The sequence below is a fragment of the Musa acuminata genome, chromosome BXJ3-8, assembly GCF_036884655.1.
Source record: "Musa acuminata AAA Group cultivar baxijiao chromosome BXJ3-8, Cavendish_Baxijiao_AAA, whole genome shotgun sequence".
NCBI classification, from domain to species: Eukaryota; Viridiplantae; Streptophyta; class Magnoliopsida; order Zingiberales; family Musaceae; genus Musa; species Musa acuminata.
This window is the reverse complement of record NC_088356.1, coordinates 6,101,251-6,243,525: the sequence shown is the minus strand read 5'-3', so window position 1 is coordinate 6,243,525 and position 142,275 is coordinate 6,101,251. Positions and strand designations below refer to the sequence as shown.

Genomic DNA, 142,275 nt, shown 5'->3' with positions numbered 1-142,275 from the left:
CACCATATTCCAGTTTCCAGTTTTCAGTTTTCAGAAAGTAACTTCAATAATGCACTTGATACTAAAAAATAGTTCAGCAAATGGATGTGATTCCCAATTGTTCATTTGCATTATAACCCTATCTCTACCCGGTTGAAAAAGAAACATCCAAAACCCAAGATGAAGAGGATAAAACTTCAGGGTACAGAGAAAAGACTCACTGGTTGTACCAATATGTCAGCTAATATTGGTACCCATGTAAGACATTCCAAATTCACTATATCTTTACCGATAAATAAGAAATGAAATGAATGCCAAAGAATACTGAACCAACCAAGAAATAACATTTCTATCATTTTTTTATATGTTTAAAGAAATACTCACTCCCTCTGTAGTTGAACCTCTGACCAAGTCATACAATTTTCATCCTCAATCTTTTTTATATTTTTGTTACTTCAAACAACAAGAAGAAATTTTTGGCATCGTTTTCTATCAGAATTAAATAAATATGACTACAGGATGCCACCTAAGTTCATTTATTCTTCCTTTTGTGCTACTAATACATAGTCGAACCCCTTTGCAAGTCTCTACTAATAATTATCTAACCGGTGTTGTTATGGAATCGCTCAGTAAAGGAACAATCTTCCGACAAATGATGTTATGGAATACAAAACCCCATCTTGTGATGAAAGAGGCCCACCTGCTGAGGCGGCGGAGAATAAGCTGAGAAGGGAAGCGGTTTGCTACGGATTTGGTGGAAGACAATGCTGATGAGGCGCCGGCCGCCGCACGTGCTGAGCCGCGGGAAGAGGGGGATGAGGAAAGTACTGATGGTGGGGCAATGGTGGCGTGGGGTGCGCCACATACGGCACCATGGGTTGCAGATAGAGCCGGGGGAAGAGGGGGGTGGTGGCGCTGTAGGTGGCTTTCGGCATGAACCCACTGTTTCTGCTGCCACCGCCTCCGCCGCCGGTGCGTCTGCGTCTGATGCTGAGAGGGAATAGTAGGTAGGGGTCGGTGAGGGGATTGGGAATGATGATACTAGCGATTACGGAGAACATTCTGATTCAGCGATTGGAGATCTCCTCCCTCTCCCGGAAAGCGGTGACGACGGGACGTTGGAAGGGATTAGGGATCGCCAAGAAATAGGCTGAGAAGGCCCAAATAGCCCAAATAAGAATAAAATAACTGGGCCCTCAATAGGCCCAATTAAAGTTGATGGGAGATGAGCAAATTCCACACGTGGAAGACAATAATGTGTGGATTTACTTCTCGATTAAAAAATATTCCCGTTAATATAATTTCTTTGACCATCAAACAACAACAACTACGACTATAGGCTCAAAGTTGCTAGTTTTGTATGTATTATACGTTGGAATATTATAATTTGTAGAAAATAGAAATTATAGAACACTTAAACATATTAATTATTCTTTGGTTAATAAAAATATACAATATCTATTATAATTAGAATATCCCTTCACGTGGTTTGTGCTCAGGGAGAGAAGTAGTACTCGACAGCATTGGATTCATCATGCAAGTTGCAGTGGTGGCAGAAGAGAGACTGCAACGAAGGATGGAGGTACTCGGCGGACGACGCACACGTGTGCACGCACGTACATGCGTGCAGAGCTGCACATGCGCGCAGGCGACGCAGGAGGATCAACATGGGAAATGTGCTGTGAGGAGGGCGTCGGAGATCGCACTAAACAATGCGTCTTCCTTCCTTCCTTCCTTCCTTCCTTTCTTCTCTCAGATGTTGATGGCATGGCAAGTCTCCTAAGTCAAAAGGCATGAATCCCAGTCCATGCTGAGATCTACTCTTTTATCGTCGGCCATGTACTGAACTCCGCTCCTTTCTCAGAGGGCTGCATTAAACTATGCGTGGGATGAGCATTCCTAGGGTTTCACAAGATTCGATTTGGAAAATAGGAGGGGTCTGTGTCCGACAACCCAAGACAGGCATGCACTAATTTAATCCTCTCTCTCTCGATCCCACAAACCCTAATCAGAAAACAGGCCAAAACAAGTACGTAGATACGTGATTGATGTTTCCAAGCTGGTGCACAACAAAAGCGAGTAAATAAATGTCCATGTGGATCGTGAATGATGATGATGATGATAATAAAGTGCAAGGTAAACCGGGCATAGATTTGGACATGGCTACGAATGTAGAGAGGTCCTGCAGCTCAAGAAGAGGAAACTGTTCTATGGCTGAGCCTATGAGTTCATGGAAGTCGTGCTCAGGTTGGTCATGGTGGGATTGGGTCCTTCTTTGCCTACTAAACTGACCCTTTTCTCCCATTAATTTCTTGTTCTCTCTTTCTCTCTCACTTGATATATATTGATCTTTGTGCATGGAAAATATTGGAGTATCATTTTTCCCAAGAAGGGCACGGGCGTCCGCTGATTTCTCCCAGGCCAAGCCCTTCGAATAATGAAGACCTCCTCCTCCCACTTACCCCTTGAATGCTGTGCTCTCTCTCTCTCTCTCTCTCTCTCTCTCTCTCTCTCTCTCTCTCTCTCTCTCCCCCTACCTCTTTGTTTTAACTTTCCGCAATCGGATGGGCCACTTACTCTAAACTGTACGAGTTGGAGGAGAAAGAGTTACGTATCAGTATAAACTGCAGAAATGGACATAGTAAACTCTGTTTCTTTGGTATCTTAAGACCATCTTTTATGTGGTAGATTGAAGAGTGAGGAAATTATTGTCGTAATTTTGAACATTTGCTTGCGTTTTACTCTCTCTCTTTCTCTCTTTCTCTCTGTCTCTGTGTCATTTCCTTCCATGCACGCAAACAACTCAACCAACTTTAAGACGTGAGACTAATGATCACAGTGCAGTGAATGGAACCCTAGAGGGAAGGCTTCGTGATGGAGAGGTATAGCCCACTTCATACCCTTATTTCATTCGTTGGCTGTCTTCCACTGCATTCGTCCTTGTTTCTCACGTTCAGAAAACATTCACTAGGGCGTGGAACAGATACACGCATGTCTTCATGCATGCATGCATGCATGCATGTGAACGCCTGTGGACTCACTGTACCTACGTGAAATGTTTTAGATCCTTCACTCCAATTGAACCTCTTGGCTCGGATGTACATAGATGTTTACTTGAACAACAAAAGTTAGAGGTTTTTTGTGAGCACACCACCGTTCTGCCTGCCCGTACAAAAGCTAAGTTTTTGGTGAAACCCTAAAGGGTGCCTCCTCCATCTGCTTTTGCCATTTTGGAAGTTCATCAGTCCTATTCTATCTTCCCCTTTCAATGCACATACCCCATATCTGCTTCTGAGATTATGATTGGATTATAAAGAGGCAGTTATTCATATAAAATACATTTAAGAGAGAGGATGGAGGCTATGTGTTTTACCACCTTTCTTTCTCTTCTTTGACGGTCAAAGTTTCGGCACGGGGTCCTTCAACCGAGATAGAAGCCACTCATATCTTACCCCCCTCTCTCTCTCTCTCTCTCTCTCACCACTATATAATATTGTATTGCATGAGGATTGAAAACAGTAGATTTGTACTGTGATAAGATGAGGGGGCAATAAGTTAAAGTAATCGAGGAGGATCCTATGTGGGTTGAGGAGTATCATCCTATTTGTCTAAGACTTTGGGAAGGGTTTGCAGAATGAAGTAGCCCCAAGGACCCGGAAGACAAGGGTTCGTGTCCTCTTATAGGGCACAGGTAGCACACCCATCTCCTCCACCCTCTCTGTTCTTTAATTATTCTCTCTCTCTCTCTCTCTCTCTCATTCTTTACCTTTCTTGGTATTAGGAGGTGTTGGGTCTTCGTAGAGAGAGAAGGCATGAGAGGCGTCCGGATGGCGCGGAGAGTATGCTTGCTTTTTGGATGATAAGGTCTGATGCATGGATATGAGATCGAGAACAAGATAAGAAGAATGATAGACGAATAGAATTTTGCACAGCCTCTTTTAATCTTTGGTCACACCTTGTCAGAGATTGACCTCTTACTGTTGTGCTTAAGCTCTCGAAATTTACCGAACAATAAATGAACTGGGAATCTAAAAGGATGTCTATTAAACCTCTTTGCCTTTTGAGTGTTTTCTGGATAATCATGATTTGTCAACGCCAGGAAGAAACACACGATTCATTTTGCCCACTTCTTCATGCGTGATGATCTCTTTTAACTCTACCGAAGCTTCTGTTGATGTGCCAAAGTAGAAATGAGACTCTCGGTCAGTCTTAGATCTCGGTGCTCTCCGATTCCAAGTAATTGCCCGAGTATTAGGGTTCCAAGATGGCTGAATCCACATTAATTTTGGTAAGGGGTCAAAAGGTATTATTATTATCTTCATTCTTTCGTTTTGATTCTTGTGAGACTATATTAAGAACATAAAATCATAGCCCTTGTCACCTACAGTGGAATTGATGTCCTATATTTAGATCTCATTTAGGCAACACAATTGCAATATATGTTTCACATATTGAGTTCAAATCAATCTGCCATTTACGATTGAGGAGAGATGTTAAGAACATAGAATCATATATCATGTCTCATCCAACAGCTTAAGTTTATTATATTTCCAGTAATCAAATTCAAATGTCTATAGGCTGAATCAAAGCAAGTCATAAACTCCTTTCTATTTTGCCTAATGTTCAATTAAGAGCTCTTATTAATTAATGATCATTTCAACTTTCACTTGTTCTACAATGGGTCAAAATTATGTTTTTTTTGTTGCATTATAAGTTCAAGTGTGTATGGATTATATAATACATATAGATCATAAAACTATATTCCTGTTCTTTAGGCTTAAGCTATATTCTCCATATAGATCATAAAACTATAGTTTTGCCTGCTCTCATGATTGCCCTCTATGCTAAACAACATTGGTTTCTTTAATCTCACTCTACTTTTTTGACCATTTAGTCAGTCTCCAAGATCGCCCCTCCTACTAAGGATGTTTCTAGCATACCTTACCCCTGTGTGTAAAGTATATTTTAGAGAACCTTTAATATGTCTACCTATATTATAATGTATGCTTGTGTTAGAGTAAATATATTAGTAGTTGCAGTCAATCCAATTTGTCATGTACTATATGAGAGAGAGAGAGAGAGAGAGAGAGAGAGAGAGATTTTACATGTTTGCAGATGTATTTATACTCACTGTTTGATAGTGCCTTTTGGCCTTTCCTCTTCTCCTCCAAACTTGTCTTGCTGCTTGCTGTGTTGTTCTACTCTGATGACCTTCTTTACATCCATATATTTCTAGCCTTTCCTTGTAGTGTGAGATCCGATTCGGAGTCTTCTTCCCAAATTTCCCAGTACACGTTTGAGGTTTCTGCGATCTGAATCTTCGGATAGCCTCCATGAACAACTGGCTAGCCTTTTCTCTCTCTCCACAGGAGCTCCCTCCCTCACAGTCTCACCAGAGCAACTCACCATCTGCTGCTGTTTCCCATCTCATCTCAGGTGACGATGTCTCTGCTAGCTGCTACGGTCTCTCCGCCGACTCCACATCGGAGCCTCCGATGGGAATACCCACCCTAAGACCGGACGTCCCCTTTGGTGTCTTGGAGGCCTTCAACAGACCTTACCATCAAACCCAAGGTCAATGTTTCCCCGGTGCTCAAGAACTAATCTCTTCGCTGTTCTCGTTTCCTTGGTCTCATTTGTTTGTTCTTGTGATCCCTTCACTTGCAGATTGGAACATGAAGTGTTTGGATTTCAAGGGAGGCTCTTCGGAGCTATCCATGCTGGTTGGATCAAGCAGTACTAACCAGAGCAACATGGTGGAAGACCAGCCCAAGCTGGAAGACTTCCTTGGTGGCAATTCGTTCTCCGATCATGACCACAAAGTACTCCCTGCTGGACTTTCCGGTGCGTATAGTAGCTCCGGCGACGAGTACATGTTCTCCAACTCTTCATTCCAGGTGCAAGACACCTCCATGGTGACATCCAGCGCTCACGATGGAGCCCTAATGAACGATGCTAACGGTGGTTCTTCGAGCAACTCTATCGGACTGTCGATGATCAAGACATGGTTGAGGAACCAACCCAATATCCCTCAACAGCAGGCCAGTATTAACAGCAGCAACGACATGGCCGGGGTTACCGGGACCAACTGCGGCGGCGCGATGATGGCCGATGTTATTGGCTCGTTGACGAACTCCCAGGGCCTGTCACTCTCGATGAGCACAGGGTCACAGTCGAGCTCCGCCTTGCCCCTACTGGCGGCTGGCCCGAGCGGCGGAGGCGAGAGTTCGTCCTCCGACAATAAGCAGAAAGGGATTGGAGGAAGCCTCGATGCACAGACTGGTGCAATGGAAGCAGTTTCTCGGAAATCCGTGGACACATTTGGGCAGAGAACTTCCATTTACAGGGGCGTGACAAGGTGTGGCATGTCTTTCTCAGATGTAATATAGCATCATTTGTCTGTGATTACGCTGATTTTTCTGTACATTTTGTTCCACAATCTTTAGATAAGAGCAAAGCAAAACCCTAAATCATCATTCAGAGGGAGATCTAATGTTTCTCTTATTGAAGATAGATCTCATACATGGTTTAACCTTAACCCTCATCTTATACAAACTATCGTCTACTCTACTCATTCACCTCTGTACTGATCTGATCCATGCTTGGGTGGTGAAAATATAGATGTTCATCTATATATAAATAGCACATTCTAACATGTAAATCGAATGATTTTTGGTATACAATTATCTATGAAATGCCTTACATTTTATCGACTTATTATTACAGGCATAGATGGACAGGTAGATACGAGGCTCATCTGTGGGATAATAGCTGTAGAAGAGAAGGGCAGACACGCAAGGGTAGACAAGGTACATAACCTTGCAGAATCTACAAGCAGATCTTTCACATATACAATGAGTGTTGATTTGCTGCTCTCTCTTGTTTCTGTCACTCTTGGTTACAATGTGCTGCAAATGAACTCATTTTCCAAACCCTGCAGTTTATTTGGGTAAGCATATGCTGTTCTTCATTTCAACTGGAATTAAGGGTGATAGATATACAATTTTCATTTACTTGTGTTGGTGATCTGTAGGTGGCTATGACAAAGAAGAAAAGGCAGCTAGGGCTTATGATTTGGCTGCTCTCAAGTACTGGGGTCCTACTACTACAACAAATTTCCCAGTATGACTTTGTTTCCCCTTCCATATCAGCCTAAGAACAAAGACATGTTAGCATTTTGCATACTCTCGAGATGTTCATCTTCTGTATGTTCAGATAAGCAACTACGAAAAAGAGTTGGAGGAGATGAAGCACATGACGAGGCAGGAATTTGTTGCGTCTCTTAGAAGGTAGTCTTTGATTTCTGATTCTTACAAAGAGAATGTGGATCGAGTGGGAAGCTTTCATTTGGATTCAATGATCAGATGTCGAAATCTTCATGCAGGAAGAGCAGTGGATTCTCCAGGGGTGCATCAATATATCGTGGAGTGACTAGGTAAGTCTTTTCATTCTATGATGGCATTTTACAGTTCAACACAACACAATAAGCTTCTTTGTTTCTTGGAAGAAAGATTCACCATGATGCATACATTTTGCAGGCATCATCAGCATGGAAGATGGCAAGCAAGGATAGGAAGAGTAGCAGGGAACAAAGACCTCTACTTGGGAACCTTCAGTATGTTTCTTTAAGCAGCTGCTGAGAACTCTCTCTGCACACATATCTTAGAAGTCTAATCAGATAATAATCCAAGAGGATCTATATTGGGCTATCAGTATTAAACTTGCATGTAGACCAGATTAATAATATATTCATGTACTTTGTAGTCCAGTCGTCAAGTTTGTCCCTCTGAACCAAGGCATAAAGTCAACAGTCGCATAGAAAACCCTAATGCTTGATTTCACAGGCAGATGGTGCATGCAAGACGTGCATCTCTAACTTGGACTGCACTCTGCAGGCACCCAAGAAGAGGCAGCTGAGGCGTACGATATCGCGGCGATCAAGTTTCGGGGACTGAACGCGGTGACCAACTTCGACATGAGCCGGTACGACGTGAAGAGCATCCTCGAGAGCAACACGTTGCCGATCGGGGGCGCCGCCAAGCGGCTCAAGGACGTGGCGGAGCACGCTGAGGCCAGCGTGAACGGGAGGGGGGCTGCGGACCACCAGCATCTTGCTTCGCAGTTCGATGGGATGAGTGGCTATGGCTCCCTGCGCCACCACGGCTGGCCGGCCATCGCTTTCCACCAACCGCAGCCGCTGGGCGTTCAGTACCCCTATGGGCTGCCGCGGGGCTGGTGCAAGCAGGAGCAAGATACCGCCGTCGCCGCCGCTCACAGCTTGCAAGACCTTCACCAACTCCACCTGGGCACCAACACCCATGACTTCTTCCAACCTTCGTCGGCGCTTCATAACCTGGTAAGCATCAGCACCGAGTCGAGCTCGGTCGTGTACAATGGTAACATGGCCAGCAGTAGCGGAAGCTACCAAGGTGGGTATGTTATGCCGATGAGCACGGTGGTGACCGATCAAAGCCACACTGCAAACAGAGGCAGTTGTGGCGCGACCTTTGTGGACGACGAAGGGAAGCAGATAGGGTACGATAGCTCCTTAAACGCTTACTATCTCTCTCAGCAGTTGTCTTCTGGTGACGCTGCTAAGGGCGATGAGTATGAGCAAAGCAGTACTTGGACGCCAGCGTCAGCTCAAGCCATGGCATCAAGGTCTAACACCATAGCTGCTGCTGGCCATGCGGCTCCTCTTTTCACAGTATGGAATGATGCGTAGGTTTGGCGAAGAAGACGAGTGAGATGATCGCTTTCATGTGTTTTGTTCAAGCTTTGTGCTTTGTTAGGATGAGAATTCTTCTGATGGTTGGTAATGGCTTGTGAGAGTTGATGAAGCTCGTCACAATTCTCACCAGCTGTTAATTTTGGGTTGGATCGGAAGGATCAAACTGTTAGAGAAAGAAGACCATTTATAATTGCCGGATTTATATCTAGAAATACACTCGAGTAATTCTAGATGAAGTATTCATATCTAGAAATATGAGTTATCGACGTCTAACATCTCATGAATATGTAATATGTTTTCTTTGAAGATTTATTAACGTTTATATTACATTTGTTGATAAAGAAAAATATTCAAAAATAATTAACTATAATTTTTTTAAGTTTTATTTTATTAATTAGAACACTATAACTCAAATAAAAGTAAAAGAAATCCGAGGGAGAAAAGACAGACAGTTCTTCAGTAGCAAAAGCAAATACACAGAGAGAGAACACATACAAAATGGAAACAGTCAGCCCTTAAAGCTTGTCTTTCTCTTCTTCGCTTCTACATTTATGCAGAGGTTCTTCCTCAAACATCTCTTTCTTAACTCCCCGCCCAGCAAACGTAAGATCGACGACGTCATGGAACATGAAGAAAGCCCTAGGAAGACTCTAACTTGTAGGGGGTTGGTGGTGGTGGGGATGAGTAAAGATAGGGGATTGGTGGGGAAGGAGGAGATGAAGATGGATGTGACTTGTGGAGGTAGGGAGGTGGAGGGGATGGTGATGGAGGTGGTGGAGACTTATAGTAGTAAGAAGATGCTGGAGATGGAGTAGGTGGTGGTGGGGACTTGTAGTAGTATGGAGGAGGTGGTGACGGGGATGGTGGTGGTGGGGACTTGTAGTAGTAAGAAGGTGGGAAAATTGGAAGCTGTGGTGGTGGAGAGTCATCACTCTGTGGAGAAGGTGGAGACTGGTAATAAGGAGGCGGTAGAGATGCCCAAGGTGGAGGTGGGGACTCGTAATAATATGGAGGAAGTGGAGATGATGGTGGAGGTTGTGGTGATGACATGTAGTAGTTTGGAGGTGGCGGAGAGCTATAGCTGTATGCAGGGGATTGTGAAGATCGTGGTGGTGGCGGAGAGTTGTCATAGTAGAGAGGAGGAGAGGACTTCAAAGGGGGCGGTGGTGACTTGTAGTAGTATGGCGGTGGTGGAGATGGTGAAGGAGGCGGTGGAGTAGTGTGATAGTAGATAGGAGGAGAAGGGGACTGATGGTAGTATGGAGATGGTGGAGACGGTGAAAGAGTTGGTGGAGAATTGTAGTGGTGTGGTGGTTCAGGCGACGATGAAGGTGGTGGTGGAGATTTCTCCGGAGGTGGTGGCGACTTATAGTAGTTTGGTGGCAATGCAGATCGGGTCAATGGTTTGTGATGGTGGTGCATCTCACATTCCTTGTAAGGCTTTTGCGGTGCAAAACCCAGGGGCTTGGCCTTCAGCACCACCAACCCACGGCCAATAGAGTAGGCCTCGAGCTCCGCTCCGACATGAAGGCCGGTGGGCACGCTGCAGACGGATCCATCAGGCGCCCCCTGCGGCTCCACCTTGCAGGCGTCAGCGCCGTACTCCCCGTAGGGGAAGCTGTCGACGACAACGCTGTACTTTCCACGGCTGTCTGTGTGGCCGCGTGCCACCACCTCCTCACGACCCGCCTTGCATGTCACCTTCACAGTGGCGCCTGTGCATGTTCTTTAGTTAAGAATATATATATATAACAATAGCTCATGGAAGAGTTTACAAAATGTATACAAAAATATGCAACATTATAATTTTTTTCTAATATTAGTTTTTCTACTATATTATAATATTTTTTTATTTTTTATTTTACTATCAATAAATTGATGTACACACACACACACACACACATATATATATATATATATATATATATATATATATATATATATATAATATAATATATATATATATATATATATATATATATATAATCTTAAATCTCACCTTTGAGGAGTTTCTTGTGGGGAGATTCCAATGGATGGGTCCCGTTGTAGCATCTGTAGCAGTAGACCGTGCCGACCACCTTAATGACGGGGTCATGGTGGTAAGGTGGCGGCGGAGAGTTATACTGGTTGCGTGGACGGTTCACCTGTGGCGGCGGCATCGAACTGTAGAAGTAAGGTGGAGGAGAGGACTCACGGGTCGGTGGGGACATATAATAATATGGTGGTGGTGGTGGAGAGTTGTAGAAGTATGATGATGCTGAAGGTGACAAGAAGGGCGGAGGTGGGGACTTGTAGCCAGAAGGTGGTGGATGCAGGGGTGACGGCAGCGGGGAAGGAGATGATGCTGGAGGTGATGGAGAGGGAGGTGGAAACCAGTGGAAGAACGGCTGTTCACCGGTCACAACAGCCGCATTGTTGGCCGATATGAGAGCTGCAATCGCCATCACCAACGTTTGCCACCTCAGAGCGCCATCGCGGTGTTTCATGTTACGCCCTCACGGTTTTCTTTGGAGTCTCCTGCAGCGGAAAGAAACTATGGGTAGAGGAGGAGGAGGAGGAGGAGGTGGTGAAGAGAGCGGAGGGTGGAGGTGGTAATGCTTCAGGCCTTTCAAAGGCAGGGTATTTATAGAGGTTGAATCACCAATGAGGGGCTGTGATTAGCATTTTGGACCGTGGATTAGGAGCATTTTGGTCATGTAGCTCTGTCATCTGCTCCACGGAGCAGAGGTGTCAACATCCTATGCTGAAAGGAAATCAAGAAGCAGAGTGGTTCAAAAAGATATGGTTCAGTTGATCTCGAGAAATGTGCTGACTCTTCTTTGGCCCACCATAGTTCCTCCAATCCTTGGGTTTCAATGTTGAACAGCTGCTAGCTCTCACTTCTTGCCAAAGTCAACCAACAACTCAATCTCAGAAGCTATTGAGACGTTTTGACAAGAACGATATAGTCATTTCCTTCAGTGAAAACAGATGTAGTGCAATAGTCACATCTGTTTTTATCTGTGTTGAATCTTTTTATGTAACATGAATTCCTACAGCCAATTAGTCAGCCTTTAGTTTCATCTTACTATCATTTTAAGCTTGAAAACACATGTAACATGAATTGCAGGTCCATAATGATATCCCCAAGAACATGATGATGATGATAGGGTGAACGAAAACACATTACCTTTCACCTGAGACAAGGTCAATGAAGTACCATGTCCCCACTCTCAAACTCAAAACATCAATAACATGAATCTTCAGAATTAGAGAAGGTCATGGTTCAAGGTTATTGATCATTCATGAACACTTGTGAGGGATCCTCGTAATGTGCAATATGCAAATTAACTCATTAATTTTGAGTTGCAGATAACAATTCTTATGGTTAAGGTCAACAGATCAGAAAACCAACTCCTATACATTGCAGATTGTTAATGAAGCTGGATTCCTTCTTTTGATCAGACAAGCATGCAAGAAGTGCTTCGCCAAGCATCATCACCTGGATAGAACAAGCAGTAACACCATGACTAGATACACATCAAGGCTACAATTGACTGCAGCAGATACTCCGGCAGAGTATTATCCATTGGCACCAAGAGTTCCATGGGGTTTACTCGTATTTGGATGATTCGCGACTGCTGCTGCTACCACTGCTTCGATCTGTTCTCATCGGTGAAAGAATGGCAAGGCATCGGTGTCCCTAACATAATTCTGACAGTATCCATTTCCTTCTTGCCTTTGCCTCGGTTTTTAAGTTGGCTTTCCGCCATGATGGAGACTTAGTTGGGTGAAATTGTGATGAAAGGTTGTTGCTTGGCATTCTCAGAACTTTGGCCCTCAACTGCTACAGTGAAACCTTGAGTGATATAGTCCGCTCCAGCTTCTTCATCCTTTATTTTGTCCCGTTCATCACTAGCCTCTGCAACTTGCACATTTTCTGCATCCTTCTTCTTGCCTCTGTATGAAAAGATTCAAAAAGAGAAATGCTTAATTCTCTAGAAAAAGAGTTTGATGGAGCAAGAACACTATCACGTGCAATGAGTACCCTGAATAAGTCACAATCCCAACTGCAACAGCCGCAAAAGCTACAAAGTACATCCAGTCAACCTGCAGGGACATCAAATTGCTTTATGTTCTATATATCTTAACTTTACAAGTGACTGATCATAGCAAATATAAGATCATTAACCTTCTGGTGATAAGCAAAAATACGGATAAAAACAGCCCACATGTCTGAGGTTAGCAGTGAAAGATTTAGCAGGGTTGCTCCACATATCTGCATGATAATCGATAAATAAAAGAGCCAGTAAGTGGAAAACATGGAGTGAGGTAGGGATCTCCCATCATCAGTTGTACTCGATTCTTTGACTAGTGACCCTAACATGATTTTGCAAGAAGGGCAACAGAACACGACTGATTGTGTTTAAGATGATAATTTAACTGTAACATTTTGAGTGGCAGGAGTAGGTATATGATTAGATAAAACTTAAAAAGTACTTTCTATTTTGGCATTCTAGACAATAAAGAATGCCGATATATATTACCATAAATGAAACTTTAACATCCCCTCAAGTGCATGACAGATAACATGAAAAAGAATTTGATCGGATTATCATAAATAATTATCATAAATCCCAAAAGCTTGAAAGGATTATATATATATATATATATATATATATATATATATATATATATATATATATATATATATATATATATATATATATATATATATATATATATATATATATAATAACTCTAGTAATAGTTAAGCCCGCTCCTAAAAGTTTGGCCTGGGACAATAAAATGGAAGTAGTTATCAATTTTGCCTAACAAAAGGATGCCATGCCACTGTTAATAATGACAGTATAATTCTTCCTGTTTGTTTTCCATGTTAGTGATTCTTCACATGTTCATCCATTCAACTTTTATTTAGCATCATTTAGGAATTATCAAAGATTAGCTAAAGAGATCGAAAAAACACAAAAAGAAGTCCTGTCCTCCTATGATGGCATAAGCTTGACCAATGCCATTATTCTCCATATTGCAAAACTTTCTTAACAATAGTTTTTCATACTATGGATGATCCATGATGAGGTTAATACAACATGTTACCTTAAGAATGATGGGAACAGTAGAGTAAAACAGAAACAGTGCCAATGCAAATCCAAGAAATGGTAGCACCTGAAATCATATGGTCAAAAAAAGAAGTTATTAAATATATTAACTGGAAAATAACATTAATATTATAGTATGAAGAAACAACTACCAAGAAACATCTCAGGCTCAAACTAGTTGCAAATTCAACAATAAAACCAGACCATCATATTGTTACCAACATACTACCAAACTTAAAAGTTCAAAGTCGTCTATTACATTGTATCACAAATGAAAATAAACCAGGCCATACAAGATATCCACATCTTGCAACCTCATCAAAGCATAAAATAGAGAACAGAAGCAAAATAACCTAAAGAGAAGCCTCAATCTTTCTGCAGGGTAAGCAAATGCAAAATGCATGATTTTAAGCATCACAGAATCAAATAATTGACAAGGATCTCACAGACAATGCATCTATAACTCATTTTAAGCATATTTGTATGCATGATGTATGTGTGTTATGAGAGAGAGAGAGAGAGAGAGAGAGAGAGAGAGAGAGAGACTTACTGCACCAGCTGTCCAATTAATATCTTTAAGCTCATTGCGCTCAAGTATGGTTCTGGGAGTAATTAAGGAAAAGAGAAAATTAAATATGAACTGTCGAAAACCAAAGCTGAAATCTTTCTATGTGCTTGCATCATTCAACTTTATTTCATGACAAAACTAGGATGGAAAAATTGGCTTCTATTAATCAGAATACTGCACAGTGTCAGCTTGCTGGATTTTGTAAATGATCAGAACATCCAATCTAAATGCTAACAGAAACAAAAGATTAAGCCTGAACACCACCACATAGACAGATAGAACAAGGATATTACCTAGGAATGATATTCTTGGGGAAAAAGTAAAGAATCAGAAATGCCTAGGATCATGTTTGATGTTAAGAAACTTAAACATAGGTTCTTAATCATATATCTAAACAATGTTAAATAATATTGCAGTTGAGATAGTGTTCTGATTAGATTTCCTGATAAATGAGAAAGGGGACGTGCTAATAAAATTTGCATTCTGCAATGTCACACATGCACAGAAAGGCCAAGAATACATTTGAATAGCACTAACAACTGCTCCAAATACTCCAAGCATAGCCATCAACTCAATTCTATCGCCCTCCTTGACAATAAATTCCTGAACAATGTCAAAATGAAGTCTCCTTAGATAAAATAATCCTTTCTGTTTAAAGTTAAATAGATGTAAGTAAAGAGATACAGGAGTAATACTAATGCTATATCCTAAAATGATCAACATCCAACATAGAATATTTATCAAGTTAAAAACCCCATTGTCTTGCTAACTTATTAAATGTTATAGACAAATGCATGGTTTGCAATATCGTACCATACCGCTCCGATAGAGAACCAGTATGGGTGGTACGTACTGGTTTGATAGAGGACTAGTACGGGCGATACATTGGTACACCTTAGTGTATCATGTGTTAGTACGTTCGGTACAGCTCGGTATGTATCATACCGACAGTTGATCAGTACACCGATACGATACGGTATTCAGAACCTTGAACAAATGCAAGAAGCTTTAATTCAAAATCTAGTAAACCATGCATGGAGTCGATCACCTAACTACTTTTTATATTATTGCAGTTCCTTAAATGTATTAGAAGGATCCTGGATACAAACTATTCCCAACAATATGGGTTCATCTACACAGTGTTATTATAAACCAAGAAATTTCTGCCAAAGAGAACTTCTTTAATTGACAATCAGCCTAATGTGAACCAGTTCAAATCAAGGTCTGTCATACAAAAGCGTACCGCCCATACCGGTCCGACAGGTTACCGGTACGCGAACCGCCCGGTACCGCTACAGTGCCACAGTATTTTACTGTAGCACTGCTACAGTATAAAAATATAAAATTGTTCGGTATACCAGGGTGTACCGCTCGGTACGCCCCTGATGTACCGCCTAGTACACCGGTACCGTACCATACCGAGCCCGGGTCGAAACGCCGATACGGTACGATACGACGAACCTTGGTTCAAATTGGTGCCAAATCCTAGCGATCATAAGCTTCGACAGCAGAGACTTTCTTGAAATCCATATAAACTATTATGGCCGATAAAAATAGAAATACCTTGTTTCAATTTAATTTATGCAAGCAAGAAACAACCTTACTAGTCCCACTAGACAAAGAAGAATCTAGAAGAAAGAGAAAATGATTAGCTTTACTCTTTAAGACATGTTCATCTAGGAGAGACAAATATGCAAACAGTTCAATGGAAAATAATCCCCATGATTGCAGACTCATTAGGTGCATAAATAAGATCAATAATTCTCTTCCTACTAAAGAAGGGAATATACTATCATACAGTCCCTCAAATTACTGAAAATGTGTTGAGAAAGTAGTGTAGTGGCTGGAAATTGGAAATCATGCTGTCAGTCCAGAGTTTGCTCATGTATCAGGATTATATTTGTAGAACAATGTAAAGGTAACTTCCAGTGTTCTTGTAAATTGCAAGAACATAACAGGAGAGTGTTCAACTTAAAACAATGGAAAATAAGCATTCTTCTTACCATCTCTGTCTACCATATATAGCATGATGACACCAACAAGAGTCCAACCCATTCTTGATGGACACTAAAACAAACCACAAACTTGCCTCCTCCATTTTCCTTTCTCACTCCACAACATTTTCTATTTTAGTTATACAACAAATCATAAAAAATATGAACCCTAGATGGAAGAATCATGAATCAATGGTTAAAAGTATATGTGATTTCAACAAGTGATTAGCAGCACTTTCAGAAGACAGATGTTCAGCTTCACCAAACATATTCATGGTTAGCCAAGGGACAAAAAAGTAACAACATCAACATGTCATATTCCCTGGAGATTGTATAGTTACATGTTTTTTCAGAAGTATTAGAAGTAAGAGAGTTTAAACTAAGAAGTTTCAACAAACCATGGAAAAAGGAGACTCTTAAAAAACAAGGAAAAAAGTGAAATTCATACCTCACCAACATTACTAACTGCATACAGTGTAGCCCCAGCAATGACCAAAATATCACCTTTGACAGGGTTGGGTCCTCCTGTAACTCATATAACATATATCAGAAATTAGTGGAGAGGCTCGCACGTTTCCATAACAGGATGAAAGTTTCCAGTTACTAGAAAGATATACATAAGCAATTGATTCTATTGACAGAAACTAATTTTGATGATTAAGAGGCACTTCAGTATAGAAAAGCCTTAATAAGTACATTCATAGGAGATTCACAGTGCATCAGTGACTTAATGTGATGGGATGACAGTCTACAGCAGGCAAACAAGAGGACCAAGGCTTTAAATGTTATTAGATTAAATATTTATATAATAGAAAATATAGGAGTTGACAAATAATATAAAGTTGCAACAAACAAGAAAGTTCAGAAATGGTACAACACTGCTCAAGATGGAAATACACCTGTTAGTTCAAAGCTAAAGCATAAGCAGCAAAGATTATTGAAACAATGTGAATATACAGAAAGAACAATAGGAGAGGTAAAAGATAGTAAGATACCATTGACCAAACAAAATTCATCGGTTGAGCAATCATTACCAGAACAATTGCAATTGCCTTTAAAAGCAATAATCTTAATAGACATATAATTCATCCCAGACTTCCTAGGCATAAGTCTCAACTAAAGTAGAATTCTAAATAAAGAAAACTTATGGGATAAGACTTCTTTCCAGTGAACCAAAATCCCATAAAACTTAACATAAAAAGGCCTCTAAATCTCCTAAAATCCAAATTCAAATGGTTTAATAATTTTTCAAAACCATGTCATATCTAGACCATTTCTCCTTGACATACAACTTAAAATAGGTTATTAGAAACATCTTAATGCAACAACTAAAAATAGTGGCATAATTACTCCAACAAATTATTAAACAATGTAACAACTCAAACACAGACTTGACTTGGGAAAATTACACACATAAAATACCCTAAACTAAATCCAACCTAAACTCATCCTAAATCATGGAAATAATTGGAGCAAGAGATTCTAAATCAAATGGATTTTCTAGAAGGGATTGTGCATGCTCCTCGGACATTACCACTATATATTTTGTTAGATATGAACTCGCTTCTAAGCATAGTAACAAAGTTGACTAAAATTGACTGTTTCTGAGTCATTCGAATGTGATTATGAGATATACCACTTATTTTGCTTTGTGGTACTTAGGAGGGTCAATTGGCTTGCCAGAAGAAATGTAGTACATTTTAAACTACTTGGATCCTTATGTACACTTCTCATATGTCATATCTCGGTATTTTAGATATGCCTTAAATTGAGTAAAAATTCCTAGTAGAAGATCTAAAATATGTGAATTCACTTAATATGCCCAATATATGTCCTAAACTCCTAATTATCATTAATTAATTTGTACATATAAAAATAAATCAGATTCACAATATTTGATCTCAATCTCAATGTACCACATCATTCTAGAATGCAAAATGATCAAGAATCAGGAATCAGAATGCAATTCATAATTCTAGAAGGTGGAGATAGAAAAGTCAAGTTGGCTGGAGATAAGGCCCTGTTCATTAAGCAAGCAAAGGAAGGGATCAGACTGCATTGAAATTCACAGCATATGATGTATGATGTGAGTCAAAATAAATTAAAAATTATACTAATTCAAGATTTTCTTCATGAAATTCTATATTGTAATTTCTTGTGCATCACATATACTATAAAACATGAAAAGATTTTATGAGATAAATTAGGCCAAATGCATCTTTTTTTTCTTACCAGTTATTGATCACACCCATTATTGCCAGATCTATGAAGACAGTTTTAAAGATCTATGGTCTCGGTAGCTTTGTCTACCAAGGTTATCATTGGTGTTATTGCAAGCCTGCGACAAATTGTTTGCTTAGATGCTCATGATTGTAGATTGTACTTTCTCTTAAATCAACAATGCTATTTTCACTGGTGCCAGATCTATCAAACTCTCCTGTAACAGTTCTAAAGATCAGTGGTGTCATTTGGTAGCTCTATCTTCCAAGGGCCATCACTGGTGTTGTTGCAAGCCAGCAACAAATTGTTTGTTTAGATGCTAATATTTGTAGATTGCACTTTCTCATGAATCAACATTGCTATTTGACATCTTCTTACCGTTTTCTTTGGTAGATTATACTAACTAATGTACCCACAATAACCAAATTGACCTATACAACCTCAAACATCGCTTTAACCACTTTGTCCTCAATATATCCTACAGTTCTTCGAATACTCTCACTATTTTTCGTTAGCAATATTATTCTTTCTGTTGCAATGCTTCTCTTTGCTCAGGCCTTCTTCATGCCTACTTTCGCCTATAAAAGTTTTGCCTAAATAATGAAGGTTTGTGCATTCCTGATGCGGCGGAAACAGACTAATAGCAACATTATAAAAAAATTATAAGAGGACTAGGAGTCGCAATAAGCGGCAAATTACCTTCTGCACGGTCACTGGCATGAACATCGGAGAATACAACCATTACAATGCCAGCAACACAAATAGCAACACCAGTGAATTTCCTATATCCATATTTTGTCTTCAAGAACAACCATGTGAGAAGAATCACGCATGGAATTGCCCAACAATCCAGAAGCATGACACTTGTCAGAGATGTGTACTGGTAAGACTTGACAACTATTCAAAATAAAAATATTAAGTAGCTTTGAAATCAATTTAACAGGTAAAGAATGAGTTTGAGAAAGAAGGCAGTTGTCACAAATTATATATAGTTAGATAAAATGTCTGATAAGACCATACAGAAACAAAATTATTATGCAAGTGAACAACATAAAATATAATAAAGTAGTTCAACATATTTACTAAGGCAGTTCAGGTTGCACAATTTTCGAATTTGCATAATTGTATAAAGCTCAACCATAACCATGGAATGAGGTTTGATAAAATTCAAGCCTGCCTGAGTAAAATTCATAATATTGCATTATGGTAAAATATGCATAAGAGATAGAAACAGAAGTAGATACAGTATGGCAACAGGAGGATGGAGCCAGTGTAATGATGGCAGCATAGTGCTGATTGTTAAAGGATGAGAAGAGACTAACTACTAAAAATTACGATGGTAAGAGATCAAAATGCGTTGGAATATTGACATGATTTATGGTAGAAAAACGAAGGAACCTACAAACATTCGTCTGATTTTCTTTGATACTTTTAGTTCACATTTTCGTAACAATTCAATCAAAATCCACCGATTTTTTTAGTTAGTACAAGCATGTTGACCCATCAGGTTCAGGTTTTCAGGTGGTATACCTGAAACCAACCCCTTAGTATTCGGATTGAATTTTGATGATACTTATTCGACTAGTGTATAAATCAAAAGCCCAGATCTCTTATCCATTTCGGACAGTTTGGGCTGCTTGGTGAATTCTAGACAAGGATTCCCATTGTAATCCCAATCATGAGTTGTTACAAGAACTTACGGTCACAATCGGTGCTAGCTCAATTAATCTTCCACCACCTGGTTTACAGAGTACCAAAGGCCTTACCAAATACAGATGCAAGTTATTGACACCATAAAAGAAATAATGAAACTCAAGAATGTTCTTGAGGCCCGGCATTTATCAATTAGAAAGGCACATCATCCCCACAAAAGATAATTGTTATTAATCACCAAAGGTACTCACCAATAAAATTGGCTTCCACGTCAACAATACCGAGTATCAAATAGTAGTACCAATTTATCTGCACAAAAGATCAAATGGCGTATGAATAATTACCTTTTCGTCGAACTAGAAGCTAATCCCAAATTTGTCAACATAACTAAATTGATGATAGCGAAAGAAATCTAATATGCTAGCAAAGTTATCAAAAGGAACAATTCTTTCCACAGGGAAGAATTCTTTATATAAATCTACCGGATGAAGCCATTATTCATTGCTGTTAGAAACCGAATGCACATTAGAAGAGAAAAATAGAGGAAACAGCATCCTCGTACAATCTAAAACGAGGCTAAAGTGCAAGTTTTTTTTGGACCTATTAAAGCAATTAAAGGAAAAGCAAAAGCAGCGAGCGAGTACGGCACCTGAAGTGGCCGCCTTCGGTAGATGACATAAGCGCCGTAAAATATTGCAAGGAGAAGGTAATTCAAGAACGACTGCGAGGTCGGAGCATTCACGCCTGCGTTCCACAACAACGACCTACTTCAGAAAACGACGCAAACCAAATCGTATCTGTATTCTTTACGGAAAAATCGCCCAAATACAAAGCAAAAAAGCGTCGAAAGAAGAGGGAGAAGAAAGAGAGGATGTCCGACCACAACGAAAAATTTCAGGAAATCGCATAAAGTCAGATTACCTCCAAAAAAGAAAGAAAAAAGCCACCTTTGTTATCTTTTGACGAACAAATCGTCCAAAAGAAGGAAAAATAGGCATCGAAAGAAGAGAGACGACGTCGCAAGTCAACGACCCGCTTCACCAGATTACTACCAAAAAGGACTCAAAAGAACCCCACCCTTACCGCATTTCTACAAACGAATCGCCTAAAAAGAAGACAACCGAATCGAAAGAAGAAGGAGAAGCAAGCGAGGGAGGGACCTCTCCTGGCGAGCTCGGAGGAGGAGAAGGCGGTGGAGGTGATGAGAAGGGAAACGAACTGGCCCAACACCAAGCCCATCAGAGCCCTCTTGGTCCATACCTTCTTCCACTTCTCGCGAATCGAGCGGCGCAGGGACTCGGAATCAACGATCGGCATCCCTCCGGACAGCAGCAAACCTCCCTTGTCACGGTTTATCGCTCTCGCTCTCCCACCCTGCCTCTACAAAAACGGGATCTTTACCACACTCTTGGTTATATATAGACGACTACATACTACGGCAAGAAGAGGAAGAAGATGGAGTGCGGAAGGTGATGATTGCTTTGTGGAAGATCGAACGGTCGTGATGGGAGATTGTTAGCTGTGGGAAAACCGACGGATGATGTGAATCGTTGTGAGTTGACATCTTAATCAATAGATAGATATGACGACGGTGATGACGGCGACGATGATCATGATCATGATCATGATGTGGCACCTCCCAATATGACAGTGAGCCTAAAGTCTACTACTTTTATTCCAGATATTGATATTATTATTATTATTATTATTATTATTATTATTATTATTATTTGGATTGACGTTAACAAACGGAATGTATATGAATGATATTAGTGTATTGTTATAATAATAACAATTGTGATGTATTATTTCTAAGGTAAATTACAAGTGATCTTCATATTTATCGCTATCAATTTAAGTTTATCGTATACATTCCTAATATATGTATATTTTGATTAAAATTTTAATTAATATTTTTTTAGTTATTATAAGCTATAATAATAATAAAATCATAAAATTTTAATTATTTGAGATCAACTGTATGAATCTTTTATCGTTAATGAGCTTTATAAAATATTATATGTTTAATTAAGTTTAGAATATTTAAATTTTTATTTATAATTCTATTAAGATCTTTTTAGATCTTCTTCTATCTTTTCTCGTATCACTGATATTAATCATTTTATATTTTTTTATCTATCTCAGGTCTCCTAAAAAACATGCTCCTAGATTTTCTCACTTCTCAACCTCTATCAAAATGATACTTATTTATTGTTGTAATTAAAAATCACATGCTTTCTTTTACTTATTTTAAATATCCTATCATCACAAAACCATAAAAGATGTTGTAGATAAAAAGAAAACATGGCACCTTTATAGAAGACTTCTCAATGATTGTCTTTTGGTTGAATTATGGTCCCAAGTTGTGACTGATCTGTTTCACATTGGATCTGCAATAAGAAAATAAAAGATTGTTGATCAAGTTATCTAAAGTAATATACATGTACATGGTCAAAGGAGAGAGAAAATGCTGGAAATGATGGATGTCATGCACTGATGTGACTGACCTCCCTAATGCAAAGACACCCATTAATAATTCATTACATGCATCTTAATTCAACAATTTATCTACTAATTGATCCCAACCTTCACATTTTTTACATCCTCATTTCCTTTTAAAATTGTACCCCAGTCTTCATTGGTGGCCTTAATGAACTATTTTGTCAGAATCTAGCACAAGTCACTATCTAATTTGGCTTAGCCTGTGAAATACAATTAATATTACTCAACTTAAAATTATATACAAATATTAATTTTTATTTTTATTTAAATAATCATAAATTCTTTGTTTGTTGAAGAGATTCCTTTTTTAGTTTTTAAATAAAGAAGAAAATTAACAAGTTGTAAGTAGTGATAAGATGAGAAATGACAGGTAATTAGTTCAAAATGTGTATACCAATGTGCAAATAACCCTAGTTTAAAGTGACATGTGACATTAGGAGCTAAATGCTAATTATTATAGTAGTGATTCCTTTTATCTTAGTTCTTTGTTTCCTCTTCATCTCTGACTTCAGCTTCAAATATACAATCAAGTATGACATGAAGGTTCATGCTCTGAAATGACTCACTTTTGTTGTTTTTGGACTTGCATCTCTTAAAAGTCTTAGCTGATGTTAAGGAATAGACATTTAATCATTTTCAACTTGTATTTTTGAAATTTCAAACATTTAGTCCCTCTCAATTTGGATAAGCTTTAATGCCCCAAGCAAGAGTTAAAGATTGCATGGGACTTACAGATGAAAAGAAGTTTTACATAAGCTATGTTGGTTGTATAAAGAAGTATCAAAATTTTATTTGATGAGAAACTTTTAGATGACAAAGCAATTATGCCTTTGATATGGAATGTAGGAGGATTCATTAGTATTGTAGAAATGTATGTGGAAGATTTTTGGATTTATTAGAAAAGATAAAACAAGAAATTATGTATTTGTGAAGAATTATGTGTAGTTCAGATCAAAATAAAGCAAGGAAAGAATCAACATGTCCAGCAGAGAATGACAGATACACTGATTAAACGAGATATATCATAAATAAATAAATAAATTATTTAGATATATCATTATTTATTTCATCAACATAGATGAAATAAATCCATGTAGTCGATTTCAAAACACAATGCATAATAAATTATTTGTCACTGTTGTTTGTTCGATATAAAAAGTAACAAATTTAGAAATTATCTAAAATTTCTAAAACTATATGATGTTTCTTTCAATTATCTCATCAAAGAGAGAGAGAAAGTTTTACTCCCTTTTTATTTGCATTTCAATTGCCAAAAGAAAGAGGAAAGTGACTATCCTGCATAAACAGTTATCACTGATACTGCACAGGAAGCTTTCACTCCCATTCTATCTTTTATCTCTGAGTTGCTACTGATACTACTGTACTGTAGCACAGAAAGCTAAATGTTGGACGTACTTGAAATAAGCTGAACATGAAGAATTCTTCATAAATATGCAGCACAGACCTTGCCAATTCATTTGTCATAATATGCATGGAGGTTGTGCCTGTTCTTCATGCTGCTGCCTCATGATGGATCTCCTCATGGGTAGCTGAGCTATTTCATTAAAGAATTCAGGTTTTTGCATCTCATTTGAAAGAAATGTTGAGGTTATACATCCAAATTATAAGAGACACAAGCATGAACATGGTGCTATTGCATCTTGAAATAACAAAATGATTATCCAGGTAATGATAACTATAGACTAAAAAAAAAATAGTTCTCTGTAGATCAAGTTCTTGTATGACCATCTCTTACAACTGGTTTATAGTTATTGTTTTCCCTACTCACCTTCAAGGCTTTTCATGCTCTTCATCAATCTGAAAACACGAGTCTTCTACAGCCGCTAGCTATATACCTTGTGTTCGGTCGGAGTCTGCAGCAAACTGCTCTATTTATTGTAGTTAGGACTGGCTTATCTTTTTCTTGTGACCAGTCAAAGAATATTCTTCTGACGTCTGTGGCAGAGAACAGTTTCAAACATTTTTTACAAAGTTACGAGCAAGATGAAAAAGATTATAGGTATTATTTAGCAGTTAAATAGCATATAAATAGTCAAAAATAATAAAAATTTGCTGGATAGGGTACTTGAAAACTAAAGTATACTGACTAGCCCTTCATTCTTTTTCTCAATGACCAACCTAGTTACCATATTTGGTTAATTGTCACAGTGGCTAATGTAAGAATTAAGTTTGCTCTATAGACATGGAGTCATATGTGATCTAAATCCCGTTTGAGAAAGTAGGGTTGTTGACGAAATCCGTTTGAGAACCGCGTCTAATTATTACTCAAAATGTTTGGACATGGTTCATCTTTTAAGATCCGATAAACTTATTGGATCAAAATGCAAATGCTCGATCCATATCAAATAATGTGTATAAATCTTCTACCAAATTCCAACCAGAATTTTGAGCAAGGGTTCCATTATGGACCTAATAAGTTGACAAATTACAACCAAATTTCCAGTACTAGTTGTCACCTGTTAGCTTCTTCTGTGCTAAGGTGATTAGACCACATTGAAGAACACATGTATGCACATCGCATGCATGACGCATGCACACACCAACCGACGAAATCCACAAGTTGCATGTCAGACTAATTCTAGTTTTGCACTTCGTACTACTGCACCCAACTGGACATTCTAAATATGAAGTACCCATGCCTTTTTAGTAACATACCTCAACTGCAAAAAGATTGCTACTTTTACCATGGCTCACAAGTGGCTTGAACAGCTTAAATCAAAGAGGTCAATCTAACGCATGAATTTACAATCAATATTATAGTGGTATTTAGGTGTCAGGCATTTTCCTGAAAGAAAATAGAGAATTGAAAGAAGCTAACCTTGCAAGAAAATTTATGTGGGGAGAAGTGGTTGTTTCTCATCAGGTCCAGAGTGGTGGCTAGCCTGAAAAAGGAATGTTGATGTATGATACATCTTTAAGAAACATATGCTTTTATTACATTTCCTCACTGAATCTGTAATGCTGGAAAGTTAACTTACATCCTCTGTTGCACCAGCAGCCATATCTATGAAAGATGTTTCCTTGGATCTGTAAAATCAAGGCATCAAAACACATTAACCTCAGAACAAAATAAACATTGATAATCATTCTGCAGTCATGTCTGAGTGTAAATCTTGTTTGTCACTCCAACTCAGCTATTACATGACATCCAAAAAAATACAGTGCAAGTGGCAGTTTTTGACCCTAGCATGTGAACTGTTTCTCTCAAACATAATCAAGGACAAAGAGAAGGGTATGTGTCTTTTTTTTTCAGTGTGTGTGCGCTGGCAAGGGGGTGCGGGGGTCACGCAGGCGCATGATAATCTTCTTCATAGAGATGAAGAGGCAGATTAACAGTGACAAGAAAAGCAAACATAAAATCACAAGACAAGAAAACACACCTGTAATCTTGGGCATCCCTCATCTCTAGATCTCCATTTGGAGTTTCATCTTTGACTTTTGCAAGTGGAGAAAAGAACTGTGGAAGAGGATATCAGTAATTTCTAACAAATTTATACTGGTAGATAAACAACTTGAAATTGCATCATTACCTGGTGCATCGATATGAACACTATTGAAATGCCCAATACAAAGTTCATAGTGAGAGTGTGACCAAATAATGCAGCAGATGCTATGCCAGTAAAGATAGTGGCAACTGTCGATGAATATTTTTTCAGAATTGTGTCTGCATACATATAGAAATGAGCAGCTTAATGCAAAATTTCAAAAAAAAAAGAAAAAAAGAAAGGCCAGAGAACAATAAGAAACTCCAACTCATGTTTTTAGTAACTATAGCCCCACCTGCATATTTAAAAAAGAAGGACGAGAGTATTCCCTGTGCAGCATTGTTGCAAATGAGAAACATTGTGGCCTTTGAGTGTCCTTCAAGTATGTGAAAACTACTTGTCCCTATAACAATCAAGGGTGCACATTAAACATTCATATTCATAGAACGGTTTAGAAATGGTATGGAGGTACTTGCAAATCTTCTATGGTACAGGCATCTTAAAGAAAGCTAGAACATATGATGTAACTAATGTTTATGATTATGTTATATAATATCCAAACTCCAAAGAATATAGATCAACTTAAAGGTCATATAACACACTTAAGACCTGATTGTAATTGTCAAGTACATCGCAAAATGAGAAAAGAGCCCCAACTAAAATTGCCATTTGTCTTGGCTCAAGAACTATACAGGAAAGAAGCACTTCTCTTAAATTTCTCCCCATCTTCCTTACTGAGTGGTTCTTTCTATTTCACTTCAACATATTTTGTCAGAGGTGCACACTATTATTGCTAGATAATGCAAAACTTCTCTAGCGTTTACCATCAATAGACTCCAGCAAAATATTCTACCAATCAATTCTGACTCATCAGTAAGGTTTTCTATGGCTTATCCAAACAATTACTAGGGTCTAGGAAGTGCCATTAAACTGATAATATGACCTTAGGAAGCAGGGACAGAGATAAGACATGCACAAATATTATCTTGTCACATGGTCAAACATCATTTGGAAATGAGAGAGGGTCGACAATTGATAGAATGGTATTGTGGCTACTGATTCCCATACATTTTCATTTAGAAAAATGAACAGCTCAGCGAAACATAAGCACTTCACATTACTTGCCATATTCATGTCGGACATGCATCAAGCAAAAATAATTACAAAAAAACATTAAAGATACTTTTGTTTTACTTCAGACATTTGTACTAGATAAATTTCCTGTGCAATTTTATTTTTCTTGAATGATCTTTCAATGACCGGCAAATGGAGATCAGCTTTTAGATATGTTGTTTGATGTCAGCACTATGGTAATGAAACTAAAATGATGGTTTCATCATATTTCGCTCATTAAGAATTTTTTTCTTGTCCACAATTTTTGAGGATCATGTTATCAGAATGGGGCAGTTGCTGGTTTATCCTTCATAATGTTTAATATATCCCATTCACATGTCCAAGTTAGAATACCTAATATCATGGTTCGTCTTATCGGTCTGTACTGACCAGCCACTAGTGTGGAATGTACCGACATATATCGAAATATGATACGGTAGGGTATACCGAGTACTGACAAACTGGTATGTCCTATCCATATCGGCCCCCTGTCGGACCAGTATATCCTGTCTATACCAGGTGGTACGCCATGGTACGATAAATTTTGCCTAATATACCCTTACAAAGTACTTAATACCAAGGTAGGCAATACCAAATGATACCGCCCGGTACAGGCGGTACATACCGGTCCGACGGCATACCGGTATGCGGACCGCTCGCAACCGGACGGAACGGTTAAAAGCGCCTTGTATCGGACGATACGGGGTAATATCGGGCTGTAACGATCGAAATTTCGACTGTTACCGCCCGGCACAACTCGGTAACGGTCGAAATCGACCGTTACCGCACTGTAACAGTGCTACAATGCTCCATCGTATTATGGAGAATCATACGAGCAACAACAGTATGGTGATAGTTGGTCATCCTTCTCTGAGCAACAGTATAATACAGAGCAGCAGATCAGTAGCGAAAATAGAAGTTCTGACATTCACTAATATATGCCTCAAGAGCTGCCTCGGACAAATATGATTCATGACGATCAACCTACGATCAATACCACATTGATGCATCAATGACATACATTGTATCAATACACTATGTCATCGGATCAATTTCATGATTGGGTCCAACAAACATATCATATTGATATGCAGATATATAGGATCGAGGACCCCAATACACCACCTGTGGAGGCCCGTCGTTCATTTTGGTGGTAGAATCAACAATCAAGTATATCTACATACGTGATTATTTAATTCATTTGAATTTTAGAGTTTATATTGTAACAAAATAGTCTAACAATATAAATGATTTTTCTGTAGATATTTCAATATTTACAGAAGGACAATCCATAACGGACTGAAATACGAACCTTGAACCATGGTTTGCCGTACCGAACAGTACCGCCCGGTACGGGCGGTACGTACCGGTCCGACAGACTTTCGGTACGCGGACCGCCTCTTACCGTTCCGGTACTGTAGCAGTACTGTAGCACTGTAGCAGTGCTACAGTGCTCGGCACACCCGGGTGTACCGCTCGGTACACCTCGGTATACCGGTCGGTACACCCGTACCGTACCGTACCGAGCACGGGTCGAAACGCCGGTACGGTACGGTACGGCGAACCTTGCCTTGAACAAAACTTTCTTAAAGCCCGAAAAAGATATGTGATATCATTCTTACCTAATTTACATTAATTTTGCTAAACTTATACTATTACTATATTTATTTCTAACTTAAAAATCTTATCTTAGCTTTTTTTTTATTTTCAGATATTTTTGGAGGGTTTTGTACCCTAAATTAGGTGTACCGCTCGATACGCTTGGCGTACCGCTCGGTACACCGTACCGTACCGAGCAAGCCTCGAAACACCAGTATGGTACGATATTGCAGACCTTGCTGAATACCACATATTATACTGTCATTAGCAATTGTTAGGTAACTCTTGGCCTTGGCTCAGGTTATAGGCAAAAGACAACTTGATGGAAAACTTAACATGCTTAATAACCACTACCAGCATAGTTAAGGACGGTCCATGAACCATGAAATAAGCAAAAGTTTATAGAAATTAAAAATAGTGGTTAATGAAAGACTAAATCTAATCATTGATATAAAGAATTCCCAAAGTATATAAATAACACAAAATCCACAGAGAATAATTCTTGAATATTACTTGCAGATCATACCTTTGAGGACAGCAATACCGATGATTGCTATAAAGTTAAATATAGCACCATAGCCATATAAAAATAAGTTCTGCATGTGAAAATGGGAAGATTCAAACTGAGATTTACAAGAACCAAAATACAGAGGGGCTGCTAAATTGGAGGAATAACTAGTGAATCCATAGATCAAAACTGATAAGAATTAGGATAACACTTTTAACCACAAGAATATACACAGCAGGGAATCTTTTATTCCGACCTTAGTAAGAAACCAATAACAATCATATATGAGACTAACCTGAAGATATATGCTCGTCTCAAATTGGCTTTTTAAAGCATACTCATTATAGACTGAGGCTAGTGAAGGTACAGTTACCTGAAAATTTATCCTCTCAATGTAAGAATCTAGGATGGGGAAATAAAAATGTATATCTTCAACTTCAATTGAACAGGACTACTGGCCCAGTTATGAGTTAGTTAATAAGTAATTTAGATAAATTCTCTCAAATTCAGTCCCACTTGACAAATGGATAATGCAATCTGCTAGTATTTGAGTAAGATACAAAACATCAGAACCCTTCATGTTTCATATAATAAAATTTCAATGCTCTGAATGTAATTAAGTTTAAAATGTCAGGTTTCATTTCATGACAAAATAGAATGCCAAACACTAAACTAATAGACTTATGACAGTTATTTTACAAGAAGAGACTCTGGAAAAATCATGGATTATTCTGTTCCACATATGGGATCCTCAAGGGGTTCTTAAAGCCATATATACTATTATCAAACCTTACAACTTCAAATTATATGATAGTCAACAAAAAATTCAGTAGATTGACTAGTCCTGGAAGCAAAAGGAAACATCAAGCAAGAGTTTAGGGAATAGAAATAACTCCAGCTTCTCTCCTAGTAAACAACTAAATAAAAGTAGCCATAAGTCAGAACAGTGCAACTTTTTGTTTCTTAAAATTTTACAAGCCTTTCAACATTAATGTGTTAACCACTTCATTTTTACTGCAAGAGAAGAAACTTACTAAAAGGTTGTCAGTAAAGCTTGAAGATTCATCTAAGCTGATAAAAAGCAAGATCAGCTCTTGGATGTTTATACTGTAGTTTATAGCACTTACAAAAATCAGTGTATACATGTATGCACCAGTTGCAACAGGAAGACCAAGCGCTGTGGTACCCTCAGGCAAGGATCTAAGCTGATTAACACTGATTCCAATGAGCAGCAGTGCAAGAGCCTCCCACTGCTCCACAACAGGACATGAAAATAATAAAATATCAATCTATTTTACCACGCATGCGGACCATTTTAACTAATACAAGTAAATAAGAATTGATTATATGCTCATTCCAAGAATCCATCTTTGATCAAGACTACTAATTTTCTGCATTACTTAGAAAAGCTGAGACATTTGCCATCTAAATTGATGGAAGTTTCACCTAAAAGTCTTTTGACTTTCCATATTTTGCAACTCAAAAACTAAAACAGACTATAAAGTATATCCGTTAAGCTCAAACTTGCCTGGATAATGGAAAAGCGTCTTCTCATTATGGTCTTTAAAAGAACAGCAATTACCAAAACCTACAGAAGATTAAAAGCAGCAACAGACATGTTCAGACTGCAGGTCAGGGAAAACAAACACAATGTGGAACTTTGAGAAAACATGTTATAGCTGACATAGGAGAAATGAAGCAACACGATATAACCAACAAAATCAATGAAAACATGAAGTGACACCAGAACTTTTTTCATAACCACGTGGCAAACAACTATTTATCACAACTACAAATAACCCAAATAGAGGGAAACAACAAAGTCTAAATTTATACGAAAATGGGACTTGTTGCCTGCAGAATGACTTGACAGTCATATATATAAATCATTTCTAAGTTGAACATAAGATATATGTATGCACAATTTCAGAAAACATGTTGAATGAAATAAGTCTTTCAAACACATTTGTACATTAGTATCCTAACTATTCTTTCTTTAGTCCACAAACAAATATGTTAATTAATGGAAGGCTAGTCTCCTCAATCTTGTAACCAAATATTTAAGACAAATCACAAATTGAATTGGTAAATATGAAATAACTTTCTTAGTAAACAGAAATGTCCTTTTTTGTAAAAAATAGTAAAAAAATGCATCTCTTAATTAACTCTGAAATTATATCTTTGGATATTTCTTGAGAATCTTGCAAATATGTCATGAATTTGCTTAAAAGAAAGCTGACCCGTTAATTTGATGAACCTAGAAACACATGGCCAAAAAATACTGTCTAAATAGATGATGTAACTCTCAATGGTACTAGTGCAACTCTCCTACTACATCCAATATGGGACTAGTCAAGGTGTCATGAATATCATTGAGAAGATTTCCTTTTTTGTGAATTTTAATCATTAAGGGTTCAAAATGCCAAAAAAAACTTCAAACCTAGGATTGTCATTTGAACTTTCAGGTGTAGCATGTCCCAACCCATGCTGATCAAGAAGACAATCCTTGCTTAGAGCACCCTTGCCTCATGACAGATAATAAACTAAACATGGTTCGCATTATCGGTCCGTACCAATATACCAACCAACTATCAATATGATACATACCAAACAGTACCAAGCTATACCAACACATGGTACAGTGGGTTGTACCAATGTACCACCCATACTGGTCCTCTATCAGACTGGTACATATCGCCCGTACCAAACAGTATGCTTCGGTACGTCAAACTTTGAAACTAAGTACCGTAAACCAATGTAAGAACTGATATTATAAGTGTATCTTATTATGGGAAGAACAGATATAAGAGTCAAGGAATCAATTCTGAATACAACAGGAAAAGAAATTGTTGTGCTCAGAAGATTACCATCAATGGTACTTTACGTAGGTTAAGACAGAAACAAACATAAAAAAAAATTTATGACTTAAAAGTTAATTAACTTCCACAATTTATAACTATTTTTCATTGATCACCTTTAACACACATATATGATATGCACATTTTTCTAGACAGTATAGTCAATATGACATTTTGTGCAAATTTTGAACAATATTTTCAAAAAGTACACTAAACTGTAGTACCTTAAGGTTGCTCAACATTTTAACAGTAGCAGGGTTGAAGTATAACTGCACAAAGAACAGAAAGAAGTCAAACACAATATAAAAACTTCAGCATAGTTCTATATCTTTGGTGAAAAATGGTAAGGAGTATCATGTGAACATATGAACTGATCACCCTGTATGACACCAAGGATGGTGTGATGGTGTTTAGTGCAAATATTGTACCAGCAAGAACAAACTAGCAATATGGATGCATGCAAACATCGGCATGCAAATGTCACTGTTCTAATGCATCTCAAATCAGCACTCACATTTTGTGAATAACATGTCCAGCCACTGTAGTTCATGTTACTACTGCAACAATCCATGACTCCAGGTGCTAAGTGCATGGCAATCTGTCTATGCCAGTGTCTACATGGGTGAATGCACATACATCATGTGTGATACTAGCATAGTATAAGGTCATAATCCTTTGTCACTACCTCTAAACATAGACTGAAAGGGCTAAGTACCTGCATTATAAATTTCAGGTAATTGTTGATGGCATAAAGAAAGGCAGGAACAGCCAGTAGAATATTGTTTCGAGCTGCCTGTAAACAAAGTAACGCAATTGATAATCAGATGCTAACACTTACATCATAGAACAACAAGTATTCCTGGTTCAGAATTGCCCAGAAATCCAGGATCATTGGACAAATAAAAAAAGCAATTAAATACTAGTGCATTAAGAATGGCAAATGAAATTGAAATAAGATTCCATATAAATTAGAAGCCGCAAAACCTTCAATAAAGTATCTAAGCCATGGTCAAGCAGATGAAACTGTCGCCACAATCCAACAATTTTTTTTTAAAATTAATATGCAGTCATATACTCATTCAGATTCAAGAATAAATACTTGTATTCGCTAAGCATACTGATAGAAAAGCTCGAGCATCATATCCACAATGAGAAGATTCATAAAATAAATTTAAGCTTTAAACTTTACTGAACTTCAAGTGTCAAAAGTTTATTAAAATTAATAAAGAAATTATGATGAGGAACAAGCCAAAAAAAAACCATAAACTAGAAAAAGTCCTATGACAAGCTGGTCAGTCTATACTCACAATGAATCATGAAAATGGTTCATAAGCCAAAGCCTGTTGCAGATTCAAGAATGATGAAATCCCATAATCACATACTCTTACTCTGATTTAGAATTTCCTTGATATGTATTTCACAGTACTAATGAATGTAGTAGTTCATGTCATTTTCAACATGTAAGATAAGTTCAATGCCTTTAGTGAAATTTGAAACATTAATAAATAAAATTATGGATACTAAAAAATCATTTATCTGCGATCACAGGTAGGCTGAGCATACAATAGCAAACAAATCAATTATAAATTCTGTGATGAATAAGAGGAAAACAAGTATATATGTTAGACTAGACCAAAGATTTGCATGAAAGTGTACAAACAGGTCATATCCAATGCAATAGAACAACTTGAAAACTACTATATAAGAAAAAAGGAATTTTGTATCAGGAAAGTTAAATTGTCATGTGCAGAAACTCCACCTGCACAAAATTAGATACAGAGAGAAGAGGCCTTTCTCCCACTTTTTGTCGCCTAGACTGCCAATTAAGAGATGAATCACCAAGAGAAATCATCACAATTCACTTGATAGGAAAGACAACATTCACAAGTAGCATAAAAGAATATGCTAAGATATAATAATAAAAAAATCTTTGAACCATTAAACAATGTGATATACCATAAACACTTAATTAAAAGATAACTGTTTATCTATATGTGGTCTGATTAAACTGCTGCTACCTATATGTGGCCTGCAAATGTGAAATACCATAAGTAATTGCTGCTACCTAGGTATCCAGTGCCTAACAAGGAATGACAAAGTATATTTAACTTTATGTACTGCTAGAGAATGAAAGCACACAACCAAAATGAAAAATAAATAAAAGGAAAGTAACAAATCAGATGGAAGCAGTAGTATCACTTTCAATGGATCCCAACCTCATAGAAAGTTTCAATCAGCATGCCAATAAGCACATAAGCTAGAAACTGAGAATAACATTCAATAACTAAAAATTCAGAAGAAAAAATAAAGATTAGTTCTTGTATTCAATGTCACCCACAAAGTTAGAAATATTTCGATATTAGCAAGCACTTCTAATTTCTAACTAGGAAAATGATCTCTCTAGCAAGATCATATGTGCTGAGATGCTGGATAACACATCACAGGAAAAATCTAAAGGTTTTTGCAGGAAAGATCCCACCAAAAAGCATATGAAAGTTCAGTTGAAACTCTGTCAACTGCTTCATTAAATTCATAAAGATGTGAATCTCCCAAAGTTCAATCATGCACTAGCTAGCAGCAATTATTTTGGTGGGAAGAATGAAACGAAATGGGGTTAGATTAGAAGAAGAATAGTGAAGAAAGGTCACAAAGAACAAATAGCAGAGACTTATCTCCACAGCTAGGATAATTGGTCTAATCTAAACTGAAAATATAAATTCTATTAAAACCAAGTCCTTGTGTAGATATGACCACAGCACAAACCAAATGAGGTTCAAAAATAAAAGAAGCAACTTAATAGAAAAAAAGATTAATGAATCAAGGTTTAGAAAACCGATCGTACTGGTCAGTATGGGCCAGTATTTACCAGCCCAAGCATGAACCAGCACACGGACCACAGGTTTCCACCCAGTTTAAGTTCACACCACCGAGTATGGTTAGCTTACTGGCTGAACCACCTGGTTTTAATAATTAAAACCAGAGGCACTGGGCAGGAAACCCCTACCATTCTTTTTTTTCTTACAGCTTTTGACTGCTGTCACATTTATTTCCTTTTTTCTCTTTTTATTTCTCTCCTTTTGGAGTCTCTCTGGCTCCCCCTGTCCCTCTATCATGCAGCAAGCTCTTGCCTCCTCCTTGACAGAAAACCTTGTATGATCACACAGAAAACGTAAATACAACCTTTAACATTGGTAAGTCTGATGATAAAAGAAATTCATCCTCTTTATTTCTCACATTTAAGTTTTTTTATGGTTCAGCCCTAGTGAGGTTATGAGAATTAACTTTTCTTCTTTCTTCCAATGTGTGTCTCTGAAATCAGAAGCTTACTATAATATTCAAAATGTTGGCAAGTACATCATCTGCATCTCAGCTGGAATAATCTTAGGTAACTACTTATAACTTACTGCATTCAAAAGTGAACAATGTCAATGCACACACAATTAATCAATTCAAAGCCAATAAAAGCTTGAGCAAACATTCAGGAGTATGAGTCAAAGCACTCTAAAATTTAAATTATTTTTGCACCTGGAACAACAGCATCATAATGGCAAAGAGAACTTTTGTACCCTCAGTCAGAAAATTAACACTGATGGGACTAAATTTGAAGCTCCCATCCACCTTAGACATATAGACCAGGATGGGCTGCAAGAAAACAGTAAAATATGTCATACATAAGTTGACTAACCCACTAAATCACTAGCTCTTGAATTTATGAAATAAGTATTCTAATAATCATTGCCTGTCATCACTACAAGTTTTTGAAGACATTGGTAATGTAAGATATTGATCAAGTTGTTGCAGTGATAGTATATCTACAAGAACATACCTGCAAGAAGAGTTTTCCTAGAGAGAAATTTTACCAATTCAGTTGAACCAAATAGAGGAATAATTTTATCATTTTCTTGACTAAAAGAGAATTTCTCATATAGTTGTTAATGCAAATTAAATGTTAAAATATGGTATGTTACATTTTTTCAGTCAAGTATTTGTTTCTAAAGTCATTTAGTTCGCCTAGAACCATTTGCTTTGCCTCTCTGTACATGTAGTACACAATGTACATTTTAAGGAGAGCTTGTTGAGGAACTAAGGGTGCTAAACGCTACATAAAGTCAATCTACTTACTTGTTCTATATATTTTCGTAGAGGGTAAAACAAAGTGCTTAAGTTCCCTGGCACAATTTGGTCCATTAGAGCATACTAACTTAAATTAAATGATATATCCTCCACATATATATAATTGAAAATGGACAAGTGATTACATACCTTTTCCCTGATAATTAGATCATTTTGCAAAGACTATTCAACAAAGTTGTAGCATTCCAGGTCATGAGAAAATTTTGAACTCAAGCTACAACTTATGTTAATAGCAGTTTGCGAAATTTTGAATGGGATTGTGCAGGTTTCATTGTAGTACCCATTCTTACAGGCGGTGCTCTTGGAAGAATAGACAGCAAATTTTCGTAAACAGAACATTCAACAAGCATTACCTGGAGTCCCACCAAGATGCAATCACCAACAACCAGCATAACATGAAGAGCTCGTTGTTTTGAGGATATCTTGCTCTTATGGTTGTCATACGCCCTGGACACAGTTTTACTTGCTGGAAGCGGAAATTTGGAGTGACAGAAATTGCATTCTATCATCCTTTCCCCTAGCAACAAAAAGCTTCCCACCCAGCAACCGTTTATGAAACGCAGCTATCTGCAATCCTAGAAACATGCAAGTAATATGATAATCATGTTTTAAGATCAACCAGTCAGCGTGGCAGGTCAAGACCAAACAACAAGCATCACCTATACAAAACAACATACCTTTATATCATATTTCCACCTTACCTCATTATATACGGAAAGTGAAAAGGTTACCATACCCCAAACAATGCATGCCATAGTACTCTACAAGACAATTTCGCAATCGTGTAGCAAAAAGGAACACAATTCCAACTACTTTTTCATATCAAAGACCACAAATTACAGAAAAAATGCCGAAAAATCCGATATTCAGATCAAACACCACAATTTCAGAGTAAAACTCACGCGCTCAAAACACCAAATACCTGATCAGACGAAGAAAGCCCGTCACCCGATCAAGGCATTCTCCAACCGCCCGGTTCTCCCCCAAACCTCCGAAATCGGGAACGAACCGAGCCCTCCTCCCAAACGCGCTGGTCTCCAGGCAGAACCGACGGTTCTTGGTTCGGCGATCGACAAAGTGGAGCGAAGACGAGATCGATTCTATCGACAGAGGAGGGGAGAGGAACAGAAAATTCGAGGCGAGTGGGTCGAATGGAACCGAGGGGCAGTATCCAAAGGTCGAGAGAGAGAAAGAGAGAGAGAAGGATCGACTCACGTCTCTTTCGCTTCAATTCTACTGCACACTTCTCTATACGGTTTGTTACTTCATTTCCGCACCGCAACGAAGAGGATAGCAACGCAGTGCCCAAAATACCCCTATTTGTGTTCCTCATTTTAGAGTGGGGTTTTGGCTATTGCTAATTACTTCATTGCCTTTGTTCGTGGGTATGTAAATTTTCTACTCACAGAGGGTTCTCTGGTCATTTCAGTAACATGGGTGATTCTTTGTATTAGGATATTATTCTTTGTAACCTATTTCTTGTTATTTACGATCTTTAAATATTCATAAATTATATATCCTTAATTTATATTTTAATTTTAATTTTTTTTTATCTATTATTATTCTTCTTCTCTTTCTCCTGCGAAGATGACATAAGATGATGAAAAAATGATAGATAATAAAATGGAAAGTATTGAAGATCGAAGATAAAGTGAGAAATAATTTTTTATATTTATTATAATGACTTAACATTTTTAGCGTTGGATGGTGAATAATAAGATTTGGGCTTTAAATAGTAAACTCCTTTATATCAACTTGATAATATATTTTTATCGATAAATTTTTAAAAAAAATTATTCTCATGTAGCGCTCTTTATTTTAAAAAAAATAAGACTTTCTTCCCGCTAATTATCACCTTAAGTACACTTTTATCCTTGTTTACTATTACTATGTGCCCTCATTCGTCGCTACCAAGGTATCAATCTTTCTAAAGAGGGTCATGGCAAAGACAACCTACTTATAACTCGATTCCTACAATAGCAACGGGGACTTGCGTGAGAATAACCTCCTCATGAAACCTATTATCACTTCTCCACTGATGACGAAATTGACCGTGTCAAAGAGGAAGGAATCCTTTATAAATGTGAGGGCGACGAACAAGAATGACGATGGAGACGACGGACAAGGGTGTGGTGGTAGTAATGGATGAAGGACGAAGGCAACTATGATAGATCGGATGCTAGGGGTAATCTCATCTTTTAAAACACCGTAAAAAAATAAAAAAAAAGGTTTTATAAAAAATTCTTTTTTAATTTAGATTATATATATATATAATTTTTATGTTCTTATAAGTGTTTTTTACTAAGATTATCATATTTTTCGTTTCGACATCAAATCGATCAAATGATGGGACTATAAATTTTGATTAAAAAATAAAACAAAACCGTACTCAAATTGAATATAAAAAATATAATTATAATAAAATATGAATATTTGTATCATTTTGGATAACATCGATCAAATATCTATGGACGTGACAACAACTTAATGGACTGAATGAGTAATATTACTATACAAATTATAGTAATATTTTCTTGTCACTCTAATCCATATAATGATTCGAAAAACAACATGAGGATTCCATGAATAAGATTGCTTTTACTTCCATGATGATTTCGGGGACAACACAAGTTCGACAGGGGATGTGTATATTTATAATTATTATCTAGACATCACAAGAATGACATGTCAGTGCTATTTTTTACCTTTTCTTTCTCTCTTTTTTATTTTTGCTAAGATTATTGTATTGCCAATCTACACTTATCTTTATCATCACCCAGAAGCAATAATATTATGATTTTAAATATTTGGATAGGCTACTTGGCTCCTAATTTATTATTAAGACTTATATAAGTTAATATATCTAATAAAAAAGATGTTAGTTAGCCACTGTTGGAAAGAATAGAAGATAAAAAGTTTGATTGAAGAAGCTTTATTGAAGAAGTTTGAATATATTAACATGTCCCTCTCTTTATGAGGGGGATTTTCCTTAACAGAATAGAGAATTTCTCTCAAGAGATTTCCTTGAAAAAATCTTATCTGCTATCAAAGAATATATATATATATATATACACTAAATTTTTTTATTTTTTATGTATAGTATTTTTTTAATTTTATTTTCATATAGTGTTTCTTTTTTTTTTAATGATATTATTTCTAGTCTCCGCCCCTCACTATCTCTACAACCAAAGCTCATTTACCTTTGCGTCACCACCTCCACCCATCGTGCCCTTGCCCTTGACCTCTTCTGCCTTCCTGTCGACTTCGTATCCTTATTATTTGACTTGACCCCTTAGACAAGTGGTGTTCTCTTCCTCACCCCCATCTTTTATGTCGCCTTTCTTTACCTCTACTCACAATAACGTAGAAAGAAGATGTAGAGCTTTCCGAGGATGAAAAGGTGTTGACAGAGGAACTCATCCGAAGGAAAGGAAAGGACAAAACTCCTACCTCCAAAGGAACGAGGTTGAGTTATGGTAATAACGTGGAGGATGACACAATGATAGTGGAGAGGAGTATGGGATAGTGGTATGATAGGACGGAGGCGATGATTAACGGGTAGAGAATATGAGTAATATCATCTTTTAGAAAATAAAGAGTGTTTTACATTAATAAAATATAAATAAATATTTTATGAGAAAATAATAAAACTTTATGATTTTTTTGAAAAAATTATCATATATATATATATATATATATATATATATATATATATATATATATATATATATATATATATATATATATATATATATATATATAATTGCAAGGGTTGAAACAGACAATTGACTTGTATTATATCATCAAGGAAACACGACTAATTGAGACCGATCTAATTATGGCACATCTAACAAGTTGCTCTCGAATCGTTAATTCAAGTATATTAAAATCAATTCGATGTAACATATCTTTAACCATTTTGCGTCACCCTCTTTCATAGTTGACTTTGTTTATAGTTTGGACACAAGTCAAAGTCAAAAGGCACATAAAAGAAATAGGGCTTGCGTGTGCGTGCCATCAACATACCTTAAAGTGACCAATTTTGCGTTGACTACGATAATGGAGTCAGAGCAAACCCAACTCAGCTCAAGTCTATTCACCCGTATCTACTATCGAAAGACACGTCACAAATCCAGATTGTGCTATCAAACCTAAGAAATCCCACCCAAACATTGTTAGTCAACTCGAAACCATTCAACGACACCGGTGTTGGTAAGAGGTGCCAATTAGCAAGTGGAAATCGACCTACTCCTGACTGTTTGTTCATGGCAAGTTGGGTGACCCCACCAAAGATATACTCCTCGTTTTATATTTCTTTTTATTTATGTACATACTATTACCATAATTTCTTACTAACGTAGATTTCTGTCGTCAATATAGATGAAGATTCAAAACCAATATAAATCCATTTTTAATGACCCATTGATTTAACTTGTTGTTTATGTCATGTGATCGATCTTGATGAGTCTATCAATTGAAGTTAATGTATCAATCGAGTGTTGATCATATGAGAATGACATGTCGGTAGTCGTGCATATGTTATATACTCCGTATCACTTATTAATAATAAAAATATATTTAAGAAATTCAATTGCGACTAAAAGTATTCCAATCATGTGTTCGAAAGACCACTGGAATGAGCATTAAATGTTGATGTAATGGAGAATTGGACCGACCAACCTATTTCGTGTAGTTCCGAATCATTTCCATATTTATTATTGTCGATGACATTAAATCTACTCACTACTCTTATAGATTCGGACACCGACCATAAGCACACAAATAGGTATAGGTATACAAATCCTACCCACACGCGTCAATTTCGAATACCATCCGATCGGATTCAGTGTGCTCAAGTGGGGCTCACCACATAGGTATTGAGGTTTTGAGTTGGTAAGGGTGAAGTGTCATTCCTATCAAAACCCCCTTACAAGTCCACCGAGGGCACTACCCAGGCCAATTGGGCCGAGCCCAATTAAAGCCCAGTAAGGTCCTATTTGGATCGAGCTCGGTCCGAGATGTGGGCCTTAGGCCTCTTCTTCTTCCTTCTCCTTCTTCGCGTTTGGAGAGAAGGTTTGGGATTTCTTGATGATCTTTGTCTTGGGCGCGAGAAAGGGGGGAAGCGGGGATGAGTAACGCGAACATCAACGCCGTGTTCTACGCGGACACGTACCACCCGATTCAAGCCGGGAGCATCGACGGCACTGATACCCTCCCCCACGACAACGGCGTCTACCGCGCCGTCCTCTGCTCCGCCGCCGGACTCTGTGAGTGGCTTCAGCTCCTGTACATCCTTCCTCTGTCCCTTCGTTTCGTGTTTTCCTCGCCCCGCCGATGTGAATTCGTGGCTTATTTGGTATCTTTCAGATGACCCGTTCGGCGATCCCAAGGTTATCGGTGATCCCTACTGCACGGTCTTCGTCGGGCGGCTCTCGCGCTTCACCGATGAAGAAACTCTACGAAAGGTGTGATTTTGACTCACAGGTTCTTCTTTGGTCATAGTGATCTTCATTTCTGATTTTACTTGCAGGCGATGAGCAAGTATGGAACGGTGAAAAATTTGCGACTTGTGAGACATATAGGTAAATCCTTGTGCTATGGTGATTGTCCTTCTCTACTATGTTATCTCTCAGAATGCGCTGCCTACATATGCTGTTTGTGAAAATGAGCCTTGGAATACTAGTTGCATTTGGCTTGACGGACAAGTATTTTTGTAGCTTATTGACCACGTTAGAAAGATTATTAGGCTCCAAGCTCCAAGGACCTAGGAAAGTAAGGCCCTTAAACATGGCTGAAAACATAAGCTACTTTCTTCTCTAGACATTTTGATACAACAATGCAATTGCTCGCTTTGCATACAATTAAATATGTACGACAACAACAACAAAGTCATAAGTCTCGATTATTTGAGATCGGCTACATGGATCTTTTGTTGCTGTTGAGATCTGTAAGAAGTTATATGTTTAGTTAAGTTCAGAATACTTAAATATTTATTTATAGTTTCCATTAAAGCCTTGTTAGGTATTCCTATACCTCTTCTCATACTACTAACATTAATTATTTCATATCTTCTGACTACTACATCCGAAGGTTTCCTAAGCACATGTTCATACCATGTTAAATGATTTTCTCTCATCTTATTCTCGATCGAAACGATACCTAGTTGTTCATGAAGAATAATTTCTTTTCCTATTTTTCATCGTAACTCCACACATACATATTAATATTCTTATCTCGGCAGCATAAACTTTTTGTATATGTTATTTTTTAACTGTCCAACACTCAGATCTATAAAGCATTATTGGTCTCACAACTGTCTTATACAATTATATTTATAGACAAGTAATATTTATTAGGTGGCAAACAGCAACTGTGACATCGCATTCACGGGCCCTAATTCATGTTATACTATTTTAAGTTTTTTTTATTTTCTATTGGGTTGGATCGAATCACTTGAAAGGACAGTGGTCTGTATACTGATCCACACTCGGACTGGTACATATCACCCATTTCGTACTGGTCTAAACAAAATGAAGAATGTTGTTATGAGTTCTGACAAGACTAGATATTGGCAGGCGCATCATGCATGATGTTTTGTAAAACTGTACTGTCCTCAATTGGGAAGTCAATAGCTGGAAGTGCAATGAGAATTTATGCGCACTCGAGGTTGTCCTTAACAATGTCATGGCACCAATTCACTATTTACTTTGGGTTCTCATAGAGATGTCTTAATAGGCATTCATTTGCAACTCAAACATTTATCATATGATAGTTGCTACATACAGGCCAATCCTTCTACATGCACCGTTGACTTGTTTTGTTGGATATGCATTAGGTTGTTAATATGATTGTTTACAGATTAGCCATGGTGTTGGTTTTTTTGTCTTTTGAACTAACAATGTTATCCAAAATTCAGTTAAACTAATTACACTTAGCACTGTAGGTTGGTGTCAATGTATATGTTAGTTGTTTGATCCCCATTTGGTGCTGCTATATGCAGATGATATCCATGCTATATGTATGCGTATTATAACTTTCTTTTGTATGCCCACACTAGAAAAATTTTAAACACAAGGTTAAAGTATTGTTAAATGCTGCTCTATCCTTCAGAAATTTACCAAGTGTATTTCATGTGGATCCGATGTCTTGCATTTCCAGGTTATTGCATCAATTTGAGTATATGTGTCTATGCACATATATACCTTGGTGATGAGTCTATATATCGAATAAGTCCTGCAAGTATTATCTTTGAGTTACAAAACTTTTTCTCTGGTGTTTGCAGTTACTGGTGCCTCACGTGGCTATGCTTTTGTTGAATATGAAACTGAGAGGGAGATGCGTCGTGCATATGAGGTCTTATTTTCACACCTTAATTCACAATCTCTCTGAGTTTTGACAATCGTTGTACTGGTTACATCTAGTTAGTTATGCATATGGTGTCTTCATTAGTTCAATCCAAGGATACAAGATCTTTTGCATATTGACTATTCAGCATCATTCTTTATGTATCTACTATAATATTAGATCCTACTATATTAAGTTTGGTATGTACTATCCATCTGCTGAGACATTTATGTTTTAACTGTTTTTATGAAATAATGCAGCATGAATATGGTATAGAACTTCCATATTTCTGGTGCCAGTCATTAAATTAATGATTTGGCAACTGAGACTCATTTAGTTTGTAGGCTTCACAACTTTTTATTTATAGTGAACTTAATAAATGATGTTACATAGTGAAAGATTGCTGTTATTGAAGCATTTCTAGGAATTAATCATGGACCATCTTTCTCCACAAGATCTGCAAAATTCTTGATTCATTCTAAATCCTGCTTTAGTGGGCTGTATAAAGTATTGAAGCTGCATCTCCATTATCCAGAAATAATTTTAGTCTATTTTCATGCATGATATTTTTGTATATTATCAATAAGGTCTAATCTGCATATTTTCCCTTCATCATTTTGAGTGACTCATTGGCCAAATCTCAGGTTCCTTGTCAGGGTAGCAAATTGGTATACATTTTTTATTATGCAAACCAAATCTGCTGTATGTTGAGCTGCTAAAAATAATGCATATAAATCCATGGCAAGAAGGAATTCATTTGTGACTTATGAAGTTCAGTATTTTTGTAATTCTCAATTTATTTCATTTGGATCCATGTCACAGTGTTACCAAGTTAATGGACTAGGCTCTTTGCTTTTTCACAGATAATGCTTGTCCAGATGCTAGAAAAGTGACCATACTTGAACATTATCAAATTGATGGGCTGGTGGGAGAAGAATAGTGCTTATCATACCCAGAGGGATTTTCAGGAGAATCAATCCACTGAGGTCCATGCTATGCACGGGAAATTGTTGAAATCAGAATAATACAGCTAATAAACAGGATAAGTGAGAAATTAGAAAAAGGAGTCAATGTTCAATCTAGAGCAGTGTGTTCCATAATTTATACTACATAATGGTGCTTCAGAGGAAACTGAGATTCTGTCAGAGGAAGCCCTGTCTTCTTCTTTCCTCTTCTATTGAAAAAGCAACTCTCTTAATAGATAGATTATTCCAGCAACAATTCAGCTTCCAAGCCAACCCTAAATTTTAATGTTATGCAAAATTTTATCAAGAACTTAAAGCATGTAAAATAGAACACCTGAAAATATTTGACCCCTTTAATTGTGGTTGCATGAGAGTGAAATACATATGTTGTTGTATCTGGGCTTCAAGCTGTAACACAATTAGGGATAGCTTTTGCTTTTTCAACTATTAATGCTATCAGACACTGACCGTGTTTGTTATACTGGCAGGATGCACATCATTCTTTGATTGATGATTATGAAGTTATTGTTGACTACTACCGGCAACATCTGATGCCTGGATGGATCCCAAGAAGATTAGGTATGTTAAAGCACTCATAACATTATTCGATCTTTCAGCACTCATTGAACTCTCTGTACTCTTTATAAAAGGAGGGGGACTCGGAGGCAAGAAGGAATCTGGTCAACTTCGGTTTGGAGGTCGAGAGAGGCCATTTCGAGCACCTTTGTGCGTACTAGGCCTTAAGTTTGAGCTGCTTTGTTTAATAATTTCGACTCACTATTTCTTGAGCAATTATTTTCGCGTCTCTGCTGTTCCACGTAAATTCTTTTTCACAAAGCAATTACCGATGACCAAAATGCTCCATGTTTTTTTGCCTAAGCAGACGCCCAATTCCATATGCCGATTTACAACGGCTTGGTATTCCACCTCCACCTGAAGGGCGATATATGTCACGTTTTCAGGTATTATATTTTTGGATCTAGTTCCTACTTCATCAGACAAACTGTTCAACTATCACCATCTTTTGATGAGTTTCTTTATTATTGCAAAGTTTTAGAACACTATCTTCCAGCTGAATTATCTGCACTAATTCAATAGCAGAAATTTGTTAAAAACTGATAAACTTGTAAAGTTTATTATCCCTGCCGAGTATAATTGTTCTGTAGAATTAGCCTATAATATAAGAGATCAATTCCTAGTACTTTCTTGATCGTATCTGTCAACCGGGACAACATCTACGAACTAACTCTTCGTTGCCTACTATTATGAAGGTTCCATCGCCGCCTAGGTGCAGAAGCAGCCATGCAGACATGGATGATTCACCTGCTCGGCAGAGAAGATCTCGTGACAAGGAAGAACCCTCTCATAGGCGACATAGGAGATCAGCTGATAGAGATGATTCCTCTCACAAGCATCATAAACATCGAGAACATTCGCATCAGCATAAGAAGAGATCGACAAGCAGAGATTACAATTTCTTAGATCATTGACTAGATGCCTAACATGTTATCCTTAATGGTCCTTAGATCTCCGACCTTTGTTCTCAGCATATGCTCAGGATAATCAGAAGTATTACATTCTGCTCATACATGTCCAGTGACAGGCAAATCTTTGATTGATTTTGAAGTACTTTCTTGTTGTACTCCTCAAGACTGGGTTGATCTTTTGGATGTTCTGAATCACACCAAATCAGCTCAAGTGTTTGATGTCAAATTGCTGATGTTTTCACAACCAGCATCAAACAATGAAACTCTTATTGAAGTCAAAAAAGGTTTTTAGAGATCCAAAGCTCTGAGAGGCAATCTTTACCTCAAAGACTTGTTTGTTTGAACTACAAAACTTGAAAGAAACATCAAGACCAACTCTAGATTGAAGAAGAAGATTTCACGAACATAAAACCATTCCAATTCTGCTGATTCTTTGCACCTTAATACTTAAAATGAAATAAAATTCTATACATAAGAGAAAAAAACGATCAACTAAAATTGACCCGTCAAAAAAGAGCTCTCATGTTTGCCTGATGAACAAGACCGTCCCCGGTCCGATATCATCACTGTCGACGATGTGCGGATTGTCGTCCAGAATGAAAAGATCGTCGCACTTCACACTGATGGTCTGCAGGGTCTCACCCTCCTCGGCGACGTACAGCTCGGCACAGCCGCCCCCGTCCCTCAGACGCCGGGCGTCGCTGCCGACGGCAAAGATGGCCTGAACGATGAACAGCACGGTTAGCAATCTCATGGTGGCTTACCACAGTACCGCTTTGACCGATGAAGAGATGAGTTTGCAGATTGATCTCTCTCTCTCCTTTCTCTGTATATATGTATGCAATGAGACCGGCCACAGGAGGACTTGGTCAAGACTTCACGGTGAAGGCTTGCGAAGACTGCAGACGGTGGCGGAGCTGATCGTTGGCGGCTTCAACGCCAAGAGTACGACCAAAGAGAGAACTAAATGGAAGTAGCGTAAACATTACATCATGTTCATCTAAAAGCCATCTTTTGAATGTGTCAAATTGCGTTGGTTGTGATGTGTTTTTTGAAGGCCTCGAAACATTTTTACACTGTATTTATTATTAAGTAGGAAGAATTTGCATAGAAAAACAAATTTCATGGTAAAATCTGTTGGATCGACTCTTGAGAAAAAAATGGATGTGATTTAGAAATTTAGGACACAAAAATTCTGACTTTTTTGATACTTTCATTAGCTCATCTCTTTCTAAACCTCCATCATCATATGCTAATTTTTTCGTCTCCCCGCGCTTTATTTATTCTTTTACTGCAGCTTTCAGATGCATTATCCGTACCACTAATTAAGAAAATTTTATAGAGTTTAGCAAAAAAAAGTTAATTTAATTTTTATTAATTATATATTCTTTGATCATAAAATGTTTGAATGATATTAGGGTTTTGGTTTGTTGTAGAGTTTGGATATAGGAAGTCATAGCTGTGTATATATTTCTAGAATTTACATAAATATAATGCATGAAGGCAGATAAGGATTGTTATAGTAATATATCAGCACACCATTATTGAATTCCAGGTAGGAGACATGGATGAAGCAGGTAGGAATTGAATACTGCATGTCTCAATCCTGCCATTGATAACTCACATAGGTGAGCTAAAATGCTACAAGATTCAAGATCTGTTCACCTAATCTTTGGTAAGCCATTGTGTCTTGGTAATCTGAATTATGCATCACATGTTGATGGCAAAGCAAGTTTGGGGTTGATATCATGTTTAAGAAGCATGGAAGGTTCACCACTTTGTTTTTGTTTATAGAGAGGCTGATACGACTCAATTTAGTAGGCTGGCATAAAAAAAAAAGTTAGTAATCAGATAGAAAGTTGCCTTCAAATCTGCATAGTAGGCTAATTACATATTACCTCTTATTATTAGATCTCTTTACCATCTTAATCCATAGATTTCAAGTGAAATTCTTATAGTTATAAAAGTGAAACATTTAACCTCATTTATCCTAACGTCATTGGCTTTGCCGACGAAAGATACAACATGTGATAGCACGTGCCTGAATGGTTCCACATTGCTTTGCCTCACTTGCCTCCTCTCTCTTCGTCGTGGGTAACGCAAATGCCTCATTTGCCTCTTCTTTCTCCTCGGACGCCGAGACATATGTAAAGTGACACCGAAGGAGGAAGAGGAGCCAAAGTGGTGTGGCACTAATGCATATGCCTCACCGCTCTGCCTCCTTTTCCTCCTTGTCGTTTATACTCGGATCGACATCGACAAAGTCGATCACCGCAGTGTTATCATTGACCACCATCATGATAGTCACCCATGATGTTATCATCCGTCGTCACTATTGAAATTATCTTTTTGTCCATCATTTTCGTATTATTTGCTGTCATGTGTTATATCTTCCGTCGGTAAAGCCAACGACATTAGGGTAAATGGGTTTTAAATGTTTCACTTTCATAACTCTAGGAATTTCAATATAAATTTTTTAAGCCTAGAAATTGAGACACTAAAGTGTAATTAGCCACTCTTAAGTATTATGGAAATAAATTACCCCCAAATGCTGACAGCATTTACAAGGAAAACACTATACATTTCAACCATATGGAGAAGGAAGTCCATTGCTGTACCTCCTTTCACTTGTATTACAAGCACCATTGCTCCCACAGAAATCACTCTCCTAAGCAACCAGTTTCAAAGACCTACTTGTTCACCTAATGTTTCATCAATGATGTGATTCAAAATGTGTGAAATCTTATGCTCACAAGATGTTCACCATTTGATGGAAGGCAAATATGAAGTGCTATCATGTATAAGAAACATGGCTTGTTTTAGTTTCATGAACATTCACTTTATAGCAGCAATCCTATCTGTTTGGCAGATTGGATGAGTAAAACAGGGGGAAAGAAAAACAAGCTGCAACATAAGTTACATCATTAACTAGCTTCCTTGTTGAAACATTAGGAGTGTCATTAAGTAGTGCACAGTAACTGCTAAAAGTTTTTACTGTTACGATATCAAATACATTTTTGAAGTCTGTGTTTCAAGAGAATATAAAAACAGTCCTCATTATTGACTAATTTTATTTTCTACTACATCTGGATTACGAGAAATCATTAAGCTCATCAGATAACAATGAACAAATGCTACGATGAGGAATCATTATTCCACTTGTAGAGGGCGAACCTAGTGTACGAGACATCCGCTAATGCAGGATACATAACCTTAAATCTATAGTTAGAGAGGAGGTTATTTTTGAGACTTGATCTGTGGTCTCTCAAGTCGCAAGAGAACAACCTTTTCATTATATCAAGGTCCGCCCTCTAATACTACAAGACTGAGTCCCTCCCCTAATTCAAGATGACAATTTTTTCTCATTTAATTATTAGAATATACTCAATCTAATTCTAACATTGTCAATGATGGGTGAGGAGAACTTGGTTTCCATTTTCTAATTTTATCAGGATATTTTTACATGTTGTATTTCTATATCCATAACTAGAGATGAGCATATGAACATTCTCACAGCATGACTTGGTCAGAAGTTGAAAGGACAGTGGTAGATATGTATATCTTGTAAGGAAAAAGGAAAGCATGTAGTATATGAACATTCTCATTGCATGAATTGGTCAGAAGTTGAAAGGACTGTGGTAGATAAGTCAATCTTGTAAGGAAAAAGGAAGACATGTAGTACATGAACATGTTATGGCATGATTTGGTCAGAAGTTGAAAGGACTATGTTAGACAAGTAAATCTTGTGAGCAAAAGCAAAACATGTAAAAGCTGGGATCACTAATCAAAAAAGAAAAACTGAAGTTGTAAGATCATATTCAGATCCATAAAAGTATTTATGATCTGAAGAGATGAGAACCTTAATAACACACATATATTGGTCAATCCAATTCTAGTGATCACTGGGTCTCACTGCTCTTCTTTTTTCTATCTAGTCCTCAGCATATCTTCATTCAGATTTCCTCCTATTCTTTGTACATGGTTGATTTGCTCTTGGCTAACAAAATGACACAGCTATCACTTAAGGAGTTCCCATCAATATCTAGCCAACTTGACAAATTAAACAATGAATAGTCACTACATGAACTCGACCTGGTGCTTTTTGTCAGTATCACCAAGAGTGTGTGTTCTCCATTATCTACTTCTATTGTCTTTTTTATCTTAAGAAGTAACTATGAATTTAACCTATCACAGATGTCCTTTTCTTCTTAAAGTCCCCGGCATGCTAACTTAATTATGTATTGGTAACAACCAGTAGTTTAGGAATGCAAAAGGCAATCTGAAGATGCTTGATACCTTCATGAAACTAATGAAAATGAACTTATATTGCTAGTGCAGCTAATCCGTGCACTAACTCATTTTCTCTCAAACCATACAAGTAAATTTGAACTTTGTGCAACACAAGCTCCTCCTATCCTTGTGAATCATAAAGAGGTTAATAAGCTAAATTGCTAGCATTATCTACTTTGCAGAATCAATAGTGTCTGAAGCTACCATTTCAAGAGTATTTATTTAGTGCCGTTATGCAGCAGCATGGCCGATACAAGAAGTTAAACGCATAGAAATCCCAAACCTTCAGTGTGGTTTTGTTGGATCTGGGGCTAAATCAGCAGTTACTATTTTGCAGCTAAATCTCCAGACAAACCTATGCTTTTGTCATTGTGGAATATCAGACTGTCTCTGGATGCCTAGCCATGTACATAAACAGATAAAAGTAGTTAGTCCAGATGATCTAAATAAACAAATTTCTGAGAACCTGTAACACAAACAAATCAAGTTCAAATCTGTCACATTACTAATAGTACCATAAACCCATGCTAGAATTTTCATGATCACACCTTGTTGAGATCTGAGGTGCAGTCAAGACATGTCATCATCTGTTTTACCATTTAATTACTCTTTGTTGCAACTAAACCGATTACATCGAAAAATTACTGATATGTTAATAATTTCGAAACCAAGAAGAATCATATTATTCATCCTGTATCATACATGAAAAGAGGAAGTTCTCTTCTTTACATGTCGGCAGGTCAGTCATGATAAATTGGTCCTTCTCTTTACTTCCTCTCTGTTCTTTTTGTCATATGCCTTCATTTTCCATCTGTTCCTCTGAAAATAGAATGTCTTAATATCAGGGGCTTCAAGCAGAGGATTCACTCGACATAGAACATCCTTGGCATTAGATTTACAAGGTTATCACTTCTTACCTCAGCAGACTAACTCCTAAAGGAAATGCGAACTCTTTCAGCTGCATAATCGGAGAGTACATGCTACTGCCTGGGCCCAATACTTGAGCCTTGCTTTAACTTCATCTGGATCATCTCCTAGTAGATACACCAAAGACATTTGAATTAGGAAACTGGATCATATTACAATAATAAATCTACAGAAAAGTTTCTATAAGCCCAATAAGATGAGAAATTCATATCTGGCACACTATTAGTTAGATCAAATGTATGAGGGGAAAAAAAAGTGCTTTTTTAGATAGTGAATCTAGATATATCAAATTATATCAAGTCAGAGCATCAAAATAACCTTTCACTAATTTGGTTCTTACCAGTTGCAGAAGAATCAATTTATCAAACATTTCAAAGAAATTTGTAGCCCTAAGATGATGGACATTTCGATGATAGCAATCATACCTATCCACAAACATATATCCACTGTTTTAGAAAAGAAGATGGAATCTTTAGCTCCATTTCCTACCGAAAGGAAAACGAAGAACTTGATTCGATTTCAGACAGAGAAGCGAGAAGTTATCATACTACCAGGACTGGAGATCTTCCAATTGGCGATGGGAGGTGAATCTTCAGGAGGCATTGGTTGGCGCTGATCGTTCAGGTGGAACATCTGGCTCATGGAGTAGCAGAGCTCCAGCGCCGGGAGCGTGTTGCGGAGCTCTGGGATCCCCTCGTAGTTGAACCCGAACCCTAGGTCGAGGCAACCCTTGAGCTCTTCCAGGTCCTCCTCCGTCAGGCTCCTCGTCCCCGCTATCCCGCCCGGCCACCTCTCCCCGCCGCTCACCGTGTCCACGACATATCCCTGCAGAGTCACCCCACCGCCATCGCCGCCCTTCCGCGGACACGCCTTCCCCCCGCACCGCCACCTCCGTCCAGACCACCCCTTCGCCCCCTCGTCCGCCGCCATGCCCTGGTCCTCCTCCCCTCCTCCGCGGAGGCAACGGTTCCAATTCCTCTCTCCCGGCACGCGATGGACCGCAGCATTTAAATGGCTCAAAGTAACGTACCATAACTCGATGATCATCATCAACATCGCAACGATGATGAACGAACGGATGGACGTGTTATATACCACATAAAGTTGGCTGTACCCGTCACGTACCCGCATCTCTCGCTGTGAGAGGGTCCGACTGGATGCCGGCATGTGGGCCCCGAGAGTGGTATGTGACGCCGATGATGACGTAATGACTTGATCGGTCTCACTTATTACCGTTATGTTATTTTTATTTAAGGGTAAACTTTCTTTAAAAAATCTAAGTTTTTAATTTTTTTAGAGCGTAATTATTCTCGCATAGTACTTTTTATTTTTTTTTAAATATTAAGAATATCCTTAGCCTTTGATTATTATCTTTGCCTTATTGCTTGTGCTCATCGTCCTCAAATGTGTCCTCGTCCTTTTATCTATTAGTTATTATTTTGCTTTTCGTCGTCAATCCTCACCCTCCCATAGAGTTTGTCGCTTATCCATAGCCTCCATCACTCAGAGTCGAAATGTTTGACCCTCCTCTCGATATGGCACATCAATCTCTTCTTCGTTGCTTTCTCATTTTCCTTATGTAGTGGTAGCTCAAGAAGGTTTGTTCCTTTACCTTACTTTACCTCTTTGGCCTATCTGAAATCTTTATTATCGACGGTCTCATCACCTCATTCATCTATCTCCTTAGTTTCATTTGCATTACCTTCATTTATATTGTTGTCTCTTCCAACGATCGGGAGGACAACTTTCTCCTCTCTAACGTCACCCTTGCCCTTGTTGCTCCCATTCCCTTACCCTCTCTCACCACACTTTGTCCCCTCCTTTGCATAGACATTGTTGTCATTTGCTCTCTCCCTCGTTTGTGTCTCTCGACAATGGAGATGGTGGGGTGAAGGCGAGGCTTTAGCAACGAACAAGGGTGAGGGTATAGCTAATGAACAAGGGTAAGATATCTCGATAATGATAAATGAGAGCGAGACGCACAGACGAGAGCGAGGGCATTGTATCTCAACAATGATAGACAAGGGCGAGGGTGACGAGTAGAGGTAGTCACATGAATACGATAAGACTTGGTAGTGAGGTAGAGGTGACAAGCGGTGACCAACGCATGTTGAATGTGATAATTGGTGAGGTGGAGGTCAAAAGTAATCCCATCTTTCAGAAAATAAGAAGTGTTATTTGAGAATAAAAAAAAACACATCACATAGAAAAAAAAGAACTTAGACCTGTTTGAAAAATTTATCCCTTATTTAATTTAAATTTTAATGTCTATCATAAAATAATATTCATTCTTCATATTCGGTACGCAGGATTCATGCAGCAGCAAGTTGGGTTTCATTTTAAGAGCCGATGTATTAAGAAGGAAACTTGATATATTCGGAATCGTATTCTCTCTTCAAAATTTGACGATTTACGATTTTTTTTTTTTTGCATTTGAAGACTAATCACGCAAGTCTAGAAATATACACTCTGGGAATTTTGACAAACACCTGCAAGACGCGGCCACTCTGTCTTGCCTCAGCATAGGTATTCATTCAGTGACTAGATCGTTAAAAGGCCACAGAAAAGACGGATATCTCAATTCAAGCAGATCAACGAAACCTGCAGCGATACTACTACCACCACTTGGAAAGAGGACGAAGACGAAGACGAAGACGGAGAGACGGGAACTTTTAGTCCCACATCGCTCGATTTAGTCTGTGGATCGCGCCGAGTTGCTATATAAGATGTGGGACGGCCTTCGTTCCAAACCACGCAGCTGCGTGGTGAGCACAAAGCGAACTATTCTTTCGCCTTTTACTAAAGAATACCGTGTGCACGCCACATAAAGCAGCATACGCCAATTTTTTGAGGGGTTTTCTCTTTCTAGAGAGGGCCCCAACAAAGCTAACCCAAACTCTTGGAATATGGGATTCTTCAGTAAGCTTCCTTATTAACATCGTTACTATTGCTTCTTCTATTGGTTGGGTTAATATTTATGAGTTATTGTGAGCAAAATCATACAATGGTAGTAAGGTTTTTTTCTTATTTGGTCAGTCTGAATCCAAGTGAACTTCTCATATCTTTCCTTTATTGAAGTATTTCATCACCATACATGAGATAAGATTTGACTAGGCAACAACTATGTTTGGATGTGTTCATCACCACATTCATATTGATTCCTCCATATGAAGCTGTGGTCCAAACCATAGTTGATGCAGAACTCCAAATATCTGAGGACCACTAGAGAGAATCATTTTCAAGGCCTCCAGGGATTGGACCACAGTTGCAAATAAAGCAGATGAGCAAGGAATGCTTTTTTGCAGACCTTTTTCTTGTGTCTGTCATGGAGCATATTTGCTCATCTGCCAAGAGCACTTTTGATATGTGGGGAACAATTTCTACTGGGCCAGGAATTTGGTACCCTTTTCCTTGTCTCAGATCTGGGCAACTTGAAGCAGTCCATATGTAAGAAAAGCTACTTGGCAGGCAAAGACACAAACCAGCTAACATCACATCTTGAAGTGATTGAACACATGTTCAAAGAATCTTGCCTTTTGACTTCCCAAAAGAACATAATTTTGTCCCTTGCTCCATGCATCACATTTGAAAATGACTAAGATTGTTCTTTTGCGACAACGAAATCATGATTTTAAGATAAAACTACTGTTAAGATTTACTAGAATTTCACATAGAATAATAACCATCACTTCAAACTCTAAATGGAATGCAGTTAATTGACTTATGGTGCATAATATTTTGTAAAATCTAATGTAATATGAATTGTATGGGTCCATGACATGAGGGCCATCTATGTTTAATAAAACCTGGTTCAGTCTACATCTATTCTTTGTTACTTCCTACTTGCTACCAGAAGCAACTCTGAGGGGTACCATTCTTGTTTGCCATGCTACATATATTTACTTTCAGAATGTTTTTGTACCATTTTCATTTCTAACCCATGGAAAAACAGCATAACATTTCTCAGATGATCATGATGGTTATAATGCAGATTAACTGGAACTCAAAAACTAGTAACTAGGTTTAATCTTTTTGTTCCTCTTCTTTTCCACATTGTTGAAATTGTTTTTACTGTCTTCAGTATATGCAGTTAGCTTTAGAGAGATCTGTAAGGTTCAATCATCATTATCCTACCAATGTGTTGAACTTGTAATATGTAAAAAAATTATGCTGCTCCAAACCTTACATTCCATCCTTGCTAGTGAAACCTCTCTAATTGGAGTTCTCTCATACAGCCATGCTTGTGTTTGTCATTGATGTTGTGATTCTGTAAGCATTGTCTACAGAAGAAGAAAACTGTCCTCCAATGATTTGTAGACATTTAAAGCTTTAATATAAACCATGTCACTGTCCACTTCTAATCAGAGCATATGAGTTCAGACAAAGATAAAGAATCAGTATGGATGTCAATTGGATATATGGAACAAATGATTATGACACCATCTCAATCACATCGATCATGTTTCTTATACAGGAAAATTCTAAAGCAAACATGAAAAGAAGGAAGAATGAAAAGGGCAAACTAAGAAATCATTCAAATATCACATTAGGTTGACATAGGTTCATTCAATATTTTAGAATATATTCACAGTCATTTTATTTATTTAGAATGATGCAGCAACTTGAAACATGAGACAGACACTATCAACACCAAGGATGCAGATATGTTGTATGTAGCTTTTAAGAATGATTATTTATCTGGACAAAGAACACGAATACACCTTGCACCTTTTCTTTACAGTTGCAAACACATGTAAAAAAAAGTAGAAGTTGACAGAGAAAAAAAGAAAAGTAGATTCAACAACCTTTGATGCGATGACACATCAGATTGATCACGAACCATTTCAATATCTACTCAACAGCCAGCAGCTTTCAAGAATTTGTCAAATGGGCTTGAAGACGGCAGCCTGAAGGACTGCTCAGATTCACCCAACACTGAATTGCTACGTTGTATGAGCTCCTTTTCAACTGATTCTAGCCCTTCTTCCGGATAATGTAGTATCTGCTACAAGGCCACAATGGATGCAGACAATTATTACTGTTAAATAATCCCAAGAAAATGAGCAAACTGATATGAAGGCATATTTAGGTAAACGTGCCTTCTGCATATCCACCAAATCAACAATGTTCTCTTCTGGCAAAACTATCCAGTCTTCTTGCTGATGTTTCAAATTTTGAAGCACAGACATCTTCTGCTGTTTCCCAATCACAAGGGCTTCACATTGGCTTTTCATCTGGTCATATGGTACTGGGATTGTTGAAGTTGGTAAACTAGCAACTTGCCGTGCTGTCTCAATAACCTGCAACAAGAATAGCTTTTGTGACTCCTCAGAACCTAGAGAATATCCATATTCCATACACCCCCATAGACAACTCTATTTGCCAAGCTATAGAGTCACTATGAAGAGTTCCTCAGTCACTTGGTAACAAAGATCAAGAAGAGCTAAAATCTGATAATCATCTGCAGCATAAACCTTTTAGGTTTGTAATCTTTAATACTTGAATGACATTATCCCTTGAGCTTCTTAAGTTGTCCAAAATGACATTGTAGAGAGACCCATGATGAAAGTAACATGATCACTATGTCATATGTTAATAATGTAGGTTCTAATCGACATCTGAGCATGTGAGATATAGAAGACAACAAAAGAGAAAATAAGAGTAAGAAAAAATTAAACTAGATGAACATCATTATTGCAGTCTTCAATGTTTTGTGTGTTATCATCATGCAATAGAACCTAGTCATTAAATAGCATCACAATTGATACAGCTAAATTGCATGTAGTTCTGCTAAAAGTTCACTTAAAAGTGTATAGACTATCAAAATCTTAGCTGACCTGACCGAATTTGGGCATCAATATAACATATTGCTGTCACTTGGTTTGGAAGAGCGTACATACCGATTCGATCAATTGATTAACACTTAAGACATCAAAATTATTCACAGACTCGGACATTTTCTGATCCGAATGACTTCTGAATGCTTCTGGAAAGGTTTCTCCATCCTCCAAAAAAGTAGGGGTCATGACCTGTATAGAAAATAATTTGAAATTCATCAAGAGATGAAATATATGAAAATTATATTACTTTTTATTCATAACTAATTCAGAGAGAGGTACCTCATCACATCCCTTTTGTGCGAGAAGTGAACATGGGTAAGGTGTCTCCATGAATGATGGTGGACCAAGTGGAAGGGCATCATCTGGTGAAAATTTATGCAAGAGCTGCTCTCTTACAGATATTAGTTTTTCCTGCAATTTATTAGTAACTTTATCTTCTTACAGACTTGGTTGACTTAAAATAGAAAAAAAGATTATTTAAAAAAAAAAGAGCAAATCAGAGTTTGGCAACAAGCTGAAAGCATGTGCATATATACATGGATTTACCTCAGGCAGCTTCTCATATTTCTTCATTAGGTGGGAAATGACAGATTCTTTTAGTTGCTTATCATCCCTTTCTACTTTCTCAAGGAACTCCATTGCTGCAATGTCATCTTCCTTAGAACCATAAAGATAACTGCAAGATCCTTTATAGGTTGCGTGCAGCGTGCTATCTTCAGAAAAATTAAGGTGAGGATCAACCTGTAATACAATTGAATATGTGAATCCCAAACAGAGAAAGGAAACAGTGCAAAACTGTCAGATGCTGTCCTGTGGTTGATATACATATGAAGTGCATATAAGTAATTAAATTACTAACCATCCCATCCATGAATTTCACAGAAGAAATTATTTCTGGAAGATCGCTAGCTTTTGCTGAAAATATCAGCATGTATGATGCCAAAGTATACAAAGATCTTCTACGAGAAGGCTGCAAATAGTCTTCAACAATGATGGTATATTAGAAATAAAAATTATTGGGCTTCCAGCACTAATGACATGGATATCAAAAGAATTAACCATATGTGTAAATGAAAAAAACAGTTTTCTGCGGAAGAATGAATGGAGACAAATATGAAGGGGAAAAGAAAGTTGAACGATAGAAGACCCGGTATCACAGATAATCATGGGCTTTTACTATACAAATTAGATTCCTGAGGTCGATTATGAATGTGGCTTGCATAAAATGTCAGATCAGCACCTCAACAAACTGCATTCACTAGTTCTGTCTTTTGGATACAAGTAACCTAGAGTAAACATGTAAATGTAAATATCTAACAAGAACACTACATTCAGCCTTTCCTTTTAAGACTGATGTACTATTTTCCAATTGTTTAGATTGCTTTCCAGTCAAGATCACTAGATCCTCCATGCCTACAGCCACAAAAACCACAAGTTTAATATATAAATACTAATGGATAATAGAAAGCACGTGTTTCTTCTACTCAACACCAGACAAGTTCTTCAGGTAAAGAAAAAGGTTTCACTGAGAAGTTGCATGACCAAAAATATGAAGAAAACAAGCAATCAAGACTCAGAATGTAAAAGTTAGATAAACAACTAAATTACCAGGGATAGAACAACAGCTCAATATGGTAACAAGCACCAAAAATAGGTTCATATTCAACCTTACGAATATGCTTGTTGAAAATAATTGCCCCAAAGTGCCATGTAAATCAAGAAACCAGTATATATATAAATATACTGTTTATCTTTCTCTTTCATGCTATGCCAAACCAGCTCAAGAAAGAAAAAAAAGGTAGTTTTTTCTTGAGCTGGCTTGGCATTCCATGATAGAGTAAGACTGATGGGAATATTTTGGTTAAAACTTTGTAGACTCGAATTTTAACTAACTAGAAAACTTATGGGGAATGTTTTTTCCTTATTAGAAATTTTTGGTTCAATCATACTATCATATAAATATCTAGACCATCCAAACCTTAGTTTCCATGATTTAATGACTATTGCGACCAACTAAGATCCAAGGTATGAACTCAAGATGCTTTCATATCTGTTTACCTCGATCAACACAAGTCCAACCTGATTCTCAAGCTATCGCTCTGAGAACCTACTTCAACAGTAAATGTTATACTTGGCCATTCTGCATCTCAAAAATATGAAAAAGTGCATTCAAACCAAACATACAACATGTACTTCACATATCTATGATCATCTCCAGATTCATTTGCATTTTCATCAGAATTCAGAACATCACAAACTAAAAATTCCTTGTAGATCTTCAATAATAATATAAAAAGTGCTAATATCATCTATGCAGCCTTAAAAAACAATCACCTTAAACTTTTTTCTCATACATCATGTAAAAGCTATTTGTTTGCAGTCAAATGGGTTATCTGGAATTCTATCTGCAGCAAGCAACTGAATTACAAGCGGTTGGTTGCCTGCAAGTAGACATTGCAACAGGTCCACATGCAACTAAAGATCCAAATCCTACAATTTTACTAGTGACCAAGATGCCTGTGAGTTAATTACAAGTAGGATACAAGTAAACTAAAGAATTAATCAAATCCCAAGTTATATATAAAAAACAATATAAAATATATAATAGCCAACAAGTTGGTGTTGTTTACAAGCCTACAGTGAATATATACCAAAATATAGTACACAAAGAAATTGCTATGACAGTGGAAGTTACCTTAACACCTAAACTGGGGGAATTACCATACTACAGTCTACAGTACCAGTAAGCAATCAAATATTTGGATTGAACCTTCCAGTGCAGTTGTAGTGGTAGCCAAGTTTCCAAATACTGATCGGACTGGTGTGTATCGACTGGTATTTACTGACTGACAATGGTTGCATACGTTTGTATTAGTTGGTATTGAACTATTTTTCGGTGATATAGGATGGTACATATCAATATGCCACATGGTATACCAGTATCATACCGGATCGACTAACAGCTGAAAAAGGTATTAACCGGTATTTAAAAGTTAAAACCTTGATTGTAGCCAACAAAAACAGGTATAATTGGGCCTTCACATGCAGGAATCTATTGTCACCTGCAATTGTATTTGCAGGCATGTGTAGTCATGTACAACAAAATGCTTTGTAGTAAAAATGATTCTCTTTCACTTTTGATGTTTCACTATCAGGAAATGATGGTTTCATCTTACAGCATAAGTTCACCTAGCCTTTTGCACAAAGAACAAGCCTGCATCTTCAAGTCTTAAGTTGCAATAATTAGTGGAGGCTAAAGTGCAGATCACCAACTTTATGTTTCTGCAATCCATTTGTCAAAATTTCAGATGATTGACAACGTAATAAACACAACAGTTTGCTACCCATGTCATTCCAGAACAACAAAGATGCAATCTATGGTGTCCAAATATGACCAATGTCTTGAATACCGTACCATACCGCCCGTTACGGGTAGTATGTACTGGTCCGCCTGCAGACCGGCATGCGGACCACCCGTTACCAGGCGGTATCAAGTATTTGGCCTCGTATCGGGTGATATGGGTTGTACCAGACGGTAATGGTTGAAATTTTGACTATGACCAACTTGTACTAGGTGGTAATGATCGAAACCGATCGTTACTAAACGGTAACAACGTTCCAACGGTCAATTTAACCGTTGGAGGCCTCCTCAAGAGTTTTTAAGCCCTTTCCTCCCTCCTATTTCAATCAATTTCACTCTCACACTCTTAAACTCTCTCAAACTCATTTTTACTCACATGATTTTGAGCAGATGCTTTTGAGCCAGTGGATGATTTTGAGCAGATGCGATAGAGCATACACGACATAGACACAGAACGAAACTCATCGTATTCACAGCCATTGTATTATGGAGAATCTTACAGCTAACAGTAGTATGGTGATAGTTGGTCATACTTCTCCGAGCAACGGTATGATACAGAGTAGCAGATCAGTAGCGAAAGTAGAAGTTTTGACATTCACCAAGACATGCCTCAGGAGCTGCCTCAAACACATGTAATTTATGATGATCAACCTACGACTATCACTACATTGATACACCAATGACATACAGTGTATCAATACAATATGTCATGAGATCAATTTCAGGATTGGATCCGACAAACATATCATATTGATATACAGTTACACAGGATCAAGGATCCCGATCCACCACCCGTAAAGGCCTATCGTTCATTTTAGTGGTAGAATCAAGTATATCTACACGTGTGATTACTTAATTCATTTGAATCTTAAAGTTTAAGTTATATACAAAATAATCTAACAATTCAAATAATTTTTCTGTAGGTAATTTAATATTAACAGAAGGACGATCCAGAACGGACCAAAATTACAAACCTTGCACAAGGCTACTCGTAAAAGCTCGAAAAGATATGTGATATTATTCTTAGAAACCCTATCCTAACTTTTTTTTTTTTTTCAATTTTTTAGGTATTCTCGGAGGGTTTTATGCCTATTTTAGGCATACGGCTTAGCAAGGTTCGTAATTTCGTACCGTACCATAGTATCGAGCTTAGCTCGATACAATATAGTACAAGTATACCGAGCAATACATTTTGGCGGATCGCTCAGTATATATATATATATATATATATATATATATATAATAAAAAGTTAAAAAATAAAAAAAAAGGGGGCAACGTTGCCTCATTTCTTCTGCCCGCGTGGGGCGAAGAAACGTCGCCTCGTTTCGTCGCGAGGTTTCTTCTCCCCGTGAAAAAAAGGGCGACGTCGCCTCGTTTCTTCTGCTCGGTTTCTTCTCCCCGCGAAGCTTCTCCCTGCGCGGATGAGGAAAAGTCGTCGATGACCCCGAGGCCTCGTCTCCTCAGACGAGGAGGCAACATCTCATATGCGGCGTCCGGCGAGGGAGGGCGGCGATGGATCGAGATCGTCGAGGGAGAGCGGCACCGAATCTCTAGGTTTTCCCTTTTCTTCTCCCTCTTCTTCCTTCTCCCTTGGCTAATATCGCTCGGTTGCAGGCGGCGACGGTTGAAATCAATCGTCACCGACCAATTTCGAGTGGTAATAGGGCGGAAACAGCCCCAATAGACGGTACCGCCCGGTAGCGGGCGGTCTGTGTATGGATCTGTTGGCAGACTGGTATGTACCCCCCGGTACGAGTGGTATCATTCAAAATTAAAATCCTTGCCGCTCGATACACCGTACCATACCAAGAAAAGCTCGATACACCGGTACAGTACGATATTTGAAACCTTGAATATGACAACAATCTAGTTAAAATGTGATGGCAAAAAGATAGGGTTTCAGACTAAAGCATCCAAGTGGTTGTCGAAAAACCTTCTTGCTGTTTTATATAATAGAACAAAATATAATTACATTTCAAAGCAATAGAACAAAAGAAACACATCTAGCATAGAATACTATTTAAATAAACTCTAGCGGAGAAGAGAAACTTAAGATACTGTTATATATCCCTACAAGTAAATGTATGGATACAGTTCATCTAATTTGTGCTTCATATATCCAATGAGAAACTAACAAGTAACACTGTAATCAAGGAACTCACTTTCGTGCTTTAAAGCGACGCTCCTCAGAGAGAATGCTAACTGAAAACAACGGACCAAGGCTACATGACTAGAGTTCTGACAAAAACACATAGAACTTTCAGGCAATATGAAAATAAAAGACTTAATCACTGGAAAACCGAAAAGAAGAATAAAATGATCACACTAGAATGGTTTTTGGAACAGAGATGTTGATATAACTATAAGCACTGAATTGTGTAAAAGATGTAAGATAAAATTGGTTTCACATAGTATTCAACATCTACAACATCTCTTTTCCAAGTCATGCTCTCACATTTGAAAATACAAATGTGATAATTTATTTGATTTGATTTAGCAGTTTTGTAATTTGATAATTTATTTTCAAATGTGAAATACTCTCCCATTTGAAAATAAATTATCAAATTACAAAATTGCTAAAACAAATCAAACAAGCAACAATAAAAATACAGTAGGTCATTACTTCAGCTTGTTTAAGTCTGTGTTGGACAGGTTCTCAATGGTGATATTAACAAACATTTAAATTCAATTATCTATTATGTTCGGAAACAAGGAATTATGTTTTGCTATAGTCAGGCATATCTCCACTTATATCCAGGCATGCTGATAGAAAGACCAGCCTGTTCAGGCAAAAGTGAGGAGTTTCAGTTAAATTAGCTGAAACTCCATTGTTGAAGCATTTCAGAAACATCCCGCCCACTTAAGAATTAAGACACCTAATTTCATTCTGTAACTTATCTCGTGTCTTCCTCTTAGGTAGACTACTAGGTGAATGGTGATGCATGACTGTTCACCTGTACCAAAGCTTCAATGTCTCTCTGTTCACCACATCCAGCCAACCATTGGCAAGACCCCTTCGGCTGACAGTCCCTTACCAGTTGTTGGCTAGCCAGAGGCCTGCAAATTCTGGCAAAGCTCCATTTCCCACCTAGAAGGACATCTGGAGCTTTCAAAGCTAGTTAACTAATAGCCCAAAAACCTATACCGATTTGATCTCTTTCATAAATAAGACTCCTAAACATTAATGCAAGTCTAGGATTCTAACTGCTTGTGAAAATAGCCACTACCTATAATAATGATATTCATCCAAAAATAGAAAAAAAGAATAGAATCTGACTTTACCTGGAGTAGTGACTCCAAAATCTAACGACAACTAACCCTTCATTATGTTACCTATGGTCCTATGAATAAGGTGCTTCAAGAATTTAAAGAACAACATAGGATATATTAGGCACATATGTTGGAAGATATTACTACATAGTCATGTTGTCCATATTGCTAGAATGGCAAACCACTTGGTCAAGCCTAGAGAACTAAGTTGCTTATGCTTGGGGCACATGGAAGCTGTAAGTATCCCTAGTTAAATGCTCCCATCTGCATATTGGATAACTGATCTCGAATAATGAGTGCACATGTGGACAGATAGTAGAAAGTAGAAACATAGACTATAAAGAGAAGGAAGGATGAAAGAAACTTAGTGAAGATAAAGCTGGCAATTTTAAGGTACAACAACAACAAACTGTAAGGTCCCAAGTACTTGGGTCGGTTACAGCTGGAAAAATTGAACATGCAAAATTTTCCAAAAAGAACAATACAACTTGCCACTAAAAGATGCTATTCAAATCGACAAGACATGGAAAAAGGAATCACAAAATATTATTCATCAGTCATAAAAAGCTGTCCGAGAGGTAGTCACCTTGGCTTGAGAAAATAAAAAAGCTAAACTGTAAGTGTGTGCCAGTGCCTCATAATTTGCAGGTGAATTCTCTGGTGATGTTGCCTGGACCCATACTGTTGAGAGAAGAAGACCCACTTGGTGGCTACTCAGTCGCATAAGGATCAGCTCCTACATAAGTTTATAAAAGAGAGAGCAATTTGTCATAGAATCCAATTGCAAATGAGAATAGCCATCAAATTGAAATGAGATAGTAAAATATCATATTAGTGCCTATAAGACCAGCACTGCCTACTTCCTCTCCAGATCTGCTGACAAATTTTCCATTAGTCACTGAATAAAGGTTTTTGCCATTTGGAGAAGGGTGAACTAAATATTGCTTTAAGTTCCCGCTAAACTTTTGCCATCTCTCATCCATGCTATTTCCCATTGCATCATCTAATTCCTTTGTATTAGCTAGAGATACATTCTCGAAGGAATTCTTGCATGTGAGCTTCTCCATTATGGCTCCTGAAGAAGCAAAACCTGAGAGAGCTACCAAAAGTGTTCCTTCTGGATCATATCCATTAAAAGCAGGTGGAATAAATGGAATTGACCAAGGACAAACAGATGTGGGCACAAGTATAGCAGAAAAGACACGATGGGAGCCAACTCTTATTTCATGATCAGGGTGTGTCATTGCCAAGAGCAGCTGGTGAAATAAAGCTTCTGGAAAAGCCTGCATTATATATGCAAAACTGACATTCCTCAAATGGGGAATACCAACATTTTTTGCTATCACATTGGAAATTATAGAGAGACAAAATAAGATTTGACCTTCTTTTGATATGACAAGTTAGGGATTGATGCTACTAGCTGCACAGTGCGGTAAACGGAAGAAATTATTGCCCTGGCTATAGTAGCAGTAGTAGGAATATTTTCCAGAAGGACAGCCATTATATCAATAATAGGTCCAGTATCCCCAACCTGCAAATAGGAAAAGAATGCCACTCATATCATGAATGTGATGGAACATCCAATGCCTGATGACCGATCAGTTCTCAAGGAGTAATTTAACTATCTTATGTCAAGAAATCTAATTCAAAACTCATCTATGAAGTTGGAAGCTGAAAGAACCTTATTTGCTAATTGTATGAGACACTCTTCCAAGGCAAAATGGAGGACAGAGTTCCACTTTTCACCATCATCATCACCCATATTTGATGATTCAATTGAATATTGCAAGCATTTGCGCAAATGCCTTATCAAGTCATTTATAGAAGCCAGAATGGAAAGTGAAGCTTGGAACTTCGCCTGCTGCATAAGATGTCTGGCAACATTAATGATATTGATCTGAATGATAAGCTGCTTGCCAATATTCTTATGATCTAAGTGCTTGATTAAAGTAGATATCAGCATATCACTATTTTGTCCTGAAAATAGAGAGAAGCCAGGTTGAATTCTTGAAAGACTTGTGGTTGCCAAAATTAGAAAAACAAAAAAACAAATGGAGAGAAAAATGGACAAAGCTCGCCTGCGCTCTCCATTAGCAGCTGCATTTCAGATAAAATAGAACACGCAATTCCTTCCTCAGGAGACCAATATTTCCCACTATCAAGTTTACGGAAAAGAGGCTCTAAAACGCGCCTTACAGTAGTCGCTTCTTTGGCAAGTTTAGCCATATTCTGTAAACAAACTTTGGACCAGTATGTAGGGCTTCTTGACAAGTCCCTACCAAAAAATAAAGATGCAGGAAATAAGAAGGGGTATGTCCAATGAAAAAAATTACACCAACAGTAAGGTTCTCACACTGCAGCATCAACTTCAATGGTTGTGATCTGAGGTACTGAGAGGACCTTTTTCCAAGAGTCCTGGAAGGATGAAACATCATCTTTTACCCTGCCAACTTCCTCCAAATGATTCTGATCTTGAGTACACTGAAAATCTTGCTTACTGTTACCTGAGCTCATTTGATGAACCTCGTAATTATCCAAGATCACTAGGACAATCTGTTACCAGCGAAAGAGACAGAAAATAAAACCAACAAACAAATATAGAAAACCAAACATTTCATTTAGAAGAATTTAGGAAACAGACAGCAAGGAAAAAGTATAAACCCAGGGAAAATCTTAATTCAAACTTTGTCCACACATATCACAACGAAAGATGTCACCAGTTACCCATGTGGAATGACCCTCAACATGAGGAATGAAATGGTAAGCCCAAAATGTTAGTGGTGCACCCTCTCAATTCAACCAGTGTTGATCTCATCATTGTAGGACTAATAGGGTGTTACAATCTTTCCCATATAATGTTCTTAAGGTAGTCCAAAATCTACCTATGGTGTTTAGATCCTTAACGATAGTTAAAAATTTTACCATATTGATGCATAGAAGGTGGTCCCCATCTAGGTTGTCTCACGGTCTCACCCATGTTAAGAGACCTACATAATATACTATGACATAAAATGCCAGGATACAAATAGTTTACTAGCCAATAACTTGTATAAAAAAGAATCTATAACACATGGTCTAGAATGCTTAAACTCAAATTATTGCAACTTTGCAAGTAACACACACACACACATGCAGCTTCATAATTGGAATATTAAATAATATTAAATACATGCCAAACAAGAAGACAGACAGATTTTTTTGTGGCCTCATGCTGCTGAAATAGCATGGGCAACCCATGCACAAGGTAGTTGACTTAAAACAGCCAGCAATTACATAGCTTTCAAAGTAATCCATCATAATTACTCTTTCTTAATGATGAGGTATGCAGCGTGTTTGCAAATCCTTTTTCATCTCTAAAGAAACTATTTATTCTTTCAATCATCATATGTCAAAACTTTAGAGATGAACAGTGAAAATGATTTATTGGAGTTATTATAGTTCTAAAATATCTTTTTGAACATTTGATTGTCAGCCATGTTAGGAGAACGGAGTTCCTAAACTTAAAGAATAGGCCGAAATTGACACATTGAAAAATTCAGTTGACATGATAGGTTAACCATACAAATTAGTGATGCAAAACCATTATATACCAAGATCACCCTATCCCCTTAGAACCAAGACTTGGTGTCTGCACAACAATTTATAGTACTGTTGTATCCTAAATCAGGATGATATATGATTCAAATTGATGCACTCTAGTTTTGTTGATATAAACCAACTAAAGACAAATTAAAAATACACATGAGCTCCTACTGTATGATTAATTTAAGAAAAGCTCAGAAAAACATAACTAAACATAACAAAAAATACCAATGAACTGATTGCTGCTGTATCTTCTACACCATCTACTTTTACCCAATTAGATGCATAATTAATTATTTAGCATAATCAAGCATCTTACTTTCTTAAATGTTGCAATAATATATCTAAATAAGTGATTCCATGTGGATCCAATATAATTAACAAACTAATCTTTTTAAATACAGAGACAAACTAATCCTTTAAAGACAAAAACAAGGCTCTCGTATTTTCCTAGCTTTAATTTATATTCCTTGTGCACATAGAGAGTAACAAGAATTAAGGTAGGAAAATACAAAATTTAAGTGTATTCCAAGGCACAAATATGTAGGACTGAGACATTATGTATTTGCTTCTGAACTACTCTTCTAAGCTTGGTATATTTTGTTTAATTACTCAACGTACACTATTAACCAAAGATTTAAACACTGGTCTTATAAGTTTTAGCTAGCCTATCAGACTGGTTTGGTATTGGTAATTCGGTATCTTGGGTAGCACATATTAGTATATCTAAGGTTCGCCGTATCGCTCGGTATAGGTGGTACATACTAGTCCGATATGGGACTGGTATGGGTGGTACATGGTACATCAGTATGCCCCTATGTACGATGTGTCGGTATGCTTTGTATGGCTCAATATAGTTCGGTACGTATCGTACCAACAGCTGATCGATACATCGGTACGAACCGGTAAGACAAACCATGGGTATATCATCTGGTATTATTAAACAAAATACTAAAAAGGTCAAAATGAATGTTGGCATGACCAGTACCAGTACCAGCACTTGGTTAGATTGGTTATACCGGTTGGTACATAAGCTACAAAATCATCATTCCAAGCAGTTGTAAGCTCAAAATTTTAGGATAGTAACAGGTTCATTTCAGAAGAATAATTAATTAATAAGAATATTAATCATGCAAGTTTGTGCCACCTTACCTCAATTCAAAGTTTAATAGGCACAAGGTTAACACAATATTTAACGTTACAAGGACTACAGTGATGGTCTTAAGCCCTACATGGGTGGACAAACTAGATCTCAGTTTCACAATGGCTTTTCAGTTTTCCATTTTAGCTAATGGTGATTTACAAGCATTCTCAAATCCATTGGTGAGCGTTGAGTAAGAGATTCCTTCTGTAGTTAATTTTCTCATTTAGTTATAAAAAAATTTAAGGTTACAGTGCAACTTGTTCTTAGTGTGGACAACATGATGAATATAAGAGATTTAAGCAATTCTGAACAATAAAATAAGATTCTCATTAATTCTTTATGCTTCCTGCATAATCAATCTAATTAAGGCCGCCTTGTTATTTGGATATGCTTTTTGGTAAGAACAGACTATTTTCTTTTAATTTTCATAAGAGCATATGTCTAATTTAGAATTTAATTAAATTTGTTAAGAAAATCTTTTGATTCCTTAAGAGGAAAGGATGACAGTAAATATTAAAAGGGAAACATTAATCTTAAAATGCACAACAAAAATGTTAAGAAACATGAGTGTCCCCATATATAATAGTTACCTCGACATATTTGAATGCAAGGATGATGATGTTCTTTGACAAAGTGATATTCCTTAAACACCTTCAAATCTAGAAAAATTACAAAATGTTTATAATGGCCAACAGTTTAAATCTCTAAAGTACTATGCGCCAAATATCAGGGACTGCCATTTTGCAGAACATAGGTAACCCAAAACCTTTTGGCACAGCACAATTTTTTCATGCTAGTTGAATAGGCTAGATACATTGGCCTAGTCAAATGTCAACTCCCACCAGCACAAATTGGCATAGAGCAGACCAATACCTTTCCAATGCTATACATTTACACCATACCAACATATGTTGATAGGTATAGCAACTCTTCTCAGTCAGTTCACAAACTAATATGCTGGCATGTTAGGTATTGACATGACAAAAGGAAATACAAGGTAACAGGAGGAAAGGCTGAACTCTTTTTTATTCCCACTACTCAAGCTTGTAATCTACAGCTTGAAGAATAACTAAAGCAACACTGATTCATTTTCAGTGAAATAAGTAAATTGATTGAAGCAATCATGAGAGGATGAAAAAAAAAATCCTTAAACATACTAGTCCTATTTCTGTTAGAATTTATCAAAACCAAATATTACAATAGGTATTTATTAAATAAGAAAATATACATAAAGAACAAAAGCGATATTCCAGGTATCATTGACATGTGTCAACATCTATCCATCTGGAGACAAGGTTTTCTCACTTTTGACTAAGAGATATTCTACCCTTGCCATCCTGACTAATCCATGGTCCTTGCCAAAAGACTGAAGCTGATTAGCCTCGGGCATCATCTCATAAGGTAAATGGTTTTTTTTTTCAGTCTTAACTGATCTTTATTGATGATGATGATATTGATGCCACACCAGTAGGTAAGAAGCACACATAGCACTTCAATCCTTGATCAAAGCACCAATTTTGTTTCTTGAGAATAGTGTGAACATGATATTTTGACGGGCAAAAATAATATGTAAGCAAATAGTTAATCAAGCTCATTAAAAACTCAAAATTGACTCAAGTAATGGATAAGCATATCGTATCTGCTACATACTTGACAAGTATAAGCATTTCATGCAATGTTGCAATGGAAAGGCATATAAAATAACAGAAGGATGCCAGGCACACCCCACACAATAAGTGTACATAATAATGGACCAAATGCAATGACTAAAAAAAAATAAATAACAACCTTTTAGATAAAAGTATGTCTTATATTGTAAACATGGACAAAATAATCTTATTTTGGACTTCAACACTGAGGCAGCTCTACAAGGAATGGCAAAAAGAGAACTTACGTCATCAAAGTTCATTGAGATATGCGAGTATTCACCCATGAAAAGCACCTGCACATGAAGGGAGCAAACTGATACAACTATTTTCAGAAAGATGAAACTAGTGGAGATAATAAAACAAAATACTCTAATTACTGAAGATTAACACTTCAGTATAAACAAGGAACAGAAGATGCAACTTGTCCCAATACATGATTTTAGGGAACTTAAATTTCCACTCAGTAATATAGAACAAGTCATTTAAATTTAAACAAATAACTGAAATTTCTTCATATTTTATTAACTTGATATCCAGGTAAACAACATCAATAATGGAAAATAACTACAGCAGCAAGAAATATGCATCGGAGTTCACTACCAACAGCCAGAATATGTGTTTCCATTTCTCAATCTTTATGGGCCAAATCAACATGGGTTTACAATGAGATAGTAGACTCAAACAACTAATATTATTTTGAAGTGATCTTATAAGAACCCAGATATACACAATATAGTATGAATTCCTGAAGGATAACATGCATGTGATTCATGCAAAAATAGTACCATTGAAGCAAGAGCTTGCAGTGCTGCTGAACGCACATGGAGTCCCCTATCATCTTCCCCTACCTCTTGAGCAAGTTGGCAAAGTTTTGGCATAAGGCCTTCTACATTGAACATATATGTGCTGTCCACCTGTCGTAAAATATAACATAATGGGACGATTAGTTGCATCTGATGAATGACAATTTTAAATTTTATTGCACCGAAGATAAAGACACCTACATAGTGGAGGATTATCATTTCTCAGAAAGTTCTGGAAGCTGTAGAAACAAACTTTGCAGCCCAGCAAAAACACGAGTGAGATATTTGAATTTTATGTATTTAATGTAGAACAGGTGTGAAAAAGAGGTTCTTAGAGGTAACTAGGAATGTTTTAAAGCAGGAGTGCTGACAGACCAGTCCATCCAGTGAATGGGGCGTGGTACAGGAAGTTGACAAAGTTTTGCAAGCAGGGATGAAAAAGGGAGAAGAGAGGAGAAAAATGGAGAGAAAAAGAAGAAAAGGAAGAAAAAGGGAGAAGAGAGGAGGAAAATAAGAAAAAAAAGATACTAATGTGGCATTTCAAACTTCAGAAATGATCCATGTTTTAATTAAAAAATATAAACATTCTTTTGTAAATATTCTACTGATCTACTCTCTTGTAAACTAAATTTGATTATATCAAGATTTTGATAGCTAAAAAAATTACAAAATGAATCCCATGGGTTTAATTTTCAGTTCGTGCTGACTCTGATATAATCTGCCAGAATGGCATCAACCAGGGGTTGTGTCATGCCACACCAAGGACATGACAACATTATTCCAAATTAGAGCAAAGCCCATGTTTACAGGCACCAACGCATATCATGCTGGCACATCATAGGCATGTCCTCATGCTGTGAAATTTGAAACTTTAATTTAAAAAGAAACATTATGTAGTCATTGGATTTAGACTCTGGAAGAGTGCTATTAACAATCTATTTTAGTCATGAAGCAAGATGACATAAAGAAGCTATGGAATTTTGGCTATGGAATACTATCAACAATATATACAAGTTCTGCGCAAAGAAATACACGATCATCAATAAAAGGAATAGAATGGAGAAAAGGGGAAAAAACCAGACTCCAGCACTAGGAATCACACCAACAGGTTAGCAGGGCTCACATCCTCGTCTTTACATGTTTCCCCTCAATGGCCAGTAAGGTCTTAATTTTTTTTTCTAAAGCATCTGTTACAGGATGAATCATATATTAGATGTGATGTAGGACGAGTAGCAGTAGATTTCCTTTTGATGATAGAGAGGTAGAGAGAGAAAAGAAAAGAAATAATAATACGAAGATAATAGAAAACAAAAGATAACCACTAGACTCGCTCTAGCTCAAGAAGCAAACTCCCAAGATGAAGGCCTCGTACGTCCATACATCTCACATGTGGATGATGGAATAATACCATCGGAAATATAATTGTGGCCTCGCACAACTCACACACAAGGTGAGAAAAAAACATGATCCATTAATGCATTACAATGTTTTAGCCCCTTTTTATAGGCTAGGTACAAGAAAAGAAAAAGAAAATGCAAAGGTGAAAAATTTACAATTGCATCAAATCAAGTATATGATTTGATCTTTCCTTCGAAAAAGATAATATTCTTGATTAGTATGCTTCCATCCTCGTAAAGATCAACAACAACAACAATAATAACAACAAAATCATGAGTCCCAACTATTTAAGGTCGGCTATAGAGATCTTTTGTCATCATTGAAATCTGTAAAAATCCATATGTTTAATTAAATCTTTATTTATAGTTTCTATTAAAGTTTTTTTAGGTCTTCCTCTACTTCTCCTCATACCATTAGCATTAATCATTTCCCCTCTTTTGACTATCGCATCCGAAGGCTTCCTAAGCACATGTTCATGTTATCTTAAATGATTTTCTTTCATTTGATTTTTTATCGAAGCGATACCTAGTTGTTCACAAATAATAATATTTATTTTTCTCTCTTTCCTAGTTACTCCATGCATTCATCTCAATATTCTCATTTCAGCAGCACAAACTTTTCATATATATTGTTTCTTAATTGCCCAACACTTAGATCCATAAAGCATTGTTAGTCTCATAACAATCTTATAATTTTTTCTTTTAATCTCAGAGGTATCCGATGGTCATACAATACTCCTGACGCCACTCGCCATTTTAACCATCATGTTTTTACTCTATGAATGATTTAGAATCTTATTTTTAACCATCCTTGTAGAGGTTAATCTTCACAAAATCTTCTATCAGGATTTTGAATCTTCAATCACAATCATAATTTGATTTTTCTTTATTTTCTTCTTCCTTGAGTAAACTAGGAAACTAGATCAAAATTATTCAATATATTGCCATGTGGCAACTTATGATATACAAAATAACCCCTAAATTAATCAAATTTATTTAAATAAAAGATAGATAAGATTGGTTGCTCATCAAGATGCTTTAGAAAAAAAATGGTAAGAGTCGTGTGTACTGGATTCGCCCTATCTATCAATTAAGCCATCAGTCTATCTCATAAAGAAAAATAAACAAGCCTTATTTGCAAGCTAGATGGTGGTATCATATGAAAAGAAGAAACAAAGTACACCTAAATCCTATAGGAAGATTGACAACTCTAATTAATCTTGAATGTCTGGTTAGTAGTGTTAAATATATACTTGGCCTCACTTACAAAAAAAGAAATAATGAAATGAGGTCACTACTTTAGAAAGTCCCATAAATGATCTTTTCTATATAGGCACTTCTCTTAAACAATTCTCCTAATTCAACTGTTATCATAAGAATCATTTCCATCTTGGAATCTCCAAAACAGATAAATATTAATTTGTTTCATTGTTCATCCATGTAAAACATGGAAAATACAAGCTTTCCAATAAAAAAAGTTGGACTATATGCTAAGGTCATAAAATCGATTTAATCCTTGAATCAAAATCACTTTGTCTTGGAAGCTTGCCTATATGTATATATACACACACGCATATATATAGATATATATACATATATACGTGTATATATGTACATGTATGTATCATATATATGTATATGCAATGATTGAAATTTCGTATCGAGCTTTGCTTAGTATGATACGATACGACGTATCAAGCGATACGCCTAAAATAATATAAAAAATAATTTTAGTATCGAACGGTACTAAATATATAAAAATAATATAATATATATATAATTAATATATAAAATATATATCTTTTTATATACAAAAAGATATAAAAATAAAAAATCAATATATAAATATATAAAGAAGATACAACGTACCAAGCAATCGCCTAGACGTCGTCGCCTCGCCTGCAACCTTCGACGTCAAGGAGGTGGGGAGAAGAAAGACAACATCAACATCGGAAGGTTCTCCATACGGCGGCAGCGGACGAAGGAGACCGTTCGGAGATAAAGAAGGCCGGGGTCTTCGTCACCTTCTACGCGAGCGCCTCTTTTGCTGCTCTCGCCGTCGCCTCCCCTGATCCCTGCGCCTCCAACTCCCCCTCCAAAGAGGTACGATTCTCCTCGTTATTACCTCTTGGATCGGGGTCGTCGAGGGAGGGCGGCTTCGGATCAGGATCGAGAAAGGGCATGGAAGACAAGTTCGCGCCGAGGTTCGATGGGCTCAGGTTCATCAAGACACTAGTGACGGCGCATCGGTGACTCCGCGGTACTCTTTCTCGACGCTTCTTCCTCTTTCTCGATGTTTCTCCCTCTTCTTCGAACGTCCTCTTCTTCCTCGTCTCACCTCACCATAGCCAGGCTGATACCACCCGGTAGCGGGCAGTCCGCGTGTCGGTGAGCTAGCGGACTGGTACGTATCGTTCGTATCGAGTGGTATGAAACGGTATTAAAAACCATGTGTGTGTGTGTGTGTGTGTATATATATATATATATATATATATATATATATATATATATAGCCATCAATTGATTTTGCATTCTATTTAATTTTTTATTGAATTTTTTAATAAAAAATTACCATTCCAACGAGCATATCAGTAGAGTTGAAACTTTACCATGATAATAAGTATTAGTGTATTACTAAATGCCATGGCAATCTATGCTAGAGGTGCCAACATACAACTAGATCAGGCTCCAAGTTTTGCAATACAGCTCGATCGTTCGGTACAGGCTGTATTTAGTCTAATAGCCTATCAATATGCAAACCAGGGAAAACCAGATGGTATGCCTGGTACAAGACTTGTAAAGCCAGATGGTAGCTTTTCTTTAGATTTTTTTTCTTCTGAAACTCGGTATGTATGATGCTGCTACACCCGGTATGGTAGCGATTCGAGCCCTTAGTGGTAAACTATTGGTAAACAAAATTGTGAACTTTGGTTGGCCCTATGCTTGCAAGCACAGATTGGCATAGTCACCAGCATGAAAAAAAAGTTTCCTATCCCAAAAAATGCATCAATATGCCTCTACCATGAAATAACAATGCCTGCTTCTATGGAAAAAAAAGAATACATTTATTGATGTTCTCACTAAAGTTGCATTTCTTACAAATTCATAAAACAATAGCTCTTTCACTATTTGTAAAATGTCATAATGCAGAAATTGTTCGAGGATCACCAAAATTACTGTATGAATTACCTGATTGTTAAGGAAGTCAACAAGCACAAGGCAACCAAGGATACGCATATCGTCTTGTCGTGTTTGATCAAGTAGTGTTCGCACAATGCTCAACAGGCTTGTAGCATACAATGGCCTAGGTGCATTCAAAAGTAAATGAAAAATTTAGAAGGTCAATTGAGGCCAAATTACACATACAAGGACTTCAACCTAAAACCTAAAGACATTCAAGAGTTCATGTAAATAAATTAAGCACCATATTTTACAAAAAAAACAGTGTGCATTATAGACAATGTTAAAAGAACTTGAAAATTGTTTGCATAAAAAAAAAACCTTCAACATTCATCGTCATATAAACCTGAAAAAAGTAAAGCTTCTAATGTTATAAACAACGAAAAAATATATTCTGCGTAGATAAAATCATCAAGATTATTTAACTCATCAACAAACACTGCACATGATTTCCAAACTCAAAAGGGAAGTAAGGAAATTATTATACATGCTTTTGTAAACAATGTACAGGATAGGTGTGACTTCTTTCTAATAGTATATAGACACTGAATACTGTAAATATGCAAGAGTAAGTCAATCTAGTATGTCATGTTCCTGTTTGTCAGTTGATTTCATGCTATTAAGTTCAAGCAAAAGTGTAAAACTACACCTGAGTAAATTGAAATGCACCTAATATATAACCAATGATACAAGTCTCATGAAAAACTAGCATTAAAAGAAGAGGAGTATGGAAATAAATCTAACATGCCTTGGCATATACAAATTAGTTATGAACCTTGAACCATACTAGGACTGGATAAATGGGCTGTGCCAATTGGTATGAGGCATGATCAAAGCTTCAAAACATCTCCAAAGAAACGTTTAAAAGAATTTTCAGTCAATATTTGAAAAATTAAAATGATCAAAATACTTTTAAACTTCATTCACAAGACATAATTTTGTTAATAAGTTCTAAGTTTTCCTGTGAGATCCAACACATTGTGTATGCAAGTGCTATTTTAAATTCCTAAGCATTATTGTGATAAAATAAATAAGCAAAGAATACTAACAAAAACCAAGTTCATCCCTACTGATTTTCATTATGGGGATAGGTTATTACCAGTTGACTAATGTAGTACCTTTACCAGAGCTCAATGGCATGAAAAAAATCTTGTAGCCAACCAAATAGTTGGAAACCTATGGATTGTTGTGCTTGAGGCAGGACAAAACAGGCCCAGCCATAAGTCTTGATCAACAAAACCAACATAAGTCTGTTGAAAGTATCACGGATAAATCTGGTTCAACAAAAGAGTTGCCCCAAATCTGTTGAAAGTATCACAAGTAAATTTATTCATCAAGTGATGGAATAGGTTGATAATGGTTTTGATAATTTCTTTTTCCTTATTTCACTATCTTAATGAAATAAGTTGCACTTTCCTGACTTTGCCCCAAAGGCAGATGCCAAGCAGATATAGCAACAATTTAGATGCAACCATGTCATTAGTGACAAAAGTCAAAATATTTTAGCAAGTCACAACAAGCTCAACTAGAAAGCAAGCAATAAGATGGGAAAAAGTCCAGTAACTTGCATATGCAGAATTGTAAACATTAAAGCAAAACTTTTAAACAAATTACCCTTTAGTTCCATATTCTAAAAAAAAGATGCATAATAAACTTACATCTGCTCCTTACATGAAGTTATCATTTTCCTATAAACACATGGCACAATTTTTGCCAAAGAAAATTGCCCATTTCGCAATTCCTTGTAACACCTCTGCTCCAAGTACTTTGTGATCTGAAGATATAATAAATAAGATTTGCTAAGAACAATTCTATTGTTTTATTTCATCAAAATAATAAAAACCCCAAGTCATAGATACACTTGTCATCAATTATAATCAACATCTGAAATTTAGATGTTCTAGTTGGATCTACGACTTGAGAAAGTATATATGACTTCTGGCAAGCCACCAAGGAAATGTTGCTAGTCGTTGAAAAAGAGTGAATGCAACTAAATGCTAATGTCTGATACTCAAAAGGAGATAAATCTATTCCCAAACACAAATATAATGATCTAATTCAAGAAAGAACTTGGTCGCATTTTTCTTAGAGATATTAGTAATCAAACAGCTGTCTAGCTCCGTTAGGGGACAAATCCAGTTTAATTATCTATATCTACTTCAACATAAACTTGGTGGTGCTTATTTAGATGAAAAGCTGAAAATTTAATCAATCATCAAACCCTGTAAGATAGATGTCTTGCTTTCTTAAAGGTTCTGTTCGTTCTTCTTTCTACTGCATTTGCATTTCACGTGGCTTAGCATTCCTCATCTCATGCAGCCACTTACTAAGTCTCATGTCATTTGTCGGTTCTTCTGTACATGTCCATGGAATGATAACATTGCTCGTACCTGGCAATATGTACTAGTTTGAGCTCATACAGTACACTAGTATTTGATGAATCCACCAAAACAGGGAAGTATGATACAATATTCAAGATCAACTTATCAAAACATGGTAAAAAACAGTCCAAATGATAGGTACATCACATGAAACAATATGCCCATCAAGAGGGAGAGGGCATCAATCAATTTCAGTGGATTCTCATCTCTTCGATGACAATCAACTCATATCTCCACTTCCATCCTGAAGTCTAGACATTCAATAACGGGTGGATAATAACCCTAAGAAAATTTTGTTACACTAAACTCAACAAAGTAATTTTGGAATGCCTCCATTTATGCAAGGTATACCACATGACAAGAAAAGATGGCATCTCTGTGGACCAAGAGGAAAGGGGCCTCCGCAAAAGAGGGTTGTACCATGAGGGAAGCAAGGAGGTCAACTTGCTTCAAATGTACAACATGGATTCTGGCAATGCAAGAGAATTTGACCCTCATGTCCATCCGAATGAATCAGTCTTTCCCCAGAGGTAAATTTTTGCCACATAAAAGTTTTAGAATCTAAGGTAACATTGTCTGCTTTGGGTTCTCATAATGCTGACACTTAAAATTCATTCAGTAGCACTACATGTTTTCTGCATTAAGAAAAACCATATTATGTTTAGAAACATCCAGGTCGAAAAATTCAATGAGCTGATTTAATACATGCAGCAAAAACTATAATGAAGATGGGATGTACCTTTGGTATGCGCACCGGATTTCTTGAAGCATATTCACAAAGCTTGCCAATCATTCTGTCATTCGGTTCTCCATCCTGTAATTTCACAAACAAACTTCTGTTAGCAAACAAAATCCTCAAAAATATGAAAAAATGATGCCTATTCCACCTACTCAGAGAAAGAAAAAAATAACATTCTAAGCAAATGAAAGCAAATTGTTTTTATGGTGGTAATGTATCAACAATACAGGTGAGACACAAAGAAAACTTCTTTTGTAACAGGAAAGAGCTTTAGTAGCACTATCTAGCAGAAAAAATTACAAATTACAAAAATTCAATACAAGGTTATAGTTGAAAGTTGGAACATGGATCAAGGATACTTCAAATTGAAAGTTGTATTAACCTCCTTTTTTGTGGGATGGAAGATAGAGTCGAATGTCCCAGAAAGCGGACTGTATCATGGAATATCCAGCTATAAGTTATTTATATTCTTGAAAATACTGTGCATCGATCTTCTCCAGACCTGCAATGGCAGGTACCTCTCATATACTTGGCCACCTCTTGATTTCAAAAAAGATAATTTGACCGGAGCCATTGGTTAGCCAAGTAACTGCTCAGAAAGGATGACTCGGCCTGTTATGGATGCAAGAAATGCAACAATGCAACAATCCAATGTCATATTTTATGAATAAGAAGAATGCACTTCACGGCATCATTCCATATCTTGTGAGATGAAAAGGTTGGTACATGCATACTTGTCAGAATAAGTCCTTTCTGTAGTTAATTGTGACACAGGATGAAATTGTGCTTAATAGGCTTGGTCGGCCATCAATAAGGAGTTAGCAGAAAAATGTTGTAAGCAATCTAGATGAATTTGATCCTATGGTTCGAGAATAAATTTACTCCTGGCAAGTATTATTAGCTCATTCCACGTGGACACAAATAACCAAGTTCCCGACATCACATTTCAGAGACCTTGAAGCCCAGAAGTAGGATTAAGTATGAGCAAACAAAAAATTATTTGACACAGTGAGGCACATCCACAATAGTTTTGAAACGAAGCTTCAACACCAGAAGCCATGAAGGAAAGAACTATACAAGTTTCCTGATTACTGAGAAAACTAACCGGAGAGCGAGGAAAGGCATCCGTGAGGAGTTTCTTGTAGCGTTTAACGGGTTGCCGCGAACGTGTCCGCAAAGAAGGGCAGAAGCAACAGAGGTAGCCGCATGCCGGCAGCACCCGCCTCGACATAACCCCCATTTTCGTCCTCCAAGCAAAATCTACAAACTTGTGTCAAGAAATGGGACAAAATAGCAAAACTTCTTTCGGAAATCTTGCCAGCCAGGGGCTCCTCGATTCAACTTTAGGATTCCCCCAAGAATCTAACCCAATGCCAACGGAACCCCTCTTCAGCACAAGACCGCATTAACCTAAACAGCATTGGAGCTAGAACTAAACCAGATGAATCCTCAGTGTAGTTTAAGAAACCCCGTAGTAGACAATCCTTATTTGATCGGATCCATTTCCCCTAAAAATGGCGATCATCCTGCGACACAAATTAAGACCCCTCAATCTGAGATAAAGGAAGAATAACGCAATATTCTCGGTGAATTCTTTCCAAAAACCGATTCTTTCACGACAAAAGAGACCGAACCGAGATCAAAAGGAGAGATCGAAAAAAAATGAGCTCGATTTGACGACTCCAAAGCGGGGCAGACGCTTGAGATCCCCCCCTCGACGCTTCTCTCTATTTGATGCCTAATTGGAGGTATTATTTGCTCCATCTACATGAGTGTAATCGAAAGCAGAATGGCCGAGCCGTTAAAATTAGGTTAAATCGGAAGTTTGAGACAAATATAATATGATGTCAGATGGCTAATAAAGGCCAATAAAATCACCATTTTTTTTTTTTGACAGAGTGACGAGGAAGAAAAGTCTGGAGTTGGAATTCTTTATCTAATTATTTTACTTATTTGTTTCTTATTTTATTATTTTGTAATTGTAGGTTTTTAAATCATTTTAGCATCACTCTTAATATTCCAATTCAAAATTTTATTTTAGTTTAATTAATAATAAATTTCCCTATCCTTATCCGTAAGATTTTCAAAGCTAAATTATCAATAATTTTTTAAAAGACTATATGTTAATTTTAAAAGAAAATCACTAGTTTATAGAATGATTTGAAAAGAAATTATCATGTATTATGTCATACAATGATTTTAATTTCTTCGTACATATACAAATATATCTATCTGATATATTGGTAGCATCGATACTGTTCGATACATATCATACCGACAACTAATTGATATATTGGTATGATATGATATTTAAAACATAATCAAGATGTAGTAAATTTATAAAAATATAAAAAAGATTATTATCCTATATAAGATTTATCTCATAGGTATCTCTTGGTACCTTGTAATTGTTTGGCTTGTTGCAGATCCATTGATGATTCTTGTTTGTCATGACACCATGGGTCAGTGGAGGACTATGCAGGCTGTCTTCATCAGCCAACATCACTGTCATCGAGGGACATATTTCTGCCATGAACACCCCATGTTTTATCTTGAATAGTGATTAGAGGTGCTAAAACAAGAGTTTTGAGAGAGATTACTTTTTTTGTCCTGGAATTTCCTGAGCTTGCAGAAAGGTTGCACTGCATGTTCTCAGTGGGCACAAAAATCCAATTCTTGAAGCCTTTACAGCCATCAGCCTCGGCAGTGACAGAATCCATGGTAGGCCAGGATGCTCCTCCTCAAAAGACACAAGTCATCTGTCACTTGGCTTCCTTGGCTTCTTGCATTCCCTGTACTCAGCTGGCCTTGTCACCTAAATCAAAGACCAAGATGTATCATGGCTTGTGATTCACCTGTCAATCAAGTTCTTTAGCTTCAAGACAGAGGAGCACTTAGAAGAGCAGTTGCGTTTAAATGTTTGCTAAAGTTGAAGTTATTATTAACAATTACGAGCTCCATGCATCTTTTATGATCACTTGCATTGGTTGAGAGTCTGCCGTATGATTGGATGGAAAAAGAAGTATAAGAAAAACCAAGAATTTTGACTCAGAATACTTATTAGTCAACGTAGTTGACTTGCTCATGAGAATATGGCGTAGTACCCTGTGCTTATGAGGGCCAGCAGATCATGCGCATTAGGCGTGGCGTTTGAATGATGAAAATATAAATCCAAATATCAGAAGAACAGTTGCAGAAGAACAGTTATCATTGTAAATCCAAATATCAGGTTTACTTTCATATATATACACATATAAAATTAGGTTCAACATTGCATAGGATTAGAAAAGTTCAGACATTGCTACTCTAGCCTGCACTTGAGTTCATAGCCAATTTGACATTTCCTATTGTAATAGCTTTCTCCAGGTTTTGAGCCACATCAATGTGTTCCTTGTATATGGTGCTGTGATATATTGGTTATTCTTGTCGAAGCTCATGCAGATGGTTAGTGATAGGTTGAGTTCTGCTTTCTCCTGGTTGCAATGTTTTCTACTGTAATAGCTCATCTTTTCCTTCTCACAAACCACCAAGCCATTGTGTCTCATGAAAACTCTTTGCAGGATAATTCACTCAAAATTATTCTTCTTGTTTTTCTTCTCTTGATGAGGTAAAAATTAGCCTCCTGATCAAAAGCCTATTCTATAAGCAAGTCACAGCAGAAAGTTTGATATGGTTCTGAACCCAAGTCCTTCAATCAGGTTGAAGCAGCATCTTCAGCATGCATGAAATGGGATATTGTGATCCTGGCCACAAATCTGTGTATACAATAAACTCACTTTTGGACATTCACAGGGCAGCAGAATGGTCATCCTCAAATGAAACTTAAAAGTTGCAAAAAGAGAAAAGCCTTAGCAATGATCATCAATTGGACCTCACCAAAATTTAAAGCAACTTAATCTTTCTTCTAAAGAAAGAACATGTCCAGAGTAGTTAATTTAGCCAGCACAGTCCATCAACATCCATATTGTTCTCAAATCTTCAGTTGCAATTTAAGATTTGTTAGTCCTCTACATTTAAGTAATTGAACTACATAGCTTTATCGGTGAGGGCTTGTCTATGATGCATACTCTGGTTCGGCAGTCTAGAAGGCAATTTGAAATCTTCGGTTATCAATAGAATTCAGAAGTTTTTAGCATACTTCTTATTTATTTTCTTGAATTTTTAGCACACAATGTGCACAATGTCCAGTGTTTGGCCAGATTCTGAAACTTGGCAGAAATAAAACTTAATGTTGCTTTTGAATTTTTCTACACCTAGCCTTCTGATGATAAGATTTTGGCTGCTATAGTGAGAGCTTTTATCGCTAAATCATGGTTTCTACATGATCATTGTTACTACCTATCTTGCAATCTTCATGCTCAACCTTTTTCTGTGATGTAAAACAACCATTCTAACGAATCAACAATTCTCTACTACTGTTTGTTCTAAGGGGCAATTCCAGCAGAGAGTCTGTCTAGATTAACTAAATACTGTTCCTGAAAAATGTATTGGTCCTTTTAGATCTAATCCAGAGTTTGCAGGTGCCGGTTATATTTTCAAGCAGGCTAATAAGGATGTTTCTCTTGGAAGGTCTATAAACCAATTGATGTAGAATGTTGGGTTACAAGGGAGGCCTCGCAGAACAGGATTCCATAGTATCTGGGTTTGTTCTGATACACCTCAAAAAGTTATAAAGGGTTCAAATGAAGGATTATCAAGTTCTGATCTTTGTTGAAGTTACATTGTAAGGAAAGAAAATGAAATGGATCATTTCTTGGAAGATTTTGTTACATGCAATCATTTTCTTTAAGTTTTCTTTTACAAGAGAGTTATTTGTAAGTTGAAATAATAATAAATAAATACTTTATAACCAATGATTTAGGTCAAACGAAATTGACAGGCCACTTAGCCCATCAGCTCCGGTCGTGACAGTTTGAACTTTGAAATCCCTATTGGTTATATCAAATGGAAACTAACACAATAAGCTAAGCATGTGCAACTATATATAAAATTCCAAAATCAACCATGCTCATCTCTTATAATTGTTCTCAGAGTTTATTTCAAATGTTAGGAAAATTTACAGAAGCAAAAGACAGGTAACTACATTCAAATATATCTTGTTCTAGATTTTGGACCTTAAAATTCCTGTTGATTCAATCAGATAGAAATCAAGAAAATAAGCATGCACACAACTGTATGTGAAATGCCGAAATCAACCAGGCTCATCTGATAAGAGGGCACCAATATACATATATATTATTCTCAGAGGAAGTAAGTAAAGTAACTATATTAAAATTTGTCTTGTTCTAAAGGTCGCACCTTGAATCGCTGTTGATTATATCAAATGAAATCAACAAAATTAGACATTGTGTTTAACAGAAATCACCGTGAATTGAGGAAGGAACGAGAGTAGGGTCGGAGATCGGACGCCATTTAGGGCCAATGGAGTTTATCGGAGCCGGCGACGCAGATGCCGGCGCGCTCGACGGAGTCGAAGAGGGAGGCAGCGGGGCGTCGCAGGTGCGGCGCGCGGGAGAACTCAAGTGGGTCGATCTCGATGTTGGACACGCCGATCTCGCGGAGGCGGATACCCAGCTTCTCGCCGACCCGGGCGGCGACGCGGGCATCCCATAAGAGCCGAGTCGGGGCGAACCGGTTGATCCGGGCGCGGTTCAGGGTCAAGAACTCGGGCTCGTCGGAGGATGCCATGGCGACGATCGTCGACGACTGGGGGGCGATGACCTCCGCCGTTATCTTGCGGCAGCTCATCACCAGCCTCAGCAGGTGCAGCGGCGGCGGCGGCGTCGCCATGAGATGGTCCCGAAGCAATGAAGGGATCTAATGGAGGCGAAAGCTTGGGTCTCCATTCGCATTAGATGGTAGATACATTCGGATCCAACTAGTTCCAGATCCGAAATCGTGGTTGATCATCCAAAATGGAACAATGGATCATCTAATCTATTGGATTTCGGATCTTTTGGATCCGACACGGACGACCCGTTATTAACGATTTCTACAGAATTCGATCAATTTGTCTCTCCCAAAGCCGCCACCCCGTTCTCGAGAGATTCGAGCTCGCATTGGCGATCGTCGCTCTCCGTCGACTCTCTCCACCTCGTTCGATCCCGTCCCTCCGGACCCTCGCCCGCTCCTCCTCGTCCTCGGCCGCCGCCGCGCCACGATCACCACCGGCCTCATCGATGCCTGCTCGGCCATGTGCGGCGAGGTTAACATCACCCAGGAGTGGCTCGACAAGCTCCCGCCCGCATCCTCCGACGAGCGGCTACGCACTCACCATGGCTTCCAATAGCCGACAGGCATGCCGGGCTCGGGTGCCATGTCGTCCTCCAGCCCGATCTACAAGGTATGGTCGTCGCCTTCCCCGAATCCAATCCTTCTATTATCATAGAATGATTTGACGTGATCTCAATTGAGACTGTTAGAATTAGAACTTCTGTTTGCTTGTTTATATTTCTTTTAATGACCGAGGTGAATAAGGTGGAAGTGAAAGCGGAATACCCAGCTATTATTGTAGATTTATAATTTCCTCTTTCCACAACTGATAGGTTGATAACATCTCAATGTTAAAGTGATTCTTTTACTTTCGATTAATTTGAGTAAATTATATCTTTAAATCTTTGTGCAATTTTGTGGTACATTCTGCTTCTTCTGAATGCAGCATCAATTTTTTTGAGAACATTTATCCAATTGTGCTTCATTAAAAATTGTGACTCAAATCATTCTTTGATTGAGTGGTTTGTGAAAGCCTGATCTCCTTCAAATAGTTTGATATTAGAGCTCTGTGTCCTCAACCTCAAGTGATGTGTACTCTGACAAATATATAGAGATAAACATAGATGCCTAAGAGAAATATTTGTTGTTGCTTTGTAAGATTGTCATACTTATGATCACTAGAACTTGCTTTTCTATTAGAGAAGCATTTGTTGCTCTAAAACAGAATCACTCAGTGACCATTATCTTGCTACTCAGCATTTAAGAAATCTTGAGACATTAGTTTCTAGTTCAGCATCTCATTGCCTTTTTATCTCAATCTTTCATGTATAATCCAACCAAACTTTTTGGAACTGAATCAGGAGGCCCTGCCACAACCTTCCGAACTCATTCTCTATGACACCATCAATAGCAGAATTGAAACTTGAGTTACTTGAGAAAGAATGTGAAACAGTTTACAAGGTCTGATGCTTTATTGCCATTCTGAAAGCAGATATGATATCATACTTAGGTACTTAAGATTTGCTCCACAGCACCATTTGGTTGAGAAAGACTAACATCATTAATATAAGTGATAACTTCAGCACAAAAGAAAGGAAAAAAGAGAACAATACATTGGAAAGAAGAGCAAAACTTATTGCCCAGTTACTGTCGCAGGTAAAATTTCACCAAGGACCAATAAAGGCTACTTTATATGCACATATTACTTGAAGAGAAAATTACTTGCGACGGCGATTACACTTGTCAAGAACCTAATTCACATTCATTTCTTTTCCCATCCAACCACTTTGAGTGGAAATATGAGTCCTGAATGGGGAAGCTAATCCCGAAAGTTCCAGTCAGACAAGCTTCCCCTTTCTAATATATCATCAAATGAATTTGAGAGCTTTATTCTAACCTCTTAGATCTGCAAAACATTTGTAAACTAAGATCATTAAACTTATCCAGAACAAGTATAAGATGAAATCTAAGATATTACAATCAGCAGGATGCCAAATTGTGATTCAGATACATATGAGCATCTCATTCTTTGTCTTTCACATATCTGTATAGTCACAGAAAGATGAAACTACAAAGCATTCTCATCTAGAAATTGTTAGAGATTCTCTATTAGCCCTTTACAATATCAAGTTTAATTTTCTTAATATCAACTTTAACCAAAAATTTTATTATTTCATCCAAAACCAGGGTTTGCAATACTATTCGGTATGATTTAGTATGATGAGTGGAGTCTATCGACTTCTACCAGATGATTTTTTTTTTCTATTTTTCAGCTTTCTTCGTGATTTGTTCATAACTCAAAGCATACCGACTAGTGAAATCATTAGTTGCCCAAGCATTCACCTAGGGGAGGTGAGGTGAGGTGAAGCGAGGCCCGAGTGCCCACCTAATGAACTGGGTGGGCGTCAACGCTCGCCGGGCGGATGCCTGGTTCAACTCAGGCTAGTTCGAGCCTGAGTTGAACCAAAGAATTGTATCTGGTTCAGTTCAACCGGTTAGACCCTAAGTCGATGACCACAGAGTTTGATTGAGACCTGTCCACGTGTGAGCCCTAACACAGAAACCCTTTCTCACTTCTTTTTTGCACGGTGACGGAGTTCCTCCCATCGATGAACGACAGCAGCGGCGGCAGCAACGTCTTCTTCCAGCAGCAGCGGCTGCAGCAACATCTTCCTCCAGCGGCAGCATCTTCCTTTAGCAGCAACGGCAATGGCTTCTTCCCCTCCCTCCCGGTATATCTCTCTCTTCCACTCCTTCCCTGTTCACCGCAGCCCTCCTACGTTCACCGCAGCCTCTTCCCTCTTCCCTGTTCATCGCTGCCTTCTTCTCCATTCACCGCAGGCCTCCCATAGCCTCTTCCCTCTTCCCCATTCATTGCTGTCTTCTTCCCCTTTCACCACTGCCTTCTTCCCCATTAACCGTTGCCTTCTTCCCCATTCACTGCAGCCATCCTACAGCCTCTTCCCTCTTCCCTCTTCCCTTTTCCCCTCCCTCTTCCCCGTTCACGGCTGCCACTTCATTGCTGTTTGTCAATTTAAACTTAGAATAGTTGCCTGCTTTGCTGTTAGCCTTTGTTGTTTGTTTATGTTTGTGAGAACAGCAGTTGCCTGCTGTAGTGAATCAGTTGTAAAATGTCGATTATTATTGCTATTGCTGTAGTTATTAGTGCTAGTTTTTAGTGTTTTGGATTATTGCTTTAGATGGTGACAAGATTGAAGATGAGGAACTGAATTTTAATGATCTTTGATGTTAATCTTGTTTTATTTTGTCATTTTGTTATTGAATATGGACAATGTAGTTTGGTACTTTAATGAATGAAAGTTTGATGTGTTTTTTTTGTTTTAATTTATTTTTATTAATCATGATATATAATTTTTAAATTATAATATTTGGAAGCACATCGTTTCGCTCAAGCGAGCACTTAGTGCCTCGAGCATTTTAGGACTATAATGCCTTTTGACGCCTAGTGCTTTTGACTAGACTAATACCAATGTACCAAGACTCAATACATTGATACCTATTTGAGCATGGACTGGTTCACTACCAGCATATTAAATTTCACATTTAATAAACGTAACTGTGCATGAGGTTCCGGGCAATGTGAATCTAAGGTCAATGTATGCAGATGATGAAGAGTTAAAATCCGAAACAATTAATTAAGGCATGCCATTGACACACAGACTGAAACTTTTGATTGCTCATTAACCTAATGGGACCTAACAAGTTAATATTACAGTATCTGCAAGAAATACTTTTCTTAACCTATGCTTAAACTAACATGACCACTGGATTTTATGATAGTAAGTATGCAGTCCAGACATTTGTCATGAACAAAAGTAGTCTAAAGTTTGAACAGATTGATGATTGCTAAGTCCAAGGAATAAAACAACCATGTCTCCTCACCCAAATTTAAAAAAAAACAATATTTGGTAAATATCTAGAATATTCAAAAGAACATAATAACATGTTGTCTTATGCATCTCAAGCATACCTGTTGCCTCCAACGGTTTGTTATAATGTAGCAGGAACGTGCCATTACATAGCACGGTAAGAAAAAAGCAGCAAACTCGAGAGTTACCTGAGACAATATATATGCATCAGGTTCTTAAACTTTTGGAGAAATTGAGAAGCTAATTCCATGAAAGAAAGAAAACAATAGATCAAGCTTCTAATTGTGATGGTAATTCATGAGGTGCATAAACGTGCCATAATGTAGCAAACTCGAGTCACCAGAGACGGTCTATATGCATCAGGTTCTTAAACTTTTGGAGAAATGGAGAAGCTAATTCCATGAAAGAAAGAAAACAATAGATCAAGCTTCTAATTGTGATGGTAATTCATGAGGTGCATAAACGTGCCATAATGTAGCAAACTCAAGAGTTACCTGAGACAGTATATATGCATCAGGTTCTTAAACTTTTGGAGAAATGGAGAAGCTAATTCCATGAAAGACAGAAAACAATAGATCAAGCTTCTAATTGTGATGGTAATTCATGAGGTGAATAAAAAATGAAACAACATTTTTGTGGCAGTAAAATTTACAGTGTTCGGGATCACCAAACAGTGCACCTTCCACAGGTACTGAGATCATGGAGAAAAAAGATGCAAGACAGTGGATCTCGGACCCATACTCGTACCCGTCCCTGGCCATACTGGTACAGTTTCAGTTTAAACACAAAGACGGATACACGATATGTCTATACATGCCATGATACCAAGAGAGGGAGGGAGAGGAGGAGAAGTACCAGAAACCGGCTGGACCAGCACTGGTGCATGGGAGGGCTGTCAGCAGTGGTGGGTGTGCATTGGTGTGAGGCAACAATAAAAACACATGCCCCTTTAAAAAGTCCACTTTTGCATCCCTTAAAAAAACCCTAAACTCTATAAAAGAATTGACTGGACCGTTCGTTAAGGGGCAGCCCCTGTCCTGGTTCAAACCCGGACCGGTAGATACTGTTCAGTAGGAACCATGGCTATTACAATAAAAAAAACAAATGCAATAAAGTAAGTCAAACAAGAGGTATGTGATTAGGTTTGATTGTTAAGAATTCTATCAAAATAGGTGCAAAATAATGGCAAAAGCTACAAATTAAGATAAAAATGGCATTAAGAATATGAAAGAAATCTTATCTCTCAATGATAGAATTATGAAAAATCTAATATGGTCATAAGCTGAGCATAAATATTAGAAGTTGAATAAGAGGATCAGTAACCTATCTTAAGAACATGCAACTTCTGGAGCATAACGAATTAACAAAAGAGGAACTATCAACATGTTCTGCAATCTGATAGTTGATGAAAGAAAAATACAAACATCTATGTCCAATTCAAACTATACTTTCTCTCACTTTATTAGAGAGATTTAATCATTTATTTGCAGAAGAAAAGTTGTAGCTAATAGTGTATTGCATTGATAGAACTTCCAAAGGCAAGCGAGAAATTATGTTGTCATTATATAATTACATCAGCTCTAACTTTAGTGGATATAATGATGTAAAGTTAGCTTACATTGTATACAGCTGACATATCCTGCACCATCTCAATGTTCCTTATGACAATGAGGATATGGCGAAGTAGCAAGAGGAGCGTCAACTATACATGAACATGAACCATTTCAAACCTCCATAGTAAAAATAAACAAAATTGGAAACAACATTATTTTGACATACCATGAGAGCAATAACACGGCAGCAGGCAATTCCATTGGCACTTGAGGCTGCATAATCTTCATGCTCTGCACTTAAAAAATCCTGCTCAGCAGCAGCAATGCCAAGCAAATGTGAATCACGGTAGTCAATGAGTGTACCCCAACTGTGCCTAACAACAAAGTGAAAAAAGTATCATTAGGTCGATGATGAAAACACAAAACATGGAAAAGTAAGATAACGAGTTGATCTCTATGGTCATGTGCTTGTGTTATATCTACATAATCAGGGACAATGGGGCTAAGTGATGCTAACACCATAATATTCTTAACAGTTCTTTTATCCGCCTAAGATGTGTATTTGAGCAGAATCTGAAACCAAAACATAACTGACCACTGGTTTCAAGTAAAATTAAATCAACATGCCATGAAAAAATGAACTTTGTTTCTTGGTAAAAAGGAAGTCCATGGTAAAACTTGGATTATCTCCACACAGTTTTTGGTTAATGTTCAGATCAGTCACATACTCGACCATCTGTCATACATTAATAACCAAAGCTACTTGAGCTTTAATCAAATATGACTTGAAACACATCAAACTTGACACTAACAAAAAGTTGAAGTTGCACTGAACAAAGTTGAGGGGTGCTGCAGCAAAAGACTATTTAAGGTTCACCACACTTAAAGTAACCTTGACATCTTTTGGAAACAAGTCCCACATCTGATAAAATGTAGAGTATGCAAAGCTCATGCATTATAAATTGTCACGACTCGGGCCTGATAGGTTAACTAGCTCATCAATTTCGTTTCACCTAAATCAGGGTATTACGATTTTTCTCACTCAAGAACTTGACATCATCGTCAAGGCCCAACATAGCCCAGATCAAACCCTAGTATGGTGCATATAAGGTATAGCCCAATGATGGTTCCATGCCGTGACGAGTCCTTTGACTCCAGTCGCGAATAGCTCTTTCCTACTCAAGCCTCCTCATTATGACCAAACACTAGGTCGGCTCTAATACCAAATGTCATGACCCAAGTCTGTAGACTAACTAGCCTATAAGCTTCGTTTGGCCCAAACCAGTGGCCAAAATACTTAAGTTAAAGTTACTAGTAGTGTACTCATTAAACCCTTATAAGTCAATCATAGTCTTACCCACTTTCAACGTGGAACTAATCAACATTACATAAATCACACAATGTTGTATATATATCGCATATGATGCCTACAAACAAAGTCCAAGTCATGTTTAACAGAGCTGATATAGCACAATTGACTAACAGCTACCACAAGATAATAAGAACTGACATCCAAACAGTAATACAAGATACTTCCATTATATTATAAATTATAGTGAAGATCAGCACAGGCTAGACTCGATTAATCTATAAAGACGGAATAAGCTCCATTAACTGATTTACTTTTGAAATTCATTTTCATTGGATGTTTATTGACCTGTATGAGGCACTAGCAGGTGCTGAAAGTTCATGTGAATTGATCGAGGAGGAAAGCTCCATTAACTGATTTACTTTTAAAAATTATATTGCAAGAATCAAAGACATATTGATAAAAGCAGCACAAATACATACTGTCAATCAGGAGGTTATTAGTATGAACCATTTGAAAGTAACCCATGCCTTTGCATGTGGTTCAATGTCAGAAAAAGAGAAAAAAAAAGCTTTAGACTATAATTTTTTGTCTAATTTATGACAGTGACATGATCATAACATACACAGGGAACTAAAGCATTTTAATTTGCAATAAGTAGAAAAGAAATCAACTCTCTGTAACAGGTACCTGACATCAATGGCCATTACATCAGAATTTGGTCTACTTGGTGGAACAATATAGTTTGGGCCAAAAATCTGTCATGTTACAAACATAAAAGATTGTCATAAGTACTTTGTGACAAACATTAAATGTTGATATATTTTGTACAACATAAGGTTGAATCCAAAGTTCAGGCTGAATAAGAGACAAATGTCCTTAATAGGGCTCAAGACCTCTAGTATTTCATTTTTAAACGTCTTCTTTAATTGTGACAAGAATAGTGATAAGATGCATGTTTAATTATCAGGAGAAACAGAGTGTAGACAGAGTGACAGACATCATTTTCCAGAAAAACTAGCACTTAAAAAAAGCTGCAAGGAATTAATGTTAACTGCTAATTCTAGGACAGACTTTACACGATTAAGGAGAAAATTTTGAATTCAATTTTCTTAGTGCATATAAGCGGAGAAGAAAGAGAGAAAAATTAATATCTCAAAGGCTAACCTGGTTGCATATTTCACAAGTGATATTTTGTTTTTTATTGCACCATCTTTGAATACATGTCCGATGGGCAAACTGCAGATGAGAAAAATCAGATGCAAACAAAACACCAAAATTTCACCATGAATAAAAAAATTCACCTAATTCATACTTAGTCAAAGTAAACCCTTCTAAATATTGACTAAAGTGCAAACCTCTTAAAGAAGGATTGAGTCTCACAAACAAGGATGGCCAAAAATAGAAAAAGAAAAGTGGACACTAGACTAAGGAGTCACAGTAATTAATTCAAAAGATCACATCTACCAAATTATTACAGAGAACAATATTTTACCAAAGACTGCGAACACCAAATATAATCTGATGGCCTATTCTAAATAAAAGGCAGAAAAAGTAACAAATTTTAGTATCATCATCAATGGAAATTTTAATATTCTAAAGAAAGCCCAGATATGAAAACCTGCTTCTGATAAGATGCAAAGCCCTGCATAACTTATGACCAGTTGACTAGAAGAGGCCAGGGGTGCAAGTTATTGATGTAGCAAAGAGACAAAAGGAGATCCGGTGCCAATGTTGTCACAAGCAGTTGCCTGGGCACTTTTTCTACTTCCATTACCTATGCTTGTAATGCTTTTTGGGGCAACATATCTAGTAGTTCTTTTTTATTTTTAAGTTGGTCCTATAGCTTGTGATAAGAGGCTAATTCTAGTATGGCATGCCAAATCCTTATCAATATTTCTTGAGACCAATCAAATGTTGGCTGCTTTATCAGCCTTATAATCGGAACTTCAACAGAATCAGGTAGAATCAACCAAACTCAACCCAAGTTGACTGATTTTGGCCAATTTTAGGCAATTCAACAACCTCAAAAAAGAGAATCAAAGGATTAGAAAATGAAAGATGGGATGGAAGAAAGGCAAAATAAAACAAGCCTATGTAATGACTTCTAGAATAGAGGTGACAATGCTACTACTGTGTTTGTTACAATCATCATTGCAACCATCACATTTTTCTATCTACTACCATTACTTCAAAAATATTGCCACTGCTGACAAAACAGAGGAGAATAATAGGAGAGCAAGGGAGAGGACAAAGTGTATATTTTATCCTTTTAAGAAGATACATATGCCATAAGAGTGAAAGCAGATGTCACGACATAATAATTAGTTTTAAATTGCATGAGCACTATCATCAAATAAAGTTTTCACCTTGTTTGTATTATTCAACGCTTAATATCCACATGGCTAGAGAAGCTTTGAGGCTGCAATGGCATCAATTGTGATTTTCAAAGCTACAAGTGATGAAATTTGGATCCTTTATATGACACATATACTGGTTATGTACTACATTAATATATTTGAGGTCCTTTCTTGTTAGGTTAAGCATTTCAGAAGTAGTGCTAATCCAACTCATTATTTCATCATAGCGACTGAGTTGATTGTAAGTTCAAACCATAGATCTATCCCTTAAATTTTACCCAGGTGTTTACATCTCAAGCTCATTAATCCTTCGTCCAACTTGCATGAGGGAGGACGTCATAGTATAAATATAAATTAGGTCATTTCCTATTAGCTTAAGCTTTTAGGAACACTGGATCCACCATTTTATTAATGATAAATCATGTTCTACCATAAATTATCAAACATGTTTGTGCTTAATTCTTATTTGCATTGACAAAAACAGATATCACTAAAACTTCAATGTCTACAGTCCAGAATGCAATCAACTAAATCTCAAATCAGCATGGTCCTAATTCTTCCTAGTGGGTGATTCAGTGTCTCTATGGGGTAGTGTCGACCCCAATCGATCTAAGTTAAATCAAATTCTTCTCTTCTTAAACAGCTTATGACTTGAGAATGGAACCTTCTTTATGGACATTACACAAACCCATCCCCATGTCAATCGATCTACGTCAAATCCTTCTTCTCTTTTTAAACAGCTTATGACTTGAGAAGGGAACCTTCTTCTTCATGTATATTACACAAATCATCGACATGTCAAACTTTACAAGGACAGAGAAGAGATAGGCAAGTGGAGAAGAAAAAAGAGAAGACAAATAGAGGCAATGTCCCCCACCCTACCCAACCAGGATGTGAATAGAAGGAAATCATTTCCTAAATCTTTTAATATTTACATAAGTATTCTCTATATCTTTCTATCATCTCTTGACCAAAATATTATGCTTAATCTAGCCAACCCATTGTGATCCGATCACTATCATGATACAACCCAACAGGCCCACTAGCCAAACAAATTTGGATATAATAGAGCTTTAATGTGACTCAGAATACTTAAAAAGATACATTAGTAAGAGAATCTACCATTCACTCTTGACATTATGAGAGACAGGGAAATGCTTCACTTCTTGAAACAGTGAATCAGCCAACACAAGATAGATAATATAGAACGTATGTACGAAATACCAACATGCATTGCATTCTGGTCGACTCCAAGAATACTATTTTTCGTACGGCCTCGGCACACATTCAACACAATAAACCATACAAAGATCCGTATCAAGAAGAAGAATTTTAATTTAGCTCGGAATTTTATTTTCTTTCTGCGGCGCAAACTCGTACTCGTCAAGAAAGAGGAACAAGAAAAAGTTTCAAGTCCAAGAACAGGAAAAGGAAAATTCTACCCAATTCAAAACCAAAAAAGTCTCATCATCTCAAACAAAGTCACAGAAAGATAGAACTTGCGAAAAGAATTGCGCGGAAGAAAGGAAGAAAGAAAAACGAGGAAGATAAAGAAGGGGAGAAGTCTTCTTCCAAGTACCCATAATGGGCAAAAAGACCAAACTTGTACCCAGAGAACCACCCCGAAAAGAGACAATTTATACATCAACAAAGCTGTTTTCCAGTGAGCACTAACCCTAGAAAGGAAAACTTGGGAGAATTTGACAGAGAAGATCGAGGAGGAGACCTTGAGAGTGCCATTGCAAGCGCAGGGAGCTTCCATGTGGCGCTCCTCCCCTTCCTCTTGGCATATCCTACATTCGACGACCGCTCCACCACCCACCTCTTGGCTCAGCTTCTTGCCTTCGGAGCTCGGCTTCTTGTCCTCGCGACACCCCGCCAACACCGTTCCGACGTCCGCCGGCGGCCGGGCGACACGATCGGAACAACCAAAGCTGCCTTCGACGCCGTCATTCGCAATGAGCCTGTCAATGCGCACCATCGAATCCCCCGCCATGACTCCTCTTCTTCTCTCTCTTCGTCGCTCCTTTTCGTGCTCCGTTACGGTCCGAAGAACCGAGGGACGAAAAAGGAGGGGTTTTTATTGCATACGACGAAAGGAGAGGACATGCTTTTAGTCTTATTAGACGATAATACCCTCAAAGGAATCCACAATTTCCATGAACCAATCTCAAATTAAAGTTGGATTCAGCCTGAGGACATGTGAATATATTTAGTTGAATATAAAGAGAGTTCTTGAAAAGAAAATTAGAGGGGATTTTGATTACTTGAAGAAAATGAGAGATTGTGAAAGAAAGACTTCCACTTTACTAATGCAAAATATTTATAGAATAAAAGAAATTTCAATCTAAATATAAAATAAATAATATTTTTGAGAAACAAAAAAAAAAGAAATTGAGGGATAAGTTTAGGGAGTTATCTAAAAAATAAAAGTGACAAAAAATATGACACTATTTTTTTCTGAATTTCCTGACATTCTCTCTCACATAATGTAATGTGGAAGTCTAGACTGAAGATTCCACAAAATTTATCTCATCTCTCTATTTCAAAGATATGAAAATATTTGTTTGTCTTAAGACTTGCAAAATGAAAGAATAGCTTGTCATTACAATATAAACAAGAATGCATCATTTTCTATATTGTTTTCTTTGGTTCAAAGGCTTCAATCTTCAAGTCCAGAAAATCCCAAACCAATCCTTTTATCAATTACAAAGGGAAATTTTTCCTCAATTACAATGATGCTCTTTCCATTTCTTATTTAGAATGAATGCCATTGTGCAGCCATTTTTTCATATCTTTAATGTTGGTGTTTAGATCTTTTCTTGAGCCCCTGATGAGAAGCAATGGAACAGTATGTCTGTCTTACAAAAAAGCAAGGAAGATATGAGGTCATGATGCAAAAAAAAGATCAAATCAAATCCTAAAGATGTGCAGTGAAGTTGTTGGATTGAAAGTTAATCCTTTTTCTTCCATTACCACTTGGAATGATGGATAGCAAAATGTTCTGATGATCCTAAGATGACTATGAATTCTGTGTCAAATTCTGAACATCTTTTTAATGGTTATCTTCCTCCCATTCCATGTTTAATTTAGATCAACTTGCAGCCCACTGTTGGCTTTCTTCCTCCACAGATGCTAAGCTTGTTTGATCACATTATGGCTATCCTATGATGCATTTCATACATATTAATTATAGGTAAACTTTGTTCCTTTCATGTACAGACACATGCAGCTACATTGACTTTCAAAGGAGAAATGCTAGGAATAAGGTAGAATGATTGAGTTGGTATGTGATAGCTTCTGCAAGTAGGCAGGTTGGCCACCAAGTAGGCATTATTCTTAGAATAAAGCAGGAAAGAGAACAGCATTCAGAATTGAGGGAGGGAAGTCAAACTTTGATGAGGTTGGATGGCCCATAAAAATAGTTGTGAGACAGGTTGATTCTGTGAGGTGTGACACAGAACAAAGTTGGGAGTAGGCTGGAAGCAGAGAGCACATGAATGAAGCATCCATGGAACTTGTCAACTGTAGACAGGTGACAAGATTGAATTGTTGTTTGGTTGATGATCACTACATGTGATGTGGAGAAGGGAGACTTGAAGAGTAAATGATGATCATAGAGATTTTTAGTTCTTCTTTTCCCCAAAAGAAAAAAAAATCAAATTTTGAAAATTTTGAAAGATCATATTCATCTCCTTGTCTGAGGTAATGACACTATAGAACTCAGCTATCCAATCTACTTTGCCACAAAACAATAGAGAAAGGATTCTTTGCAAAAACAACTATAAAATTGACAACTCTGTAAGCTTCCCTAAGAACATGTGAGTATGTATTGAATCAATCTATTCCTTGGCCGTCAACTGGATCTCTTCTTCCTTGATTACAAGAGCTTCACACTTGAAGGCCTCCTCCTCTGCAGATTTTTAATTGGAGGATGCATTGTACAAACATAATTAAATTTCATACAAAGAGAATGATTTGAACTCATTATATTATGTTTAAAAAAGAGATTTTTGATATCAATTCATTGGTGGACTTGTCAAGAAACTTGACTCTTTAAATCACAAGTACTTAAAACTTATATGCTCACAAGATGCTAAGCTTATGGTATTTGATTGTGGTCTGAGATAGATGTAGATTTCTTAAGAGCTGGTTGAAATATATTTTTTTTGTTTTTTGTTTTAGGATATATGGAGATGCAGATGGTGTTCATGATACTTAATCTGAAGTATCTTGATTCACATATAGTAATCTCTAGGAGGTTCTAACATAAGACTTTGGATTCTGGTTTTATCTTGACAACATGTATTTCTTGCCAAAACAGGTTTTGCTGGCAATGAATCTTTTCTGAAACAGTATGGGAAATTATTTAGCACAATGCAGGACTCGAATAATGACTGATCTTAATTTTTTGGGAGCTTTTTGATGATAATAGAGAACCAAATGAAGTTGATGTACTATGATTATGTTTAATCCAACTGTATGGCTGCATTGGTGATGTACTTATCATAGATTGTGCATGAAGCAATGATTGTAATGTCACTATTTGATTCGTTTCGTCCACACCACGATTGAAGATGGATATCTATACCTTAAATATTAGCTCACTTAACAATCGGAGGAGTTGTGTCGAGGACAAACCATTAGTGATTATTTTCCTATAAGAATGAGTCTCGCGAGGGATCAACTTTCTCATATGGATGTCCTATCCTCACATATTGTTGTTACCTTATCTCTTTAGATCGTTATTAAAAGCGGGTTTGGCTCTTATATTGAGTTTGGTATTGAGAAGAATTTTCGTAAAACAAATTATATAAATAATAAATAAAATTAAATTTAAAGATGGGGATGTAGCTCAGATGATAGACGGAAATCGATACCTCAAAAAATAGTTGTGACTTACTATATATAGCGGAAAAGATATATATAATTTATCATGGGGATGTAGCTCAGATGGTAGAGCGGTTGCGGGGATCGATACCCCGCATCTCCAAATTGTTCTGATTTATTAATTTTTAATATATTTATTACCTTTTAATATGTTCTAAAAAAGTTATGAATTGCTATATATATAGATGAAAAGCAACAAATAATTCATCATGGGGATGTAGCTCAGATGGTAGAGCGCTCGCTTAGCATGCGAGAGGTACGGGGATCGATACCCCGCATCTCCAAATTTTGCTAATTTTTATTCTATTTATTTCTTTTTAATATGTTAAAAAAAAAGTTATACTTACTATATATATAGCTAAAAAGAAATATACAATTCATTACGGGGATGTAGCTCAGATGGTAGAGCGCTCGCTTAGCATGCGAGAGGTACGGGGATCGATACCCCGCATCTCCAAATTGTTCTGTTTTATTAATTTTTATTCTATATATTTCCTTTTAAAATAACTTACTATATATATAGTTGCAAAGAAACCTATAATTCATCACGGGGATGTAGCTCAGATGGTAGAGCGCTCGCTTAGCATGCGAGAGGTACGGGGATCGATACCCCGCATCTCCAAATTGTTCTGATTTATTAATTTTTATTCTATATATTTTCTTTTTATATTCTCAAAAAAAAGTTATTACTTACTATATATATTTTCTTTTTATAGCTGAAAAGAAATATATAATTCGCATCTCCAAATTGTTTTGATTTATTAATTTTTATTTTATTTTGTTTCTTTTTTATATGTTTTTACCTATGTTTTTTTATATGTTTACCTATGTTTTTTTTATATGTAATTATATGTAACTAATCTAATTATAATCATGTATGCAATTAACTTAGTTATAATCTAAAGTTTCCATCTCAGTTTATTATTTTCCTTTTTATATGTCTTTTGTCACTGTTGTTATTTATTTATATGTTAATGCAATAAAAAAATCTTACGACTTACTATATATAGTAGAAAAGAAAAATACAATTCATCATAGGGATGTAGCTGAGATGGTAGAGCGCTTGGGGATCGATATCTCCAAATTATTTTGATTTATTAATTTTTATTCAATTCATTTCCTTTTTATATGTTTTTTCCCACAGTTATTTATATGTTAATGTAATCCAATTATAATTTTATATACAATTAACTGATTTATAATCTAAAGTTTCCATCTCGTTTGGCAAAACTATATTTTCTATTTTAAACATGCATCTCTTTTCTTTATTTTTTTCTTTTTATATGAGAATTATATATTATCTCTTGTAATTAGTCTTTTTTAACATCTCGATTATTACAATTTCAAAAGTTATATTGGGATATCTATATTTATGAAAGTAAAATATTGATATCTCTAAACAAAGTTTAAAATGTAATTTTATAGAGTTAAAAATCAAGAAATAGAGAAAGAAGATTTGTTGGAGTAATGGGTTAAATGTTTCACTTTTGTAAGTATAGAGATCTGAATATAAATTTTAAAAATATAAAAACTAAAATATTAAAGATAACTAATAAAATATTATTAATGATAATTGATATTTAATTTATATATTTTTATAAATGTTATTAGCAAGAGTTTATACACCGTTTTGGGTGTGAAAACCTTATCATCTAATTTGAAGAAAATTCATTATATTTTTTTTTCTTCTAATTCAACCTGTCAAGATTGACATGACCAAACTTATTTCAAATGTAGATGAAGATGGAGATTCAAATATATAACATATTAAAATATATATGATAGTCACATTTGATTTTTAAATTTTTAAATTTTTAAATTTTTAAATTTTTTACTTTTTTTAGTTAGTATCCCAATTTCTTCTTATTCCCAACCCTTTTTTTTATACCTGTTTCAACTATCACTTCCACCTCACTACTCTCGTCATGAGGCCTCATGGATCCTTCTCTATTGTTCCTCACCTCGTGATTTTGCTAGCATACCATCCACAAACCCTTGTCATCTCTCCGACCTCGCATGCCCTCCATTCCATCGCTAGCTCGCTATCCATTTGCTCTTATTACTCCTCAAGCCCCACCTGTTCTCATCGCCCGCATGTCCTTATCGCTCACTTTTCTGTACCAGACTATGTTTATTCCAGTCATACATGGAGTTGTCGGGTGTCACTCAATGATATGTGGTAGCAGGGGTTGGGAGCACACTCGAGATTGAAAATTAATCGCACGTAGCAAGCATCTCTTTTAGTGTTCACTACGACAATAATGATATGAGTCATGAAAACTTGTGCCACTTTTGTTAGGACATTGACAAGAGCAAGAACGATAGTGAAGTCATGCATACGAGGGTGATGACCAACGAGAACGACGAAGAAAAAGGAGATGGGAAGCAAGGGGGGTCGAAGATGATGATACGCGGGATGGAAGTTAAGGATAATTTCATCTTTTAATAAATAAAAAACACTCTACTCTACGAGAATAAATAAAAAATAGAGCACTAATCTAAAAAGTAAAATAAAATAAAAATTTGCCCAAACTTACATATATCAATTTAGTTTTCTTGGAGAATTAAAAAAAATGTAACGCTAATCGAAAAAAGAAGAAGAAGATGAGACATGATTTAGTCACCGATTTTAGTTTCCAACCAGATTTAAGTTAGCATAATTTCTAACACTTCCATGCACCCATTCGGATAGAGTCAACTCCTGGATGTGATATCTGACCCATTTCGGTCGGTCGGTCGGTCGGCCGACAAGTAGATCCGATCCGACATTGTCTCATGTGGTATACAAATGTTACCCATCTTTGGGATGTCCTCTTTTCCCAGAAGGGAAAAAGTTGACCTCCTTTGAGCACAATATGAACATCCTCGACGAATTTGCATCATCTTTTCGCCCTCGATGAGCACAAAATTGTTTTTCCTCTTTTTAGAGTTTTCTTATCTCTATTTCGAGCGATCTGAAATATTTTTAAATCTATCTATCTATCTATCTATCTATCTATCTATCTCATAGCAAGTGGAATCAGATTCTGATATCCTAATTAAAAGACTTTTATGATAATATATTTCGAGTATTATTAGGGATATTAAGAGAGGTACTGTAATTTCTTATTATTAAACATAGAGATTAATGATAGAATTAATTTGTTACATATAAATATTTAAATAAGATAACAATTAATAATATTTTTGATGAAATATATTCTCATTCTTCTCAACCTTTGAAGATTAGATGTTACAATATCAATGAAATCTAAATACAAACCAACTATAGAGAACCAAATTAGACAATTATTAATTAAGAATTAGAAAAAGTAACATTTTATCCAAAATACCAATTTAATGAGAGGTAAGTAAATCCACCCAACTTTGCTTAGCCTTCCCTTTCTCCAAAGCTGCTTTATACGTAGGCCAAGCATGGCCGGCGATGCACACTGCCCAACCTCCCACGCGTTCTCTCCCATCCCCAAGCCAAAATCCAGCCGCTGTCCCTCTCTCTCTCTCTCTCTCTCTCTCTCTCTCTCTCTCTCTCTCTCTAAATCGTGTGAATCTAACCCGTTCATATGCTCAGATTCCCCAAAAGAAAAATCTCTCTCTCTCTCTCTCTCTCTCTTCAGGCCATCAGACCGCACTGGATTGTGTGAATCCAACCTGTTCGTATGCTCAGATTCCCCCAAAAGCAAAAGTAAAGCTGCGTCCGGACACCTCTCTCTCCCTCGCTAATGTCGAGGCTATGATGAAATAGTCTGATAACATATAGCTTCTGCAGGTAATCTATCTGCCACAATTCTTGTAATATTAGTTATTATTATTAAGAACAACAAAATGTCCCCACAGTCTCTCTTTTCAATCCAAACAATCATCACCTCCTTTCCAATTCCAAAAAATTCCTGCACCAAAATAATATCTTCATTTTCTTTCTCGATAAGAAAGCAAGAAAATATACATAGAAGGACCTCTCGAGTCTATTTGTTCTTCTTCTTCATCTTCTACTTATGCTTCTTCCGGAGGACGACCTCGGTGTCGAGGCCGAAGCCGTCGACCTTGCGGACGCGGACCAGCTCGGAACGCTTGAAGAGGGCGACGAGGCCGTCGACACCCCCGAGGAGGTCGTTGGCGGAGTACTTGTCCCCTCGCCGGTGCACCGCCACGTGAAGCACCGCCACCCCGCCCGGCCGCAGCGTGCGCTCCACCTCCGCCACGAACCGCTCCGGGTACAGCGCGTGGTCGAACACGTTGGAGAACTCGAAGTCGAAGTAGTCGTCCGGGAAGGGCTGCGCGTGGAAGTCGCCCGCCACCACCAGGGGCGGCGCAGGCACCAGGTCCATCCCCAGGGCGCCCGCCACGCCAAGCCCCCGCAGGGCTGCCACCTCCTGCCCCAGGCGCGCCCCGACGCAGAGCGCCGCGGAGGCGTTCGTGAGGAGGCCCTCGGCCTTGATCTCGGAGAAGAAGCGGGCGAAGACGCGGACCTTGCGGTCCCAGTCGCGCGTCGCCCACACGCGGCGGAGGCGCGGGTTGAGCGTCTTGTTCAGCTGCAGCTTGATGTAGTCGTCGTAGGAGCGGAAGCCCGGTCGGATGCGGATGAGCGGGGGGGTGTTGGCGGCGGCGGCGGCGGAGGAGGAGGAGGAGGAGGGGGAGTCTGGGGCTTTCTTGGAGGATAGGAAGAGGTGTAAGAAGAGGAAAAAGGAAAGGAAGATGAGGAAGAAAGGCTTGAGGATGGGCTTCTTGGGGATGGACATGGGGAATCAAGACGGCTATCCCGTGAAGGAGTGGGCGAAGAAGGCGATGAGGAGGAGGAGGAAGACGTTGAAAGAGACGGCGAAGGAGAGAAGACGTCCTCCTCCCTCTCTTCTGATCTCTGTTTCTTCGTCTTTTCGGGCTCTCGGCAATGGAAGACAGTAATATGGGATTACGCGTTGGGATATCCTCTGTGCTGTGTGGTGGTCCAGCGGTGCAAGATTGAGATGGCATGGACCAGAGAGAGAGAGAGAGAGAGAGAGAGAGAGAGAGTAATCGGATCCTCCTATTCAAATGGGTAATTGGACTGGATCGGAAAGCCATCGGATCCGCATTCAAGAAGCATTATTGGAGTACATTTATGCACCAAACCATCTGGCAGATCATGTGAAGCACATGCAGCAGCAAACATGGAAGGAATCAGGGTGGAGACTCATAATATTCTTATTGAAATATGATTGAAGTGGATCAAATAAATTTGAATACTTAAGATACGATAAAAATATGATCACAATCTATCAATAACATCAACTATATAAAGTTGTTATTATTATGAATAAGCTCAAGTTATATATTACCTTATATACTTGGACCATATTAGTATCATAGTCCATATACTTCAAAAAAAATATATTAGGATCCTAATAATTTTTAAAATGAAATAAATAACCTCATTTTTTTTAAATATATCGACGAAAAAAGATAATTTTAATATTCCTTTCATTTCTGACATGTGAGATGTTAAAATTAATTTTTCATCAATAAAATCATTCAAAATAAAAATAATATTAAAATTAACTTTTTTTATCTTCACTTTTGTATCGATCCAGTACAAGTATCTATTTTCCATCAATGTGATTGACAACATTAGAATAAATAGAGTTATTTATTTTATTTTTAGAACTATAAAAAATTTAATATAATTTTTTTAAATATCAGAATCGCAATATTAATTGGTTTCAAGTATAAAGAATAATAGGTAATTCGATCATAATAATAACCTTTGATATAGATGATGCTGTCACTATCACATCATGAATACAGTGACAACCACCACCGTGACTGCATCATCATCATTATCATCATCATCACTATTATTCACACTGACAATGACCACCAACCTGATTCTGCCATCATGCATCCCATGGTCCTATTCCTTCTTCTTCATTGCAATTCAAATGTTTGGTGGTCCTATGAACCATCAAAACAATAAATTTCAACTGAGATACGTTCTGAACTCTGACTCTGAAGCCGCTTGGCAGGGACAGGATTAATGACACGGGCATTTTGCAACAGGACAAATACACGAGTGAGAGGAAAAGTGAAGAATGAATGATTCATCACAGGAATATGTTTGAGTTCATGAGCATCATCATCTCCTGATGCATATCTGTCACTGGTTTTTAGGATCCTGAAATCATAATTCAGGCCATCACAATACATCCTGTTGGATCTGATACATCAATAACCTAAGGAACATATAGGATGTACATGATGACATTTTACAGATTTCATGATCCACTGGCCTATTGAAACAACAGTTTTTGACCAAATAGAAATGCTTGGACGGTATTGCACTCATTCATTCGTAAGATAAATGAGCTCAAGAATGCCCGAAATCTGTTACAAAAAAAAAAGTGGGTTGGAAAACATGATAATAGAAAAACAACACGACGTCATCTACGCTACCTACGTACAAATTGCATATACAGGGTTTGGCAGCTTTTGCAAGCTTCGGATTATAATGTGGAGGGACCTGCATGTTTGGCTGAGTAACACCCGTAAATTTGTGACCTAATCAGATGCTTCAGGTACAATATAAATAATTGCTTCCAGAAGATCATCATGCTAGCCGATGGTGATCTCGACTGTGCAGTTTGCATTGCAATCACTGGTATACATCTACCTCTGTACATCCGACCAAGTAGTGTGTTGTGAATCTGAAAATAAGCATAGAGTTTCTTCCAGCAACCCTTGGCTGATGCTTTTTAACTACAAAAGGCAATGAGTGATTGCAATGCAACAAATGTATATGGGCTACAGCAACAAAAGAGAAGGAACTTCACATTGATTTGACATACCTGGAGCAGAGTTTCCTGTTCTGATTGTGGTCTCAAAGAGCATAGACAGGTGCCACCAGATATTCTATTAAGTTGCCCGCATTGTTTCCTGGATCCTAGTCATGGCAACTGCCTTTGTCATGTTGGACTTGGCGGCGTCAAGTAGTGGGTCTGACTGTAGAGCCTTTTCAAAACAGGTTTTAGCCTCCTCCCAGAGGCCCTCAGCCACATAAACAAGCCCAAGATTGTTGTAGGCTGGTGCATATCCAGGGCAAAGTTCCAGAGACTTTGCAAAAATTACCTTGGCATCATTGAACCTCTTTTGTCTCCGGTAAAGATTACCAAGGTTGGACAGGATGGCGTGAGCATGTTGATTTGCAGCAAATGAAAGCGCTTTCTTGTATACCAATTCAGCTGAAGATGGGTCATCCGTTAATTGCAGAGCGATACCTAGAACAATCAACAAATACAAGATCACTGAATGTGGTGCATTGCTTACTCGTGGTTAGAAAGATTATCAGAACATAAGATGATATTTCAGCCTGCCAGACTCATATCTAATGCCACATCTCTTAAAATTGGACTCTTAAACATAATCTAACAGGTTTCCAATGTTCTCAGCATACTATTACTTTTCTACTCCATAATGGTTAAGATTATATTGTCACATAACCAAAGTTGAGACTTTTAATTGCCCTGCCCAAAGCAAATTTGTTTCACTAGAAAAATATTATAAGTTGATGACCAACACGGAGGAAAATATCCAAATAAAACAACAGAAAGAAAATGATAAAAGGCAGGAGAGGAGGGAAAGTGGTCTATCAAAATTCTTAAGCCCTCAACCTCATTTCCACTTCCTTCAATAAAAGGGACAAAAGGCTTTTCTTTCCTTTTCGTTTTGACCCTTTCCAAGAATTGGTTATAGTGTTATGGATGAGTTGGATTCTATCAGCTTTGACATAGAAGTTTTGATGGCTGTCACCTAAACTTTCACTAGTTAAAAACAAGTTTGTAGAAGTATGTTCAGTAAGTAGGTTCATCATGACACCTGAAATTAGTGCTACTTAAATAAATATCTCCAAAACCTCAAAACACTCAAAAGCAAAACTAAATAAATGATTTCTAAAACTTAATTAAACCTGAAACTTTTTAAAAACTCATCAATAGGCTGTGTTTGGATCAAATAGATATACTACATGCAACCTGGACATATATTTTGCTATTGTTATCAGCAGAAGATAATTAATTTAAAGGTGTTTAAAATTCTTTCTCCATTGCTACATAAGAGAAGCCTTGGAGACTGCCAGTCAGGAGGAGTCATCGATGTGAACTATAAAACAAGAGGACAGTTTGGTAATAAATTGTACAACAAGCTTCAAAATTCAACAAACACGAGCAAAAAAAATCAGTGCATCAGCAATAACTTTGGAACTATTTTATGGCTCAAACTGTTATACCCTTAGGGTTGGCAAATTCCAGTCACATTGATTGCATATGTTGAATCATGCTGCCCTACAGAGTCCATGTCATATCATGCCAACCGATTACTATAATTTGTTGGCACATGAACAGCAGGATGATCATGGCACATCATCCAACATATCCATGTCATGATTGATAAGAAAATCAAAAGGTTTGATAGATGGGTCAATACAGATGGCACATCTTAGTTGACAAATTACCAAACATTCAAACCCTCCCAACCCACTAATGGTATAACACTTAGCATGGCTACCACAAGCAGTCTTCTGCTCGCCATTAATTATCACAAACAGACAATCTAGCCTCCCTATTTCCCTCCTTTGTTTTTCCATCTTGCAATGTCAGTATGGTATCAATGAGGTCTGTACATGGTGTCCTGTGAGATAGTAACATAATTATCAGCTAAACAAACTCATCACCCTCGTGTTCTTATTTATGGTATAGCTAGTAGCCTGAAAAACCAGTAGCTCTTATTGCTTTCTGACACAGCCAAATAAAAAAGTACACCAGATAACGAGACCAGAAATAATTACCAAGATTGGACCATGCAAAGCTGCATTCTCTTGATCGGGCTACTGCTGCCTTGAGGAACTTAACAGATGCCTTGAATTGCATGGTACAAAGGTTGTGTAAACCAAGTTGATGCCATTGAATTGCATCATCTGGATCCTCTTCAATTGCCTGCAACAAAGCATTACTCATAAATTCAACAGAAGTGTGCAAGTCATTGCACAAGCAGTGATGCATAATGATATCAGCAATCTCTTCAAACAGTGCCTTCAAAAATCTTAAACTTGCCAGTATATGCATTTTCAATTTGACTATTTATCAAAAGTTATAGCAGAAGACTCATGATATCAAGGATTTTCAATTTAAAATTATAACATTTAATGACAAGATGGTCAAAAGACACATTCTCCAACATCAAAGGTTGTGACTGTGAAAAAGGTTTGCAAAGTGCTTCCCATATGAAGATAGGTATCAGTGCATCTAAGGAACCTAACTTGATATGAGGTAGCAAGAAACTATCAATAGTTTATAATGATAAACTTACTATGCTTACTTCACACTTAACAGATGGAAAAGGTTATTTGACATGTGCAGGAAACATTCTTAAGTTATATGATGAACAACCAGGAACCCACAAAATTAAGCATTGTCCACATGATGACCATATAATATAGCCAGTATGCAGTTCTAATAATGTGCACGATTATCTAAACCTAGTGGGTTTTGCCTCTGAACCTGGATTTGCAAATATTCATGTGAACACATAGGAATGCACCAGGTTAATTAAGGTGGAGCATGGGTTATAGAACTTGTCAAGAGTGTACCAAAATGAAAGAGACTAGAAGCTAAATGGTATCAGTTGGACTCACTAATTTTATAGAAAAGAAATTAGTAGTAGGAGTAATAACATTATCATTGTATCCAAGGGATGTGCCGGCTTAAATGACACTAAGTGCATAAATCCTTATTGATTGATTAATACCTTTGTGGCAGCAGATCTTATTCTCCCTTCTATCTTCTCTATTTGCTTTATATCACTACTTGTCCTTAGTTTCAAGTAAATGATAGCTATTCAAGACAGGGAAAGCTCATTTTCAAATTAGGGTAACGACTAATCATGGACAGCACATGTCAGCAATGCTGCAGCAAGCAAACAATGCCATGGCATTAGAGCAGCAATACGAGGTCCTTGTCATGCTGATTGAAATGCTAACCCCAGAGCATGCCCATATGCCATACCGACAAGTGATCAGGAACAGTATGCAGAAAGGATGAAAATTATTGGCACAACACATTGATGTGGAACAAAAAAGAATATCATAGATCCATGTAAAATGTAAGCATCACCTGTTTTAATGTATAAAGGGCTCGCTCATCTGCTTCATCCAAATCCATCTGCCCAGAACCAAAAGCAGATGCTATTTCATGTTGAGCTCTATGAGCCATTGCCAATCCTGCCCATGCTATTGGAAGATCAATAATTGCAGGGTCACCTTCTTTCAGAATAGAAGCCATTTCATTTGCAGCCCATGAAAGCTGTTCTCTAGAATCTTGTGTCCTTTCAACATCTTTGATTCGATGAACTGCTATTGCATACCTGGTAGACATTTGAATAGGCTCTAAATTTGCTGCCTGCAGATTAAAAAAAAAATGCTGCAAGACTTATTACTTCAAATGAAGAACATTTTAGACCTGTTCAATAAAATTTTCAAAAAAAAAAAGGTGAACTAAAAAAGTTTAGAAAACCTTTAATCTAACTGATAAAAAATTTTATGATTGATGTTGTTCTAATTCTTTTCTAAACATATTTTAAGTTGCTTTCACTTCAACCAGAATCCAAGCTTCAGCAATGATTTTAAATAGAACTGAGAGTATGACCTTCTCCAGGCACTTTTTGGCACTCCTGTGATCACCTGACACATAATATGCATTGGCAAGATTCACCCATAATGGTCCAGCTCGTGGATCAGCTTTCACTGCCACTAATAAGCACTCCTTTGCAACAGTTGTAGCTTCTACTTGATGCACAAAAGCCCCTTCTCCTGCATTGGCACCTGGACCTGATATGTTAAAAGATATTAGAATGACTGATGATGCTGTCTAGATCACATCAAACTATGACCAACAACTGGTGATTCTAGTATAATTTTTTGCCACATTTGTAATTGTTCTACACCAAAATTGATAAAATAAGAAGTCTGACTATCATTAGTTTGCTACTATGACTAATTGACCTTATTATAGAAGATCATTTGCTTTCAAGATTAAAAGACTCCTATTATGCTATTCAATTTGATGTCATAGCCAGCTACAATTACAAATTTGCTCCACATCTAATCTCAAACCATTATTGAACAACAGTTATGTTGCATTACATACATTTGAAATTAATATAGAAAATCAGCAGTAATTGACTAATTTCTACCCCCTTCAGTTTCCAACACCCCTCATTTCTGTTCTAGTCTCAAAAACCAGTCCATGCATTACATCACAACAACATAATACAGTGGATATGCAACCTATTGACCACACAAGGAATTGTAGATTCAAAAAAGTGAAATTAATTTCTCCAAGCAATGTATTTGAAATTGAAAGATAAAGTTACATATAAATTTCAGTACATAGGAAAGGAAAACAATGAATTTCTACATAATAAGCTAACAAGAAGAGCAAAGTAAATAAGCAAACAGTGAACAGTGTGCCATTTTATCAAACTAAATTGGGTTAGTGCCACAAATGGTCCCTGCACATTATTGGTTAGTCGAATTAGTCCCTCTACAAAATTTTTAATTTGTTGGATACCATTATTTTTGTGAAAGCATCAGTCCCTCCCCTGTTAGAGTTCTGATTCTGTAGACACTGCCATCTACTGGTACTACAAAGAAAATAAAACTTACTTTTAACTTTTAAGTTTTAACTGGTAATTTATCGCCACTTTAACATGAAAATGACCTCTTTGTTTGATTACAAGGTAATACTGCACATTAACCCTCCCCAGCCCTGAACACTGACTAGAGCATTGTGCACTGGATTCCCTTTTTTTTTGCCACATCATCCTATATTCCTTAAATTCCATCTTCATCGTCCATCCTCTGTCTTGTGCTCATCCTCCTCCTACTCATCCTCCTACACTGCTGCAGCCACTGTTCCCCAGAGTCTTCCCCTATCTGATGCTGACATCTTCTCTCATAGTAGCACCACGGATGGTTGGTCTATTGCTCTTCATCTTCCTCGAGCACTGCTAAAACCCTACCATCCAAGCCTTCCCCTCTCTAGCAGCAGCTTCTCAAGAAGAGAAAGATAAGGATGAGATGCAATCACTCATGATGTTACACTTACATTTCTTTTCTTTTTCACAGATTGCCATATCAGCCACTTTAGCACCCCTTGTGAGGGAGGGAGAAAAGAAATGTCAAACAATTGATGATACAGGAACCAAATTAGCTAAAGATTTTGTAGTGTTAATAACTAAATTGACCAACCAAAATTATACAAGGACCATGTGTTGCATTAAATCAACAAAACTGAGCAGATACCAGAATTAAAAACAATATAATTTGCACATAAAGAAGAAAATGAATTGCCTAGGAAAAAAAAGTTGAGAGAGTGAGTTAGTGTGTGAATTTATAGTGAATACAGATGGAACTGATCACATCAAAAAAGAATACCTGGGATGATTGAAGCATATTTACACAAAAGCAAAGTTGCATAGTTCATCAGAGCAGCAGGATGGTTTTGGTCTTTTAGAAGAAGGTTTTGAAAGCATTTTGCAGAATATTCCAAATTCCCACTGGAAGTTATTACAAACCATTAGTTCTTAACCACAAAAGAATAAATGAAGCAAACAAAAGCAAGTTAAAAATAATAACACTCAGTTTTGGGGTCTGGAATTGATCCTGCAGTGATCTTATATTTGCTAAAAGTTCCTAGAAAGTTACATCGACAGATATCCCAATCCTAGCTTTATCAATGCCAATAACAAGCTCAAGAGAAAATCAATAGTTTAAGAAAAAAACAAGAAAACACTATCATAATTTTATAAACAACAGAAAGGATAAGGGTAGCAGTAAATAATGATGTTTTGTTGTTACCACAGAGTACATTAAGTTTGATTAGATAAAATGAAATAAGCCTATGATGGCCACCTGAATGGTAATAAGACTTGCATTACCCAAAATAGAGTAAAACATTTAAGGCATGAATTTAATAATCAGATAAGGAAAATGCAGACATTTAAGCAGCTTAATGAGAATAGAGTTTTCTAGAGCTGCCTCCAGAGCAAACACTCATTCGTATAAGTTCATAAAAGATAGTGTCTTTCCAATTGCAAAACAAACACTATCAAGGATTCTCTGTATTAGTTTTTTGGATATTTCATCAATAATTAACCACATTAAGTATTTAATGAATACTGCAAACTGTATGATTAAGGATCGATATGAATAAAGTGTCAATGCAATTAAAAAATCAAAAATGTGATGCCATGTAATAATGTCTGCCCAAAGAAATGATAGGAGCTTTCTGTTAGAAGTCCCCTGGCTCGAACCTATGGTGCTTAGACTCAGAACTACATCCCACCATACCCATGTCAACATGACACGGCACTAATGTCGGTAAGAGATGTGAGTCCAACTCTGCTGGAATTGATGATAATTGGCCATAAATTGCTAGATTTAGTCACATGGCTAATTCATGCCAGAATCAGAAACTATAGTCATTCTGCCAAACGCAAAGAATGAAAAAGCAACAGAAAATTGAGAAAAAACAAGAGAACCAAAGAAGATGACAAAGAGAAGTGGAGATAATGTGTGCACGAGAGAGAGAAGTGAGCAAATCCAATTTGAGACTTTACTTCTTTCCCATGTTGTCAAAAAAGAGGAGTAAATGATTGCAAATAAATCCTATTATTCAAATTGAATAACATCAGATCCTCTCCAACTGGTTTTTCTGAAAATTACAATATTGCATCTTAATCATCCAATGATGAGAAGCATGATTTAAGAAAAATAAGAGAAAAAGAAAGGATAGGAAGAAAATAAAAGGAAAATGTCTTAATGTGAATTTAAAAATTAGTAAAACCTATTTCGATTTTGAAATCAAGGATTTAAATACTGGTTCAGTACCAACTTCAGTAACCTACCAAACTTATACAGTACTGGAATATCAAGCAATACATCAACTTGTATGCTAGGTATCATTGAATAAAATATAAAATAGAATAAAAATTATCAGTATTGTACTGATATCAACTATCAAGTAAAACATTTTGATACCAGTATTTGGTTGAATCAGTACATAAATCTGAATGTCATTTAAATTCCTGTTTGAAATAAATTTTAAAATTAATCAAGCGCATATTTAAATATTATATACATCCAATCACTTTTTCTTGGACCAATGTTACCTAGTCGGACGTAGATTTGGGCTCTTTTAACTTGTATTCTTGTATCCTCAATTAGAGCAATATATATGTAACACACTAGATTCCATCTAACATTTGACACTTTGTAACTGAATCAAAGCAACGTAGGCTAGAAACTTCATTCAATACTAAAGTTCTCAAGGTTATTAGGTGGTTGCAGTTCTGTGTAAGCTGCCTAGCACCTGCACAACACACGTTTGAGATTTGTTTATGAACTAATTAGATATTATAATAATTCAACATGTTGAACTTTCTAATGAATGTTATTCCAGCTTAGAAATCTCGCTTACAATACTAATGCCCTTTACAACATGCCCTCTGCATACCAAGTACAAATTGGACAAAAAAAGTTCACTGAAGCATATTTAATCTTCAGAAGGATTTTTTATCTAAAAATGTCAAAGAACCATAGACAACAATACATACATGTCAGGACTAATGTTCAACAAGCATGGTATATGTTGGCTAACAGACAAGAAGCCATCTACAAAATGCATATTAGAACTAGCAAAATAAAGAAATGAAGAATCAGAAACACTTCAGAAGTAGGCAAGAAAAGCTTCTATAATTTCCATACCTTTGAAGGTAAGCAATTCCAAGATTTGCTAGTGAATCCAAGTAGTCTGGAACAATTGCTAACAGAGATGATAAAACTGATATAGCACTCTGCAAAACCCAAAAAGAGAGATAGATTGTATTAAAAAATAACAATACCATGAGCATGAGTAGAAAATCTTGTCAAATAACCAGGACAAACTGTAAACTCTAAAAGGAAATAGAGCAAAACAAAGAAAAAAACCAGTTCCAACAAATGTGCACCTGCAGTCGTCCTGTTCTAAGAAGTAGTAAACCAAGTGTATTCCAGAAAGCTGCTTGTTTAGCATCAGATTCAACTGAACATTTCAACTTGACAAGAATTTCCTCTAATTCATCTCCTTCAAGCTCTTTTTCTGAACTATCCCCAGCATTTGCTAGCAAAAGGCACTGGATCACAGGAGAAAAAAGTATAGAATAGCAGAGCAGGCCATCAAAAGTTATCAATTCACAAGCTGTCAATGCAAGTTAGACAATCTATTTTTTAAAATCCAATACTTAATCAAAGGACATGCACCTGTGCATGATGTATCAGCACTAAAGAGAGCAAATCTGTTCTTTGAATTTCTTCTTCATCCTTTTGTAGTATCTCTGTTGACTTTTCAAAAGCTAATACTGCCTGAAATTTATATCAAGAGGATAAAAAATACTTGCATTTTCAGTGACCTGCAAGTAAACAGTAGAGTCGAATTAACTTATCACCTTCTGTGGCTGGCCCAGTCTCTGGTACATTAGCCCAAGGACAAAGTGTGTGTGAGCATTTTTCGGCATCTTTCGCGCCATATGTACCAAACCCTACCAGTAGCAATTAGCTTCATTATACACATTTTTTATGATGGGAAGTTGGTAGATATGAGATAAGAAGTCATTATCATCTGTTAAACAATGTGACAGAACAGCTAAACCTTAAATTTGCCTTCAATCTTTGTTCATTAAGAAGTGCTTGGTTAAGTAAGACTACGAGTAGTGAACAATCTTTAGATTTTGTTATAGCGTTGCAGAGAAGTGTTAAATTTGTGAGATGGGATTACACTTCTCGCATATAAGCTCATGGTGCATAGCTCCTTAAACCAGTAAAATGTTAATATGCTTCCCCCAAAAAAAAAAATTTATATCTCATCAGCATGTTTGCGGCACCTAACTTAGTAATTTGTCTATTGTCATTTGTTCACCAATTTCTTCTACAAACTTATCAAACAACTCAAAAATCTTTCTCCAAATTTGATAAATGAAAATGCATCTATTGACTTCACAAACATAGTTCCCAAAGAACTATTGACCATAAAATTAATTATACTCTTTTGTCTCCTATCGGTCTAAGCATTTGACATAATAGAGCAACTATGTTTTGCACATGATTTTTTGTGGCCCTTCGATAGGTTATTTGTGTACTCCAACTCTTTCTTTAATAGTGCAAATCTCAACTCATGATAACTTAGAGGTTTTAATCCCCTATCATATATTTCAATAACTTCAATCATCTCTTTAAAACTATCTAAATGACAAGAATTAAAGAGAGTTCCAATCTAATAGAAGAAGCGAGTAATGTGTTGAATCATTCTTCCCCTTATTTCCTTATCACAAGCATGACTTATTTGTTTGTTTTAATTTTGTTCCTGTTTATCCTTGCTGATTTTGTGATTCTTGATACATATACAAGTCCATTGATCCCCTTTTGGGCTTCTTAGCAATCACAACTTTTTTTCCTTTTCTGTCATACACTGTTTTCCCACAAGCATTGACACTTTCTAAATGATCTTTTCTTCATTATCTCTAATATATTGAACATCATCCTCGGATAAAAGCCCATAAGATTCATTCCTTTGTGTCTTTTTCTCATTCATATAAATCAACAACTCTTCTTTTACATCATGTGGACATTTTTTGTATACCGATGCATTCTTGAAGTTTCCTAGTTGATTTTGTTTTGCACGGAAAATACCACCTCTAGCAGTCTTCTCATAAAAAATACAACTCACTACATTATGATCCTTTAGATAATTACATTTCCAATCAGAATCCTTTATTGAGGTTTTGACGAATCTTCTAAATTATTCTGTACACTTGTCATTATTCATGAAATATAAAAAAAAATTGAATATTGAATGCAACATACGTTAAGAAATATGTCAATAACAACATATCATGTGGTATGTTGCAAGCCTACAAAAATAGAATGCCAACTGTTATGTTATGTTCTAAGCATAGTGTTTTCAAAAAGGGTTAAATCTGAGGCGGATGCTGACTGCTAAATAGTGTTTTTTAACCGCTGTTATGTTCCAAGCAGTGTTCAATGCAGTGTTTTCATATCAACGTGATACATGTGGCTAAACAGAAATATGCTAAGTAGGTTTCTGACCAGCGCTAAAAAGTTCTAAAGAGTGGATCAATATGGTGTTAAACAATTTGAACCAGCACTAAATGGTTCTAAAGAGCATACACTAAATGGTTCTAAAGAGCATATCAATATGGTGCTAAACAGTTCTAACCAATGCTAAACAGTTCTAAAGAGGGACTTGAGAAGAGGAATAACTGATGACTGTGGCGGAAGGTTGGGGAAGGAGAAGGTGACAGACGAAGCTGTGGATGAAGGTCGCAGCGCTGGACGAAGGTGGCGACGGCATACAAAACTACGGACAAAGGCAGCGACGCCAGACGAAGGCGACAATGATGTATGAAACTACGGACGAAGGTAGCGAACGAAACTTCGGATGAAGACAATGGCGACGAACATAGAGTTTCACTTCGGGTTTGTCTCAATTGGGGGGCGGGTTCTGTGTTAGGGTACATTAGTTGGTTCGATTGAGCTAATTTGCACGTTCAATCGTACCAGGCTCGAACCCAGACCCAACTTCACTTGGGTGCTCGCTTGAGCGATTAAACCAATTTATGTGTTCAGTTGAACCAGGATTGAACCCAGACCCAACTTCACTTGGGCACTCACTCGAGGCACTCAAGCAAGCGCCCGAGCAATGCTTCATTGAAACGCCAAGCCCAAAAGTTTTGCTAGGCGCTGGAGCCTCGCCTTGCCCGAGCACCTTTTGAAAATGCTGCAACTAAGAATTGATAACATGAAAAAATGGTGGAAAAGAGAAACTAAAAGCTATAAGGATAATGGATATTGTTAATAGGAAAGATTCTAGACATGAAAAACAAGGTGATCGCTATTTGGTCTAAGCAACCAAACCATGGTGAGAACCATGGTTTCAGAAACCAATCAGATCTGCGCACACCTTGCTGGATTTTACTAGTCGGATCAAAAATCGACACATCGGGACCTGCATATTGATGGGTACGATGTGTCAGTATGCTGGTACGAAACAGACTCATACCATCCAACCAGGGACCAGTATGGGTCCTATATGGCAAGAACCGCACTAAGATCAATGGTGTAGTTTGGATCTTGAGAATAATAGTGTCAATTAAAAATTAACCTAACAAAAGGAAACTTATACTTCATACTCAATATTGGTAAATACTATTTCAGCCTCAACATATTAAAAAAAGCAAACTGATGCCTTAATAAAGATGAGAAACTCACAGCTTTCAGACTACTGACTTTTTCCTCACGAGACACAGAAACTCCTTGACAATGTTGATCAAGATCTGTGTAGTTTCCAGAAACTCAGAAGTAATCTTGGATTTCATATGAGATAGCCAGATATTGGTAAGAACTATACCTTCACCATCGATGATATCAGAATCTCTGATAATCGCTGCACTGTTGACTGTACTGCTCTCATCCATGCTGTTCCTGAAGATTTTTGTAGTAATAAAACAATGTTAGAATACCTTCCCAAACTGCAAACTAAAAGAAGAAAAGCAACAAGACTTTTAAGACTTCTGCAGTGGTAAATGCCAACCAATTTATAAATAAAAATAGACATGTCAAACCTAGACACGACTATTCAAGTTTCAAGTTTCAACCACCAAAAGGGTTGTCCAGCCTTTATCTAAATTCTAAAGGTTGTCCAGGACCATAGAAGTCTAGAAGATGGGATATGGTTGAACTTCCACAGCCTCAAGATGCATGTTTGAAGTCCTATTCTTACAGAGACAGTATATGGATTACTTTAGAAGACCTGGTAGATGATTTCTAAGGTCAACAAGAAATCCCAGATGGATTAAGAGAAGAAATCTTCGTTATTCTTGGACTGATTTTCATAGTTAATTCTAGTATTTACTTAGTTATACCCAAACCGTCCTTGTCAGAGCCTACCTTGGCCAGCAAAGACAAAGGTCTCTGGATCTAAGTTGGGTCCAGATGACACAACAGCAATGCCTTCCTGAGACCATGGAGGACCTGGATCATGCTACCAGATCTCTTTGACCATCGCTATCTTTCTCCTTCACATTATGAGGAATCATGTAGAAAACATCATACATTAAAGAAGAAAGTTCACATTGGGTTGAGCCAAACATTGGACTCAACATTTTTGTGTGGACAACTTGATGAAAATATTTTCAACTGCAGCTAAATTGTTGGTAAGATCAAAGATTGTTGTACTGACCAACACATGTCAATATGTTGAAACATGTTGAGATTGTGCCATGCAGAAGGGTGTAACAACGTGTAGAACCAGACAAGCAAGATTTTATGGGAATTGAAGAAAAGCTACTCTCAAATGGTCAAAAGGACGTAAAGCTTCCTGAAATTTCTTTGCAACAGAAACACTTCTTGATGATCTACTACCACAACTTTTGCATCACATTTTGTGATGTTGACATCTAACATCATATGAAGAAAAGGAAAGCAATGAAAAATAAAGTAATATGGCAACATAATCATAGATTGAAGGTGGGGAAGTTGTAGAGGATTATAGGCTTACAATTTCAAAAGAAAATAGTTTCCATGATTATTTAGAAGGTCATTCAAATTATTCTAAAATTCAGAGAACAATTTAACTAAATTATGGACATGATTATTATTTCAATATTGTCTATTATTAAGTAATTAAGGCACCAAGGCATATATTTAGTCATGTATCCAATGTGACAAGCAAGTTGGCAAAATTGGACAACACTGAGTCATTTGGTTCTGTGCCACTAAAGAACACAAAGAGGACAGCAACTCACAAAATTTCGTGTAATCCAAATCATAGATTGTTTGCAATCCAAAACACGAAAATCAACATTCCAACTAGTCCCGTAAGAAACTAAAAGGAAAAGGAAAAAAGAATGACACAAAGCATAAGAGTAAATCGAAAGAAGAAAGAAAAATGATGTACAAAAGAAGGCCTATTGGAATCTATGATTTCAATATATTTCTCCCTCAATAATTTTAGGGGCACACTGCCAAATAGACCTTTACTCATTTGGTCTATTGGAATCTATTTAGATATCACAAAGTTTATCGTAATGACATGTGCATTTAAAAAACTTGGATAGAAATATACGATGAGCATATGCTAGTTAATTCCCTTACACATGCTTCTCAATTAAATAGTACATGGATTTGTGTTCCAACAAATAGGAAAGGCATAGGTAACAGAATCAAGGGTATCTCAAAAAGAAGATATCTAAAATATTGTCTTATTAAAAAGGGTACCAAGAGGCATTGCCAATTCCATTTCCTTTTCGAGAACAAGGATGAGAAACTGATTATTATTTTTTCAACATGAATGTGGCGTGAACTGAGATTGAGGTTGTCATTTCTTTGGAGCAAGCTCGCTGCAAATTGTGCACAATCAGAAGGTTATCCTTCTAATTAAAACCCCCTTTTTTTTACAGATTAATTAGTCTCTCTCATCTCCTTGCACTGATCTGTGCAAATCTATAAGAAGCACTATGAGTTACAATGTCTTACAAACCATTTCTCAACATATCCAAAGATTTCAAAAATGGAACACACGTAGAACCTACGATTCGAACAGTTTATTATGCCCAGTAGAACAGATGATCAACTCCATCAATGAATGCCTATATTTTCACTAAGAAGTACAAGATTCAGAAACTGATGTGACAAGCTCCTGAACTTATCATTCTTAATATATGGAAAGAGAAAGAAAATCACCAACTTTTAACAAACTATTGAAACTAATTGTCCTTCGCCAGCGGTAGATAAATCAAACACGTTGGACAGATAACTCAGTGGAAGTAACCGAGCGGTAATCGATCGAACGAGTCATGCATACCATGAAAAAGAGAGCTTACAGGACGGCAAAGAAACAATACGAAGGAAAGGAGAACATTAGAAACCTATCAAACCTGGGGATAGAGTGGGGGACGGAGTCGAGCGCGCATTCCTCACCGTCGCTCTCGGGAGGATCGACGTTGAGGTCGGCGATGATGACCGGTCTCGAGGGCGGCGGTCTTTTCATCACCTCTTCCGGTTTGGCCTGATTCTCGCCAACGACCGGCTCCCCGTTGGCCACTGGCTGCGATTCCGACATCTCTCTTCGTCTTCTTCGCTCACAGATTTCCTCTCTCTCTCCAAAACCTCGACAAGGGTTACGGGGTTTGGGGACACCGACCATCGAGTTCGATTCCAAGATAACACGCCCCGACTCACCCTCCATTCACCCTCCCACTTGGATGGGGCGATGGCGTCGGACGTGTGCGAGTGATCGGGTCCACCGTCGGGTGTCGTCGAAGTGTGTCGATTAATTGAGTTAGGGTTAGCAAATAACGTGTGCGACAGAATAAACCAATTGGTTCGGGGTGTCAAGTCAACCCGATAACCCGATAGTCCAATCGAACCCGCTCCGGTAAGTCAAGCACGGATCCTAAAATTGGATCCATTGTTGGGTCATATGTGGATCTATAACATCGTGTATGATCCGAATTCGAGTTTCGTGTTCAGTCATGCATTGTGGCCGTTCACTCACTGGAATGCTTTGATAGAATGAATGAAGCAAAATAGAAATGATAGATTTTATATACAAATCTAAGTGGAGGAGAGAAAAATTTATTGTAGACAAAGATTTGAAGGACAAAAGGAATTGAGGATAAAACTTGAGTACTAGAATTTGTAGTAGAAAAAGAGATGTAGAATTTGTAAATGTCTATGCACCTCAAATTGGATTAGGTAATACAAGGAACAATTTACTAGGGAGAAGAACAAAGAGGGAGGCATCACATGGCTTTATAATTATTAGAAAGATGGTGAAGAGAGTAATATACAAAAAAAATTGGACAAACTTATGAACACAATAGATGATCTTCTTGCAATTGCAATCTCTTGTAGAATTAATTGTATTGTTTGATCTGTCAAAAATTAAGCAGGTACAAAAACTAAGCCTCCAAAGTTTTGACTGAGCATCATACAGCAGTTGTGGAGTTCATCATGCCAGATTAATGTTCAATACAACCTGCCTAAATAGATATCAATAAACAAATTGCAACACCAAAACCTTCTGCAACAAAATCTGCTGGCTTCCTGTCAAGAACAGTCCAGTCTCCTAGAGAGCTTTGTGCTGAAAAAAGTACAAACAAAATGTTGTCCAACCTTTGACAACACTTAGACATTTCAAGAATATAGGAAGATAGTACAACCTAAGAATAAGATCACTAATGAAAGCATGAGAGTTCCAAATATGAGCAGCAGGAGAGGCACATCTCCCTCTGATAAACATCAATTCTTTTTGAAGTAACAAATTGAAGTAAAGAGTCATACAAAACTTGAAGGCATAAATGCCTCCCAACTTATTCAAAACATCAAAGATGAAGGATCCCTAGATAGGGAAATGGTTTAAACTTAGGAGACCCTCTTGACACTTTTAACATGAAAATGCCATTGGTAAAATAAACAAGCCTGATCAATACTTGTAGTCCTTGACATGGAGGCTCTCTGAGACACCTTCACCTCCAGCAGCGTCACCCTTGTATGTCCCCAGTGTTGCCTCGGAGTTTGCCTTGCACCTTGCAAGGAAAGCAGTCCTTGCCTTGTCAATGTTCCCCTCCTTCCCAGCCCATGCCTTGAGTGTACTTTGCTGCAGAGCCCGACCGAACGAGAAGGAAAGTGACCATGGCTTCTTTCCCTTCAGCTTGTTCATAGCATTCAGGTTCAGGGTAGCCTCCTCTTCACTCTGTCCTCCTGAAAGGAAGACGATTGCAGGGACAGCAGCAGGAACAGTCCTCTGGAGAGCACGCACTGTATGCTCCGCAACCACCTCAGGAGCCACTTTTGCTGATTCTGACCCTGGTGTCACCATGTTAGGCTTCAACAGAGTTCCTTCCAGAAGAACGTGATGGTCATTTAGTGCCTTGTAGCATGCAGCAAGCACCCGCTCTGTAACATCGGCACATTTCTTGATATCATGTGGCCCATCAACAAGGATCTCTGGCTCTACAATTGGGACGAGACCATTCTCCTGACAGATGATAGCATAGCGTGCCAACCCATCAGCATTTGCATTGATCGACAGTTGTGAAGGCTCATTTGGACCAATCTTGAGGACAGCCCTCCATTTGGCAAAGCGAGCCCCTGCTTCATAGTATTTCTTGCAACGCTTGCCAAGGTCATCATGACCCTGGGTAGTGGTCTCACCATTGGTACCAGCAAGTTCAATGGTGCCCTTGTCTACCTTGATACCTGGCAGGACTCCACCCTCCTTGAGGACTTCAACAAAAGGCTTCCCATTGGCTGTCTTCTGGTAGAGGGTCTCCTCAAAGAGGATGGCACCACTGAGGTATTGGAGGGCACCAGGGGTGCAGAAAAGAAGCTCACGAAGAGCACGACGGTTTTCCTCGACATTCTCCACATTGATACTAGCAAGGCGCTTGCCTATCGTGCCAGTGGACTCATCAGCAGCAAGGATACCCTTGCCTGGGGTGCCAATGTAGGTAGCATTAGCAATAAGCTCATCTGCAAGATGAAGAAACACAAGCTTGTAATCATTACATGCAAGAATATACAGTCATACAACAATAACAAAAAGAGCACATTGGGATGACTTATTATCTTCAACTAAAAAGAATTTCTATTTATGTCCTAGGCATGTTAAAAAGAACTATAAATATCCAAAATTCTAAATTTTAGTAGTTCTCAAAGGAAAGACAGACTAAATGGAGAAGACCATGCACCATCCATCTATAACTTCAATTGCTAAGTCATCAAGACAATTTACCTTTCTTCTTGCAATAAATGCCGGAGTAAATTGATCATGTAACTGCTGGATGGACCAATTGGAACCATATTTAGTAAGCTATTCTAGTGTTAATATGATACTGAAAGGCTATGGCCAACTTCTAAAACATCTCACTATAGCATCTCAAAGCATTCAGACCACATGCATTTAACAGTTTCTTAATAGTTAAACAATCATTGCAAAATTTGACAAGATTAGTACAGCCACAAAGCTTAAGTTGGTCAGAAAACAAAGAAGAACAATTATGCACTCACAATCGCACCAACGTATAATTCTAAAGAGAAGCAGTACAAAAAAGGATTATATATGCCATCAAATATAACATCTCAATGTAAAAATAAAATTAACCTTCTTGGAGTTGATTAGCCTGCACTGATCACTCTATAACATTACATCTACAGCATGAATGATAAATCAAAAACATGATCACCACTGGTCTTCCGACAGTGTAATTTATATATGATTGTTTGATCACCACACTTAACACCTAAGAGACCCCATCATCCATAATGCTGAATACATGAAATAGCAGCTGTAGACCCCTGGACTCCCGGACATGGTAAACAATTAGCATATGCAGAACATGTAGCCAATCGTGCAGATAATGTGAGGGCATGTTAATATGCCACAGATGGAAGATGATCGAGAATGGTAAGATTGCATTAATATCTTAAGCATAAGAGGAGACTTACTATATTACTCTCAGAAAATTTACCTGTTTCCTATTACATATTACTCAATTAGGTTCATGAATGAATACATACATCATCCTACTTTAAGTGAATTCCATATTTGCTTGATAACTTCCATAACCTACTTTAACTTAAACATGGTCCGATACCTAATCAAACATACTTCTGGAATACAATACACAAATCCAAGAGCATGTTATCTAGATTTGGACTGAGGATGTTCTTACATAATAACTCAGAACACCAGAATCAAACAACCTTGGGTCACATGCAACAAAGACTTAGAAGCTTCCAAAAGTGAAACAAGGATCAAATAAACAAAATCTATAAAATTGCCAAATTCAGTCAATTATTTAGCAAATGACCAACTAGATTTTCCAACAACCATTTAAAGAAAATTTAGCAGTTAAATCAGGAAAACGCAAACTGGAACGAAGGAAAGAAGGCATTCCATAACCGAGGTTCTTTGGCTGTCTAATTGCGTGAGGTGAAAGTGTTTATTAGTAACGATGACCACACCGAGAAAATAAAATTTAAGATTTCTAGGTGTTTCAATGTAACGTAGACAACTAAACCAATTTTCGCCATTAAAATTTACAGTATAGAGATGAGGATGGTTCGGGATAAACAACGGCAAAATGGATCAAAAGCTGTGCATAGGATCAACAAATGAATCAAAGAAAAAAGTAGAGTTGTTGTGCTCATGACACAAAGATTAGATAAAATAATTATTTATATAGGGGGTCTTGTTGAGAGCAAAAAGAAACCTATCTTTCTCACCCTTAACCTCAGTTATACTCAAGTAACAGAGAAAAAAAAAGGACCAAAAGTCGAAAAGGCACCCTTTGAAAGCAGACCCAGGAAAAAGAACAACAAAGCAAGATCATCAATAGAACTACGACACTCGAAGAATAGCATCAAAAGTTAGATAAACAAGCAGACGCTCAAGAACAAACAAAAACACGATTTTTACGTGACAGATAGTTCAGATCTGAATCGAACAATAACCAAAGAATCAATAACCATCTCGAATCCAACGAGACACGACAAGATCCCCAAACGCACATCGATACCTTAGTTTAATGAAAACAGAGAGTTCACGAGGAAGGGCGACGGCATCTAAAGAGATTATACCGTGGTATTGGCCGCAGTAGGCAGACATCTTCGAAGAAGAAAGATTAGAGCGAGCGAGATAGAGGGCAGAGGAGAGTCGCAACGACGAAGGATGGCGGAGGGGGTTTGCAGGTATAAGTAGGAGGACGTCGAGGCCGAGAAGGATGGGGTCGGTGCTGATGCGATTGGATCGGGTAAGGTGTCAGGTTTGGGGCAGAGGGAGTGCGAGATGGCAGCCCTTCGACGGTTTGGTCAAAACTTGTGGCCGCCGCTTGCGGCTGCGGTATTCGTTCCTTATAACAGACGCTACGCTCACCTGCCGGCCGTGCAAACCCGCATCGGTCCGCCGTCGGCGCGGCAGATGGGGGCCAGCCAAAACGTTACGAGTCATATAACGTGCATATACCAGAACCGTTATATATCTTTTTTTATCAGACCGTTATATAGTCTGTAATGTGCAGGCATGATATGATTTTAATTTTTAAGAATTCTCAGAACAATTTTAAGATAATAAAAAAATAAATAGTGAAATATATTTGTCACTCTGAAAATTTTATAGGATAATCTGACAACTTTTTTATTGTTTCCATACAAAAGGTTCATAAATAATATTTTTGAGTAATTTTAACTTCCATGAATAAAAAGAAAAAAAAGAAAGAAAAGAAATAACTCCAACAAGTCAAGTGAATGAAACATCTAATGCATCAACACAGTACAAATAATCCAAAAGAGAAAAAAAAGAAAAGGAAGTAATTTTAACATGATTAGTAGGTTACACATCCCATCCATCAAAAAGAGTGCTTATGGATGAATGAGATAGGAAGATTCCAAGGCAAGAACAAAGCTTGAGATGAGAATACAAGAGAACATGTGGGTCAATACATCTTGAAAGTGCTGCCAAAGTTAACATTGACTATGGTAGGGTTTTGTCTCATCAGTTTCAAAAACTGCTAAGGTTCTTCAACATTTGGTCAAAAGTTCCTCCACTGGTCATATAAGGTGGTGGGAATCTTGTCATACTTGAACAATCTGAAATGACATGTTGGTAAATCATCAAGTCAAAGTCTATTATGGCATATGGACAATATCACAGTAGGAGACTAGTGGAAGAAGAAAAAAAGATTCAGTTGGAGATCTGACCAAGTTTTAGTTTTGCAAGTTGATCTTTATCCCAAGCTTCTATTTTTCTTGATCCTGATAACTTAGCAATTGTTACTTTGTAGCAGCCAAACTGCCATTTTGAGTCTGCAACTAATGAAAAGAAAGAGTAGAAGACAGACTTTGAATTCTGATCCTACTCAAAACTTGTATATTATAACTACAAGCTTCTGACAATATATATGCATGCATGTCAAATAATTAATCCTTGATGACACCAAACAGGCCTATTTATCAAAACATGTTCACTGAAGAATATAAGCCATCAGCAGCCTATCAGATAAAGTTTTAACCCCAGCAGAACATAACAAGGTATCAATTCATTCATCCAACACCTTGATCAGGTCCCATTTACAAAGAAATAAGGACTGGTTTAATAAAAATACCAAGTCATGACCAATTCACAAAACACAAATGGGTAAAACAGTTGCCTGCAAATTCCAACATCACTCTTTGGACCGTCAACAAAAAACATCATAAATCATCAGTCGCGTGGTCTTCCTGGAGTAGTGAGACTGAACACCCACATTCTACTTTTTGGTCATTCTTGCTGCAGCATCTTCTTTTTTTTCTTTATCGTGCAGTAATAACTTCTGGATCCTCAAGGACCTGACAAACCAGACAATTCAGAGGCATTAAGCAGAGCAAACAATCTTGAACATCCATATCAAGACCCATAAGCTCATGATTACATCGAGTATATTGAGCTATCACATGGAAATGGCATTAACTGGAGGAAACTTGATGTGGTAGAGCACGGGGAATGATCACACTGTCCCTGCTTACAGCTTTTGAAGCAGCAATTTCTTCAAGGCGCTTCCATGTGGCTTCACGTTTCATTATGTATTGCTTGTCTTTAGCTTCATCTTCCTCAAACTTCTTCAAGCACTCCGCAACCAGTTCAGGATCATGATCAGAGAAAATCTTCCGGACATTGAGTGTGAGGCTCTGAACAGCTTGGTTCCAGTGGCTCCTTGTGTTTCTTTCCAATGCTGGAAAGATGATTGGTAGTATTACCTTATTATTTTGTTTGATCAGGTTTTCAATATGATCGTTGTTCCAAAGGAACAATGCTCTTTCTGCTACCTGCATAAGGAGCAACAAAGACTTAAAGAGCAAGTTTACATAATCAGAGAACTTGACCTCAAAACAGGAAAACATGCACCACCAAGATCTTCAAACTATACTCAAATTTTATGGCAAATGGCATGCAGAGGTCTATATTATAAAAAAACATCTTGCTACACCCCAGTTAACATTTTGGGGACTATAAGTACCAAAAGAACTAGGCTAACTGATATCCTAGTTAAATTTAATAAAAAATTATGACAAACCTCTCTAGTTCTTTTATAAATTTATATCACATCTATTTTAAGTCTAATCATCGACCATGGACATAAATTCTTTGTCCTAATTGAAGTACACTGGAAAGATATACCTCAAAGTTGGATTGTGTGTAGCATCTCATTAAATAATGCAAAATAGTGACATTGTTCGACCGGCGAACTATCCATTCTACAGCTATCCTAAAATTGGGCCCAGTAGCATCTTCCAAAACCTTTCATCTATAAAAAAATATCAAATTTAAAAAAATTTAAGAACTAGAGATTTCTTAAGAGAAACTATCGAATTGAATCAATTTTTTAATGTGAAAAATTCGCAGAGTTATGTGTGATGTATACAGCAACATATAAAAACAATTCCTATATGCATGGCAGCAATAGATGTACGCAAGATTCTTCAGATAAAGGAGGCAATGCCATTGACCTCAAGATACACAAAGTGGTCCTACATGTATTACAGTTTATAGCATATATCTAAAGCTAATGCTTCTATTCTTCTATCCTGGTTTAGGTGGAGGAAACAATAAACTGAGCCAAGCTAAGATAGGTACAGACCAACCAATTGCTCTTTTCTTTTCTTTTTTTCAGTTGCCGGGGTGGGACTTTAATTCAATAATATCATCAAAAGCAACACATCTTTTCTGTATACATGCTGGTGCATGATAACATCATAGTAAGCAAATTAGCAATGCTATGACTGAACACATGATCAGACTAATTTTACCTTTTTGAAGGGCTATTCTTCAGGTAATTAATCTAGACCTTCTAAGTTCTAGGGATGGTTAAGGTGTAAAATTTTACTAGTGTCACCCACAGTTCATGCATGTACAAAGACTGAGCTACAGATGTCAGTTGGACATTTATATAGTTTCAGTTGGAAACCCTACACGACTATATTTGCAACATATTCCTCCATATCATTATCATTAAAGTTTCTAGTTGAGACTTTACATCATATAATAATAGCAAGACTTCATAATCCACAATAAATTATTTCTATAAGAAAATATCAATTAGTTGCTGAACCATTGATAATCCCATATGCAATATGATATTGTCACCTAAGGGACAAATTCCATATATCGTCTAAATGGTGATATATCATCCAAACTAATAAATATTAAAGGATCTATATAGGCACCTTCAGTCATTGATGGGACAGGTTTAAGCCCACCAAGGAATCATCTAGGCATCTATGTGGACAACAAATATCCCACGGAGAAGGTTCAATGAAAAAATAAAACAAACAAAGATAAAATTATTGCTCAGCAACCAATTGCTTTTTTCTTGTTTTTTGTTCTGGTTGGGATTGGGTGGGTTGAGAAGGAAGGGTCATTGATTTGATATATCATCAGAATTAACAAACTATGTCTGTATACTTAGTAATATATGACAGTATCAGAACAACCAATTTTGGAGTTCCAATAATTTATCACAAGAACTTACATTGTGAGTTCAACAGCTATCCTTCGAGCTAACCAATTTAAAATTTTGGGAATGGTAAACATGACAAATGCACTAGTGCGATCCACAATAAAGCATACACAGCGAGATAGGATATGCTATTGATACTGTAGATAGTTTCAATTATAACTTCAGTACCACTGCAGTTACAACGAATTCCTCCATAGCATTGTCAATCATTAGAATTTATAGCTGAGAATTTTTTTACCATATCTTAATCACAAGACTTCATAATTTGCAAAAAAAAATATGATATGAGAAAGATCAACTTCTTGTGCAATTATTAAAAATCCCATACGTAATATGTTTAATAACACTGCTTTTATCACATGCTGGATGAATCCTTTAAAAATCTTGAAAAAGGTGGTATTCTGTCCAGATTGTAAATCTAAAAGGATCTTTATGGATACCTTAATAACTGATGGGTAGCTTCAAGCCCATAAAGAAATCATCTAGTGTAAATATCGAAGATGCCATGCAAAAGGTTCAATCAATGAAAACAGAGCCGGTTGTGTAACACATAAAATGAATATCTTAATAGTACATCTTAAATATAAGCATCTCTTCTGATAAGCATATATCTTAATCAGTTCAAGGCAAGATTCTGCAAGTTTTTAGTCATACATACTCCAAGAACTAATATTTATAAGTAATTGTAAGGCCTTACTAGGTCTAGGAGGCTGCATTCTTCAAGGTTTTGGTGACATATTTATATGTTGTTATTTACATGGTCATCAAAAAGAAAGTACGAACCCAACACAAATCAACAAATTGTAATATGCTAGTAAAGGATTTCAGTGTTTCAAGAGCTAATCTATCAAGACTCCTTGGAATAGTTAAATTTAATTTTAAAAGTGTAGAATCAAGCCCCAAAGGTACTTACTGATATGTACAAATATTCATTACTCAGATTGTTATTGGGCAGAATATTGCAAATTCTATGAAATTATAGCCATTGGGTAGAATATTGCAATGGATGTTGTATTTGTGAACCTTCAAATGATGTTCCACTCTGCACTAAGAATGTTCAAGTTTTAGGGATCATTGACTTGGCATATTTGTAACCATTTTGCTCCAACTATCATAAATGCTAGCATAACAAGTACCAGTGCATGTTCAATTTTCATATAACTTACTCAAACAGAAGCAGTAAACATAAGAATAACAAGTTGTTGTAAAACCCGACTATTTGATGTCATCTGGGTTTTTAACCCATTCAGCTCAGCTAAAGGTGACATCACTAGTCAAATTAAAAGCATCTCAAATCCCTTGTTGTTTCTAATACAAGACCTTTCACGTCTACTCTTCTATTTCTATTCTAACTCATTTTAACCCCATATATTCATCTCAATATTATCACACTGACACTAACGTGTCAATATGCTATCTCAGTATCTCCTAAATGTCCACCATTCTAAAAGTATATTGAAGTTTGTAACATTTTAGATTTCCTTTTTTCAATTTAAGTGGCACATAACACTCACAAAACACATTGAGATCCTCTCTTTATACAAACCGTCCTACTTTAATCCTATGAACAACAGCTTCTTCAAATTTCTCTTCCTATGCAACAATATAATTCCAGCATAAAAAATGCTCATGTGATTGTGCTTGTGTTCATAATCAATTGATGATGTAATAATTTATGATCCTGAACAATTGTGACGGATTGATGATCATGAACACAAGCACAATCTGCACAATTCATATTGAATTATATATACTTAATTCTCATTACTCAATATCTTAAGCATGCTTTACTAAATCAATATTATCATGCATTTCATCTACTTCCTTGTGAAATGAACCATTAAGAACCAACTGAGCCGCTATAGTATCAATCAATAATAAACATTCCTAGAAATCACAAAAGCAGAGTTTCAGTTTAAGGAGGTTTTGGCCCCTGCAAACTTGATATCAAAGTGAAGTGTCAACATTTCCATAAGTATCAGATTATAGAAACTGGATAGAGATAGTGATATTAGAAAGCCTATAAGGCTTAGTGGACATACCCTAGTATAAAAAGACAGAATAAGAAGTGGGTGAAAAAGTAGAGTATGCAAATTCATCAAAACTCGGCCTGAAAACTGACCTCTCCAAGTGCAGTAGAGTAAATATGTGACAAGAAAATGAATTGTTAATCAACCTAAAGTATCACACCGAAGTTACAGTTATGTCATTGCATAGCCATACAATACCATTTAAGATGACAACCTAGAAAAACTTTGAAAGATCAAATCAATCCACCTTATGGAGACTATAAACAAAGCCTCAAAGAGAGAGAGAGAGAGAGAGAGAATTTGCCTCAAAAATTAAGATATGTTACTCAATAGCTTTTTTTCCACAAGAAAAAGAGGATTTGCCTTAAAAAAAAGGTAAAAAAAACTTAAAGCAGGAAAATATCAACAGAATGATGCACAAAGTACATGTACCAGTGCATAATTTGGAATTAGTTCTGAAAGCTGAAAGGATTGCTACCTGAAAGTGAGAACTGTTCAAACATCGAGCAATCTGGCGGAATAATGGAACCATACACCTCTGAAAATCTGCAGGCTGAGTTGCTTCTAGGACCTCTTCTAACTCCCCCAAGAACATGACTTCCTTTGAACTATTTGTAACAGGCCAGTACTTCAGCAAGCCCCTTATAACAGTATCCACAAGTTTGCAATCCTTTTCAATAAATTGAGTTATGGAATATGATAACTGCTGATGGTACATACCAATGCACCTTGGCTTGTGAAGTGGGATTAGTGCACGCACAAGGAACAATTTATGCTCTTCCTTTAAAGGCAAAGCAAATCCACTGATTATACTTCCTAAAATCTCCAAAAGCTCTGCAATTCCATTGTGCTTTTCTGTTTCGAAGATAAACCGATAAAAGATGTTGTTAATAGCCTTTCTGATAAATGGGCGGTGCACCATAAATTTACCATAAACACGGTGAAGTATCGTCTTTAGGTAGTCCCTCTCTCTGGGGTCTTCAGAATCAAAGAGATCAAGGAGCTTAAGAACAAAGGAGTGATCTATATATCTTTTTGCTAACTTAGCATCAGTCTCTGGAGATGCAACAAACCGTAGAAATAACTCATAGACAATCTGTAAGTGTGTCCATGCAGGGTCCATTACAGGTTCCTCCTCTTCTGCATCAATTTTTTCCAAAACCATGTGTTCTCGAGGTGGAATAGTTAGATTCCTAAACAAGTTGATGGACACCATCTTGGTTGTCTCTTGCATGACAGTCTCTGGAAACTTCCCACTTGCTGAACTCACATAGTCAACAAGCTCTAACAGCGTCTGTCGCTTTATGTCTTTCTCTTTCAAGTTCTTTGATGGGTCAGTAAAGTCAAACACGACAGAGCATAAGTCCAACTTTCGCATGAACAAGATCTGCTTCTCAGAATTAGGGACATCCTTAAAGCTCGGCAATGCTTCGTAGACAGGGATTACACAATTTCCATTAAGCTTCAAATTAACAGGTGGAGCATATTTGTTTAGATTATTTAACGCAGGACTCAATCCAGGAGGGACCTGACTGCTTGGGTTTGTGATCTTACTGGTTTGCAAGTCCCCACTTCTTGAGCTGCTTGAAGATGACGACGGAGGCACTGACCCACCAACTGAATCTCGACTATCTGACGACTTTGATGGCTTTCGAGGGAGACGATTTAGTATCTGCTTAATCATGCTTGAACACTGGCTATTAAGTCAAAGAATAATACAGACTTCGATGCCTTAAAAATGTCTCCCAGGGTTGAATCTGTTATGAACAATAAGTTTCTTGGCTGGTCGATGCTATTTACAGCCTCATATTCCTCCCTTCCCCATCTTCCATTAGATAACAAAATGGGGCAATTTTTGATATGTTCCTATGCCAGTTCCATATCAGGACAAAGATGACTTTTTTCTTTCACCTAAACCAGTTTTCCAAAGAAATCCACGATCAACGGCACAAATTTCACATGCAAAGACCCAATAGCAAGCAGGGATCAAACAAAAAACGTGAAACAAAAGAAAGATCTACCGTTTCGGGATGCAGCTTATCTCGATTAGTTAGACTGCCATCTCCGCTGCAATCAAACAACACCGCCCCAGCGACAAAATCAACTGCAAAACCCAATTCGTCCAAGAAACCAAATTTCCCCGCTCGCCCCCAAACACGACTTAAAGGGCCGAAGCAACCCGGCGACGGTCTGAAGCGATCGAGATGGCTATTCCAAGCAAGAATTGAAAAGACCACGCACCCAATCAGGCAAAGTCAAAGACGAAGGACGATCAAAAGATAAGCCTTTCCCTAATCGAAGGCGACACGACCCAATTGCAGAGAGGAAGAAGGGAAAAAAAAAAAAAAACCCTACCTCTCTCCCTTCGGTACTCGAAGATGCGGTCTTTCCTACTCTCGCTTCTGCATCGGCCTCTGCTCCAATTGGAAGACGAAGAAGGGAGGGGAAGGAGCGACGACGTAGACTCTCGAGTGGTTTCTTTCTTGCCCCTCGCTTGGTTCCCAATCTATGCGATCGTTCGCCGAGCCAATTGTGACGGCCAAAAGAAACATCCCAAAACTTCGAGTTCTCCAAATGCTCGGGTCTTTGAGCCAAGAAAAGTCATGTCTCCTCAAATGGTGGAGCCCATCCGCCACCTCACCTTCCTTTCCCCTGATTGGATGTTCCAAGATTATTAGTTGTTTCCAAAACATTATTCTCAGAGCAACTGTTGAGGGAATAATTGCATGATTGAGTATATCACTTAATTCTATAAGAAACAACATTCTTACCATTTGCCTTTATCAAATCAAATCTGATAGCCAAGAAGAGAGAGAGAGAGAGAAGTGAAGAGAGGAAAAGGTTGCATCTCATGAGGCTCAATAATGGTCCACCTTCCCTTTTGGTTACAGTTTGCACATGTGCTTCCTTCATGTGTCTTCAATCTCAAGTAACTCAAAGATAACATCATTCAAAAGTTGCCAATTTAGAACTTTTTTTCTTTCTTTCTATAAATATTAAATGATGAAGACAAGATAATTTTTTTGTAAGCTAAATTAGTAATTTTTAATGTTATACTTAGCTTTCACAGGACATTAATGTAAATTACGAGTTTCTACTAAAATTAACTATGTATATATATATATGTTAGACTTAAATTTAGAAAGATAAGTAAGAATATAATCAGCTTTTTTTTAATACATAAATATATGATTTTATCAGAAAGAAAAAAAATCAGTCCATCTTAAATATTAAGCCAAAAATTTAGATTTACCTATTTTTATTCCGATACAAGAATACATATTTCATATTTATGGGGATACAATGTATGTATACTTCACTCATACATTAATAGGGGAAATGCTCCCACACTCAAATCGGTGGCTTTCTCATCAGATCGACATATGTTTTCACATACATCATATGGATCATCAGATACCTGTAGATGATGGATGATTCGAAGGGTTTACCTCACCACATCATAGTCTTTATTCATGACAAATATGTTTATCCAAGTAGAGATTTACTGAAATGCACAATAAATTACCTCATAATCCACAATTCACAAATAATTATGTTATATTTATCACAAAGGAAACCTACTTCACAAAACAATAATTATCCATCGGAATAGATCAGAGAGAGAAGAATCCTTAGCAGAAGAGAATAATCATATTTATGTGTGCTGATGTAGTAAAGATGAATGCTACACTAAAACGACAAGAAACTTCTTACCCATGTGAATGAAGTGAGATACCAACGAATCAACCATAATGGTTTATAATATGATTACAAAATATTTCTCTGGCACTAAAGGAGACAGCATCTGATAAATTAGTGCTACAGAATTTGGTAAAATTGGATAACTGACAAATCATCTATTGCATTCTCCATATATATATATCAGAGATTTTTAAAGTAGAAATTTAAGACAAGTACAACTTGTTAATTGCTTCAAATGACATAACATAATAGACGAAGAGTATAATTCTTTTTTATAACAGAGGATAACCTGGTGGCATGGGACTTTGAAGTCTGTTCAAATGGTCAAGCTCCGGTGAGATACTTGGATGGTTAAGATGCTGTGTGCAGTTAAAGAATTAGAAAATTATAAATTTTAGAAAAATTATTGTTAAAGGTGCAAAGAGAGAGAAAGCTATACCCTGCTTTCTCTGATGATTTGATTTCTATAGTTTTCAACAAGCAATCTGGTAATAATACCTGTTTTCCCGTCAGTCCTAACTCAGGTTCAAGCTCTTCATCTGCAAGCAAATAACTCATGCATGGAAGCTGGAGTTTCAGTTGATTTCTTTCTTAGATACAAGTTTTCTTTTCTTTGTCCCACGTGGAAAATGCTTGAAGTCACTGGAATCAGATCCTCTAGACATGACTTAGTCTTTAGCCAGATCCCCAGGGCATGTTTGTGCTCCACTTGTTTACCAGAAACCTGCACCTCAAGACAGACAGCAAGGATGGATAAGTAGATTCTGATGCAACTTCTTATTATGGAGTTCTGACAAGAAATTAAATAGATGACAAGCATCATTAGATTACCTGGAGCAATATTTCAGCATCCTGATCTCCCTTGTGCTGCACATGTTCAGACATTTGGCTACACAACAGCCACTTGAAACTTTATCTGCCATCAGTGTGATCCACATGCACATATCCAGGAGCATTAATTCCACTTTGTTTTCAGTCTGAAACAAAAGCAATGTCATCCACAGCCTGGTCTCTCATCAAGCGATATTCTACCAACTAAATCAGTCACAGTCTATGACTTTACCGTTCACCCCAAAAAATAGAAAAGAGACATCCAATTGACTAATTTTTTGACCAAAATTCACATCATGCTGTAATACTCTTAGGTGTCATGGACCGAGGGGCATTCAGCTATAGCTTAATGTTTGACTGCAGGATATAAATATATGCCCTTGAAAAACTGTTTCTGGTTTTGCTTTCATTGAACGAGTGTATTGCTGGTTCTCATCTCGCGTAATCTGATAGCATCTCAATGGTGTCCTTAGCTCCTCCTGGGACTGATACCAGCATAAATAGCGATCATAACAATTTTTAGCTATTGAAAACGCATATAACCCTTGGAATTATAAGCACGCAAGATTATCGAGTAGAATATAATTTCGTAACAAGTCCTTTCCAAATCATTCCTCCTTTCTCTAGAATCCTGTGGTGTCAACAGAAAGGTGTAGAGCTTTCCAAACCAACATTTCAGTCCTTAAGGTTATTTATTCTCTTACATAGTTTTTCCTTGGTTAGCAGACAAGTTATTTCGCAGATAATTTAGAGGGCTGGCATAAGGTTGATGATCTGGTAAACCTTGCACAAGGCCTTAATGTTAATTATGCTAAATGGTCAACTGCATATTTATGTAAAATAACTTGGACAGTGATCCATAGTGCACTAGTGTCCATGAAAAAGCTTGGAATAGAGATGCAACACAAGAATATGCCATACATGCTCGACCAAAATAAGAACTTTATAAAGTAATGTTCATTGATGTATGAGATAGAACCATATATTACACCTTTTCTTCTGTGACCCACTAAGAATTTAGCTTTTAAGGTGCCTCTGCAAGGAGCATATCGTGGTATACTGCAGTTGTCTGCAGATAAGGAATATAATTTGCCTAAAATGGTCCTATGTAAGTACCAAAGATACATACTTAAACTTTTCAGTGATCAATTAGTTCATTGGTTCTTTGTTTAGAGGAAATGAATACCAATTCTTCCAATCAATTAAAGCTCCTATGCAAAAGAATCTTGTCCACAAAACACAAAAGTAAGTTGGTGCTAATTAATTCTGTTCTTTGTGATACCCACCATATAGAATATTTTTGAAGCTATCACCATGAGTCTCTTGTTAAGAACTTCTAATAACTATTTTACTGAAGCTGTAACAGAATATATTCAAAGCAGGCTGCTTCCGGGTCTAAATTATTCTGCAACAGATTGGTATTTAAAATGCATTTTTATTCTCCTATACCTCACACGATAAGGCATCTCCATCTTTGACATCTTTCATCATATTAAAGGATGTGTCTTGTTGTCCGAAAGAATTATTGCTTTTTAGATTAAGATTAAGTTAAATTTAGAGGCCTGTTCAGTCTTTGGCTAAAAATGAAGATGCACTTGAAATTGATTTGAACAATTTAAAACAGTAGAAGCTTTCGTCATTGCAACCCCATGTAACGTACTAGCTAACTTGAATAAGTAGAACCTGTTAATTAGACCCAAACCACTTAGCACAATTTACTAGTAGGTTCAAAGTATACACCTGGCCCATATTGGAATCGTCTAAGACTGATACCATTAAAGATGGTTTACTGGCCCAGTTCAAATCCGGTGGGAGATGAATAGAATCAACCCAAATCGCCAAGTGTTTGTCAATTTCAGCCAACGAAGAAAGAAATAAAAACAAGGGAGAGGTAAGAGGCAAAGGACAACAAAAGGGAAACTGAGATAGAGGAAAGACAAGGAGAGAAATGTGACTGTGACAAGGATATGATCGAGATCTTGATACCAATCAGATTGAAGGTGTCACAAGGAGAAGATAAGATAAAGCAAGACTTGTTTAGAAACAAAAAAGAAGAAAAACATAACCCCTTCACCATTGGATGACACACTCTGTAGACACAGCTAACAAGGGCCCTGAAGCATGGTATTTACATCTTTAACTTGGATTTAAATATTTATGACAAAGCATATCAAAATGTCCTATCTATCATAAATAATAATGTATATTAATATTTCAATTATTTTTTATTATTTTTTAAGTGTCATACCGGAGTATACCATACCGGTCCAAAAGGGGATCAGCATAGGGTCATGGCATCTAAGATATGTTTCCTTGTTTTTAACTACTAATTTGAAATATACTGATAGCTATTTGGAAGGTATAGATGGAATACTATCAACCTACTCCTACGGGTTTCACATCACACTAGGTACAAGATTCAAAGCACAAAAATTTACGAATTAAAAGCACCAAATGTCCTTAAAATAAGTGAACTACATATTATTATCTAGGCATTCAAACACTGCACCTGACAGATTTTTTTCAAATTTATCTTTATAAATTCTTTAAGCATTTAAAAACTTGATAATAATTGTGAAACTTCATATTTTAAGATATTTGGGAATATTTATAATACTTATGATGCGAATTTGTTTTTATTGAATGTTGACTTTTGGTGACAATCATGATGGACTTACGGTCTCAAGTATGTTGTTTCACTCAGTTTGTACTGATCATCATGGTATAATTAGTGATATTAAAATAATTATTCATCTCACTTATTATAAGTTACTTTTACATTACCTTAAGTTTTCAAAATTATTGCATTACCAAATGGATTCTTTCTAGAATAATAAGTACAACTCATTGATGACTTATTTTGTTAGTCATTAGCTTCGACTACGTATTCTAACACTCAAATAACCTTCAATGGTTTTTTTATTGATTATCCACGTCATATCATAATTTCCTTTTCGTTTGAGGATTTGATTTATCAACTTATGTGTTCTATGCTGTATCAGTATCCGACTTTCTCTTGTATCAGTGCTCCATAGATTATAGACAGGTATATAAGAAATTACACATGAAAGCTATGTAAAGGATCACAATATGAATATGAAAGAATAACTGGAAGATTTAGATACATTGAGAAATAATTGACTGAGGAATAAAACTCTATAACATAATATAAACGCATTGCAAGGAAGAGACTATTGAATCTAAGATCAATTAGAGAAGAGATGGATGGAACATGTATCCCTTTCCCAAAATCTATATAAAGGCCTATCTGACTATGTCACCAAATGACCAAGTGGATGCATCCATTGCAGTTGGGGTAGCATGTGACACCGCCATGCAGCCTATCAAACAGACCTTTTCTGTATTTGACAATCTCAAGTTCCAGTTTAGCCTAATGTTCTCTTTGACCCCTCTAAATCTTTCCATTAGCTTTCCCAAGTGATATATAATATGGACAGATAAGAACATTCAACAGGAACACACATGAACAAACCGTTAAATCATTTTCATTTAGATTATAATATACAATAGACATCTGAAGGAAATTGATCATTGAGCTGTATCATTCCTTAGCTCTCAACTACATTGTTTTTCTTTAACCAAAGATTTCTTGTGTTTTTAAACCTAAATTAACTTGAATGATGCAATTAAGGAAGCCCTGGAAGTTTTTAATGGAAATAGAAGTTTGACATTTGATAGTACAACTATAAACTAACTATCACAAATTATAAAGGTCAAATTAACTTCACTTACACCATGACAATCTGACAATTACGGGCTTCCATTACAAAAATTTCCATCCAAGAAACCAGCCCCTTCAATGTACATATATTATTTCATCATTCAAATTGCTTTACATGATGTTGCTATTGAAATATGAAGTAGTTGTCTCTAAAACCTCCCAGAAGTCGGTGCATTGTTGCATAATTATTGGGTCTCAGGTTCGAGCCTTGTACGTTGTTTGATGTAATATAAATTTCTTTCTAATTTTTTGTGTAAACAAAAAGAAATATGAAGTTGTTTGAACCAAACATGTGAAATATTGGAGGCTATTTCACTAAATATTTTTAAGCATTAATTGGATGGTATTTATTGGTCCAACCAATCAACAATACCAGGTGATATAGGCAAGTAAACCATGCACTGGTCTTTGTAATTTGATTCCTTTTTAAACTCATACAATTACTTGCAATGTCATGTGATCTTCCAATTTGTAAAATAAGAAAAAAATATATATTAGGGGAATATAGTTATAATATTTGTTGCAAATGTTCAACATATTCAGAAGCATTTCCATATAGTTATAATATTTGTTGCAAATATTGCATTTTATTAATGAGCAATACGGAAACGATGATTTCTACCTAAAAGCAAAACAGCACCGAAATCGAAGGATTTAGGGGAAAGAATAGATTTCCGCACCTCGCTGCTTTCTATTACTCACGGCTTTGTCGTTGTTGCTTCTTCCTTCTGCTCTGTACGTGGGCTGTGATGGCAGAACCGAAGAGGTTTAGGCCGATGTTAACGAGGGCGACGGCTGCGCTGACCGCCAGAATCCCTTCTGCTCTCCTCCACTTCGTCACCGCCCGGATCGATCGTTCGAACGGGAGCAGAGAGGAAGCCGAGAGTCCGAGGAACCGCCGATGGGACTTGGGGGAGGTTCAAAGGTGCGGAGCCAGATCGACCGTTGGATCATGATCGAAGGGCTGGATCTTCCCGCACATCCGTGATGGAAAGACCGGTTGATACTTGGCATCCGAATGACGAATATTATATTGAGAGTTGATATGTTTCTTTTATTTTAAATTTAAATTAAAAAATTATTTTAGATTTTTCTCGATTTATGTCTCCTTTTTTATTTTAGATTAATTTTTTCTATATCTCAAAATATCTTAATAGGATGAATAAAAAGACTTTCATTGATCCCATTACAATATTTTGAATAGAGTTATAATCGATCTTATTATAATATTTTAAATAGGATTATAGTATTTTTGACATCTGTATATACTAAACCTATCATCTCGATGAGATTTTAAATATTTTTTTATTAATTTAAAAATAAAAAAATATTTTTAATATTTTTGATATCGGTATATAAATCAGTAGACGAATTCGTTAATAAAAGCATGAACCCTCATGAAAAATATTTTTAAAAAATCAACAAAAAGAAAGATTAAGAGTAAGACGAATAAAATAAAAATAAAAATTCTAATACTACTAGAAGAATCAAATGTTTTAAATATAATACATGACAATAAATAAAACAAAAACTCCTAATCATACTCCTTTTATATCATGAAAGAGGGGTAGCTTTCCAACTCCATGTGGATTGTTTGCATCAAAATAACTTGGACTAATGGATGCATGTCATTCTTTCTTGGCCATATGTTTGTTTGGTGAAACCTCAACATCCCATTTTCGAGTGATAAGGATTAGCATTCATCACCTCAATGTTTGTATCCATCAAATACTACAAAATCATTTAAGGATCATGCCCCTAAATTGCAATGATTATGATGCATTTGGATCTTACTTTTGAGATGTGAAAACATGTGTTAGCATTGAGGGATACTCTCTAATTTTGATACATCATGTCCATATATTATTTTCATTACCATATAAGTATACAAGACAGCTAATTAGAGCTAATTATAGCAAATATGTGTGTTTCTAAAGAGTTTTAACTAACAATTAAATAATATTTCTTAAACACATCTCAAATTAGAGTTGGATTATCGATGTTCACATAAACTCAATCGATGGATTACTCATCTCAAACTCCTATTATATGAAAAAAAAATAAGAAAAATATCTCTGTTATCTAACATTGCAAAACATAGGTTTTGTTGTCACTAAAGTAGGTGGGCCCGGTGGCACTTGTTCTTTTCTTGGAGCTTAATGATGATGTTGGATGGCATGAGTAGAGTAGGGTCCACCGTCATGGTGGGTAGGAAATGTGTTGGTGTGGTACGTGAGATTGGAGCTCCATCGTTTTCCCATGGTGTCTTTTGTTGGACGTCATCCACGTGGAAAATAATGTTGAGTATAGCTTGCAATAATATATAAGACAATTTAATTAAATATATTTTTATGATAATTATTATTATTATAGACTTAGATTTGTTATATTTGGATCCCTAGTCTCATTTTAAATCTTAATTAATTAAGCTCGATCCATTGCTTATTTTAAGTTATTTTTATAAAATATTTTCTCCGACGATCTATTATAAGAAGTAATAATTATATTAAAGTCATATGAACTAGTCAATCAGAATTGGATTATGATACCTATTTCTCTTTATCCCGAACTATTTTATGTATAAATAAATGATAAATAAAGCACTTGAAGACATGAAATAAATTCATGCTCATGAAGAACAAAAAAAAATGGAGTTGAGATTAGGACAACTAATTGATTTCCTTTAGGAAATAATAATACATTGATGCATACATGTTTTGCATACAACATAGGAAGATGGTGAAGATAAGACCATTTTGTAGGGACTCCAGACATCTCAGAATCTATATCGACAACTTAACCATCTCAGAGCTCGAGAATGGATTTGTGTTTTGACTGACAAGACATTAACGTGATTGAAACCGGAAGAATCTTCACTGTCCTTGTGGCTTTCTCTATAAAGAGAACCACAGAACGTGTTTATGATGCATCACCAGCTTAGTTTTCCTCCTCCAAGAAGGAAGAGTGGCTCATGGTGTACAAAGTGGAGCAGTGCGGAAGGCTCGGAGCGCAGGAGCTCATGCAGAAGAAGAAGAAGAAGAAGAGGCCACAAGACGGCGAGGCGGAGGCGAGGCTGCAGTGCAACAAGGGGAAGCCTTGCCGGTTCAAGAGGAGCTGCTCCGGCGGGGAGGAGGACGCCGTCTCCTCTGTCATCCTCCTCTTGGCCTGTCTTGTATGTTCTCCTCCTTCCATGAAGCGTAGCATCGATCCACACCATTGTAACACCTGAGTCAATCACCAAGCAAAATGATGAGGAAGAGAAGATGAAGTGGAATATATGCATCTTATGAGAACACAATATGTGAATTAGATGTGGCCACAAATCTATCTCGGTTTATGGATGCCTACTTAGAATATAAATATGAATGGCTGCTGTTCATATTTTAGATGGATGTGTTGACATGATTGAGTTCATCCTTGCAGGAACCAATTTTCAAGAAATTTCCAAATAATTATATGTTTAATGGTTTAGTAAAATGAAAGGTTTCGATAAAAATGATAAATTTTTAGGATTTTTTATTTTCATTCTTAAGTGTTCGACATCGAACCTTTCGGTACGTATCAAATGATATATACTAATGTACTATGAGTCGATATACCAAAGGATACCTTCTTATTACGTGTTCATTTGTATCAGCTGAAAATTTTTGGAACAGAACTAAATGTGATGAGTAAATGATAAATTTATGTAGCATTTATGGACCTGTAAATGTTTATTGTTTCACTTCATCTATTGCTTTATATAATTATGCATCTCTTCTTCTATTTGTCAACCAAAAAAAGGAGCAGCTCTTTATGATG

At 37.0% G+C, this 142,275-nt stretch overlaps 13 protein-coding genes, 2 long non-coding RNA genes and 4 other non-coding genes across 42 annotated transcripts in view; 7 read left to right on the top strand and 12 right to left on the bottom strand.

Moving 5' to 3' along the window:
• Window positions 1-1,095, bottom strand: part of LOC135644491 (uncharacterized) — a 3,094-nt gene extending 1,999 nt beyond the window's left edge. The window contains exon 1 of the long non-coding RNA XR_010498489.1: window positions 680-1,095. This is a non-coding gene — a long non-coding RNA (uncharacterized LOC135644491). The remainder of the gene's footprint in view (window positions 1-679) is intronic.
• A 4,184-nt stretch (window positions 1,096-5,279) lies between these two features.
• LOC135645343 (AP2-like ethylene-responsive transcription factor BBM2) lies at window positions 5,280-8,969 on the top strand (the record flags this gene model as incomplete). The annotated part of the gene is made up of 9 exons (XM_065163642.1): window positions 5,280-5,553; window positions 5,647-6,337; window positions 6,706-6,788; window positions 6,920-6,928; window positions 7,013-7,101; window positions 7,195-7,268; window positions 7,364-7,414; window positions 7,518-7,594; window positions 7,875-8,969. Coding segments are annotated over 9 exons (2,178 nt in total), but the record flags the coding sequence as incomplete, so codon positions are not given.
• Window positions 8,970-9,124: 155 nt separating this feature from the next.
• On the bottom strand, window positions 9,125-11,285 carry LOC103994278 (extensin-2-like). The gene is made up of 2 exons (XM_009414606.3): window positions 10,710-11,285; window positions 9,125-10,425 (listed from the first exon to the last, which is right to left on the bottom strand). The coding sequence occupies exons 1-2, from the start codon at window positions 11,194-11,196 to the stop codon at window positions 9,350-9,352; spliced, it is 1,563 nt and encodes a 520-aa protein (XP_009412881.3). The 5' UTR covers window positions 11,197-11,285; the 3' UTR covers window positions 9,125-9,349.
• A 727-nt stretch (window positions 11,286-12,012) lies between these two features.
• Window positions 12,013-21,649, bottom strand: LOC103993462 (uncharacterized). Of its 5 annotated transcripts, none has more exons than XM_065163910.1 (11): window positions 21,405-21,641; window positions 20,894-21,008; window positions 20,496-20,553; window positions 19,291-19,488; window positions 16,820-16,896; window positions 14,898-14,980; window positions 14,360-14,411; window positions 13,808-13,876; window positions 12,882-12,968; window positions 12,738-12,799; window positions 12,013-12,649 (listed from the first exon to the last, which is right to left on the bottom strand). In XM_065163910.1, exons 1-11 carry the CDS (start codon window positions 21,500-21,502, stop codon window positions 12,472-12,474), a joined length of 1,077 nt encoding a protein of 358 aa, XP_065019982.1. In that variant the 5' UTR covers window positions 21,503-21,641; the 3' UTR covers window positions 12,013-12,471. The 5 variants fall into 5 exon arrangements, with proteins under 5 accessions (XP_065019982.1, XP_009411813.2, XP_065019984.1 ...); XM_009413538.3 differs by having other exon boundaries at window positions 20,894-20,988; XM_065163912.1 differs by lacking the exon at window positions 20,496-20,553 and having other exon boundaries at window positions 21,505-21,649.
• A 2,566-nt stretch (window positions 21,650-24,215) lies between these two features.
• LOC135645497 (CMP-sialic acid transporter 5-like) lies at window positions 24,216-37,740 on the bottom strand. Of its 5 annotated transcripts, XR_010498803.1 has the most exons (17): window positions 37,387-37,736; window positions 36,818-37,039; window positions 35,856-35,972; window positions 34,090-34,146; window positions 33,046-33,123; window positions 32,555-32,599; window positions 31,001-31,060; window positions 30,600-30,722; window positions 29,768-29,845; window positions 29,491-29,560; window positions 26,548-26,655; window positions 26,298-26,431; window positions 26,148-26,224; window positions 25,746-25,794; window positions 25,586-25,649; window positions 24,536-24,702; window positions 24,216-24,301 (listed from the first exon to the last, which is right to left on the bottom strand). XR_010498803.1 is itself a non-coding variant. In XM_065163908.1 (16 exons), exons 2-15 carry the CDS (start codon window positions 36,971-36,973, stop codon window positions 25,599-25,601), a joined length of 1,203 nt encoding a protein of 400 aa, XP_065019980.1. In that variant the 5' UTR covers window positions 36,974-37,039; window positions 37,367-37,737; the 3' UTR covers window positions 24,383-24,702; window positions 25,586-25,598. The 5 variants fall into 5 exon arrangements, 4 of the variants coding, with proteins under 4 accessions (XP_065019980.1, XP_065019979.1, XP_065019978.1 ...); XM_065163908.1 differs by lacking the exon at window positions 24,216-24,301 and having other exon boundaries at window positions 24,383-24,702; window positions 37,367-37,737; XM_065163907.1 differs by lacking the exon at window positions 24,216-24,301 and having other exon boundaries at window positions 24,383-24,702; window positions 36,818-37,031; window positions 37,387-37,737.
• A 3,779-nt stretch (window positions 37,741-41,519) lies between these two features.
• Window positions 41,520-46,486, top strand: LOC103993465 (U11/U12 small nuclear ribonucleoprotein 35 kDa protein). Its single transcript, XM_009413546.3, has 8 exons — window positions 41,520-41,731; window positions 41,832-41,929; window positions 41,995-42,046; window positions 43,747-43,817; window positions 45,262-45,352; window positions 45,424-45,499; window positions 45,657-45,735; window positions 46,045-46,486. The coding sequence occupies exons 1-8, from the start codon at window positions 41,593-41,595 to the stop codon at window positions 46,261-46,263; spliced, it is 825 nt and encodes a 274-aa protein (XP_009411821.2). The 5' UTR covers window positions 41,520-41,592; the 3' UTR covers window positions 46,264-46,486.
• Window positions 46,487-51,161: 4,675 nt separating this feature from the next.
• Window positions 51,162-52,407, bottom strand: LOC103994279 (uncharacterized). The gene is made up of 3 exons (XM_009414608.3): window positions 52,029-52,407; window positions 51,468-51,584; window positions 51,162-51,369 (listed from the first exon to the last, which is right to left on the bottom strand). The coding sequence occupies exons 1-2, from the start codon at window positions 52,405-52,407 to the stop codon at window positions 51,505-51,507; spliced, it is 459 nt and encodes a 152-aa protein (XP_009412883.2). The 3' UTR covers window positions 51,162-51,369; window positions 51,468-51,504.
• A 1,826-nt stretch (window positions 52,408-54,233) lies between these two features.
• LOC135647804 (U5 spliceosomal RNA) lies at window positions 54,234-54,351 on the top strand. Its single transcript, XR_010500501.1, has one exon. It is a non-coding gene; the product is annotated as a U5 spliceosomal RNA (small nuclear RNA).
• A 1,770-nt stretch (window positions 54,352-56,121) lies between these two features.
• Window positions 56,122-81,564, bottom strand: LOC135645759 (protein SEMI-ROLLED LEAF 2-like). 8 transcript variants are annotated; one of them, XM_065164435.1, is made up of 20 exons: window positions 81,425-81,564; window positions 81,226-81,329; window positions 78,825-78,899; window positions 77,363-77,478; window positions 75,714-75,828; window positions 71,110-71,238; window positions 70,570-70,617; window positions 66,303-66,502; window positions 66,028-66,224; window positions 65,631-65,926; window positions 65,331-65,480; window positions 64,810-65,232; window positions 64,536-64,685; window positions 62,842-62,917; window positions 58,177-58,298; window positions 57,864-58,058; window positions 57,597-57,728; window positions 57,378-57,506; window positions 56,577-56,777; window positions 56,122-56,479 (listed from the first exon to the last, which is right to left on the bottom strand). In XM_065164435.1, coding segments are annotated over exons 1-20 (3,006 nt in total). In that variant the 5' UTR covers window positions 81,426-81,564; the 3' UTR covers window positions 56,122-56,332. The 8 variants fall into 8 exon arrangements, with proteins under 8 accessions (XP_065020507.1, XP_065020506.1, XP_065020504.1 ...); XM_065164434.1 differs by having other exon boundaries at window positions 81,226-81,350; window positions 81,425-81,563; XM_065164432.1 differs by lacking the exon at window positions 81,425-81,564 and adding an exon at window positions 79,930-80,350 and having other exon boundaries at window positions 81,226-81,350.
• Window positions 81,500-84,658, bottom strand: LOC103993466 (uncharacterized). 3 transcript variants are annotated; one of them, XM_065164440.1, is made up of 2 exons: window positions 84,190-84,658; window positions 81,500-81,639 (listed from the first exon to the last, which is right to left on the bottom strand). In XM_065164440.1, the coding sequence occupies exon 1, from the start codon at window positions 84,612-84,614 to the stop codon at window positions 84,237-84,239; it is 378 nt and encodes a 125-aa protein (XP_065020512.1). In that variant the 5' UTR covers window positions 84,615-84,658; the 3' UTR covers window positions 81,500-81,639; window positions 84,190-84,236. The 3 variants fall into 3 exon arrangements, with proteins under 3 accessions (XP_065020512.1, XP_065020513.1, XP_065020514.1); XM_065164441.1 differs by having other exon boundaries at window positions 81,540-81,679; XM_065164442.1 differs by lacking the exon at window positions 81,500-81,639 and adding an exon at window positions 82,035-82,579.
• A 195-nt stretch (window positions 84,659-84,853) lies between these two features.
• On the top strand, window positions 84,854-87,873 carry LOC135644618 (uncharacterized). 2 transcript variants are annotated; one of them, XR_010498532.1, is made up of 2 exons: window positions 84,854-85,167; window positions 86,810-87,873. It is a non-coding gene; the product is annotated as an uncharacterized LOC135644618 (long non-coding RNA). The 2 variants fall into 2 exon arrangements; XR_010498531.1 differs by having other exon boundaries at window positions 85,898-87,873.
• LOC135644617 (uncharacterized) lies at window positions 85,982-95,691 on the bottom strand. The gene is made up of 7 exons (XM_065162352.1): window positions 95,375-95,691; window positions 92,456-92,527; window positions 91,979-92,046; window positions 90,206-90,353; window positions 90,045-90,128; window positions 88,528-88,614; window positions 85,982-86,442 (listed from the first exon to the last, which is right to left on the bottom strand). Exons 1-7 carry the CDS (start codon window positions 95,642-95,644, stop codon window positions 86,437-86,439), a joined length of 735 nt encoding a protein of 244 aa, XP_065018424.1. The 5' UTR covers window positions 95,645-95,691; the 3' UTR covers window positions 85,982-86,436.
• Window positions 95,692-98,749: 3,058 nt separating this feature from the next.
• TRNAA-AGC (transfer RNA alanine (anticodon AGC)) lies at window positions 98,750-98,822 on the top strand. The gene has a single exon. It is a non-coding gene; the product is annotated as a tRNA-Ala (tRNA).
• Window positions 98,823-98,922: 100 nt separating this feature from the next.
• Window positions 98,923-98,995, top strand: TRNAA-AGC (transfer RNA alanine (anticodon AGC)). Its single transcript has one exon. It is a non-coding gene; the product is annotated as a tRNA-Ala (tRNA).
• A 92-nt stretch (window positions 98,996-99,087) lies between these two features.
• Window positions 99,088-99,160, top strand: TRNAA-AGC (transfer RNA alanine (anticodon AGC)). Its single transcript has one exon. It is a non-coding gene; the product is annotated as a tRNA-Ala (tRNA).
• A 3,262-nt stretch (window positions 99,161-102,422) lies between these two features.
• Window positions 102,423-103,569, bottom strand: LOC135645102 (uncharacterized). Its single transcript, XM_065163181.1, has one exon. It carries the CDS (start codon window positions 103,272-103,274, stop codon window positions 102,525-102,527), a length of 750 nt encoding a protein of 249 aa, XP_065019253.1. The 5' UTR covers window positions 103,275-103,569; the 3' UTR covers window positions 102,423-102,524.
• Window positions 103,570-104,719: 1,150 nt separating this feature from the next.
• Window positions 104,720-119,873, bottom strand: LOC103993469 (probable UDP-N-acetylglucosamine--peptide N-acetylglucosaminyltransferase SPINDLY). Of its 2 annotated transcripts, none has more exons than XM_065162385.1 (13): window positions 119,539-119,873; window positions 117,021-117,094; window positions 116,882-116,946; window positions 114,043-114,135; window positions 113,858-113,959; window positions 113,566-113,730; window positions 113,324-113,412; window positions 110,993-111,114; window positions 109,203-109,384; window positions 108,672-108,956; window positions 107,348-107,495; window positions 105,354-105,782; window positions 104,720-105,264 (listed from the first exon to the last, which is right to left on the bottom strand). In XM_065162385.1, exons 1-12 carry the CDS (start codon window positions 119,856-119,858, stop codon window positions 105,421-105,423), a joined length of 2,007 nt encoding a protein of 668 aa, XP_065018457.1. In that variant the 5' UTR covers window positions 119,859-119,873; the 3' UTR covers window positions 104,720-105,264; window positions 105,354-105,420. The 2 variants fall into 2 exon arrangements, with proteins under 2 accessions (XP_065018457.1, XP_009411826.2); XM_009413551.3 differs by having other exon boundaries at window positions 119,548-119,873.
• A 1,003-nt stretch (window positions 119,874-120,876) lies between these two features.
• LOC103993470 (fructose-bisphosphate aldolase 1, cytoplasmic-like) lies at window positions 120,877-124,585 on the bottom strand. The gene is made up of 2 exons (XM_009413552.3): window positions 124,256-124,585; window positions 120,877-122,146 (listed from the first exon to the last, which is right to left on the bottom strand). The coding sequence occupies exons 1-2, from the start codon at window positions 124,281-124,283 to the stop codon at window positions 121,098-121,100; spliced, it is 1,077 nt and encodes a 358-aa protein (XP_009411827.2). The 5' UTR covers window positions 124,284-124,585; the 3' UTR covers window positions 120,877-121,097.
• A 1,107-nt stretch (window positions 124,586-125,692) lies between these two features.
• LOC135582584 (serine/threonine protein phosphatase 2A 57 kDa regulatory subunit B' theta isoform-like) lies at window positions 125,693-139,457 on the bottom strand. Of its 5 annotated transcripts, none has more exons than XM_065165061.1 (9): window positions 139,155-139,451; window positions 134,733-134,878; window positions 134,400-134,625; window positions 134,191-134,260; window positions 132,555-132,851; window positions 132,221-132,407; window positions 130,678-132,110; window positions 126,179-126,478; window positions 125,693-126,001 (listed from the first exon to the last, which is right to left on the bottom strand). In XM_065165061.1, the coding sequence occupies exons 7-9, from the start codon at window positions 131,881-131,883 to the stop codon at window positions 125,966-125,968; spliced, it is 1,542 nt and encodes a 513-aa protein (XP_065021133.1). In that variant the 5' UTR covers window positions 131,884-132,110; window positions 132,221-132,407; window positions 132,555-132,851; window positions 134,191-134,260; window positions 134,400-134,625; window positions 134,733-134,878; window positions 139,155-139,451; the 3' UTR covers window positions 125,693-125,965. The 5 variants fall into 5 exon arrangements, with proteins under 5 accessions (XP_065021133.1, XP_065021131.1, XP_065021130.1 ...); XM_065165059.1 differs by having other exon boundaries at window positions 126,124-126,478; window positions 134,733-135,217; window positions 139,155-139,450; XM_065165058.1 differs by having other exon boundaries at window positions 126,124-126,478; window positions 139,155-139,450.
• Window positions 139,458-142,275: the final 2,818 nt, after the last annotated feature.

Bases quoted from the DNA above. Each gene is read 5' to 3' on its own strand.
- LOC103994278 (XM_009414606.3), bottom strand. From the start codon at position 11,196: ATGAAACACCGCGATGGCGCTCTGAGGTGGCAAACGTTGGTGATGGCG. The intron at 10,426-10,709 runs GTGAGATTTAAG...GAACATGCACAG, and splicing joins CCACAAGAAACTCCTCAAAG to GCGCCACTGTGAAGGTGACA.
- LOC103993462 (XM_009413538.3), bottom strand. From the start codon at position 21,561: ATGCCGATCGTTGATTCCGAGTCCCTGCGCCGCTCGATTCGCGAGAAG. The intron at 16,897-19,290 runs GTAATTTGCCGC...TATGAGTTACAG, and splicing joins TGCCAGTGACCGTGCAGAAG to GAGGACCCAACCCTGTCAAA. The intron at 12,800-12,881 runs GTTAATGATCTT...ATGTCCCTGCAG, and splicing joins TTTTTGCTTATCACCAGAAG to GTTGACTGGATGTACTTTGT.
- LOC135645497 (XM_065163908.1), bottom strand. From the start codon at position 36,973: ATGATAGAATGCAATTTCTGTCACTCCAAATTTCCGCTTCCAGCAAGT. The intron at 26,432-26,547 runs GTGGGGCTATAG...ATATGTATGCAG, and splicing joins CTTCTTTTTTAAATATGCAG to ACACAATTCTGAAAAAATAT. The intron at 25,795-26,147 runs GTGTGTTTTCTT...TTGATTTTACAG, and splicing joins AGGGATGCCCAAGATTACAG to ATCCAAGGAAACATCTTTCA.
- LOC103993465 (XM_009413546.3), top strand. From the start codon at position 41,593: ATGAGTAACGCGAACATCAACGCCGTGTTCTACGCGGACACGTACCAC. The intron at 41,930-41,994 runs GTGTGATTTTGA...TTTTACTTGCAG, and splicing joins ATGAAGAAACTCTACGAAAG to GCGATGAGCAAGTATGGAAC. The intron at 43,818-45,261 runs GTCTTATTTTCA...TTATACTGGCAG, and splicing joins AGATGCGTCGTGCATATGAG to GATGCACATCATTCTTTGAT.
- LOC103994279 (XM_009414608.3), bottom strand. From the start codon at position 52,407: ATGGCGGCGGACGAGGGGGCGAAGGGGTGGTCTGGACGGAGGTGGCGG. The intron at 51,585-52,028 runs GTAGTATGATAA...TGTATCTACTAG, and splicing joins TTGGAAGATCTCCAGTCCTG to GAGATGATCCAGATGAAGTT.
- LOC135645759 (XM_065164432.1), bottom strand. From the start codon at position 80,064: ATGGGGGTTATGTCGAGGCGGGTGCTGCCGGCATGCGGCTACCTCTGT. The intron at 70,618-71,109 runs GTACTATTTTTG...CTTCATGTGCAG, and splicing joins TGCAAGCTCTTGCTTCAATG to GTGCTTTTCATGGGTGAATA. The intron at 65,481-65,630 runs GTTCTTTCAGCT...TCCTATTTGCAG, and splicing joins TCATACAATTAGCAAATAAG to GTTGGGGATACTGGACCTAT.
- LOC103993466 (XM_065164440.1), bottom strand. From the start codon at position 84,614: ATGGCGACGCCGCCGCCGCCGCTGCACCTGCTGAGGCTGGTGATGAGC.
- LOC135644617 (XM_065162352.1), bottom strand. From the start codon at position 95,644: ATGGCGGGGGATTCGATGGTGCGCATTGACAGGCTCATTGCGAATGAC. The intron at 92,047-92,455 runs GTTAGCCTTTGA...GTAACATGACAG, and splicing joins CTTGTGAAATATGCAACCAG to ATTTTTGGCCCAAACTATAT. The intron at 90,129-90,205 runs GTATGTCAAAAT...GTTCATGTATAG, and splicing joins GCCGTGTTATTGCTCTCATG to TTGACGCTCCTCTTGCTACT.
- LOC135645102 (XM_065163181.1), bottom strand. From the start codon at position 103,274: ATGTCCATCCCCAAGAAGCCCATCCTCAAGCCTTTCTTCCTCATCTTC.
- LOC103993469 (XM_065162385.1), bottom strand. From the start codon at position 119,858: ATGGAGGGTGAGTCGGGGCGTGTTATCTTGGAATCGAACTCGATGGTC. The intron at 108,957-109,202 runs GTCATACTCTCA...TTTAATCTGCAG, and splicing joins CCAAAAAGTGCCTGGAGAAG to GCAGCAAATTTAGAGCCTAT. The intron at 107,496-108,671 runs GTGATGCTTACA...GCTTTGTTGCAG, and splicing joins CCCTTTATACATTAAAACAG to GCAATTGAAGAGGATCCAGA.
- LOC103993470 (XM_009413552.3), bottom strand. From the start codon at position 124,283: ATGTCTGCCTACTGCGGCCAATACCACG. The intron at 122,147-124,255 runs GTATAATCTCTT...TTCATCTTGCAG, and splicing joins CTACTGCGGCCAATACCACG to ATGAGCTTATTGCTAATGCT.
- LOC135582584 (XM_065165059.1), bottom strand. From the start codon at position 131,883: ATGATTAAGCAGATACTAAATCGTCTCCCTCGAAAGCCATCAAAGTCG. The intron at 126,479-130,677 runs GTAGCAATCCTT...CTCCTTATGCAG, and splicing joins TGAACAGTTCTCACTTTCAG to GTAGCAGAAAGAGCATTGTT.